A 136,240-nucleotide genomic window follows, 5' to 3' on the forward strand; every position below is an offset into this window, starting at 1 on the left:
CTCAGGTCATGATCTCAGGGTCCTGGGATCGAGCCCCGCATCGGTGCTCCCTGCTCTGCAGGAAGCCTGCTTCTCCCTCTCCTGCTCCCCCTGCTTGTGTTCCCTCTCTCGCTGTCTCTCTGTCAAATAAATAAATAAAATCTTAAAAAAAAAAAAAGAATGCAACTATCACTTAAAATTTTGTTGTAATCAAATTGAATATTTTTCAAGGACCTATGTATTTGTGTGTGTATATGTGTGTGTGCGCACACATGCACACTGTTTCCTTTTACAGCCGTTTATTACCTTTATAATTTGTTTCCTCCTCCAGATATTTATGAGGGTGAAGACAATGGCAAACAAATCTCCCCCAAATGTGAGTAATAATAGCATACTTGGAGTACACACAGCTGTTCTGAAACCTTCTCTTTAGTATTATTGTAATCACTATTAACAATAATAATAGGTATTATTTATTAAATTCCTAAAATGTACCATTTTACTTTATAAGCCCTTTTGCTAATCTTTATATCAAAACTGCAATAGATATTAATATCCCCATTGTTATAGACAAGAAAACTGGTGCTCCGAGAGGCTAAGTGGCTTACCCAGGACCACACAGCTAGCGAATGCGTGACAAACTCAGAACTGTACTCAGGTCTCACTGACCCCAAAGCCTCTGCTCCTACCCTTGGACAATGGGCCTTTCATTTATTCACTCATGGCATCTGCCAGACCCTGAGCCCAAGATTCTGGGGTCTCCTGAGTGCTGTCACCCCTATAGGACCTAAGACTTAGTCCCTAAGGCCCCTAAGGGCCCATGGCCAGTGAATCCAGGAGGAAGGGATTCAATATGCAAATGACAAAGATGCAGCCGACTCAGACTGGGAGCTGTGCTTTCGTCCCCTGCACTTCCAGCTTGGACTGACGGCCGTTCTCCAAGGTTTGCTGGTTCTGCGAATTCAGAGTCTCTTCCAGGGGGCGGGGAGGTGGGGGTGGTGGGATACTGGGTGAATAGGGTATAGTCTCTGCTGCCAAGAGCCCCAGGGCCCTCGGGGGAGACATAGGAGGGCTCACCCGGGGCAGCTGCAGTTTGTGTCCCTTCAAGGGTCTTATGAGGTGATTGTGGGTGAGCCCACCACCTCCACAGCCCCTCTCCTCCTCTGTCTCCCAGAATAGAATGGGACAGAATAGAATAGAACCCAACAGAATAAAGTAGAACAGAATAAAAGACTAGAATAGTACAGATCAGGTGAGCACATCACACCCTGTTAAGGGGACTATTGTTCCATAAACTTGTTTTCATTTTAGAGATGTGTTATGTGTGCACGCTGTGTTGGGTGTAAAATGGGCATCTCTCTGTGGCTGCACCCCAAGGAATATAGACAACTTTGGTCTAGGCTAACTGGGGGCCTGGGGGACCCCAGGCATCCCCCACCCTCACCTGTGGTACCGGGAATGAAGGAGGCCATGTGTGGTGACAGTCCCCAGCAGGGAGGTGGCATTTGGGTATTGTCAGCGCTGGGAAGATCATTTCTCTTCCCAGGCTCAGGCCGATCCTCCCTGAAGGCAGGGAAAGGCCCAGATGACCTCGAAATAATGCAGTCAACCTGTGGCCAGGTGTGTGAGGTCCTGTGTGGCAGCCCTGTGCCGGGCTGAGGGCCCCCTCCCCCTCCGGCTGGGCCCACAGGAGAGGGGCAAGCCGCCACCAGTGCCTGGGCATCATTTTATCCCAGGTGCCACTTCCTTGCAGAGCGGCTGCAAATGGCTGTCAGGTCTCTCAGTTCCTGCACTGCTCCCCAGCCCTGCCGCCCCGGGGCCCTGAGTGCTCCACAGCTGCCAGAGGCCTCAGGGTCAGGCCCCACCCCTGGCCTCCCAGCAGGTGGCTCTGGGACCCCTGCCCCCCCCCCACTGTCTCTGGGCCACTGAGGCCATGGCCCCCGGAGGAGCAGCCCTTCCGTTCACACAGTGCTGTTGGGGGTGCGGGGGGGTGGGGAGGGGGTAGACTTTACCTCCAACATAGTGTGCACACATAATACATCTCTAAAATGAAAACAAGTTTATGGAACAATAGTCCCCTTATAAGTATGCTGTCCTCATCTGATCTGATCTGTTCTATTCTGCTTTATTCTATTGTGTTCTTTTTTTTTTAAAGATTTTATTTATTTGAGAGATTAAGAGAGAGCAAAGGAGGGGGAGGGGCGGGGGAGAGGGAGAAGCAGACTCCCTGCTGAGCAGGGAGCCTGACCTTGCAGGGCAAGGTCTCTGTTTCCTGCCTTATAGCCTTGCAGCAAGACAGCCAATCCACATCCTCACTGTCTGGTCCCCGGTGTAAGGGGGTCTGGGTTGGATGACTGCCCTAGAGACGAGTCTCTGGGTGTTACTGCGGATGTCCCCGAGTCCCATCGGGAGGGGGGCAGTGGGAGGCACCTCTCTGAGCCAGTTTCTCCTACGCCCTCCACCCCTCACCCTACCACGTGCTGTGACTGGAAATTAAACCAGGTTTGCTGCAATCTGAGAGCACTGTGTCCAGCTGCCTTACAACTGTCCAACATCAGGCGGGGTCCCTGGAGGCCTCTGGGAAGGGGCTGCCTGGCCGCTCCCTGTTTTGCTGGCACAGCCCCCACTGATCTGCTCTGGGGAGAGCCCTCGGCCCCAGAAGGCAGCTTGGGAGGCCTCTGGGCAGCAGGTCACGAGAGTTCCCACATGTGTGATTCCTGCTCACTGCTATAACTGTGCCATCACCCCCAAATGTAGGCTCCTCTGGGATTCCTGTGTCCAGAAAGTCCTCGCCCCCCATGCCCTGCTTATGCCCTTCAAGGCCTCACCCCAACCCTGCCCTTGAATTGTCACCTGAACAGAAACTTCGTCCTGCACTCAGAGTCTTGCGGGACTGATTACTCGGCTGCCGCTCAGCCACTCAGCCAACGGAACTTGGTCAACTGATTATTCCTCTCTCGTCTCAGTTTCTCATCTGTATACTGGAGCTAAAGCTCTTACAGGGTTCTCTGAAGCGTAACTTTTGGCCAACTGACACCCCAGCAGGCACAAAGCAGGGCCCAGTGTCTGGTGGAGGTTGCTGGCATGACTGGCCAGTTAATGAAATCAATTCACTGGAGAGAGAGGCAGGATGTACTTGCTCCTCTGATTTCCCATGGGGAGAGCGGTGACAGAGGCTACCAAGGGAATGGGAAATGCGCTGTAATCAGGGGAGAGAAAAGAGGGCAAGGGGAAAAGAAGGGAGGGAAGAAGGGTGGAGGGCAGGAAGGTCGTCAAGCACAACAAGACAACCATTTTCTTGGAGGACAAGGAAGAGAGCTATGAACACCATGTAGACATGTCTTCTCAGTCACAGTTACAGAATTTTGAGCTGGAAAAGGGAACCTGGAGATCATAGACCTCCACCTCCCCCCAGGTGAGGCAGTACAGGTCCTGGGAAAGTATGAGTTAAAGATGGGGGAAAATGGGTTCTTGGGGACAGGCACTGCCTGGGACATCTGGCCATCCCCTATCCAGCACAGTAGGCCAAATTCTTCCCTTTCTTTCTCCAAGGCTGCTCCAGCAGAGAGTTTATCTCCATGGCAACCTTTGAGGAGCCTGAAGGTGCAGAAGAAATGGAAAAGGAGAGCAGTGCTCTGAGTGTAATTTATTTTCTTCTTACCTCTTTCATTTTTTCCCTCATTCCTATTCATCAGCTTCTCCTGCCTCTTCCTCTCCCCGTTTCCTCTCCCCTTTCTCTCTCCCCCCTTTTCATGATTCTCACCCAGAAGGACCAGGCCTAACCCAGGAAGCTGAGGTCACTGGGTCTGCAAAGTGCCTCAGACCCTCTCAGCCTAGCATGGCCCCTGTCTCCTTAGCAATGCACTGGGTTTCTGGTTATAAATATGGAGCTCCTGCTGGGATCCCGAGTGACCCTGTTTGAGAGCTAGGGTGGGCCCCAACCTGCCCGGCGGGAATCACCGGTTGCGCCTGGCCCGGGCTCGGGCACTCCTCGGCACTGCCAACTCTGAGGGTGCACCACTGTCCTCTCCCTTACAGCTATCCGGACTTTTCCAGTTGGACGACAGTTATGAAACGTGTTCCTCCAAATCTGTCCTGCAAACGAGAGAAAGCATCCAGGGTAAGAAAGAAGGTGGCGATGAGGACATGTGAGTGTGAAAGAGGAAAGAACAGTGAGGGAATTGGTTAGCCATTGCTCCCCTGACTCTTCTTGGAATTTCAGACGACAAACAAAACTAAGCCAGTGTGCACCGGCTTGCTCGCCCCGGCGGGGGAGACGACTAATCTGCGGGCAGAAGCAGTGCGGGCGAGGGAAGGATGCCGGAGGACCCTCTTCCCCAGAGAACTGACACTGGTTCCAGACCACAGCGGCTCCCGGCTCGGCCGAGCCGCCCCAGGCCGCCTTCGTTCCGGGCACAGGCTGCGGCGGGCGCCGGGGGCCGGGCCCACCCTTAAATAGAACGCGGGCAAGGGGCCTCGGACCCTCCGAATCTGCCGCACTGGCGCGGGGGGAAGGGCCAGGACCACCTTCCAGAGGCCTGAGGAAGGGTCCACCGCCTACCGGCGGAGCCCACCCTCCGGATGCCGGCGGCGGCGACGAACCTGGGAGCTGCTCCCCACGCGCCTGCGCGAGCTCCGGGCACTGGGAGCAGGCGTCCGCCAACTCCCGGGCTGCTCCACACGCGCCTGCGCCAGCGCCGGGCCTTGCAGACGCCCGTGAATCCCCGGGCTGCTGTACGCGTGTCTGCAGAGGTTAGTGGAGCCCAGCCCTGGAAGGTTTTGCCCAAGGTTTCCCAGCGTTGGCGCTCTGACTTTGGGGGCTGGATAATTCTTTGTTGGGGAGGGGAGGGCTGTCTAGTGCATTGTAGGCTATTTGGCAGCATCCCTGGCCTCCTCCCACAAGATGCCAGTAAAATCCCTCTCCCACCCGCTCACCCAAATTATGACAATCTTTTTAAAAATGCCTTCAGACATTGCCAAATTTTTCCTCGGGTGGGATTGGGGAGATCTGTTGAGAATCTCCTATCCGAGCCTCGGAGGAGCCGAAACTCTACAGGGGCAGCCCTGTGCTCCTCTTGAATCCCCACAAAAATGTTCCTGTGGTGTTTGTGTTACTTTGTTCCAGGATTGTGTCCTTTCAGAGAGGGTTGGTTACAAGTTAATGTCTGAGGTATTTCGTTTTAGATTTATTTGTTTTAAAATTGGTTTGTTATCTTCAGCTATTTATTTTTCGTTTTGTTAATTTTTAGTTAATTTCTATTTTTAGTTTTCTAGTTATTTAATTTTATAGCTTTAAAGTTACTTTGTTTATAAATATTTTGTTTTCAAGGTTATTTCGTTTTTGAATTATTCATTTTCAGTCTCTTATTTACAGCTATTTTAAGTTATACATTTACAAATTAGCTTTAGAATTATTTTAAATTATCTTCACAATTATTAATATCTGAGTTATTTACTTTTATAGTTATTCTGTTTTTTAGTTATTGGAGTTTTTTGAGTTATTTATTTTTACAGTTACTTATTTGACTACTAAAAATTCACTGGAAGTTTTAAAACTATTTTAGAATTATTTTCAGGATAAAGTGTTTTTAGTTATTTTAGAGTTTTTTCCCCTTGTTAATTTTAGAGTTACTTATAGTCACAGTTACTTATTTTTAGTTATTTTAGATTTGGGCTTGTTTATATTCATTTATTATCTTTTAGTTTTTTGGTTTTAAGTTATTTTCAATTGTTGCATTTTTGAGCATTGTATTTCCTGAATTTTTTATTTTCAGTTTTTGAGAGATTTAGTTTTGAGTTATTTTCAGTTATTCTCAATTATTACTTTTCATTTACATCTTTGCCACTTAAAATTTTTTTCTGTTCTGTATTTTTACTTATTTCATTTTCAGATTTATTTTCAGAATTATTTAGTATTAGAATTACTTAGTCTAGGGGATCCAAACAAGAGAGAGACATGACATCGGTAATTTTAATGGAGAGAATTTAGTATAAAGAATTGTTATGCAGCTATTGGAGATTTTAAAAAGAAAAAAAGTGATAAGGTGATATCATGGAGACGGTAACTGCAAGGCGCAGCTACCAAGGGCTGAGGGAGCAAAGGGAGGAGGTTGGAGGTGGCCCCGCAGAGCTGGGCTTAGCCCTCTTGAGGAGGAAGTGCTGCTTCATCGGACAGGTGTCCCAGGAGCTGGAAGTTGGTCTGGGAGCTGCCAGCTTGGTGCTGGTATCTTTGAAAGGGGGGGGGTGGGTGATGAGGCTGGTTATGGAAGTGTTGGGAAGATGGCCAACTGCAGCTACTGGAATCAGCTGTTGCTCTCAGGGTGCAGACCAGTTGCTAGGAGGATGCTGACAGGAACTCAGGCACACAGAGGTCCCCCTCTCCCCTCTTACAGCCTCTGGTCAGTCTGCTGTCAGGGTGCAGACCAGTTGCTAGGGTGCTGAGGCACACAGAGGTCCCCCGCTTCCTTCTTACTGCCTCTGGTCAGTCCGCTGCCCTCTTACTGCCTCTGGTCAGTCTGCTGTCAGGGTGCAGACCAGTTGCTAGGGTGCTTAGGCACACAGAGGTCCCCCGTTCCCCTCTTACAGCCTCTGGTCAGTCTGCTCTATTGGCCGAGCCTGACAGACAGTAGCTGGCAAAGGAGGTGAGTGGCCCCAGGCCCCAAAGCAGAGATTAGAAGGGTGGGCTGAAAGCTGAGAAATCATGGCTAATAACCAGCACACTGACCTCTGGAGTTGTTTACTTTTAGAGTTAGTTTTGGAATTGTTAGCGTGATTTGATTTTAACTTTTCACAGAACGTGGGATCTGGCTAAGTTTTTGATTCCCAGATTTGTTTCTGGAACGCAGTGGGAACTTCTTAAACACCTGAGGACTGTCTCCCATGTGACTCAAGAAAATTACTTCAGAATCAAGAAAACAAAAATAAGTATCTCACTTTGTTCATAAAGAAGCCCTTTGACTTTGTGGCCAAAAAAGGGCAGAGACTAAGGGACAGACCATTAGGGAGAGGCTCTTCAGCACAATTGTCCAACAGGGTGTTCTTTGAAGATTTTCAGAAAGCTATGTTGTGGAGCTACCCTCTTGTGCCCCTTTCCTAACAACAAAGTATCTTTCTCAATGGAGTGTGTTTCACATTTGTAGACTACAATATTGATTATTTGAACACTAAAATAAAGTTATTTCCAAATCCATAGGAAATCTTATCTCCTTCTACTTGCATTTTTTTCCAACACATATTATTCCATTTTGGCCATAAAACATTTACTTGTTTATTTGTTCATTCTAATCAATACCTATTTCCTGACCACTCCTGTCCTCAGGAAGGTGCTGGCATCAGGAGAGAACAGGAAGGCATGATGATGAGTGAGAAACTCTCAGTACAGTTGGGGGAGACAGATGAGGAAACAGATCATCACAACACAGTGTGACAAATACTATGGGGGCACGAAATCCTGCCACTGACTTCCTGATGTCATCAGGGAGGGCGTGACATCAGGGCTGGGTCTCCTGGAGCAGGCGTTTTCTTCAGGTGGAGGAGAAGGACATCCTGGTCGTGCACAGGCACAGAGGCGTGGAGGAGCTATGTATGGCAGGGAGGATGCATTGACAGAGGCCACTGGGCCACAGGGTTCAGAAAAGTACTAGCGTTAGGGCTGGCCAAGTGCTGGCCCTGGTGCTTGACAGATAAGACGTCATTTGGTCCTCACAGCCAGTCTGCATGAGAGTAGGAAGCAACCTCAAGAGTCAATGCTTTTCCTAAATAGAAAACCTGAATAGACCTATAACCACTAAGGAAATTGAAGCAGTCATCAAAAATCTCCCAACAAACAAGAGCCCAGGGCCAGATGGCTTCCCAGGGGAATTCTACCAAACATTTAAAGAAGAATTAATACCTGTTCTTCTGAAGCTGTTTCAAAGAATAGGAATGAAAGGAAAACTTCCAAGCTCATTTTACGAGGCCAGCATTACCTTGATCCCAAAACCAGACAAAGACCCCATCAAAAAGGAGTACTACAGACGAATATCCCTGATGAACATGGATGCAAAAATTCTCACCAAAATACTAGCCAATAGGATCCAACAGCACATTAAAAAGATTATTCACCACGATCAAGTGGGATTTATTCTGGGCTGCAAGGTTGGTTCAACATCCACAAATCAATCAATGTGATATAATACATTAATAAAAGAAAGAACAAGAACCATATGATCCTCTCAATAGATGCAGAATAAGCATTTGACAAAGTACAGCATCCTTTCTTGATCAAAACTCTTCAGAGTGTAGGGATAGGAGGTACCTACCTCAATATCATAAAAGCCATCTATGAAAAACCCACAATGAATATCATACTCAATGGGGAAAGACTGAGAGCTTTCCCCCTAAAGTCAGGAACACGGCAGGGATGTCCACTATCACCACTGCTATTCAACATAGTACTAGAAGTCGTAGCCTCAGCAATTAGACAACAGAAAGAAATAAAAGGCATCCAAATTTGCAAAGGAGTGAAACTCTCACTCTTTGCAGAGGATATGATACTTTATGTGGAAAACCCAAAAGACTGCACCCCAAAACTGCTAGAACTCATACAGGAATTCAGTAAAGTGGCAGGATATAAAATCAATGCACAGAAATCAGTTGCATTTATATACACCAACAACAAGACAGAAGAAAGAGAAATTAAGGAGTCGATCCCATTTACAGTTGCACCCAAAACCATAAGATACCTAGGAATAAATCTAACCAAAGAGGCAAAGGATCTGTACTCAGAAAATTGTAGAATACTCATGAAAGAAATTGAGGAAGACACAAAGAAATGGAAAAACGTTCCATGCTCCTGGATTGGAAGAACAAATATTGTGAACATGTCTATGCTACCTAGAGCGATCTACACATTATGCAATTCCTATCAAAATACCATCAACTTTTTCAAAGAAATGGAATAATCCTAAAATTTGTATGGAACCAGAAAAGACCCCGAATAGCCAGAGGAATGTTGAAAAAGAAAAGCAAAACTGGTGGCACCACGATTCCAGACTTCAAGCTCTATTACAAAGCTGTCATCATCAAGACAGTATGGTACTGGCACAAAAACAGACATGTAGATCAATGGAACAGAATAGAGAGCCCAGAAATGGACCCTCAACTCTATGGTCAACTAATCTTCGACAAAGCAGGAAAGAATGTCCAATGGAAAAAAGACAGTCTCTTCAACAAATGGTGTTGGGAAAATTGGAGGGGCACATGCAGAAGGATGAAACTGGACCATTTCCTTACACCACACACAAAAATAAACTCAAAATGTATGAAAGACCTAAATGTGAGACAGGAATCCATCAAAATCCTTGAGGAGAACACAGGCAGCAAACTCTTCGACCTCAGCCGCAGCAACTTCTTCCTAGAAACATCACCGAAGGCAAGGGAAGCAAGGGCAAAAAACTATTGGGACTTCATCAAGATAAAAAGCTTTTGCACAGCAAAGGAAACAGTCAACAGAACCAAAAGACAACCGACAGAATGGGAGAAGATATTTGCAGATGACATATCAGATAAAGGGCTAGTATCCAAAATCTATAAAGAACTTCTTAAATTCAACACCCAAAGAACAAATGATCCAATCAAGAAATGGGCAGAAGACATGAACAGACATTTTTCCAAAGAAGACATCCAAATGGCTAACAGACACATGATAAAGGGCTCAACATCACTTGGCATCAGGGAAATCCAAATCAAAACCTCAATGAGATAGCCCCTCTCACCAGTCAGAATGGCTAAAATTAACAAGTCAGGAAACGACAGATGTTGGCGAGGATGCAGAAAAAGGAGAACCCTCCTACACTGTTGGTGGGAATGCAAGCTGGTGCAGCCACTCTGGAAAACAGTATGCAGGTTCCTCAAAAAGTTGAAAATAGAGCTACCCTATGACCCAGCAACTGCACAACTGGGTATTTACCCCAAAGATACAAATGTAGTGATCCAAAGGGGCATGTGCACTCCAATGTTTATAGCAGCAATGTCCACAATAGCCAAACTATGGAAAGAGCCAAGATGTTCATCGACAGATGAATGGATAAAGAAGATGTGGTATATATACACAATGGAATATTATGCAGCCATAAAAAACCCGAAATCTTGCCATTTGCAACGACGTGGATGGAACTAGAGGGTATTATGCAAAATAAGTCAATCAGAGAAAGACAGGTATCATATGATCTCACTGATATGAGGAATTTGAGAAACAAGACAGGATCATAGGGGAAGGGAGGGAAAAATGAAACAAGATGAAACCAGAGAGGGAGACCAACCATAAGAGACTCTTAATCTCAGGAAACAAACTGAGGGTTGCTGGAATGGAGGGGGGTGGGAGGGATGGGGTGGCTGGGTGACGGACATTGGGGAGGGTGAGTACTATGGTGAGTACTGTGAATTGTGTAAGACTGATGAATCACAGACCTGTACCCCTGAAACAAATAATACATTATATGTTAATAATTTATTTTTTATTTTTTAAATACTATGTATTCTATTTCTTATTTGGTTGATCCCAGTTAGTGAATTAAAGGATCTGAGAACTCTTTCATGAAGTCTGTATTTTTTTGTTAAACTCATGATTTCCCAAACCTGTTTGACCACAGAATCCTTTTCTTTGTGGAATGTAACATTCCTTGTATATTAGTAAGGGGAAAGCTGCTGTAACAGAGATCCATCCGTATAGTGCCTTAAAGAATATTTCTGTCTCACAGAACAGCCTGGATTGTGTATGCAGCCTGCTCTGCTCCACAGTCATTGGGTGTCCCAGGTCCTGGTTTTTCCACCATCCTCTAGAACTTTGTCCTTGTATATGACTGAAAGCATGTCTCAGGAATGCCCAATTTCCAGCTTGCAGGAAGGAGAAAGAACTTGGAAGATTGCAATGTTTTAAGGCCTAGCCTACAAATGTCACACAATAAACACTTAAACACCTTTAGGGGGCTGGTAAATCCAACTGCAGCTCAGGAAAGACAACAGAGTAAAAACCAAATCTCTGATGCTGAGGGAGGGGCAGGAATATGTGCCAGGCCCAGAGCTGCTGGGGGAGGAGGTACTGTGAAGACCACACACAACCTCCCACCCCAAGACCTGGGGGCATAGTGCCTGCATGACTGAGACTCAGTCAGAACTGAGCACTCACCCTTCAGCCCCAGGCCAACTGACAAGCATTGGGCAACAAGCAACAGTGAGCTACTGTGGGGAGAGCCACGGTGCATGCTGAGAGGTTGTCTGACAGACACCAGGGAAGACCTATATTGAGGATGGAGCAGACACTGAGGAAAACATTTGGGCAAACAAGTCCATACCCTAAACACAGGTAACACTTGAGGAGTTGGAAGTGTGTGGTGTACCCAAGGGTAAGTATAGCAACAAGAAACCAAAGATCTACAAGGAATGAAGACTGCAAGAAATCATAATCACATGAGTAAGTGCAAAAGCTTTTTTCCCCTATTATTTATATCTCTAAAAAGATAATGGATTGTTTAAATAGAAAATAATAACAGTATGTTGTGGAATGTATAATAAGTGCAGAATTAAAATGTATGACAACAACAGAACTGAAGCCAAGATGGAAGACATTGAAGTACACTGTTGTAAGGTTCCTGTATTATATGTGAAGTGATATTGAATCACTTAAGGTACATTGTGATACCTTAAAGTTATATACTATAAACTCTAGAGCAAACACTAAAATAACACGCAGAGTTATAACAAATAAGCCAACAAATGAGATACAATGGAATTTTAAAAATGCAACTAATTCAAGAGTTGGTAGAGAAAGGAGAAATGAAACCCAGAACAGATAGGAAAAATAGAAAACAATTGCCAAGATGGTAGATAGAATTATAACCAATCATATGATATAAACACCTCAATGAAAAAGGAGAGATTGTCAAATGGATATTAAAAAAAAAGACCAACACTGTGACCTGCTTTAACAAACCCACTTTAAGTATTGTTAGATTAATTAAACAAGGAGGCCATCAGCCTGGGGTGGCTTTAGTGCCTGAGTAGCTTAAGCAAGGAAACCAAAACCTATGCCTATAATGCTTCAAGGTTAGGAAACTGAAACCTAAGTACAACCAATCACAAACAGCCAGCTAGATTTTCTCAAAGAATGCAACCACTTAGGCTATAGCCAATCAAATAATTTCCTTGCTTTGTTTCCACCTCTTCTCTATAAAAGTCTTTCCACTACCTCCTGAAAGTGGAGTGTTCCTAATCACTTCTGGTTTGGCACTGTCCTATTTGAATTGATTTTTACTCAAATAAACAAAAATTTTAATATGCCTCAGTTTATCTATTATATAAAGACAGAAATAGATTAAACGCAAAAGAATGGAAAAAGATATACCATGCTAACACTAATCAAAAAAAAAAGCTAGAATAACTATGTTAATATAAAACAAAGTGGGTCTCAGAATAAAAAATATGACCAAAATAAAGAAGATCATTAAAAAATGATAAAGTAGCTAATCCATCAAGAGGATATAGCAATCCTAACTGTTTACACATCAATAACAGAGCTTCAGAATACACAAAGCAAAAACAGAACTGCAAAGAGAACAAATCCATAATTATAGTTTGATATTTCAACTCCTCTCTTGCAAGAATTGATAAAACAATAGAAAAATGGAAGAATATAGAATATTTTAACACTATCACCAACTTAACCTATTAACATTTATAGAACACTGAATCCAACAACAAAAGAATATAAACATTGCTCTTAAGTGCACCCAGACAGAACATTGTTATGGGCTGAACTGTGTCGTCTCCTCTCTACCCCACCCCCTCCATGTTGTGTTGGCCTTAGCCTATTGATAGTGATGCTATGGGCTAGAAATGCCTGAGGCACCCACCTGGGCCATATTACTCATAGAGAGCCCCCACAGACATTTCTCTCCATAGGGTCAATGTTGTGACTGGACAGGCCTTTCTGATTCTTATTATGACTTTAAGTACTTTGGCAAGAAACCATTAGGGAACTTTGAGGAACAAGATTTATTACTCACAAGTCCTGGAGGTTACATGGCATATCTGAGAGCCACAAAGTGAGGTAATGGGTAGAGAGAGGCAGAGAGCACAAATCTGGGGCTCTGCTTTGATTAGGGTCCAAGGCTAGAGTGTCTAGATTCACTCTTTATTAGCTAATTTTAAGCATAAGAGAGATAACTAGGGAACAGGAAGGGAGAAAGCAAAAGAATGTTGAAGAAGAACCAAAGTTGGAGGGCTAACAATACCTGATTTCAAGGTTTATCATAAAGCTACAGAAATCAAGGCAATTTGATCTTGACATAAAGACAGAAAATCATATCAATGGAACAGATACATATGGACAACTAATATTCAACAAAACTACACAGGCAATAGAGTGAAGAAAGGATAATCTTTTCAATAATTGGTGCTGGAACAACCAGTTTTCTATATGCAAAGCAATGAACTTGCATCCACATCTCAAACCATATGCAACCCTCAATAAGATTAATAGTTTTCTCATCAGGAATCACTGAGGCCATAAGGTAGTGAGATGATATATTTAAAGTGCTAAAAGAAAAAGTCTGTCAACTAAAAATTCTATAGCCACAAAACTATTCTTCAAACCCAAAGGAGAAATTAAGACATTCCAGATAAATGAAAAATGAAATAACTTATCACTGGCAAACCTGCCCTACAAGAAATAGGAAAAGGAGTCCTTTGGGCAGAAATGAAAGATTACTAGACAGTAACTCAAAACCACATGAAGGAAGTACCAGTAAATGTAACTCCATAAGTAAATATAAAAGACATAATAAATATACTTTTTTGTTTGTCTTAGCTCTGGCTGCTATAACAAATTACCATAGACTGGATGGCTTAAACAACAGATTTATTTATCAGTTTTGAAGGCTGGGGAGTCTGAGATCAGGCAGCCAGCATGATTGGGTTCTGGTGGGGGCCTGCTTCCTGACTTGTAAAAACAGCTAGCTGCCTTCTTGTTCAGTCTTCACATGGTAAAGAGCAGTGAGAGGGCTAGCCTTCTCCCTCTTCTTATAAGGACTCTAATCCTATCATGGAGGTTCCCACCACTGTGAGCTATAATTACTTCTCAAAGGCCCCCCCTCCAAATACCATCACATCAGGCCTTCAGTATATGAATTTGGGGGGAACGCAAACATTCAGTTTATACCATTGTTCGCAATTCTTTCATCTGATGCAAAAGACAACTGCATAAAGCAGTTATTATAAACCCATGATGACAGATGTACAATGTATAAAGAAATAATTCATATGGCAATAACAGCAAAAAGTGTGGGGGGCAGGCAGTGGAGCTATATAGAAGTAAAGTTTTTACATGCTGTTGAAATTAAGGTGGTATTCGTACTACAGGCTGAGATGTTCACAGTGGTCTTCAGGGCAACTACTAAGAAAGTAACTTTAAAAATATGGTAAATAGGACAAGGGAATTACAATTGTACACCAGAAAATATCTATTTAATCCATAAGAAGACAATAATGAAGGAGTGGAGGAACAAAAAAAGACATAGAAAACAAAGAGCAGGGGCACCTGGGTGGCTCAGTCAGTTAAGCATCTGCCTTCAGCTCAGGTCATGATCCTAGGGTCCTGGGATCAAGCCCAGCATCGGGTTCCCTGCTCAGTGGGGAGCCTGCTTCTCCCTCTCCCTCTGCTGCTGCCCCTGCTCGTGCTCGCTCTTTCGCTCTCTCTCTCTCTGTCAAATAAATAAGTGAAATCTTTAAAAAGAAAACAAAGAGCAAAATGACAGGCATAAATCTTACATTTAATGTAATCACATTAAATATAAATGGATTATACACACCAATTAAAGTGCAGGTACTGGCAGAATGAATAAAAAAACATGATCCCACTATATGCTATCTACAAAGACACACTTCAGACTCAAGGACACAAATAGATTGAAAATAAAAAGGTGGAAAAAGATATACCATGTACAGAGTAACCAAATGAGAACTGGAGTACCCATAATAATAGTAGACAAAAGAGATTTTAAAACAAAAATTGTTACTAGAGACAAAGAAGGACATTTTCTAATTATAAAAGGGTCATTCTATCAAGAATATATAAAAGTCATTAACACAGAGAAGCCTAACAACAGAGCCCCAAAATACATTAAGCAAACACTGACAAAATTGAAGGGAGAAATAGACAATACAACAACAGCAATTGGAGTTTTCAATACCCTACTTTCAATAATGGATAAAACAATTAGACAAAAGACCAAACAGGAAATAGTCTCGAACACTACAGACTAACTAGAACTAACCAACAACTATAGAATGCTCCAATTTTAACAAAAGCAAAACATGCATTTGTCTCAAATGCTCATACACCATTCTTCAGGATAGATTGTATGTTAGGCCATAACAGATTAACTTGTTGCCTCAATAAATACGAAGCAATTGAAATCATAAGTAGGTTCTCCAATCCTAATGGAATGAAACTAGAAATCAATAACAGAAGGAAATTTACAAATGTGTGGAAATTAAAAAACAAACTCCTAAATAACCCTGATAATGGGTCAAAGAAGAAATCACAATGGAAATTAGAAATTAGAAAATAATTTGGGATGAATTAAAATGAAATTATAACATACCCAAAATTATGGAGTACATCTGACACAGTGCTTAGAGTTTCCGGTGGCTTCTGAAACACTCAGCTGGGGCATCTCTTCTCTAGTCAAAGGCAGGAATCCGGATAACCCCAATACTCTGATCCTCAGACCTACTCAGGAGACTGGTTTCAGACATCCTCCTGTAAATGTTGACTAGATCAATGGTTAAGTCTTCTCCCCTTCTCCCAAGGTAAGGGCCCTTACCATGTGTCAGGTTAACTCCTGCTTCCATGTACAACTTCCTTCAAAATGTTCAGTGGCCCCATGTCCTCTAGGGTTGAGGCTGAACTCCTCAGTCTGGCTTTTTGGCCTTTCCAAAATGACACTAACTTGACCTTTCAACCATATTCCCCTCTTTTTCTCCAATATTCTCCAGTCAGGGCCATAACCAGTCAAGAGATTTTGCTCCCTGTGTGCTAGGAGAAAGGACACAGACTTCAGGGCTAGGTAGGCCATGATGCAAATCTTAGCCTATTGTATGATGCTGGGTGGTTCAGTTTCCACATCAATAAAATTGGAATTTAAAAAAATCTACCTTGAGGGGCGCCTGGATGGCTTAGTTGGTTAAGTGTCCGACTCTTGATCTCAGCTCAGGTCTTGATCTTAGGGTTGTGAGTTCAAGCCCCGCGTTGCAGCCTACTTAAAAAAAAAAAAAACCTACCTTGAAGAGTGCCATATGTGTTACACAGTGCCAGGCACATAGTAAAGATTCCTTATGTGGAAATAATAATAATAATAGCCATAATAATCATAACAATAATATTGCTATTCTCCAATGATCCACATCCTCTATGACCTTCAAAGTCTCTCCAAGATCCAAAAACCACCAAGTCATCTCTTACTGTACCTTTCCTCATTAATGTAGTTCTAAGCAACAAACAATTGATGAGTCTAGCTATTATTGTATATTAATAAATATTGTTTCTCATCTAGGCATCAAGCAACTTGAAAGTTTATATTATATTCTAGTTTAGAACACCTCGTCAGCAGTAGTACAGCATAGTGCTTAAAATCCTAGACTCTCAAGCCAAACTGGATTCACAACCCAATTTCTTCATTTATTACCTAAGTGACTGGGCAGGTCACCTAACCTCTCAGTGCTCAGTTTCCCCATCTGTGAAATGAGACAGCAATGATAACAGTGCCCACATAGGGTGGCTGTAGGACTTAAATGGAGTAAGAAAAGTGTCTGGCATATGGTATCTGCTTAATTATTGTCTGTAGAATAAATTGACTCAAAGTCCAGAATATTAGGCAGGTAGTTGCTAAAATTAGATCAACCCACACACATTAATCTTCACCTTCCACCATAAAAATCCAGTTTGGAATTACACTACTCACTGTGGTAAATGTGCTTGATTAGAGTGTTTAGGGCAACATAGTAAGATCAAATCACTGTAGCCAAAGTTGTTTTTCAGGAAATTGTTTTGAGACCAAGCTGAAAGCCCTAAACCTAGTAATCAGGAGAGTATCCTAATACACTTCCTAAATGTGTATTCCTCACTGGGACTCACAGTCCTAAGAGATAGACCATCGTTGTTTGGTCTGATTAGTAGAGGAAGGAGAAAGGACATGGAAAGGTTGCCTTTCCAGGATATTGAGTATTTTTTTGTGTTCCAGATAAACAACCTGGGAGTAGGCAATATCATCCCTGTTATACAACAGAAGAAACTGAGGCTCAGAGACATTACCCAAGGTCATACAACTGGTGACCAGATTCAAACCCAGCTCTCCCTGACTCCTAAGCTCGGACTCCTTCTGGTCCCTACAAGGTGAGGTGGCCACGGGCATAAAGCAGGGTTACCTCAGACTTTTCGAGACAGTGCTCTCGCCACTGAGTTTTCAGACTCCTGCTCACCTTCTTTACTCAGGGGTTGCTTTTCTCCTGGCTGAGCAGAAAGGTACTCAAGATCTTAAAGAAAAATGGAGACCCAGCTTCTCAAAGAAGCTGGCACCACCACAGATCCTCCATCTCTTGTGGAGAAATGGTCTCAGATGCCCTTCCCGTTGGCTGGAGTGGGGGGGGGGGAATTGCCCACCCCTCACAAACACTAAAGGCGGAGATGAATGTGGCTGCTTTCACACAAGGGCCACTTCTGGTTTCTGGTTTCCCTCCCCACTCAGCCTACCCCTTGGGAGGGCGTTTCAGCTACTCGTCATAATGAAAGTGACGTTGGTTTCTCTGCCACGAGTGAATAAGGGGCGAAGAGAGGTATCTTCTTTGTTCCTGGAGCCTGCCCTGGAATTGACCTCGTGCTCCTCAGAAGACCGAGGGGTGCTGAGCGCACCAGTGCAGTGGGAGCAGAGCCGGCCCCTGGTGAGGCAGCGGCTATCTTGGTTCCCCAGTCATGTCCTGGCAGCTGTCTGCAGTGGTGGTGCTTTTCGTGTCCCTGGCTGGTGAGTGACACCCGTGGCTTTCCATGGTGACCCTGCCAACTCTGGTCCGATTTGATTCAAATGCATTCTAGTGCCACGGACCAAGGGAAGACAGGACAGCCTGGAGAATAGCCATGTGGCTTCAGCTAGTGTGGGTATTTGGCTTGGGGAGACCTCCTCCTTATTACCTTAAATGCAGGGAGCACCCTTTCCTGTTTCTCCCAAGGGCTTTCACAGTTTAGACTTGAGTCAGGCAGAGTAGGTATCAACTCCAGAAGGCAGTGACACTATACCTGGTTCCCGGATGGGTTCTGGGCACCTTATCAGGGAGAGTTTGGGAAATCACGTAGATTTAAGAGATGGAGAACTGAGCCAGACTTCAGAAATGGGACTCTTGCTAAGCGCATTACGTCTTGCTTTTCCTGTTTTTCTCGAATGGAAGCGCTATGTTTGCATTATATGAACAGTGAATTGTGAAGATGAATGAGATGCGGTCTGGCAAGCTGTGCCATTTCAGAGAGGTATAAGCTAAGGAGTCAACTATTACACTTCAGGTCAGAGAAGCTGTCTGGGAAACTGGGCTTTTAGTGATTCTTTTATGTGCCCACCCCCTGCTTTCACAAAGAGCATTTTCTCGGTAGGACATTGAGTCCTCTTGTGTGTCATTACCTAGTTGCTAGTTAATTCACAATTCCTTCCAGAAGCACTGAGTTGAACATGTGAGGGAACTACACGGCCCCACTAACATGCTCCATGCAGGGGATGCAGAGGCACTTGATTGTGACATGAATTGTCAGAAAGTTGGGTGAAGGGTCAGGCCAGTGTCCTAATCTGTGGCTGTTTTACTTCTGCCACATTTTCAGAAATAGAATTTCACATTCTTCTGGAGGCAAAAGGTGAAATCTAAGCTAATAAAAAGGCAAAAGATCTCAGTCTAGCGGTCACCCTCAGTGACCTGTGAGCAGATGACTAGCAGATTCAGAAATGCAATGAGTGCTCAGTAATTCCCAGGGAGGTAGAAAGGAAATACCCTGCTGCCCTCCTCTGAGCTGCAGATTCTCCAGGGTGAACAGAGTGAACAAAGTGTGTGAAGGGTCCCCATTTTCCAGATTAAGGAATTGCTCGTGGTCCCTCAACTAGCAGGGGGCAGCCCTGAGATTTGCATCCAGGAAGCCTGGTTTCAGGGCCTTGCACGCATAGGTTCAAGACATACTTGAATTGGAGATGAGCAAAAACCATTGGACATTTTGGTAGGAGAGACATAGCTTCTAGGTGAACTAGCTCTGTAATCTTTATCCACTCACTTTGCTGCCCTGGTCTCAAATTCCTCCCCCACAAAATGAGGGGATTTAAATTTGTATCAGTTACGTCTAGCTTCAGCTGCTCCTAATAGACAAATAGGAGCAAAATAAACAAGATAAATGTGTGTTTCTCTTTCATGTGAAAACAAGTCCAGAAGAATCCATCCCAGGTCCGGTGTGGGAGCTCATTATCGTGGACTCTCCCTCCTATGTGTGACTCCCACCTGCAAGTTCTTTTCATGGTTCTAAATGTCTGCTGGAGCTCCAGCCATCACATGCAATTTGCAGGCTGGTTTGAAAAGGAAAACATAAAAGCAATAGGGTGGTCACGTAGGTGATGGAGTCCCCTTCAAGCAGCATTCCCAGAAGGCCCACATAACCCTATGTTATGGGGTTTGGCTCAAATGCAGTCACACATTCTCACCCAGATGGAAAGGAATCTTGGAGGTAGGGTTCTTTATTCCGGGCAGCAAGTACACAGCTTAAATTTGTGGTTCTGTTACTAAGGAAAAAGGGGAGGCTGGATTTGGGAGTAGTTAACCAGCAGTCTGTGCCACGGGACTGGAGCCACTTCTGTATGAGGGTTCTCTTTGAATCTAAAGTCCCACAGAAAGTAACAGGTAAGATTTATATCTTTTTACTAAAAGATTGAAGGTTAAATTGTGAAACTGTAAACAGAATCTTAACTAAGGGCCCACCCCTGTTGCTTCACACATCCAGAAACCGTCTTCCTGCTGCACCCAGCTGGGGCTGCTTCTGCTCCCTGGGGAGGTGCCAGAGAAAGTATTTGGGGGCTAAAATTCAGTTCTCTGCCCCTGGGTGTGGCGACGGGGCTACATTTACTTCCCCAATGTGTTCCCAACTGCAAAGAGTAGCCTCCAAGACCTGCCAGGCCAGTTCCCAGCTGGCCCCTTACCTCACCTCCCTCCTCATGTTCCCATCATGCTTTACCCCCTTGCTATTCTCTAGACCTACCAGACTCTGAAGACCCTGTGTCTTTGTACATACTTTTCCCCTGTCTGGGATACCACTTAATTTCTTGTCCGCCTAAAGAATTTGTCTTGGTGTTGGATTCCCCACCCCACCTCATAGCACTCAGGGCTTCCTTCTATAATAACGCTTGTCACACTGAGGAATGGGGTCCACTTATGTGTCTGCCTCACAAGGCTTTGAGCCCCTGAAAACAAAGACCCAGTCCCTGGCAAGGAGCCAGGCTCAGAAGAAGCTCCTACATATCTGTTGAATTGGGTGTGGCAGGGTAACTAAACAAAGGCTATCTGGGAAGGACCAGCCATCCGGGAAGTACCTAGAGAAAAAAACCCTTGCATGGTCACTGAGTTTCCCAGGGCTGGGCTGATGAGTCATCTCTCAGCTCCTTCTATAGGTTGTAGGCGAATCCAAACCCTCTCGCACCTCTTCCTGCAGCGCATCATCTAGAGGAGTCCAAGCAATGGGTCTATGTTCTAGGGTACTTGTTTGCTGAGTCTCCTGAATCCTGGAGAGAAGATGCTAGGGGATTTGGGTTGTGGGTTTGACAAATCAGCATGTGAACTCCAGGGCTGTGTCCTTTTGAGTAGAGGAAGGGTTGAGACAGAGTCTGAGCTATGTCCTGCCCCCTGCCCTCTTTGTGGGTGTCAGACAGACTGGTGAACTTAACTAAACCTTTACAGAGTCAAAGGTCCTGTTTAAGGACTGTGACCCAATTTTGACAAAGATTGGTCATATACTGTGTGGTCATATACATAGACTTTATAAAATAGAGTATTTTTCAGAGCCTTATTTCTATTAACTACCTAACATATGAACTTTCTAGAATGTATTATAATGCACAGCGTACCTACTCCTATCAGTTTTCCATCTAATTACCTGCCCATCTTTTATACCCCACACTTCTACAGGGAGATGGGAAGGGGAGGAGAGAAGCCACAGAGGGGAAGGAGAGGACTATTAGAACAATATTTCCCAGTTCTATCTGGGAACACACTCTGGTTCAATCTGTAACACACTCTGACACTTGGTCCAGCCACCTGCTGGCCCAGCTTTCTGCCTACCACAAAGCCACACACTATATCAAGACAGCATGATTGCCATCACCTTCAGCCACCCCATAAATACTTCCTGCACACCAAATACATCTTGATGGGTACCATGAGTCATCTTGTCCTGTTTTGGAGGCTGTGTGCTACCCAGTTGAGGATATTCTACTCAGCTGAGAAAGGTTTGCTTTAGTTCATAAGCATATACCATGCACTGTGAGATTTTTTTGAAGGATCTAATGATCCCCACCCCCCAAGAGAACAAAAGGCAAGTGGTTTCCAGTCTCCCAGAGTTCTCTGCAGCAATCTTTGCTTACCACTACAAGATATTCCTCAAGAGTCCCTCTGGGAGTGAATTCTCTTTCTCCATAGTAACAGTGTAAACTTAATGGGGTTTCTATTAGGGTCATGACTGAGGAACCAGCAACTCAGGTTTAGCCCAAATGAATTGTGAAAATAAATCTTTCACAACTGTCAACCTTCATAACAATCTTGAAAGGAAAAATCTTGCTCCAAGTCCTACCATGCAGGCATAAAGTGTCCACATATAGTGATTTTATGAAGGCTTACAAGGAAAACCTACAGTCCATAAAAATCCACAACTCTCAAGTATCATACATTTCAAATTCTCCAAATGAACATTTTAGATACAAAAAAAACCCATTTAGTAATAGTTTCACGTAACTTAATGTCATTAATAAGCCTTTCTTTTTTTTTAAGATTTTATTTATTTATTTATTTGACAGAAAGAGAGAGAGAGAGACAGCGAGAGAGGGAACACAAGCAGGGGGAGTGGGAGAGGGAGAAGCAGGCTTCCTGTGGAGCGGGGAGCCCAATGCGGGGCTCGATCCCAGGACCCTGGGATCATGACCTGAGCTGAAGGCAGACACTTAACGACTAAGCCACCCAGGCACCCCTAATAAGCCCTTTTAAAGGTTATTCAAGGGAATTTGAACTGGTGCTTTTGTCTTTCTCATTTTTCAAGCCAGCTGTGCAGAAATAATTTATAAGCATTACTACTGGGCTTGAAGTTAGAACTTTTCTTCTGGAAAATAATCACTATTTTATCGTATAAGCTTTTGAAACCCTCACCAAAGACCATCATTATGAGGGTCTGGTGATTTGGCGTCCCTGGAAAGGCACCCTGCTCTTCTTCTCTTCTCTGTTTTTGTCTCTTCTCTCACCATTCTTCCCAGTGATGCACACCACCTCCACCCACACCAAATCCAAGGGCAGGCTTTGGTTCAGACAGGGGCTCAAGTCTCACCTCCAAAATTTACTAGGTGTCTCACTTCCAGAATATACTAGTTGTGGGATTATGGTCAAGTTGATGGGATTTTTCTAAGCCTGAGTTTCCTCATCTGAAAGGTTGATAAAGATAGAACCCATCAGAGGGTTTTTGAGAGGAGTCGGTGAAAGATGACCCTTGACCTGAGGCCTGCCATGTAGTAAGTGTCCAATAACTTGGACATTTTATTGCTATTATTATAGTAAAAGTAACCACTTAGAAATATAATGAATGAAAGAGGGAGATAGTAAGGGAGTTTATGGATGATTTTGATTAGATGTGAATTTCAGGATTCTAAACACCAGCATAGAATGATCTCCTTTCCCTTTTACCCATGTTTTCCCAAGTCACTGGCCAGCATTGGGGAGCTCCAACTCCAGTGAGTGTAAATACAATGGGCAAATACAATGAAACCAAAGCATCGAAGAGACAGAGCCATCTCTCAGTGTGCCTGATTCCAAACTCTCAAGGAATATCATCTGCATTTTGCTCAGTTTTCAGATTTGCTATGTGCTTGGGACAAGGCAAGGATAGAACTATTCTGGTTGAAAAAGAGGCAGAACCCTTCCACCCTTAAGGAATGTCCCAGGAGAGAACCTGTGACAGTAACACACACTATAGGTACGCTTGATGGTCCAGGAAGACTTCACTTAAACCAACTTGTTTGAGCCTTACAATAATCCTAGAAGGTCTACAATGTTATTATCCTCATTTACGCATCCACTTATCTATTCATCCAATTCATATGCACTGAACACTTTCTGTGCATAAGTACTGGTAGTGAAAAAAAATACAATAAAAAATACAATCTCCACCTTGAGGTTGCTTTTAATCTAGTGGGAGAGATGCACAGTCTAAATAAATAAACCAATAAATAAACATATAATCAGAGCTATTATTCTGCTGGAACACACTGTGTGGGCAGGCTTACTATTAAATATGTTAATACCATCCCCTCATATCATTACAAGTTGTGATTAGTGCAGTGCTGGCAATGAATATAACACATGATGGGGAATTGTGGGGTGGGGAGCTATTTTATATAAGGATGTCAGGGAAGACTCTCTAAAGATCTGGCATTTGAGCCAGATGAAGGACTATGAAGGACAGCCCACCAGATGCATCAGAGCAATTATGGCTTAATTTTCTTTTCTACTTGAGAAAGCCTGGGCCATTCAAAAGGTGAAGTAAGGGGGCGCCTGGGTGGCTCAGTTGGTTAGGCGACTGCCTTCGGCTCAGGTCATGTTCCTGGAGTCCCGGGATCGAGTCCCACATCCGGCTCCCTGCTCGGCAGGGAGTCTGCTTCTCCCTCTGACCCACTTCCCTCTCGTGCTCTCTATCTCTCATTCTCTCTCTCTCTCAAATAAATAAATAAAATCTTAAAAAAAAGGTGAAGTAAGAAATGACAAGAACTGGTCTGTCTTTACAAAAACTGACAGCAAAATAAAAAATAGAAGGGAAACAAATCTCCCATCATTGGAGGTATTTATGCATCGATTGGATGAACACGTGACAAATATTCGTAGGTACAATTCACACACCAGATTAGGGTTTGGACTAGATGATCATTAAGACCCCTTTCAAACCTGGGATTGTATGAGTGTATGCAAACTACACAGCTCTGTGTAAGTCTTTATTACCACCATTCATGCTGTCCAGCTCTATCAGGGCATCACAGCAGTACTCCACCCAGGACCACTCTCCATTGGGAGCTGTCTGGATTCACACTAGAAGATGGGGAATGAGGGGGCATCCACACTTAGATTAAGCATGACCACTTTGCGGTGTTAGTACCACACCCTGTACAGACAAAGTGGCTGGACACAGAAGAATATCTGCAGTATGATCACAACCCTGTAAAAAACATGGGTGCAACCCAAACTTTTAAGTTGTGGCCTTGTGGTAGAATCTTTGGTGATCTTCACTTCATTGTTATATCCTTATAAATTTCACCCAAATCTAAATATATGCATATTCCTCATGAAAAGTAAATGAGCATGTTTGGAAATAATAAAATAAATCATGTTTATCTTCAAAAGAATTAAAAGTAGAACTACCATGTAATCCAGCAATCACATTTCTGAGTGTGTATGTTTATGTGAAGGCAATAAAGTCACTACGTCAAAGAGAAAAGTAAATAAATGCATGTTAATTTGTTGTGCAGAAACATCAAAATGGGGGTGGGGGAAGGAGGCGCCAATGTGAATTCTTAGTGTGGTAACACTTTTATTTCCTAATTTACAGGGATTTTGCATTATGGCAGTCAAATAAGAGCAAAAATGTTTCCAGAAACCTCCGACTATCAATCTACAGTAGCAGCAACAGCAGAGGCCACAGCAAAGCCTTTCCTGCAACTAACTCACCAAGTCCCTGGCCAAACTTCAGCAGCCAGATCAATGGATGGTCACGTCCCCTCTCAAAGAGCTGCCCCAACCTCCAGCTCTGAGCCCCCAACCACACATACAACAGTAAAAACTCTGGTAACAACTTCCTTGATAACTACAAACAGCACCCCAACTACCAGCCCAACAACCCACACCCTAGTCACAACCTTGGCCACACCCAATAACTCACACACACCTGCTCCAGTCACTGAGGTTACAATTGGCCCCAGCACAGCCCCAGGTTCACCGCCAACCACCATCCCTCCAGCGGCGCATATGACAGGAACCAGCCCACCAACTATCAGCCACACAACTAGGAAAACCACCCAAACCAGTCACCAGACTGCCCTTCCAGCAACTTTGTTCACCCCACCACAAAACAGCACAACCAGTCACAAGTCTGCTCAACCCAGTCATGCCCCAGGCCCAACCACAGCTGCACACAATACCACCCAAACGACCTCACCTGGTACCACGGCTTCCGGACCCACTCTTGCACCTCGGGCTTCGTCAGCCAAGACTGGAATTTATCAAGTTCTAAATGGAAGCAGGCTCTGTATCAAAGCAGAGATGGGGATAGAGCTAACGGTTCAAGACACAGAGTCGGTAAGTTGGGGCCATAGGACTGTAACACTGTCTTCAAAAAGTGTTAGTACAGTGTGTCTTGCTGAGAATAGGCATTCCCCTGCATCTTGTGTCTTTTAAGGAAATAAAGGGCTGCAAGCTCGTCTTTCTCCAAAGTGCTCCATTAAAAGATGAATCTGTTTTAGAAAACATGCAAAAATAAAAACTGATATAGACTGGCTAGAGGAAGGCACACACCAAAACTGTAACTATGCACACCTCTCACTTTTAGCCAACACGGACAGAGTGTTGAGGTGTCCTCCGTGTTGACCTCAAGCCTCAGCAACTCTGATGACTTCAAGCCTCAGCAAGTCTCCTGTGAAGTGAGGGGTTTGGCTTACATGGTCTCCATGGTTCCAGCCAGCTGCGACATTAGTATCAAAAATCCAGGTTAACAAGAAGATTAGAAGGGGTGGCGGTGGGGTTAAGATTATTCGATTTACTAAAGGAATCACCATAAAAATAATACTTTCTTTTTCTGCACAGGTTTTATGAAACTTCCACATTCAGGTTTTCATCTGAAGCAGAAGTACATTACATAGCAAGATCTTTCCTGTAGTACCTTGTAACATGTTTAACAAAAATTAAATTCTATGCAGTATGTCAGGAAAAGACTGGCTATAAATGATCTATTGAGGACTCTTACTATGGGAGAACTCCTTTAAAAAATCTTTGAGGGAGACAAACCATAAGAGACTCTTAATCTCAGGAAACAAACTGAGGGTTGCTGGAGTGGAGGAGGGTGGGAGGGATGGGGTGGCTGGGTGATGGACATTGGGGGGGTATGTGCTATGGTGAGCGCTGTGAATTGTGTAAGACTGATGAATCACAGACCTATACCTCTGAAACAAATAATACATTATATGTTAATAAAAAAATTAAAAAAAATAAACAATCTTTGAACGTAGCAGTTTGGGAATGAGAGGTGTTTTCTGGGGACTTTGAAGTTTTTGAGCGAACATGCACTAGACTTGAGTTTCGGGCTCACTTACTAGCCCGTGCTTCTGGTTCCCTAGCTAGAGTTTTCTTTGATATCTCATTGATCTGATCTATTTTATTTGGTTTAGGTGTTTTCACCTCAGAGATACTTCAACATCGACCCTAACGCAACTCAAGCTTCTGGGAACTGTGGCTACCGAAAATCCAACCTTCTCTTGAATTTCCAGGGCGGTTTTGTGAATTTCACATTTACGAAGGTGAGGGCTGAGCTCCTTCATACTAACTGGCTCTAGCATCACTTTCCCTTTCCCTCACCCTGGGGTCCGGTGGTGCAATCCCACACTTCACTTTAAGTTCCAAAGGAAGTAGATCTCAGAGCCTTTTGAGATATTCCCCGATAAGAATGAGGGGCATGGAGATGGAGAAGAGGGAAGTGTCGACATCTTATGTTTGCCTCCTAACCCCTTAAGCCTCCTCCGTGCAACCCAAGAAGGCCTTTAGTGCCTCTGAGGGGAGACTTGGCCTTGGGGAACCCAGCCACAGGTGCCCTTTGCAAACCACCCAAAGGAGGAAGTTGTACAGATCAACAGACCCGTTGAAATTCCCAGTGGGCACACAGAAATAGGATTATTCTCAGACCAAAATCAAATGTCACCATGGGTTCTTTCCAACTGTGGCAGGTAAGATTCAGGGACTAACCGGGCACTGGGTTTTCCAGACCATATTATAAAAGGGATGGACAACAGAGTGGAGCAGAAAGACGATGGACATGAGGTCAGAGAGTCTTGGCTGAAATCTGACTTTGTCACTATTCTTGTGACATCAGGCAGGCAACCTAACCTGTCTGAGCTTTATTTGAACACTTAAGAAGTGGGGGAAGGGAATTAAAGATCACCTCTATAAAGAGCATTGTCCAGTACTTGGAAAATAGATGTTCAAGAGCCAGTAGCTATGATTACAGTGGCTCAAGTGGGTAAATGTCTTGGCGATAAAATGTTGGTCATCCCACTCTCAAAGGAGAGACTTATCCCTGCTTCTCCCAAAGTGCCGTTCAAATAGGCCAAGTAAGAGCTGGCCGGGGTGGGGCGGGGCGGGGGGGGGGGTGTTGCCGAGAGTACACTTGCAGCTGGGACTTGGTATGGGCCTCCTTCTTACCTGTTGAATGTGACCCCTGAAGTTAGAGGGGTCTTGGGTGGCAGAGCTTGGAGAGGAATGAGCATAAACATAGGCATGAAACAAGTTAAGATTGGCTCTCAGCCATGACACTGATTAGCCACATGATCTTGGACTAGTTGGGGCATGTTTTCTCGTCTATAAAATGGAAATAATGACACCTCCTTAGTGGGACCCTTGGGAGAATCAGAAATGGTATATGTAAACTGTCTTGCACAGTGCTTGGTATATAACAATGTTCAATAAAGGGTGTTGACATTCTTAACTTGGTGTCAAAAGCTTTATCCTCCTTGTGCATATGGTTCTCCTTAAGGTGGAGATGCACTGGAGAAGTCAGGGGTTTCCTTTCAGTATCAAATGGGAAAAACATATTCTTTCACACCAGAAGAACATTCTAGGAAGAATATGTGCTCTACTTCTGGACAACTGGGGTTAAACCTACAGAGGGGTCAGGAATTCTTTTAAAGTCACTTCAGCAAAAGGGCAGAGGGTACAGGCATAAGCATCTCTGCTTTAGTTCAGGGCTTGATTCCACCCAGACTCCTGCCTGTGTGAGTAACTGTCTGAAGGAAGGCATCAGAAAACCCCAGCGTTTTTCTGTAGCACACAGTGGCCACTGCCTTAGGCAGGCCTGCAGGAGTTTCTTTGGCACCTTTCAATGTCTCTTTTTGCTCCTTTCCTCTGTCTCTGGATGCCCTCTCTGCCTGCCTTTCCAATGCCTTCAGACTGGATTCTGTTTGATTAAACTCCACCCAACAGTCGAACCCCTACCTTTCTGGAATTCTCTGTGCCTCCAAAGGTATGGGTAGGAAATGAGTACTGAGATAGAGCTAGAAGGACCAGCAGGGCCTCTCTCCCCTCCACCCCTCTTCTGGAAGAAGCAAGGAGAGCCACTATCCGTGGCCCCAAGTTTGCATTAGCTGCTTTGCCTGAGTCCTGCCAACCAAATTCACTTTATTCATTTCATTCCCCAGCACCAATTCCTCAAGCAGCTGACCTTAGCTCTACAACAAGAGGGAAGCAAAAAAGCTTATAGAAAGCAAAAGTTCCCACCAGACTTAGTCCTTCAGGAGAATTTCCACATTTTAAAAGAGAACTTGTTTAAGCTAAAATAGTGACCACAAATTTGAAGATCACAAGGGCTAAGTATAGAACTTAAGGAGAGAAGTAGGCTAGTAAAATTTTTTTCCCCTTGAAACACGCCATCTTTCTTTTTTATTGTCCCACTTTTGCTGAAGACTTCATCTTCCCATTAAGTCTGTGTAGGAAAAACCCTAGAGGAATGAGATGACAGAGGCAAGCCTCAGAAGTGAGGAAACACAAGGGAGGGGTAGGAAGTGTCTGTCCTCCCCAGAGGGGCAGCCACTCCTCAGCTCCGGCTGGTAGGTGCCAGTGGCTGGGCTGGCCTCCCTCCCTGGGGACTATCACTGTCCTTTATGGTGGACATTCATTCTGGATGACCGGGTACACATTCTGAGTGGCTATGGCCCTACCATGTCAGTTGTTAGATATTTTAGATATCACCTCTCTCAGGTGGTCACAAGAAACCAGTGTTGTCAGATCTTCTGACTATTCAAGACAAGACAGAAATCCAGATCTTTTTATTTTTAAATGCTGGCAACACATTTTTTTTGAAAACTTGAACAAAGCTGGCCAAACAGAACACAGTTGTAAGCCAGATTTGGCCTGTGGACGCTCTGCCCTAACAGGTGGTTTGTGCAAAATGTATTTAAACAGGGAAGCCATCTTGTTTCTTCCACAGGAGAAATGGCCTCAGCAATTCTGTCAGCAACTTTTCCAAATGTGGTTAACCTCTAGACCACATTTCTCAACAGCAATAGTATTAACATTTGGGGCCAGATAAGTCTGTGATGGGGATTGTCTTGTGCCTTGTGGGATGCTGAACAGTATCCCTGGCTTCTCCTTACTGGATGCCAGTAACAACACTCAGCCCCATTGGTGACAACCCCAAATGTCTCCAAACATTGCCAGATGTCCCCTGGGGGGCAAAAATCACCTCTGGTCAAGAACCACCGCTCTAGAGAAAAAGAAAGTCTTGGAAAATAGTTTATGTTAGTTATGACATCATAAGTGTTATAAATGAGAACCAAGTTGGAGAATGGTAAATGGATGCTGGTAAGCAAGCTTGAATTAACAATTTATTAATAGGAGTTTACTGAGCACCTACTGCGTCCTGAACACTGAGCCAGACATTATGGGAGAAAATAAAAGAAATATAGGCTATAGTTCCAGGTTTCAAAACATGCACCATAATACGTAATTTTTTAAATTGAAATACTGCCAATGACAGAAATGTAAAGAAAATTCTGCCTCCCAAACTGTCCCTTGATGTTGTTCAATCAAGACTTAAATTATCCATGTCATTTATATGTGACCATGGACAAGTCACCAGCTCTCTTTCTGAGCCTGTTTCCCCCTCTATGAGATGGGGCCAACCACCACCTATTTTGTTGGGCTGCTGTGAAGGTGAGCCAGGTTAGCGTATCTGGCAATGCTGAGCATGGTGTCTGGCCCGTAGCGTGGTTAGGAGAGGTGGGTTTCTTTTCTCATTTCTCTCATTTCGTTTTTTATTTTTTACTTTTTTTAATTTTTTTTTAAGATTTAATTTATTTATTTGAGAGAGAGAGAGAATGAGAGATAGAGAGCACGAGAGGGAAGAGGGTCAGAGGGAGAAGCAGACTCCCTGCTGAGCAGGGAGCCCGATGTGGGACTTGATCCCGGGACTCCAGGATCATGACCTGAGCCGAAGGCAGTCGCTTAACCAACTGAGCCACTCAGGCACCCTCATTTCATTTTTTAAAGAACTGAGAACCTTTCCATGTCAGTGTCTCGTTTGATTAAGGTGACAAACTAAAAGTTGTTCAGGCTCTCCAGGTGCAAGATAAATAGACCTCCTTCCCCCACTCCCCACAACTTCCTTCCTTGTTTTAGAACATCTTTTAGTAACTTTGTGTAGAGTTTATTTTTCCATGCTCAACACTACCCCTTTCTCATCCACCTGGGTGTCAGGGCAGTTCAAGGCTTCCAACCCTAACTCAGAGATGGGACATAGGAGAAATCAGTGGGGTGGGGGTGGGGTTGGCGGGGCAAGGGGGTGCAGTACCAGGCCAGGTGGTGTTCTGGCCAGCCAAGGTCTGGAAAGCTAATGCTGCCCACTGCCCTGCTGTTTACCCAGAGCCTTGCAGGGGTATTTGGAGCCCTGTTAACTGAGAGACTCCTGAGAACTGTTACCAGGGTTCAAATGCAAACACCCTCAGAGTGCACTATTTAGAGCTTCCCCAGTATGCTCTATTATTTCATGTCCCATTTTCCCCTATGCTTTCCTCTCTGCCTGGAATGCCCCTCCCACCCCTCACCCCTTTTGCACTCATGCTTTAAGATGACTCATATATCTTCACCCTGTGAAGTCTCCCCACTGCCCCAGCCCCCACCTCCATCCCCGATAAAACTGGGAGGCTTTCTTCTTTTGGTTTCCTGACACTCCATTGATTTTTCCCGACCTCCATTAATGTACTTATCACACATTTTGCTGTCTTGAAGGCGTGTCTGTGATTTATTCAGAGTGCCCAGCCCTGACTTTGTACATAAGTATATCTTTAGCAAATTATTTGGTGAGGAAATGAATCAATAAAGGAATGAATCTAAATTTCACAGACTCTTGGCCAAGCTGCCAAGAAGTAGATCAGCAGCTCCAAAGAAATAGCCTCTTTGGCTTCCCTTTGCTATATAAAGAGCAAAGGTTTCTTGACATAGTCACAACAATGCTGAGCAAAAAAAGGCCTGATTGATGTTGAAGACAAAAATCCACATCCTGAACATCTGTGACTATGAAACTCCCACAATGCATTTTGCTAAAGTTAGGGAGAGGACCCTGGACTTCAAGGTCATTGGTATGCCTTCCAGGGCAGATTGATTGGCTGGTTTGCTCTGGACCTGGTCCTTTGCTAAGAAGGATGTTTAGGTCCCTTGGGGAATTAGGTCCCCTCTGAGGAGATACTGCTGAACTCTTAGATACTGGTGATGAGGAGCCACTGTGTCCAGCACCCAATCGGTTGAATGGGGGAATGGGACTTGTGCAAGAGGTCCATTCCCATGGACACACCGTAAAAGCTGAAGTACCACAGCTAGCTGTTCAGAGTCCTTAGCCCCTTTTGGCAATGCTGATGGGTACACAAAGGATTTTCACTTTGTTTTCAAGAATCTGGCAGGGTAGATCTTTCTCACTTTCCAACCTGAACCCCAAATGCAGAAAACATCTGGCAGAGAATCACTTTATGGGTATCAAAGGAGAAAGCAGATACTATAAACTATATAATGTGTAGCATGTAATCTCCCTTGCGCTTTGGGTTCACTGTGAATCTGCTTGAAGTTCCCAAACCCTCCACCCCTTCCTCTGTACCCACCTGTCTCCCATCCCCCAGAGCTGAGGTTTCAGCTCTGTTTCTTTGATGAGTAGGCTGTTGAAGCTTAACTTGCTTGCTCTCTCTTTCTATTTGTGGTAGATCTGAGCTCTAAGAAATAGACAAAAAAGGATCATTTGAGCTCAGTGAGAGAGGTTTACTGGGAAGGGGCAATCTAATTTATTGTCACCATTGTGAATAACACCGGTTAAAATTTGAGTGAAGACTCTTAAGTTTTTTACATGGATTCCTTCATTTAATCTTCACATTAAACTAAGAGGTAAGTCCTGTTATAATTTTCCCCATCCTACTGAATAAGGAAAAAAATAAAATTTTTGGAATGTTCACAATGATTTGACAACTCAAACTAGGTTACACGGGAACAAAAAGGTATTTTTTAAATTGGTATTTAAAAAGTCTTAGCAAAGCTTTGTTCTCCCAAATAGGAGGTTAACCGCTCTCTTTATAACATTTCTTTTTTCAAAATTTTTTAAATTAAATTCAATTTAGCTAACATATACTGTATTATTAGTTCAGAGGTAGAATTTAGTGATTCATCAGTTGCATATAACAGTGCTCATTACATCAAGTGCCCTCCTTGATGCCTGTCACCCAATTAACCCATCCCCCGCCCCCCATCTCCCCTCCAGCAACCCGAAGTTTGTTTCCTAGAGCTTAGTGTCTCTTATGTTTTACCTCCCGATTTTCATCTTATTTTATTTTTCCTTCCCTTCCCCTATGTTCATGTTTTATTTCTTAAATTCCACATATGAGTGAAAGCATATGGTATTTGTCTTTTTCTGACTGACTTATTTCGCTCAGCATAATACCCTCTAGTTCCATCCATGCCATTGCAAATGGCAAGATTTCATTCTTTTTGATGGCTGAGTAGTATTCCATCGTGTATATATACCACATCTTCTTTATCCATTCATCTGTCAGTGGACATCTGGGCTCTTTCCACAGTTTGGCTATTGTGGACATTTGCTGCTATAAACATTGGGATGCGGGTGCCCTTCGGATCACTATGTTTATATCCTTTGGATAAATACCTAGTAGTACAATTGCTGGCTCGTAGGGTAGCTCTATTTTCAACTTTTTGAGGAACCTCAATACTGTTTTCCAGAGTGGCTACACCAGCTTGCATTCCCACCAACAGCGTAAGAGGGTTCCCCTTTCTCCACATCCTCTCCAACACCTGTTGTTTCCTTATGTTAATTTTAGCCTTTCTGACCAGTGTGAGATGGTATCTCATTGTGGTTTTGATTTGTATTTCCCTGATGAGAAGTGATGTTGAGCAAAAGTGCTCATGTGTCTGTTGGCCATTTGGATGTCTTCTTTGGAGAAATGTCTGTTCATGTCTTCTGTCCATTTCTTGACTGGATTTTTTGTTATTTTGGGTGTTGGGTTTGATAAGTTTTTTATAGATTTTAGATACTAGCTCCTTATCTGATATGTCATTTGCAAATATCTTCTTCCAGTCTGTAGATTGCCTTGTAGTTTTGTTGACTGTTTCCTTTGCTGTTCAGAAGTTTTTATCTTGATGAAGTCCCAGGAGTTTATTTTTGCTTTTGTTTTAACCAAGTGATTTGTTCTGCAACTTGGTTTTTCATTGATGGTGAGGACCAGGAATTGACAAGCTGTGGCCCCCAGACCAAATTCAGGCTGCCACCAAAAAATGTACAGTCTTCAGCCTAAGAATGGCTTTTACCTTTTTAAATGGCTGGTAGGGGGTGGAGGAAATTGTGTGGAGCCTGGAAATCAGATGAAATTCAAATTTCAGTGTCCATAAATGAAGCTTTCTGGAAGGTGGCCACACTCTCTTGTGTATGTGTTGGTCTATGGCTGCTTCTGTGCTATAATGACAGAATTGAGTGTCAGCTACACAGAGCCATGAAGCCTAAAATATTTACCATCTGGCTCTTCACATAAACAAGCTTGCCAACCCCCTTTATAGAATAAACTTCAGACCTACTACCATTCAAATTATGCCAAATTCTGAACTCCTGAGTCGAAAAAGAAATGCTTTGTTCTAGTTTAAATAAAAGACAATTTCAGAGTGCCTGGCTGGCTCAGTCCGTGGAGTGTGTGACTCTTGATCTTGGGGTTGTGAGTTCAAGCCCCACATTGGGTGTAGAGATTACTTAAAAAGAAAAAGACATTTTTATTTCTATTCTCCTATTTCCATTTCTATTCCAAAACTCTACAGAAAAAGTGGGCACAATTGTCTAGATAAGACTCATTTGGTATCAGTAGCATAAATTATATAAAATTTGGAATCTCAAGGAAACTAAACATCTGTCTGTGCTTTTGTTTACTTGAGTTCACCTAACAAATGCTTTTCCTTTATCCTAACCATGGACATAAGCTCAGGCCCAGGAAACATTTGGCTAATAGAAGGAAACCTAGATACGAGCTCCGGACTCTGTCCTGTTATGACATTAAGGTGAACTCACAGCAGGGCACCTGGGTGACTCAGTCGGTTAAGTGTCTGCCTTCGGCTCCGGTCATGATCCCAGTGTCCTGGGATGGAGCCCCGAGTCGGGCTCCCTGCTCAATGGGGAGCCCGCTTCTCCCTCTCCCTCTGCCACTCCCCCTGTTCATTCTCTCCTCCTCTCTCTCTCAAATAAATAAATTTTTAAAATCTTTAAAAAGGTGAACTCACAGTGAATGTGAGCACTCTGCCATCTGCTTTGGAAGGACTCACTTTTGGCATTACCCTAGACAGTACTAGTTCTTGGGAAGTAGGAATGGCCCTTCCTATCAGGGCTGGCTTCATGAGCATGTGACTTGTGCAGTCAGCCAGGCCCATACTTGGTTTAAGCTTTGCTGTCACCTCTTGAAATTCTTCAATGATTTTTGAACAAGAAATTCTACATTTGGGGGACGACTGGGTGGCTCAGTCGGTTAAACATCTGCCTTCGGCTCAGGTCATGATGTCAGGGTCCTGGGATCGAGTCCCGCATCGGGCTCCTTGCTCAGCAGGGAGACTGCTTCTCCCTCTCCCGCTCCCCCTGCTTGTGTTCCCGCTCACTCTCTCTCTCTGGCAAATAAATAAATAAAATCTTTAAAAAAAGAAAAGAAATCCTACATTTGGGTTTTATATCAGGCCCCACAAATTGTGTAGCGGGTTCTGTTTCCAATAGATGGTTAAATACGGACAACTGCATTTAGGGAAATGTGAAAGAAAGTTCTTGCACAACAAATTTTTTGTCCATACCCACATATCCCATGGAGGTAAATGTAGGGCAGGATCCTGTAGACCAGATTTTGCTTTGTGTCACCTACAAACAATGTGAATTAGAGGTAGATGCCTAACTCCTCTGAGCCTCTTTGTTCTCAGCTGCAAAATGGGGTGATAATATTTATTCTGTCTCAGGGGGCTGTTCTGAGGATCAAAGGAGGCAATGTAGGTGACAGCATGCACTTAGTAAACTGTGAAGCCTTTGTAGAAATACAAAGCCTTTCCTTATGTGAGGATAGATCAAGGAGATGCCACAGGAAGGGGAAGATTCCAGGAGGTACCCTATGGAGCTCAGAGCTGACCTTATCACTGTTCTCCTGCTGTTCCTTAAAGTAATCTCACACTGCAACCCATGCAATTTCAAAAAACCAAGTCATGCTCATGTCACTGTCCTGCTTAAATCCCATCAGTGGATCCTTTCTGCTCTTAGGATAGGGCAGGGGTCTTGTATCAGTGACCTGGGGCCCTGAAGTCTAGGTCTCTTATATGCTAAAAAGGACCCCAAATAAAGAATAACCTGAATAAATGGTTTGTGAAAACAACCGAAGAAGGGCCTGGGTCACAGATGTTCTCTCTAAATCAAATGGATGGTCCAAGCATATTGTTCACCTTGCCTTTGAGACCCAAGAAGGAAGGAGCCAGGTCTTATTCCTCATCTAGGACCTAGAGCAATGCCTGGTCTAGACTGGATATAAGAGAAGTTAAATGCTAGACGTGGAAACAAGAAGCTTGGGGTCATATCTTCCCCTGCCACCTATTAGGGCTGGGACCTTGGGCAAGTCAGTGAGCCTCTAATTCTTCTCCAAGTTGCTGTGAGGATTACGTAAGGCATGGCAAAGAAGTGTCTGCTCCAGTGCCTGGCATGAGGTAAGGAGCCAGTATGTGGTAGGTGCTATTCAACAAATTATAGGATCTAGAGTTGAGTGTGTCAGTAGCAGTTACCTTACTAAAGCAGTTTGTATTTTTAGAACCCTTATATTGTGTAGGGAATCATCATTTTACCTATAAATAATACACAAATGTACTTGAATATAGTCAAGATTATTATTGTTAAATTTCTTTACGGCTAGACCTGGAACTTCTAAAGGTAATTGAATTTCAGATTCTGATTTTTGTTGCTCTATCATTTTTTTGCACCTTTTACTTGTGGTTAGTTTTCTAATGAATGTTTACAAATAATAACTAAATCACCTACTTTTAAAAACCCCAAAATCTCCTTTTTCAACTTACCCTTCTATATCTCAATTCAATTTCCTTTAATATTTCACACCCTTAGTCTCTCAGGAGGTTATAGGGCTGTTTTGTAATGGTTTGTTTTGTTTTTCCGAAAGGGCAATCCCTGAATAAAATGGGGAACACTGCATAATATTTCTGAACACACCTCCTGGGGTCCACTTCTAGAGAACACCCAGTGATCTCAGAGTAAACCATTTTTTTCCAGAATCCCTTATGGTGGCCCCATCTAACCATTTTGGAGACATGAACCCTTTAATCTATTTAAAGCAATTGATACCCTCCCCAGGAAAATGCATGAAAAATTTTGCATGCACTGTTTTTCCCAGAGAGTTTATGAGCCCCATGAAGTCCACCTATGGTAGCCTTAAAGATGAGTGGTCTCAGGGTGCCTGGGTGGCTCAGTTAGCTAAGAACTGACTCTTGGTTTCAACTCAGGCTGATCTCAGGGTTATGAGACCGAGCTTATCTTGGAGTCTGCTTGGGACTCTCTCTCCCTCTGCCCCCCCCTGCTCTCTCTCTCTAAAATAAATAAATAAATCTTTAAATGCTGAAGTTCTTCCTTTTTTTTTTTTTAAAGATTTTATTTATTCATTTGAGACACAGAGATAGAGAGAGAGAGAGAGCATGAGCAGGGAGAGAGGCAGAGGGAGAAGGAGAAGCAGGCTCCTTGCCAAGCCAGGAGCCCGATGTGGGGCTTGATCTGACCTGGGATCATGACCTGAGCCGAAGGCAGACGCTCAACCATCTGAGCCGCCCAGGCGCCTGAAGTTCTTTCTTTAAAAAAAAAAGATGAGTGGTCTCGGTTTTAATCTCTACCCTAAGATATTCATTACTAGTAAAAGCTTAATGTATACCCCTCCAACCTCTCCACCTTCCAGATGTATATGCATTTTAACAGGAAGAAACTTGGCCTAACTGAAGAGACTTTGGACTGGTGGAATGTGATTTTTAAGCTCTAGCAACAAGTATGCAGGAGAAAAATTTGGGACCAAGAGCAAGCCATTACTTATTATTTATTTATTGTGTGGTATATTTACTTTTTTGAAGTTTTCAGACACAATTATGGTTCCATACCAACACACCCCCAAAGCCCCATATCAAGGATTGAATAGCTAGAATCCTGCCTAAACAAAGTTTGTAAACCAGAATCATAAATGTAAAAAAAGATTGCCCAAAGGTTAACACGCTGCTGTTTTACAGGATGAAAATTCGTATTATATCAATGAAGTGAGAGCCTATTTGACAGTCTCAAATCCAGGTAAGTCGTTAGAGAAGGCCATTCCACCAGCAATGACTCTGTACCTCGGGTTAGCTCATTTTTCAGCCCACTGAATTTGCTAATCTTTGATGCTGCTTTGGAGAAACAGACTGAGAGAGGAACCAGGAAAATGCACTCTATCTTTGTATGCTTCCGTTTGCTCATCTGCTCATGAAGGAGGCTGGACTACATTATGTCAGAGATCATTATCAGCAACTCTAGAGAGTTTTGTGACTTTGGGACAGATTTGCTAGTGATGGTGCAGTCTCTTCTGAGCTCCTGGAATCATGCATTCATTCTACAAAAATGTGGATAGTGCCAGCTATGTGCCAAGCCCTGTAAGAGGCAGTAGAAATCCATATTATCCAAACATATGGTCCCTGCTGTCATGGAGCTTACATTCTAGAAGTGGGGAGAGGACCACAGACAGGCACATTAAATTATAATAGACAGTTAAGTAGTGTTAAGTTCAATGAGCAAACACAAGCAGGTTTGGGGGTCGGGGAGGACTGGAAAGATATTTTTAGGTAGGGCCTTTGGGAAGCCCTGAGGAGAGGAAGGCCTCTCTGAAGAGGTGAAGTTTGAGCAGAGAGATAGCCCCATTTGGGGGCATCTGGGTCTGGGGATGCTTTTTTCAGGTGGCAGGAACAACAGATATACAAGTCCTTAGAAGCGAACATGCGCGTGTGTTCGGGGAGCGGCTAGTGCCACGTGTGCCCGAGAGAGTGAGCAGAGTAGCAGATCAGGTTTGAAGGGCATCCAGGCCAGAGCATGTAGGGCTTCTGGGTAAGGCAAGGTGAGGACTTTGGATTTGAGTTTAAAGTATGAAAGGATGCCATTGGAGGGTTTGGTGTAGGGAAATGGTATATCAGATTTACATTGATAAAGATTTAGTTTGGTTGCTGTATAGAGAATGGTCCACAGTGGGGCTAGTTGAGAGAACTCCTGTTAAGGTTTCCATCTAGGAAAGTAATGCTCCCAGTCAAGTTGGGGGAATTTCTCAGAGGGCTCAAATGTTTCTCTGGAAAGCCCAGCCTTTGATAACAAACCATTGCCGGGCACCTTCTCTGTGCCAGGTACTGTACAAAGAATTTTCATGTCTGTTTTCTCCTTCTTAAAATTCTCTTTTGACTGGCTTAAGCTTATCTTATTAAGGAGCCTATACTAAAGAAACTTGCCAAGAAATGAAAACGTGGAGAAATGTCTATTTAAAATACAAGATATATTTTATTGATATTGTTCAAGAGGATGCTGCCCATGATTATTGGTTAAAAGTAAGTAAGATGTCATAGTTGACAACTTATTTTCATATATAGTACCTCACTTAGACAAGTGTACTCATAGAGGCTGGGGAATAAAATATTGTGAATGCTAACATAAATTAGCTAATGTTATCACAAGACATGGCCTAAATTTTAGCCAGGAGTAGGGTAGTAATGTCTCAAGAGGAGGGGAAGGGAAGGTCAGACCAGCTAAGTTAGAGGCTGAGAAAGGGGATAAGACAATTCTAGGTCCTAAAAATCCAGGCTCAGCAGTAGCAGTAGGAGCTATAGGAATCACAATGATGATAATTTGCACGTCAGTGGTGGCGGGGGCGGCATTAGTAACAGTAGTTAGTTGTAATTACAGTGGTAATGACTGTTGTAATGTTAGCGGGAGTGATTATAGTAGGCCACCCTGGGATATAACACATGATATAGTGGTGTAGATGGATAATTCAATGCATCATGTAGGACATTTGCACGTACATATGCAAGAGTCTACAGTAAATAGTACAGTGATGGGTGGGAAACACAATAGTGTATTGGTTAAGATAGCAGGCTCTAGAGCCAGACTGCTTGAGTCCCAATACCACTTACTAGCTGTAGGCTCTTAGGCAGATGTTTTGAATTCTCTGACTCTCCATTTTCTTCTCTGTAAAATGGAAACAGCAGAACAGATCTCAAAAGATTGTATGAGAATTAAACAGGACAGGGGTGCCTGGGTGGCTCAGTTAGTTAAGGGTCTGCCTTCAGCTCAGGTCATGATCGCCAGGTCCTGGATTGGAGTCCCACATCCGGCTCCCTGCTCAGCGGGGAGTCCGCTTCTCCCTCTGACCCTCCCCCTTCTTGTGCTCTCTCTCTCTCTCTCTCTCTCTCCGATAAATAAATAAAATTTTTTAAAAAAGAATTAAACAGGACAGTGCCTACAGAGTACTTGCTTGCTTCCTGGCACATAGCAAGCAGACACTTAATGTGGGAGGGAGGCTACCTTAGATACAAGCAAACACACCCACAGAGACAGGAAAGGAGGGAGACTTTCAAGCTCCCTCATTAATAGCCCATGGGTATTCCTTTCAGGCACAACTTTGGTGAATTCATGAAGGTCCATAGTCTGGTCCTCAATCGCAGGAGCTGTCAGCACTCCCTTACATATTGTCTGTCTCTTCAAGGAGACATTTAAACCAAGGTCATGAAACTGATGTATAAAATCAAAATGTAAACATGTACATTTATTGTGCAACTATTTCTTACAGTAACTGCCAAGGGGACTAGACAGTTGGGTCCTCTGGCCAGTGAACTTTCTCCCATTCAAAAAGCCAAGGTATAATCAGAAAGGTGTGGGGTGAATGTAGAATTAGAGCAAATGGAGTTAATTATATGATTAAAATGTTTACCCCATCTGCCTTGAAGCATATGCTTCCTTGAAAAGGGTGTACCTGTCATAAAATAGCACCAGTCCTTGAGCAGGTCTTTCACTCCCCAACAGCACTCTGGTGGACAGAGATGGGCCTCTCCCTTCTCTGTGTCCCTATGGATGGATGTAACAACCCCTCCTAATGATGGGATCAGCCTGTCCTTTTGCTATATTAATACAGTCTGGTAACATGCAGATGTTCCACTTGGTGACTGCGTATGTCTATTCTGATCCAATAAGGGTTCATGTGACTGTCACAGAGAGCAATCTTACTTCTCTTATTTCTGAGGTTTTTGTGGGCACGTCTCTGTAGTTCCCAAGCACTGACAATAGTACCCACCAACTCTGCCCCCAATGACTCAAGACAACTGAAGAAAAACTTCCTAAAAGTTCTCACTTCAAAGTTATCACATTCTAATTTATGTAAGTTTGCCCCCATATACTACATAATACCAGAAAAAAGTCCCTAAAGAGCACCAGAGTGGGTCTTCATGAAGAGAAGGCAGAACCGCCTGAAAGCCACATCTCAATGAAGGCCATTTAACTGCACATGGGCCACCCAGTAACAGTTGATACTCAGTGGATATATGCCAAGTGTCTATATTTCATCCTTGTGTTTTCAGAGAAAATTTACCAAGGAATGAAAAGTTCTGTGGTGATGTTTGAGACTGTGGTTGGGCATTCCTTCAAATGTGTGAGTGAACAGAGCATCCAGCTGTCAACCCACCTTCAACTGAAAACAATGAATGTCCAATATCAAGCCTTTGATTTCGAAGATGACCACTTTGGAAATGGTAAGTCAAGTCTTCATCATGTCACAAACAAAAACTTCAGAGACCCAAGGGTAGTTTCAAGTTGTTTTTTGTGTGTGCAGCTGTCAAAAGGGACAAGAATCACATGAGCTTCCTACAACAGTATGGTTCCACAAAGTTTTTAGGGCCAAGTTTCTCTGGCCAACTTTCCCTCCTGCCATTCCTTTGAGTCAATACCAACCTCAAAATCGGACACTAACCCGTTCATGTCCACGACTCTCCCACAGTAGGATACATTCTCCTGGTATGTAATATTCTGACTCCTCAGGAATATTTGGAGACTTTAAAGATCCTGAATAGTAGTAATATCTAAAATTCAAGATTTCAGAATAGATTTTTTCCCACGTGCAGAGGGAAAAAAGAAAGTTGCAATAATTCAAGACAGAAATGTACTCTGTTGGGCCCCCTCTTCTCGATTATGAGCTCAATTCCCCTGGCTAGAGCTTCTTTGTAGTTGGTGTTAGTTTCTATGCAACTTCTGCTTTGAGTTCTAACCACTGCAGAGGGAAGCAGGTCCTAGGCAGAAGGCCAGGGACAGACCAGGGTGACTTTCTGAAAAAGCTAGATATGTCCAGGAATTGAATTTCAGTTTCTAAAACATTCTTCTCATAATAACTAAGAACATTATGTATATCTCTCAATTTTCATAAATAGATTTAGCTAGAAGTTTAGCTGTAAATTAAATTTCTGTAATGTGAATCCAACTTCTCTTTGAGTTCCATTATAAAGTCGAAGATGTGCCTACAAAAACCTTCTGATATACTTGCTGGGAAGCATTGAGCAGAGGAAGGATTAAAGTGTTGCTGGCCTCGGATCCCCTGATTTCTGTAGATTTTGTCTGAGTCTTCAAATCTCTGCCTCCGTTTTGGACCTTTACCACAGTGCTAAGACAAAAATACTAAAATTTCTTAGTAGGTGTGGCCCCCACTTTGTCATCTGGTCTCAAAACTTCCAATTTGGGGAAACTTAAAAATTCATGATGAAGGTTTGAAAAGCATCTGTAATTCATCATGTGATCTAAAAAAATAAGGTATACGCTTGCTCTTCCTCCCCCTCTGAACCTCTGTGAAACAGGAAGTGAGCAGGTGGGAAACCTTGTAGTGGCAGAGGTGAGAAATAAAACCTTTCAGCAACATACACTGGCCTCTCTTAGCAGTGCCCATAGGGACATGTAGAAAATTTATCTTTTCATTTTTTCCCTGCCCTTCCTCCCCTTTTCATATAATTATCAAACTTCCACATTCTCAACCCATTTCAGGGAGCTAAAATCCCAGAGTCTGTAAAATGTTTCTCCAGTACCTGGAGCCCCAGGCTGTCTAGTAGCAACCTTTAAGAAGCAGAGTCTGGCTAGAAAACTTTGGCCATGCAATTTGGCACAGGTCTCTGTTGCCAGAGTTGGGAAAACATGGCCCCAGAACTTCCACGGGCTTACGGTTCTGATCCTGACTCTCTAGACCAAACTGATGTTTCCCAAAGTTGGATCTGCCTCCCAGCTACAACAGAATCATCTGGGCCCCACCTCCAATGCACTGAATCGTAATTTCCTGGGTGTGGGGACAGGGTATCTGCAATTTAAGATAGCCCTTAAGTGATCACAAGCACTGCACGCTTCAGATCATCGCATTCACCTTCCCTCGTTTTCACCTATCCGTGTGTCTGAGGCAGCAGGTGCGAAGCCCAGCAGCTGCACTCCACCTCTCACTGGGTTTCCTTCTCTGCGCGGCTGAGGCAGGCAGGCAGAATCAATTCCCAGCATTGCGGCCAGCTTGTAACACCTGTTACTCTGACTTCAATTGCAGCGGATGAATGCTTCACTGACAGAAACAGGAGAGAAAACCCTGTGGCCGTGGGCCTGAGTATCGCAATACTGCTTGTCGTTTTGCTAACAGCATGTCTGGTGGCCAACAAGAGGCCCAGTACAGGATATGAACGCATGTAAAGCCCCACCTTCTTCAAAATGTGCTAGGTTAAGGCCTTGGGAATTCTGGCTTCATATTCAGCCTGAAGTAAAGGGATCAATTTTTCTAGTTGCCTATCCCACCCTCCTAATCCGATTAGCAAACCTGGCTTTCTACCGAGGGGCCAACGGAAGGCTACAAAAAGGTAGCCCCCACGGCACTTTCTCCTGTTGCACAGGGAGACTGTGCCGTATGGGCTTGAATTCCACTCTCCACACCTGATAATACAGGGCTGGCTTCGAGAATTAGGGACAAGAGGCGGGGACATGAGGAAGGTGCTTGGGGGAAGGAGAAAGCAAACACCTAAAGGGAGAATTGTAAGAGAGACATTTTCAAACTGCACTGATTTTTCTTACACATTTTTAAGAGTCTCAGTATCCAGTTTTTAAAAAAATTTTAGTTTTAAAAAAACAATCCATTTCGAAATAGAATCTAAAGTGATTCTAAACTCTCGGATTTTGCCCAATTCCTGATTTACTTGAATTACAGAATGGTGTTAATAGACTATTATTTTTAAAAAGACATTATATGCTATTATAATGCATTACTAGTAAAAAAAACTAGATAACTTCCCAACATTTCATTTTTTAAAATGTAAAGCACACACCAAAGATCTTGGCAAACAAAAGAGGTTCCATAAATGTTAGTTCTCCAATTTCTTCACCTTCATTTGTTCTCTGTCTCCTTAACATTTTTTTTCTGCTTTGTCTCTGTTTTTCTTTGATCCTTAGTCTATCCTTGTAAATTCGCTAATTTGGGCCATTGTGGGGAGGGGATGAAGGCAAAGCATCAAAACAATCAGGAATCGCAAACAGAACAGGTAGATCTACCCCAGATTATTACCACTTTCCTCTTAAGCAAACATTACAAAAAAATCATAAACCAGGAGATTCCTGATTGGGAAAGAGTGATATGTGGAGGAAAAATTCTATCAAATATGGCTTGGGATGTTATTCATGCTTTTCTATTACATTGTTTAAAGAGGAGAATTGAGACACCTGGATGGCTCAGTCTGTTGAGCCCGTGACTCTAGATCTCACCTCAGATCTTGACCTCAGGGTCCTGAGTTCAAGCCCGGCCTTGGGCTCCTCACTGGGTGCAGAGCCTACATTAAAAAAAAAGTAAATAGGAGAATTGAGGTTTTTATTTCGGAGGAAAGGGAGGGTAATGGGCTTCTGGGTGTTTTTAATTGCTTTTACTAACAGAAGTGTTCTTGTTTTTCTGTATTTGCCAGAGGTGCCATTCATTGTTTTTTGGTGGGTTTTTTTGTTTTTGTTTTTGTTTTTAACAGGAAGTTTATGAAACTTGGCAACAGCTCTATAACCACTGCTTATCTAGGGCATGTTCTGGCTCTCCCTGGAAAGATTTTAGCTCTCTCCACTTTCTCAGAAGTGAGGGGGTGGGGAGGGCACACAGCAGCTTCAAGAGAGCTTCAAGAACCCCTAAGACGTTTGGAGTGTCAGGACATTCCTGTTTGCCCCGTACAAGAGATTTTGACGATAATCTAGGCTGTGAGGACCCGATGTTCCCCAGAGGGACTCAGGTTTGCCAGCGAGGGTTTGCTTTGGAGAGATGCCCTCTCTCTCCATCTCCAGCAGGTCCCTCCAGCAGGTCCCTCCAGCAGGCATCCACAAATACCCCGCTCCCCCTCCCGTTTCCAGCTCCGCCTCAAGTGTACTCAAGAGCTTCTATACGGCAGAGCATGAGTTGTTTATTCACCGTGCCACTGACCAGCCTGTAGAATGGACTAAAGAAAGGTTACTCTTCTAGTGTGGGGGAATTTCCATGGGAAAAGACGTGGAGTTAAGAATCAAGAAGAGGGGGGATAAGGCAGTTCACATAAGTTCAATTTTCCTTTCTACCATCTTCGGTGAGTTCTTTGGAGTGACAGCTGCTGCTTAGAGTCCTGTTATCTACCCCCACCCCCCACCCATCCCCGCCGCCAATTATCTTTTAAATTACCGTGAATTAACATTCTAGTAAGCAAAAAGAGCAAAGGTTTCATTTGGAAAACCAGTACCTAAAGCCCGACTGCGTTCCTGCCCCGCAGTTCTGACCACCTTCTGCAATGACTTCCGGGGAGGGTCCCGGATTGCGACTACCACTAGCTGCTGGTCGGGAAGTAGCCTCCTCCGCCCCTGGGTTCCTCTGGTGCTGCCTCCGAGTCCTAGTCTCACGGCTGCAGTTCCTGGGGTCCCAGGCTTACTGCAGAGTGCTGCAGGTCGCTTTCCGGGGCCACCTCTCCCTCCCCGCCCCGGGCAGCCCTTCGGGGGGCCTCAGCGGCGGGCAGTGCTTGCCCCTTGCCTTTAGTGCACCTGCTGCTTGCCCGTCCAGCGGGTTTCAACTCCATTTTTCTCTTCTGCCGAGGGTAGAGCATCCTGAATTCACCCCTCTCTCTACAACCCACCCAGAGATAATAGAAACCTTCACGAACGCCCACCTGGAGATAACCTATCCATTGTTAATTTTGATGTATTTCCCTGGCATGAATATTGTTTTACAAAACTGGAGCATACAGAGTACACAATTTGGAATCCTTTGTTACCTGCGCATCATAAGCATTTCTCCATGCTATTAAAGGTGCAAAGTGTCATTATTACCGCTGCTATGAATACGCTATCAACATTATATAATAATTTACTTAATTATTGTGTGGTTGAGAGTTTTTATTGTTTTTAGGTTTTCACAAATATGTTGTGATTAAAGAATTACATATGAATTACAAAACAGACAAGACATTGATTAACAAATGTGTATAAATGTGTGCCTGAATTTTGGTTTTGCCTCATAAACTGTTAAAATGGTTATAATTTATTCTGCAGTACTGATTCTTAATTTTTAACTGATCTCAGACATGGTGGGAAGAAAGGCCCTAATTTACCCAAATGCTATTAAAGGAAACAGAATGTCATGGATGAGATGCTCAAGAACGAGCAAGATGAGGGTTGCGCCTGGCTGGTTCAGTCCGTGGAGCGTGCAACTCTTGATCTTGGGTTTGTAAGTTCGAGGCCTACATTGGGTGTAGAGATTACTTAAAAATAAAAAGTCTTAAAAAAAGAAGAATAGGCAAGATGAAAATAAGCTCTATGACCACTATGCAAAATTACTGCAGCAAAATAACATAAGAATAATATTAGAGCAAAATATGGCTCTAGAGTTTTAGTTTTGCAAGATGAAAAATGTTCTGGAAATGGATAGTGGTGATGGTTGCACAAAAATGTGAATGTACTTAATGTCACTGAAGTATACACTTAAAAATAGTTAAAATGGTAAATTTTATGTTATGTTACCTTTTACCTCAATTAAAGGAGGGAGAGTTAGAAAGGAATATAGTTGACAAAATACAAAGAAAACATAACTTAAGGAACAGAGAGAAATCCCTGCCAACTGGTCTTTGCTGAGAATCAATAAGAGTGTGAATTCCATATAACCAGAGTTCATGGATGAAATGTTATAATGAAAGAGTGAGGTGAATGGGAGTGAACTGATGGACACTTCATTTGTTTTCAGTGTTTTGCTATTACAAATGATGCTGTTGTGAGTAACCATGCACATAAATCATTTCATATACAAGAAGGTGTAACTGTATGATAGATTTATAGACCCATAGTTGTTTAATGCTGTAATGAAAGAGTGAGGTGAATGGGAGTGAACTCCTGCAAGTGAACAAATTGAGTATCAAAGCAACACCCAATAATATATAGAAATAGTAAGAGGCAGAATTGATAGAGCTGAAAGGTGAATTATCTTCATGGAGAGAATAACTGAAATAAGCAGTTAATGCAGATAAAAATTAAGATTATGACATTATAGGGCAGCTGTTAGGTATGGAAGATATTCAGATCAGCTAACGTAAGGATAATTGGCGCCTCTGACGTAGAGAGTTCAAAAACAGAAGGAAGATAAATTTGATGGTTTCAGAGATTTTCCTTAAGATGAATAACTGAAGTTGCACATTGAAAGAGCATAGTGTGTACCAGGAAAAAAACTGACACAGAAAGTTTAGCATTAAGACACAGCCAAACTGAGCTATAGAACTTTAAAGATAAAGAACTCTTTGGACATATGAATTCTCCCTCCCCTCTCAAAAGAGCAAATCAGCTATAAAGGGGAAAGTTAAAGTTGGTCTCAGATTTCTTTACAATAACATCTAAAGCCAGCAAATAATAGACCAATATCTATAAAGTCCTAAGGGATAGAAAATGTGACCCCAAAATATTATTTATTAAGGTAATAGGCAGATAACCTCAAACATGAAATAATTCAAAGGATACAACACCCCCCAATGAGCTCTTCTTCAAGATAGTGCTTGACCGTGAAATTGGGTAAGATCAGAGAGAAGCCACATTATAAACAAGGATATAAACAAATCTTTCTCAGGAATAGAGAAGCCACACTTAAAAAAGGCATTTTATCTATTTAAATAGTTAAATATAAAAAGCATTAAACAATTATGGGTCTATAAATCTATCATACAGTTACACCTTCTTGTATATGAAATGATATATGTGCATGGTTACTCACAACAGTATCGTTTGTAATAGCAAAAGACTGAAAACAAATGAAGTGTCCATCAGTCTGGGACAGATACATCCCACAACAGGATACAGTTATAAGTAAGATTGAAAACATACATATTTATGTATGTATAGGAAAGTTACCCAAAATATATTACTGGGGCACCTGGATGGCTCAGTCGGTTAAGCATCAGACTCTTGGTTTCAGCTCAGGTCATGATCTAAGTGTGGTGATTGAGCCTGGCCTCTGACTCCACCCTCAGCTCAGAGTCTGTTCAAGATTCTCTCTCCCTCTCCCTCTCCCTCCCCCTCTACCCCTCCCTCCACTTGCACTCTCTCTAAAATTAATAATATCTTCAAAATGTATTGTTAAATGAAAAAAAAGCATAATGTACAATAATAGTGAGAAAAGGAGGGAAAAATATATTTTCATTTTGCTTATATCTGAAACATTGGAAATACATATAAAAAGCCAAATGGTTATGACAGGGGCGACTGAGATGGGACAAGGGTGAAAGTAGAACTTCCCAATGTACAGCACTTTGTAGTATTTTGACTTTGAATTGTGAATGTGTTATATGTTTGAAACAATATTTTTTAATCATAGGAATGACAGTTATCAAATAGAATTGAAATAATGTAAACCCAAACAATGATTAAAAAAATAACTTATCTATTCAAAATTTGAGTTGGGAAGAAGAGAGATAGAAGGGAAACTACTCGTGCTCATCTTTCAAAACACTGTCAATAGATAATGTCTAAATTGGAAACACAAGATAGAAAACACAGAATGTCTGTCATTTACTTCATAACCCTCTTAATGCATTTCATAATCCTTTAGTGTGTATTTATAATCTCTTTTTTGAACCTTAAAGGGATCTTTTATGAAACAATACTTCTTGTGATAAAGATACATTTATTTGAAGTTTGGTAGCTGTCCCAGTTTTGTTTTAGCTTTTTTTCTTCTATGAAATCAAGTTAAATGAAAATCAGCAATTTTGGTAAAATAGCACTTGCATGATCCTGTATTAATACAAGTACTTGTATTTATTTTTCTACCCATCTGTCCTTGTAGTTGTAAAGAAAGATGCCTGAAGTTATATTGGTTCATGTTTTAGCAAGGATAATTTCTGGGTAGGTGGTTTTCAGGTGATTGGTTTTGTAAGGAGCCCAGGGGAGGGTGGCCCAAAAGGTACCACAATGGTATATTGATTATTTTGAATTGAAGCTTCTTGGGAAACAAGGACATTCATAGATCCTCCTCTGTCACCTGAAAGCAGGAAATAAATCTCCCATATGAAAGCTACCCTCCCTGTACTAAGAAGTAAAAAGACATCCTTATCACCCGAGAAAGGATCTTTAAAACCAAGAAAGCTATAGAAACAAACCCTGTTACTTTTTACTGATCTGCCATATCAACACAAATTCCACTTAGAATTCTTATTAATTGAAACTCCCAACATCTGTTTTCTTTATCCTGTCAATTCCTCACAAATGTGTTATCTCTTTTGTCTAAAATGTATCAAAACTGCCTGCCTTGGTCATTTCTTTGGGTGTCAATTTCATTATTGGCCCTCTGTGCACACATAATAAAACTTAGGTTTTTTCTCCTATTAATCAGTAATTCTTAAACCAGTTGGAGGAATCTTGGAGGAAAGAAGAAATTTCTTCCTCTCCTACAGTTTTTACTTTTTTGTGAGCTTTTGTAAATCATCTTAATTATCTATAACGAGAAAATACCATTTTAAAAAAAATGGAATAATGTTTCTTTACGCATACACCTGAGCACGCATATGTACAGAGGAAGCAAATGCCTTCAAGGTTTGCAGTGATTCATTCAAGTGGAAGGACTGCGGTGATTAGATAATTATTTTCTTTGTGTACTTTTTTCTACATTTTAAAAACATTTAAGCAATGTGACATTAAATAGTATAAAACTTTACGGAGAGTAAAAGTTGCTCTCTATGCCCACCCCACCCCTTGCCCAGCATCTTGCCTCTTTTCCCTTCAGGCACACACGCACATTTGTTTGGGTTCATGCAAACCTCCGCAGATCTTAGCGAACCTCTGCGTCAGCACACTGAGATCTACCACCTTCTTTGAAGTGTCTACTTTATATTCTACTGTATGGATATGCCATTTAAAATCCTGGATGGATATCAAGGTTGTCCACTTCATTCTCATAAAATGAGATTATTGTAACATTTCTTTGTGTAATTACATGAATATGTCGTTAGTGTAAGTTCCTGGTGGAATTACTTTAGGGTATGTGTTTTACATTTTGTTTTAATATTTTTGTATTTTTTTCAAATCATTTTAATCAAATTAACTTCTTAATTTGTCAATATTCTTTTTTATCCAAGAAATACACATTTATTAATATGTATCTGTAACAGGGGCGCCTGGGTGCCTCAGTCAGTTAAGGGTCCAACTCTTGATTTCAGCTCAGGTCATGAACTCAGGGTCGTGGGATTGAGCCCTGTGTGGGGCTCTGTGTTCAGCGGGAAGTCTGCTTGAGATTCTCTCTCTCTCTCTCTGCCCTGCCCCCACCTCATATGTGCGTGCTCTTTCTCTCTCTAAGTAAATAAATCTTTAAAAAATATATATGTAACAAAATTGTATACTCCAAAAGGGCTTATCATGAAAAGCAACATTTCCCTGTCCTTCCTCTAAGAGACAAAGTACTTTTAACTAATTTTAATAATTTCTTATGGTAACTATCTCAAAAATTCTTTTTAAAAATGTTAAAAAGCTTTCTTATCTCTTAATATATTAGCTTTAAACTACTTATTACGGCAGATAAGGATTTCATTCTTACACCATTCCTTTTATGGTTATATCACTGGTTTTTGCTAAATTAATAAGGTATATAGTATTATAATTATGAAAATATTGTCCACTGCCATGTCAAATAGTGTAGGACAAGCACAGTTCCTGTCTTGTACAGATTTGTTGTTTCCTGGAGTCTCTATCATTCCCTTTCCCCTGGTCCTTCCTGGTTCTTTTTTCTCTGACCTCAGGTGAAAATTGATCCTTGGTTCATTTTGATATTGGTTTATGCAAGGATCTCATGGATATATTCTCTTATTTATCCTTTTTCTTTTTCTTATAAAATGTTATTCAAATATTTGAAATTTTGATTAAAAATTTTCTTTGCATATGGTTTAAAACTAAGATGATATGAAGCTTTACCTTACAAATCCTTGCCCTCACCTTGCCACCCATAGGCAATTACTTTTATTGGTTTATCATGCATTCTTATCCTTCCAGGTTTTCTTTAAGTAAATGCAAGCAAATATATCTTCATTTCTTCTTTATTTACACAAAACATTGTAGTACTATATTCATTTTTCTTTGCATTGCTTTTTCCCCCTTGACATATACTGGAGATTTTTCTTTTTTTCTTTTTTATTCGAATTGATGCACAGTGTTACAGTAGTTTCAGGTGTACATCATAGTGATTCACCATCTCCTATGCTATGCTGTGCTCACTGCAGGGATAGCTCCCATCTGTCACCAGACAATGCTATTATAATATCATAGACTATTCCCTGTGCTGTGCCTTTCATCCCTGTGACTTATTCATTCCGTACCTAGAAACCTGTATCTCCCACTCCTCTTCACCTCTTTTGTCCAGCCCCCCAGCCCCCTTCCCTCTGACAACCATCAGTTTGTTCTCCTTATTTATAGGTCTGATTCTGCTTTTTATTTGTTTATTCATTTGGGTTTTTTTTAGATTCCACATATGAATGGAAATCATATGGTATTTGTCTTTCTCAGTCTGACTTATTTCACTTAGCATTAATACCCTCTAGGTCCATCCATGTTGCTGCAAACGGCAAGATCTCATCCTTTTTATGGCTGCATAATATTCCATCATGTGTGTATAGTGCATCTTCTTTATCCATTCATCTATTGGCCCTTATCTATCCTTGAATAAGATATAGATATAGTTCTCTACTTATTTGTGTTCAATCACATTCCCTCGTTTCCTCAGGGCTCTCCATCTTTCTCCAATTGAGACTGATTATATTTTAAATGAACTGAATAAGCACTCTAATGAAATAAAAAGTTTTGACAAATTTATAAACTTTCATTCTTAAGCTCTCATGAATATTTAGGTCTGTTTTCTAATATTTTTAGCTCATTAAAAGCACGTTAAGTGTAGCAAAAATGTTTTACATTTTTTAAAACATGGATAAACATCACATGTTTTCAAGAGATCATGTGTAATCTAACAACAGTCTCTTATGTAAACACGGTCTACTTTGCAGAGAGCACACCTGGAAGAAAACGGGTCTAACAATTATTAAATATCTAATAATTGCCGAGAAGATAAGTTTATCTTATTTAATTCTTCAACAGTTTTACATATTATTTGCTTACTTTATGAATGAGGAAATTGCAAGATTCAAGAACTCATCCCAGTTCACAGTTAGTGGTGGGATTAAAAGTCAAGGTGCATTGTGTGTCAAGTATACTCCAACTTAAAGAAACCAGTCATATCCTTCCCACTCTAGTCTGCTTTCTGGTCTGTCCTCACCAAACGTTACCCGCTATATTGTATTTTCTCTCTCTCTCTCTCTCTCTCTCAGTGGACGAGTGTTCATCTGACTACACAATTGTGCTTCCTGTGATTGGGGCCATTGTGCTTGGTCTCTGCGCTGTGGGTTTGATTGTCTATGGACTCCGCCTAAGACACGAATCATCTGGATACCAGAGAATCTAATTGGTGCCCTGGGGAAAAGAAAACAATGGGGTTTAGAGAATTCTTTCATCGGTTCCAGGATGTTGGGACGTCCCTTAGAATTAGTCCTTTCAACGACGTAAACCACCATCTTTCACAAAACCCAAGTCATTTCTGATTGAAGTTCAAGCAGCAAATCAATTTCTGCATATTTTTTGTTCATTTTATGAAAGGCCTAGTGAGCTGTTTCAGAGTGAATTCCTGTTTCACAGAGAAAATTTCCTTCAAAATATTTTAACCATTCTAAGTCAACATTTGAGATATGTTAAATTAACATAATGTATGCAAAGTGGTATATGCTTCCAAAATATAAACTAAAATATCATTTGTAATTAATGCTACCTGTGTACATTGGGGATGTTATTTTATCCTTCATCTTTCCCATTAAAAAAATGCCTCAGCTTTGTCTATAAAATGGACTCCTAGCGCTTTTATTTTCCATGTTTTCTATGATATACATATGTCTGATGACCTACTTACCTCTTCTTCCACTTTAGTTAGAAAAAAATCATCAAAAAACCCACCATATCACAGGTTGTCTAGGTTTGATGTGACACCAACAAGAGGAACAAATCAACTTATACTATTGATGACTCCTGCAGAATCACTAGAGACTAAGAATTCAATGGCTATGGACAACAGAATTCACTAATCAGCAAGAAACAATAGCCCTTAATTTTTGTACGCATCTATGCCAGACACTAGGCTAAGTTTAGATCCATCCCATATAATTCTCACAACTTATAGATGAGTAAAGTCAGACTTGAGGAAATTAATCACCTCCATGTCAACCAGCTCACAAGTGGCAGAGCCAGAATTTGACTGCCAGTTGGTCTGATGGCAAGATCTCTGGCCTTTTCACAGCACCGGTGCACTAAGTGCTGCCTGAAGCCTCACACCAGCACAAGCTCCTTTTTCACAGAGAAAATGAATTTCTCCAGAATTATGAGCGATTAGGAGACACGAAAGGAGGACTTGGTGGGTAGTGAAAGAGCTGATCTTTCATAAAGTTCTCTAGCTCCTTGAAGGAGACTGAGGGGCTCTATAAAACAAGGGTTTTTCATTCGTATGGGATTGTGCGGCTGTGGCTCTAAAGATGAAGGAATGGAGGAAACTTCTCAAGTCATTTTTTATTTCTTTGAAAAGAGAGACATCTTCCAACCTCCAACCAACTTTTCTTTCTTGAATGTAGATCCCCCCCTTGTGGTAACTTGCTTCTTCTGCACTGTTACAGCCACATTTTCTATTCTAATTCACTTTATTCTGTAGAGCAACCTGCCAAGAATTGTACTCCTGCTTGTTTTTACAACTAAAGGAAGGAGCTGAGTCTTCTAACAGAAAAGACCACATACCCCTAGCATTCTTTAGGAAAGGAATAATTCAGGTCACCCTAGAGGACATGTTGACTTTCCTGGCTTGTTCTCTTATGAGTCAATAGGGTTAGCAAGGTCCTCAGTTTAGTCTTAATAGAGTATTGAATTGTAATAAAAGTTTTTGTAATAAAAAACCTTATTTTGCAGGGGAATTTATGTCATTCGTGTCTTATAATTTGATTTTTGTGCTATAAAAATTTTTGTTTACCAACGTAGTGGAGGTTGTTGCTTGAATCAATATGTTAAATCATCTTTCTATAGTTCATTTTGTTCTATTCTCTACTGCCACTTTATTACTAGCTAGAAAGACCTATTTGAGAGAATCTGAATTTTTGAGAAGGAAACCACATTAAAGTTATAAATTAAATCTCCCAACTCTTAGACCAGACTAACTGACTAGATTACTGGTTTACTTAAGTGCTGCCAGTTTATTCATCCATTTATTCATTCATTCAACCAACATCAATTAAGGACTTACTAAATGCCAGATACTCTGGTAGGGGCTCAGATAAATAAGAAGTCCTATATTCACTGTATTAGTCCTGTACAGCTATATAACAAGTTAACTGAAAACTTAGCAGCTTAAAACAACACACATTTATGATCTCACGCAGTTTCTGAGGGTCGGAGATCCTGGAGCAATTTGCTGGGTGGTTCTGGTTCAGGCTCTCTTACTAGGAGGCAGTTAAGCTGTTGGCAAGAGCTGTAGTCATCTGAAAGTGCAACTGGAGCTGAAGGATCTGCTTCCAAGTTCACATCATGTGGCATATCTATAGGAATGCTCACAACATGACAGCTGACTTTCTCCAGGTGAGTGATTCGAGAGAGAGAGACTGACCACCTACTCACAAAAGTTATATACCATCACTTGTGTTGAATTCTATTGGTCACACCAACCATCTCTGGTACAATGTGGGAATGAAGACCAGAAGAGGTGGAAATCAATGGGGGCCATCTTGGATGCTGGCTACTCCGGGTCCATTGTCAAGGTTGAATTACTGGTTTACTTTTTGCGGGCAATTCAGGTAAGTAAATTCCAGTATGTACACTAAGAAAAGTGGCTTAATAGGAAACTATACAAAAGGCAATAGGATGGGGCACTTTCTAGCCTGCTACCAACTCTGCCACAAGTATAGCACCTCCCCAGGAGAGCAGCCCCTCAGCCCCTCATGCTAACAGTCTATTGACCAGCTGCTGCTCAGGCCGACTTGCCTTTTCACCAAGGCTGGTTGTTGGCTTATTGCTCTACAATGTTAACTGATAGCTTTGCCTCAAGGATTTGTTAACTCTTCGTCATAATATAATCCAAAGAGATCTGGACCACACAGATATCCCACAGGATATCACACTGAACCATTACTTTGATGCCATTATGCTAATTAGACAGGACAAGCACAAAGCAATTATTATGTTGGAAGCCTTGCCAAGACACGTGTATTCCAGGAAGTAGGAGGCAAACCCGATGAAGATTAGGGACCCAGGGGATCAGAGGCATGCCAGATATCCCCTCCAAAATAAAATACAGATAGTTTGCATCTTGTATCCTTTCCACAAAGAAGCCATAGAACCAGGTAGGCCTTTTTAGGGTCTAGAGGCCTAGACATTCCACAGCTAGGAAAATTCCTCTGGCCCATTTACCGGGTGGTATAGAAAACTATCAGTTTTGGGTGGGGCCCCAGTGGGAGAGGGCCCTACAGCAACTCCAGGCTGTAATGCAATCAGCTCTGCTGCTTGAGCTACACAGTCAGGCAAACCTCATGTTGGAGGTATCAGTGGTGGGTAAAGGTACAATATGGAATTTTTGGCAGACTCCAGTGGGAATTTCATAACACAGGCCCTGAGCATTCTGGAGGCCATGCCATTTGCTGCAGAGAAATAGATGCCCTTTAAGATACAGCTCGTGGCATGTTCCTGGGTCCCAGAACACTTGACTTCGGGACATTGTTACCACATATCCAGAATTGCCCATGTTGAGCTGAATTCTGTCAAATCCACTAAGTAATGAAGTCAGTTGTAAAATGGGTAACTAGGACAGAGGTCAATAAATTACAGCTCGTGGTTTGGCCACCTGTTTTTGTAAATAGTTTTGTGGAGTACAGCCATGCCCATTTGTTTATGTATTGTCTACGGCTGCTTTACAACAGCAGAGTTGATTAGTTGTAACAGAAACAGGTCCCCAAAACTTAGAATATTTACTTTCTTCCCTTTTACAGAAAATTTGCCAAGCCTCTGGGTAGTTAAATGTTATAAGAAACTGCTGAAAAGTTTTCCCAAAATGGTGTTTGTCTTTATCTGGCTAATTTTACTTAGCATAATGTCTTTCCATGTTCATCCATGTTGTCGTAAGTGGCAGGATTTCTTTCTCATAGATGAATATTATTTCATTGTGTACATTTATACTGCATCTTCTTGGTTCATCCAGTCGATGGACACCTAGGTGGTTTCCATATCTTGGCTATTGTGAATAATGCTGCAATGAGGGTGGAAGTGCAGGTATCTCTACAAGGTACTGATTTCCTTTCTTTCAGATATATACCCAGAAGTGGGATTGCTGGATCATATGGTAGTTCTATTTTTAATTTTCTAAGGCACCTCCATACTGGTTTCCATAATGGCTATTTTACATTCCCACCAACAGGGTACAAGTGCTCCCTTCTGTCTACATGCCCACCAACATTTGTGATCTTTTGTCTTTCTGATGGTAGCCATCCCAACGGGTGTGAAGTGATATCTCATTGTGGTTTTGATTTGTATTTCCCTGATGATTAGTGATATTGGGCACCTTTTCACATAGCTGTTTGCTATTTGTATGTCTTCTTTGGAAAAATGTTTATTCTGGTCTTTTGATAATTTTAGGTTGGGTTATTTGGTTTTTGCTATTTTTTATAATTAATGAACAGCTTGCATCACTTCATTTTATTTTTTTAAAGATTTCATTTATTTATTTGTCAGAGAGAAGGAGAGAGAGAGAGCACGAGCAGGGGGAGCGGCAGGCAGAGGGAGAAGCAGGCTCCCTGCTGAACAAGGAGCCCGATGTGGGACTCGATCCCAGGATCCTGGGATCATGACCTGAGCCCACAGCAAACACCTAACCGACTGAGCCACCCAGGCATCCCTATTTTTTGCTATTGAGTTGTATGAATTCTTTATACATTTTATGTATCAACCTGTTGGTTTGTAACCCTCCTGGAAGCTTCCCAGGTGCAATCTAAATTCAGCCCCCAATTTTCTCTTGCATTACAGTTCTATTTTTCTTATTGATTTGTGAGAGTTACTTATATATTAAGGAAAATAGCCCTTCATCTGTGATAAGAGTTATAAAATTATTCCCAGTTTACTGTTTGTTTTTTCCTATGTATGTTTTGCTGGGCAGAGTTAAAAAAACTGAATTTGATTAATTTTCTTTTATAGTTTGAGTACTATGTTACACTTAGAAAAACCTTCCCTCTTTTAAGATTTCCCATGGTGGGGCGCCTGGGTGGCTCAGTTGGTTAAGCGACTGCCTTCGGCTCAGGTCATGATCCTGGAGTCCTGGGATCGAGTCCCACATCGGGCTCCCTGCTCAGCGGGGAGTCTGCTTCTCCCTCTGACCCTCTTCCCTCTCGGGCTCTCTATCTCTCATTCTCTCTCTCTCAAATAAATAAACAAAATTAAAAAAAAAAAGATTTCCCATGGTGTTTTCTAGCCTCTTTTATGCTTCCATCTTTTATATCAATCTCTTATTCTTTTAGAACTTATTTTGATTTTAGGTGTGAGAAGTAAGGATTCAACTTCATTCCCCAGAGAGCTAGCTACTTGTCCCAATACCACTTCTTGAATTATTGAGTCTTAAAATCTAGAATGTATGTTGAATTTTACTAATGACCTGTTAAACATCTATGAACATAAGATTTTTTGTTTTAAACTATTAATAAGATATTAATTATATGAACATTGAATCATTTCTTGTAACATCATCCATTTCATCCAAGTTTTCAAATTTATTTGCTTACAGTTGAACAAAATTAGTCTCCTACAAATCTATAATTTGTTTTCTGTATCTGTGACTTTTCTCCACTTATTTTATCATGACAAGTGTGCATTTTTCTCCATTTACTTTTATTAAATTAGTTAACTACATTATTAATTTCTTTTCTAAACCTCTAGATTTATTAGTTCTTTAGTATTAGTTTCCTTAATTCATTAATTTCTTCTTTTATTGTTACTAATTTCTTTATTCTGCTTTCCTTATGTTTATTTTTGCGTTTTTTAGCCCTTGAATTGGATGATTATTTTACTTCCATTATGAATTTGCTTATCAGCCCTGCTTTAACTATCAGTCCAAATAAGCATCTGTATGTAGTGTTTTCAGTGTTTTTATTTTCTAGATATTTTGCAGTTTTGGTTTTGACTTCCTCTATTTCCCAATAGTTCACTAAAATACTTATTATTATTATTATATTATTATTATTATTAGAGAGAGAGAGCACTCCCAAAGGACAGGATTATTATTATTAGAGAGAGAGAGCACTCCCAAAGGACAGGAGGGGGTAGGGGGAAAGGAAGAGAGAGAGAATCTCAAGCAAACTTCGGGCTGAGCCTGAGATCATGACCTGAGCCAAAATCAAGAGTCGGAAGCTTAACCCACTGAGCCACCTAGGCGCCCCTCAACTAAAACACTTAAAAAAAAAAAAAACTCGGGTAGTTTTAACTTTTTAAATTTTAGGTTATTTATTTCAGGTTTTTTTATTTTCTCCTTTTTGAGAATACTAGAAAATATGTGTTTTGCTCTTCATCCCGTTTGACTTTTCCCCCAGGACTCGGCCTCCACCACCTTCTCCAGCCTTTAATGATAAAGGTCAGGAGGCGGGTTCTCCTTACAGCGCGAAGAGAACGAAGGAACCCCGCGGGCCAGTAGAAGGCGCAGCAACCCAGAACCCACAGGCGCCAAGGAAGGTAAGGGCGGACACTGCGTTCCCCAGGCGTCACACCCAGGGGGCCCGAAGAAGCGGGGACCACACGCCCGCGGGTTCGTGGCCGGTTGGCCAATCGCCGCCCTCGACGTCCCGCTCTGTCCTTTGATTGGTTTTGATGGAGACGCCCCCCACGCCAGAGAGGCCTAGAGCCTGACTCAGAGCTGGACGGTGGCCGGTGAAGGACAACAGGCTTGCGGAGCGGAGGCAAGGTTTTGCAGCGAGTAGGAAGCTCCTGGTATACCAAGGAGTCGGAGAGGGACCGTGCTGTGGGGATATGGCCGCAGCCTCTGCGGTGTCGGTGCTGCTAGTGGCGGCGGAGAGGAACCGGTGGCTGCGAGTCCCGAGCCTGCTGCTGCCGCCTAGGTATCGTGAGGTGGAGGGGCGATGGATCTGTGTCTGGGGCAGGGGGCGGGCAGGGCTGGCGGTAAATGGACTCCTGCACTCGGCGAGAGGGGCGCAGGGACCGAGGGTGGAGGGGGTGGGGCGGGACCAAGGGAGGACGGAAGGAAAACCCCAGCCCCTTTCGGGGTGTTCTGCTTTCAGTCTTGGCATCAGGAGGGAGACTTCTTCACACCCGGCCCTTCTGTTTCCTCCCCTTTTCCCATATCCACCCCGCAGCCGTCTGCCTCTGTTTTTCCATTTTTTTAAAGATTTTATTTATTATTATTTTTTATTATTATTTATTTTTTATTATTTATTTATTTATTTACTTATTTTTTATTATTTATTTTTTAAGATTTTATTTATTTATTTGAGAGAGAATGAGAGACAGAGGGCATGAGAGGGGGTTGGGTCAGAGGGAGAAGCAGACTCCCCGCCCGATGCGGGACTCGATCCTGGGACTCCAGGATCATGACCTGAGCCGAAGGCAGTCACTTAACCAACTGAGCCACCCAGGCGCCCCTGTTTTTCCATTTTTGAGGCGTGGGGGAGGGATGGAGCTGGGGCGGCCACACCCACGCCCCCCTCACTATCGCGGCGAGAGCGACGCCGGCTCAGCTGCTAGCATTAACGTGGTGCTTTCACTGCGTTCCCTGCGTGGGAGTGTTGATAAATCCCGGCTCTGGGAGAGGTCAACGACTTGCCCAAGTTTACACGTAGTAAGAAATGGAGCCAGGACGCCCTTAAGCGCCTTTCCGTTCAGCTAGCCCCGGTCAAGTGTCCAGTTCAGAGACTCTTGGAGTTCTTTCTCATTGTTGGAATGGATCAAGTTAAGAAAAGCAAATTTATCTTCCAGAGGGCCGAGAGGCTGTTTTGTCGAAAGTTCTTGGAGGCAAGTTAACTAACCTGACTCCAGATCAGTTTCAAATTGTGAGCTGTAAGCTTCAGTGACGATAACTTTGGCAGTGAAGACACCCTCAGGTTTCCAGGTACCAGGCTTCCCTATCTTGCTTTGCTTCTTCACCCTCCTCCTCCTCACCTCCTTCTCCATTCTGGAAAGAACGCATAGCTTAGGGCTGAAGGGCGCTCGGGCTGCAGTCAGAAGCCAGGGATCTCAGCTTTGCTACTCACTAGCTGTGTGAGCAACCTTGGGCAAGTTAATGTCTCTGTGGTTCAGCTTACTTACCTAGGAGGAGGTGATGATACTGTTCCTAGAGGAGATAATATTAGTACCTAGGATTGTGTGAGTTAAATGAATTAATACATGCAAAGAGGCTCAAACAACCTTGTGCATATGAATCAATCCATAAATGCAGCCTTTGCAGATTTCCATTTGGGTCAAGTTTTTGCTTGCTTTTGTTTTCCACAAGTTACTGGAGAGGTATTTAGATTTCAATTACTTAATTGTAGGACTGGCCCCAGAGTATAAAATAAGACAGTTGGTAAAAGCAGTGTTAGTGCTCCTTTATCCTCATTTTTCTTTTCTTAGGTTTCCAGGGCTCTTCAGGAGATTACACAGACCCATTTTCTTTCTCTTCCCTCTCCTCAAATCTTCCCTACTGTGTATAGAACTGTTCTCAAGTACCTGTGATCCTGGAAAATGTTAGAGTTGTTAATGGCATAAGGAATTACAAGTCTTACCATGATAGAGGGTGGTTACATGTCTTGTAATGATTCTCTAGTATCTCAGAGAAAAGAAATCTGGTGGTGGGATTTTAGAAATGAGAATAAACTGATACAGAAGTTATCTTGAATTAGGGTGGACTTATCTCATGGAAGGAACTTCTTAATTTTGTTTTTTAAGCTGTTGATTTAAGTTGTAGCTTAGATAATGGTGAAAAACGGAATAGCCCAATCAAAACATGGCTGGGATGGAGGATTATGTTAAGTGGTGTGTATGTATGTGATTGTCTGTCTTGACTAGAATGGCAGAAGAAAACTTTAGTTCAGCTGTGGCCTTGAAACTTAATCAGAGTTTAAAGCTGAATTTACCAAGAAGCAGCCATTTTATAGATACATCTGTGCAGGACAGGCCTTGAATCTTATTAAAGAAACACGAAAAACCTATCTGAAGAATGTGATGGGTGGATGCTATGAACTAGAAGATACCTTTTAAAGATAAGGAAAAATGATATTTCTCCTTAAAGATCAAGAGAGTGAGGTCAGTGGAATTGGAAAGATGTGGGAAAGCAATAACCTCCTGAGGAAGCTGTCTTGTGGAACTCAAGTGCCATAGCTGTGGGTCTTCCCCCTGCCCCAGACCTTGATGGATGTCAGTGTCTGATTGAGTGTGCGTCAGAGGCCAGACTACCGGCCCCACTGTATAATCCCACCTCCTGCACCTCCGCCCCAGTGAAATGCTAGTCCTGTTCAGTTACCTAGATGTATACACAGCATATACATGCTACACATACATAGTTGCATAGTATCTAATGTACATTATGCTTTTTATCACCTGCTTTGTAAATGATCTAAAATGGTTAGTTCTTTATAACCATAGTTTTGCCAAATCTTCCAGATATGGATGGAAAAGACGAAAATGGAATTCCTTCTGCAATTTGTTGTTTTCCCAGTGTATTCTTTTTAGCTGACACCTGATAGGCATTATACTTTTTGTTCCCAAAGTGAATGTGGCCTGCTTTCTGTCAGCTCTTGGTTACAGTTTTGTAACTTACTGTATCAATAGGTATCATGGAACTTAAAAATTGTCTTAGACCTTAGTGAACTTCTACCTAGTTAAGATACCTCAAACAAGTCGTTTAGCCTCCCTGGTTCTCCATTTCTTATTAATACAAGGACTCAGCTTAAATTATATACTTTGACAACTGAAAAGTATCTTCAAGAGCACCTGTTGGAGTCTCCTATCTTCTGTGAGGACACTGAAGTCTGAGTTGTAAAGTGAAAATTGGGTCTTGAGAGAGGGGAAAAAATCTTAGATGTTACCATAGTTACCATACTCTCCAAGGCTCAACCCCTCCTACAAAATCTTAGTATTCATGTTTTTGCATTAGGGGGCCATAATGAAAAAAGCCTGGAGAAACACTGATGTAAAGAGACTTGCCTGGGGTCACCAGCAGCTGGTCGGTGGGGGCTTTCCCAGCCCCATAGCCAGCATTCTTTCTGCTGCCCTTGATCAACTCTCAACTCCTCTTTACTTTTCTGGACTTAATTGTTCAAACCTGTCTTACCAGTTTTCAGGGGTTGAGTTAGATCGGTAGTTTTCAAGCCGTAGTTTGACCAGCGTATTTTATTTAGTAAACTGGAATAGAACAGAGAGTATCAAAACGCAGGGAAACTCTTTTGTCATGAAACTTCTGTTTTGCATGTGGACCAACTTGTGAAGTCAAATATAGTTTTTACTTTGGATTCTAGTCAAAAGGGTCTGAAAAAGCTGAACTGGATGTTCTTGAAGTACCTTGACTTTCTTCTAATTGTGGTGACTCTGTGGCCATATGCCAGCCTCTGGAATGAGCAGGTTAGGTGATCCAGCCCCATCTCAAGGACACGCGGTGCCAGGGAAAAGAGCCAGAACTGTAACTTCCGGTTTCTAGAGGAATTTTCTTCCCACAAAGAAAATCTTATTAAGTTACTTTGTAGGCTTCAGGCTTAACGAAGGTCATATCTGGATTTGGTTTCAAGTTTTAAAAAATTTTGATTCTTTTGGAACTGATCTTGTGTATCCTGTTTAATTATAATTCCATCTGGATTCACTTGATAGGAGTTGGACTTGGAAGCAGAGAACCATGAAGTATGCAACAACCACAGGTACAGTCTCTGCTCTACTTGGCTTTGCTTCAGATTGTGAAATGTTAAATTCCTTAATTTGTGTGTGTAGAATTAGTTTTCATATACTTTTGAAGTTTGGGATTTTCATGATCATTTTCATAGTGAGTATTGAGTCATGGTTTCTACCTCTTTTTATGTCAGATCTCTCTTGTTCTTGAGTCTAAAACATATACAGAAATAATTGAGAACTTTTTTTTTTAAAGATTTTATTTATTTGACACAGAGAGACATAGCGAGAGAGGGAACACGAGCAGGGGGAGTGGGAGAGGGAGAAGCAGGCCTCCTGCCGAGCAGGGAGCCCGATGTGGGACTCGATCCCAGGACCCTGAGATCATGACCTGAGCCACCGAGGCGCCCCAATTGAGACCATTTAAGTATATGTTGTTATTTCTGCCTCTTTGATCATCTTTAGTGAGGTGAACTGCAAAGGCATAACTATGATGGTCTAAATCAGTGCTTTACAACAGTTCTGTTAAGTAGCAGAATGTTTTTTCAAATAAAATGTTACATGGAATTCCCAACTCTGAAACATATATAAGTGTAACTTGTGGTTGATTGGATGCAGCTTCCTCCCCACAAGACACATACACGTATACGTCATCCCAGCAGCTCTTGTGACAACTCAGGCTCTATAGATCCCCAAAGAAAGACCTTGTCTTAAGTTATATAACTGTACTTTTTGAGAAAAATAGTTATTATAAACTGCCAGGGAACATTTATTTTATGTGTGATGATGGAAGTGCATTTTACATACTGATACAACAAAATGTCCTTATGGCACCGGTATCGGTGTACTGGTACGGTCCTCACTTCCGTTGCGAGAGAGCCATGCATCTCTGTGTATGTGTAAGGGCCAGAGGCGGTGGGCAGAGTGACTGAGACTTCAGATTCTGGAGTGAAGCTGACCTGGGTTCCAATCCTGGCTCCACCATTTCTTTTAGCTATATTATTTCAGGAAAGTTGTATCTCTTTGAGTTGTAATTTCTTTATCTTTAAGATTGATATAATAATAATAGTATCTACTTCATGGGACTATCGTGAAGATTTAAGTCCAGAGTGAGTCTTTAACACAGGTCCTGAGGCATAAGTACTTATGAAAGATTCATTACTGATGGGGGCTTGGGGCTATTGTAATTTGACCTTTGGCATTATCAAAGCATCTTTTCATTTTAAAATTGAAAAAGCTGAATGATTTAAGAGTTGATGTTAATGAGGGCATCTTGAATTTCAGTGAAGAGGAAAAAAAGGCACTAATATTAGTTAAAACGGTTATTTGCGGCTCTGCTGTGTTGATTTTACCAAAACAAAACAAATGTTTATCGGCTGGTTCATATCATGGGATGTTTATTTTGCTTTCTCATTCTTTGCTCTCTGGTAACATTTGTGTGTGATTTTCATGGTGTTTTAAACAGGACGAAACATTGCCAAACTCCTCATTGCAAACAGAGGAGAAATTGCCTGCAGGGTGATACGAACAGCCAAAAAAATGGGTATACAGTCTGTGGCTGTGTATAGTGAGGCCGACAGGACCTCCATGCATGTCAACATGGTACGTTGTTAAAAACTGAAAGTCAAATTTTGTAAGTGATTGGCTTTTTTTATTGTGTTGGTATTTTACTTCTTTATGTTGACAGTTTATGTTTGTTGTGTTAACAGGGCACAAGTGGGTAAATTCTCTCATCCCTGTTGGGAACGGTTTCCAAACATAACACCAGTTGAACGAAACAGTGTGTTTGGGTTGTGTAGTTGACTTACAGGCAAAGTCCTATCTCATCAGGGGTTGGTTAAGACAGTTCACAGAATGTGGCCACAGATCATACTTTTAAGTGGCACATATCTGGATCCCCCACATACAAGAAGGATCCAGGTTCCAGTCTTAGGAACTACCACTTACTGGCCAAGGGATCTTCGACAAGTCACTTAATGTTTCTGAGCCCTGGCTTAGCTATAAGATTATAACTAAAAGGATCCTACTCCCCTGAGTGTTACCACTTGTTACTAGCAGTTATTCACCAGCCAGAACCAACCATGGATGAATTCAACTCTCGGTCTTCCTTATGCCTGTGGCAAGACTGAGCAGTGACAGAAGTTCGTGGCAACTGGCCGCCGCTGGACTTTCAGCATTGCCTGGCAGGCCCATGGGCTCCCTGGCCACTTTTCTTCCGCATTCTGTGTAGTGACCAACTCAAGCCTGCTTTGCTCCATTCCAGCCTCTGACTCCCTCTACCCACCTATTCTCAACTGATGATCTTGATGCACAGAGGAAGAGGAAGTGCACTTCTTCTGTTCGCTGCGTCAGCATCTGTAACTCATCCCGTCTAAGGCTAGGTGTCTTCCTGTGCTCTGGAGTCCTCCTCTTAGCTTTTCAGACATCTTCTAGCTTCTTCTTTTCTTGCTGTGTGCTCTCACTCTAGATCATTTCGTCTCCTAGGGCTTTGCTAACCCTTCCAAATTTCTATTTCTAGCCCATACTCTTTTGAATGTGCTGCAAGTACACCCAGCTGCCCACACGACATCTCCACGTGGATGTGTCACAGCTACCAAACCAGTGTGCCTGAAATTGAACTCCTGACTTTGTTCTGTAGTGAAGCTGCGTTTCCTGCAGACCTCCCTAACCCGGCAGATGGCAATACTGTGGCCCATAAAAGCCATAATGCCAGAGATCTGGGCGTCTTTGAACATCTTCTGTCTTCCCACCACTCTACATGACTTTGCCTTCCCCATTTGGGCAGTCACCTGGTGCGGTTTATTCTGTTTCCCGAACACTTCTTTCCTCTTCTTTCTGCCCTCTCCCATTGGCACCTTAAGTCATAGCCACCATCACCTTTGCCAGTCCAGTGCCGCAGCCTCCTAAGTGGTCTCCCTACTTGCATCTTGACCACTTCCATGGTATGTTCTACGTTGCAGCCAGGCCAATAGCCTAAAAGCAGATATTCTCATCGTGCTCCTCTGCTTTAAACGCCTTAAACCTTTTTTTTAAAAATATTTTATTTATTTAATAGAGAGAGACACACACACAGCAAGAGGAGGAACACAAGCAGTAGGAGCGGGAGAGGGGGAAGCAGGCCTCCCGCGGAGCAGGGAGCTGGATGTGGGGCTCGATCCCAGGACCCTGGGATCATGACCTGAGCCGAAGGCAGTCGCTTAACCGACTGAGCCACCCAGGCGCCCCTAAATGCCTTAAACCTTTGATCATCTACTGGATTAGCAAGAATTTAAGAGACGGGTAGTATTGTCGGTTATAATGTGGTTAAAAATTAGTATGTTGATGAAATGTATGTCGGTGATGCCATTTCAAGGGATGATTAACTGGGAGCTATTAAAATGTCATATCCTTCACCCAGCCCTGCAAACGTGCCTCTAGATCTCAGTCCAGGTACATGCTCACACGTATATGCAAATAAGGCATTTATGGGAATGTTGCCAGCATCCAGCTTTTTGCCATTATGACCTAAATGTCTGTTCAGAGCTACATGATTAAATCAACTGTGGGACCTCCATCCTGTGGAACGTTATGCGATTGTTATAAAAAAATGAGGTAGACACATGTGCACTAGCAAGGAAGGAGAGCTCCCAAGACATACTGTTAGTGAAAAAAGCAATTACAGAAGTTTGATCCTGTTCATATAAAAACAAAAACTAAAACTGTATGTGTTTATGTAAATATATACAAATAAATAGGAATATGGATATGGAAGAATATGTCCCAAATTGATCATAGTAGTTCTATCTGGAAGAGGTTTGAAGTGAGGGAGAGGGGCGGTACCAAAAGGCTCCTTTGCCTTGGTATCATTGTTCACGTTCTTTAGAATAAGAATGGATTTGTGTTTTTGTGGAATTAAAAGTTTAAAAACAAAAAAACAATACCCAGAAAACTTCATTATATGTTCCCTTGGGAGAAAATCCAAAGCTTTTGGAGGCCCAGGAGGCCCCCTGAAACCTGTGCTCCCTGGTCTGTCCAGCCACATCTCTGGACCCTAGCCCCTGGCTCACTGGGCTTCTGCCACACAAGCCTGTGTCAGTCCCTCCAATGGACCAAGTTTCTTCCCAGCTCAGGACCTCCATATATGCTGCTTTCTTTGTGTGGGAGGCTGGCCCCCTTCTCCATTCCTGTTCCCAACTCCACATCCTCCAGCCACTTGCCTGGCCAAGTCTTGGTCCTCCCGGAGGAGGCCCTGACCTTCCCTCCCAGCCTTTCCCTGAGCACCCTCAGGCCTGATCATCGGTCTTCCTCTTCACCTGTGTCGTGTCCTTTGTTTTTCCTTCATGGCCTTTATTGCAGTTGTCACTGCGTGTGTGGATGTATGTTTGATGTCTGTCTCTCCCTCCAGGCAGGGACGTGTATTTAGTGTTGTGCAGGCAGCTCCTACCTCAAAGCGTGCACGGTACATAGTAGGCATTCAATGAGTCTTCGAATGAATGAGTGAAGTTTTCTCTCTGGTCTGCTTCGAGGGCTGCTGTGATTATGTGGAGCTTTTATTTTTTTTTAAGATTATTTATTTATTTATTTATTTGGGAGAGTGAGAATGAGAGAGAGAGCACATGAGAGGGGGGAGGGTCAGAGGGAGAAGCAGACTCCCCGCTGAGCAGGGAGCCCGATGTGGGACTCGATCCCAGGACTCCAGGATCATAACCTGAGCTGAAGGCAGTTGCTTAACCAACTGAGCCACCCAGGCGCCCTTAATGTGGACATTTTAAAGGACAGTGTAAAAAGTAGTTCACCCAAAGTAAAGAAAGAGCATTATCGTCATACTTGAATAATTATATACACTTTAGTAAACTTCATAATTTTATTTCTTGCTGCATACAACCGTCATTTTATCTAGTCAAATTGTACACTTTTGGCATTAGATACATTTAAGGTTATTATTGTTACTAGTGATGATACTGTTGCTTTCTCTCCTAAAGACATTTCACTTTAGTGTTTGGTTTATACATAAAAATCAAGTTTGGGCATCCTCTTCATGCAAAAGATTGCAAACTGGCTTATTGTTATAGCAGGCATGAGCTGGTCCTTCTGTTTCTTAATTCTTGCATTGTTCTTGGGGAGCCAGTCTTTTTATTTATAATAATCAAATGACCCTGAAGCCGTTCTGTCGTGTATTAGTGTGTGCTAGCTGTGAGATCTTTTAAGCATGTAATATTCCTTAAACAGGCAGATGAAGCGTATTCCATTGGCCCTGCTCCCTCGCAGCAGAGCTACCTTTCTATGGAGAAAATCATTCAAGTGGCCAAGATCTCCGCTGCCCAGGTAAGAGTTGTAAAGAGATTTGCAATGTAAAAGGAGTAAATTTTGTACAGTTCACACAAAATTACTTACCATTTTCAGAACTCGTTCTTTGTTTTTAGCCATTCCCAAGATTTTTACATTTGATTATGGGGTTGTTGTATACTAGACATGTCCCTTATTCCTCAGTCACTCCACCTTCTCACTGAATCCTGTGCACTTTAGATCTTTTGGAAAACAGGTGGGGAAGGGTTTATATTACAAATTAAAATTAAGAGGGAATTCTGTCCTTCTACCATTAAAACCAGAGCCTAGGAACATCAGATCCTTCGTGAGAAATAGATGGTGCTATAAATTCCAAGAAAAAATAAAATCAAGAAAGAAATCTGTTGCCCTCTGACTTCCCAGTCCCATTCTAGGCCCCACTCCCAAGTTTTCCAGTCTCCCAGGTTCAAAACTCCAATATTATTACATCAAAATAAAATAGGAACCAACTGTGTGGAGTCTTTGTTTGAAATTTCTTCAGAAGTAGTTCTTTTTTTTTGAAGATTTTATTTATTTATTTGTCAGAGAGGGCGCGCACAAGCAGGGGGAGCGGCAGGCAGAGGGAGATACAGGTTCCCCGCTGAGCAAGGAGCCTGATGTGGGACTTGATTCCAGAACCCTGGGATCATGACCTGAGCCCAAGGCAGATGCTTAACCGACTGAGCCACCCAGATGTCCCAGAAATAGTTCTTTTTTATCACACAACCAGACTTTATGATTTCTCACCTAGATTTCTGATTCTCAGCTGGTTTCCCTCCTTCTAAGTCCATTACCTATCCAGTGAGTTCTCCATACTATTTAGACAAGTGGTTTTTTTTTTTATGTTATGTTAGTCGCCATACGGTACATCATTAGTTTTTGATGTAGTGTTCCATGATTCATTGTTTGCATATTAACACCCAGTGCTCCATTCAGTACGTGTAGACAAGTGTTTGTTAAACACTAGTTTCATTATTATTCCTTGCTCTTTTTTTTTTTTAATAACCTCACCCTTTCTCATCCTATCCCCTAGTGAGTAATCTTCCTAGGTTCCTATGGTTACAGGTTAGAGTTCAAACTTGTTAGCCTAGCATTTAAAAGTGTCCAGTATTTGTCAAAACTTTATTCTCATTGCCAGTTCTTTTATTAGCGCTACCATGAACTTTTCTCAGTCTCCTTTATACACATGCTTGTTTCTTCTTCTGAGCATTTGCATGTATTATTCACCTGCCTGAAGTACTCTGTTCCCCCTTCTCTGACCCTTCATGGCTTTATTCTCAGCAGGCATTCCTTGGTCTCCTGCTTTGTGCCAGCTTCTAAGCATGGATGCAGCAGTGAATAAGACACATAGTTCCTACCCTGTGAAGCTACACTGTAGTAGGTGGGGCAGACAATAAATACTTAAACAGGTAAAGAAATAATACAATTAAGAATGTTATAAGTGGTGGAGAAAAGTAAAGCAGGATAAGGGGATAAAGACAGGTTAGGATATACTTTAAAATCAGGTGGTCAGGAGAGGCCTTTCCAAAGAGGTGACAGTTGAACAGAGACCTTGACTGTTGAGCAGCCAGCCATATGAAGAATCTGAAGAGCGAGATTCAGGCAAATGCAATTGCCAAGACTCTGAGATTAAAACAAGCTTGGCATTCAAGGGAGAGTAATATTCAGTGTAGATGGAGTAAAGGCAGTGAGGGGCTGTCATTCAAGATCCAGTCAGGAACACTGAAATTCCATTACATATTTCTTTTTTTTATTGTTTTTAGGAGAGAGTATTACTACCTTCATTTTACAGATGTAAAATCTAATGCACAGAAGGTTACATGATAACCCAAATTATCTAGTCTCCATAATCAGAGCATGGCCCATGGCATTGTTTGGGAGCTCAGTAGAAATGCAGACTCTTAAGCCTTACCCCAAACCACTGTAATTTACATTTTATGCATAATTTGCATTTTTATTAAAATCCCCAGGTACCTTGAATGCAAAACTTATCATTGAAAGAGAGGATTAAATAAAAGTCTCCTGACTTCCAGCCCTATGTTAGACCAGGCTGAGCAGTAGAACTTTGTTGTCCTGCATTTTGGTAAAAGGGAAGGTATTATTTAATCAGAAATTTCAATTAATTAAAAATAGTTCCTTGTAGGGGCGCCTGGGTGCCTCAGTCGGTTAGCATCTGCCTTCGGCTCAGGTCGTGGTCCCAAGGTTCCCAGGTCTGGCTCCCTGCTCAGCAGGGAGTCTCTTTCTCCCTCTGCCCCTATCCCTGCTCATGTTCCCTGTCTCTTTCTCAAATAAATAAATAAAATCTTAAAAAAAAAAGTTTCTTGTAAGCCAGCCAGCTTTCTTATTTTATCACTGTTTTGTACTCTAATCAGTTATTTCCTTAGAGGTGAAAATCTCCCCCCCCCTTTTTTTTGAGAGAGAGAGAGCAGGGGATGGGGGCAGATGGTGGGGAAGGGCAGGGGGAGAGGGAAAGAGAATCTTAAGTAGACTCTGTGCTGAGTGCAAGCCCTAGCAGGGCTCAACCTCGTGACCCTGAGATCACGACTTGAGCGGAAACCAAGAGTCAGACACTTAACTGACTGTGCCACCCAGGCACCCCTAAAATCTCCCTTTTTAGTGATAGTTTGCTGAGACCATTTTTCAGTTTAAATAACAACCCTGTAGCAAATGAATGATATGCTAATGGGGAATTTATTAACTGTGTCTATCTGGACTAGTATTCTATTAGATGCTATACTAACAAACAATGAAGAAAGAATGAGTAATTTTCACGCACTTTGCCTGGATATTCAAGATTTGAGATGGCTTGTAAACATTACAGGTAGTAATTAAAACAAAGAATAACATCAGAAAAATGAGTAATATGGGACTATTATTGGGTATAGGGGTTGGAATTAAGTCAGAAAACTTAGGCCAAAGAAACCTACTTCAGTTCTTCCTGGAATCCTGATTGAAAAGGAAATTTGGTGGGTTACGATTGAGAAGGCTCTCTAATAAAAGGATACTTGTCAATTAGGGGATAAACCTCGCTTTAACTTTGAAGAAGAAACTTACTGATCTTTCTGATACAGGACTTTGAATAACGTTTGTCTAAATGATTTTGAAAGAAGGTTGCCCAGAATGTAGAATTGTTAATGTAGCCATTTTGACATAGGCATTTTTATGCATGCTAGAGTAACATTTGCATATGAGTTAAATTTCTCGTGATTTGCTGGTGACATGGCTAACTTGAGAGAATCTAGAAAATGTAATGGTTCTGTAGTTCTCTTGATTCTCATTTGTCTCAGATCTTCGCTGCATGGGAAAGATCAGGTAGTAAGTGCTGGTTGAAGATTAGAATCCCCTGAGGAGCCTTTTAAAGAGACTGTTGCCATAGTGCTTTGGGAGCTGGCCCTAGAGTTAGTTACTGGAAGAGAAGCTTACAGGGGTCTTGTGGAATACTAGTGATACTTTGTTTCTTGAGCTGAGTGCTGGTTACACAGGTATATTCAGTTAATGAAAACTATGTTTATAAAAGCTGTATGCTTACGACATGCACTTTTCTGTATGTGTATTATTCTTTAGTGAGAGGTTTAAAAAACTTTTATCCCCTCAGTTGACAGGATTAGTTCCTGAGCATTAATATTTTGTGAAGTGCTCCAGTTTCTTTTAATGTACCACCAGGAATGAATAACTTTATTACAGGCATTTTGAAATCACCAATAAGTAACTTTAATGAATATTGCAAGTTATTTAAATGCTGGTCATCTATGTAGTTGACCAGAAGGAAATCCATATGTTTAAGTATTGGAGATGTGGATAGGAAATTTTTGGTAATAAGAATTTAGAGAGTATGGCTTGTTCTCTCCATCAAGAAAAGGACACCTCTCATTTCTGCTTGAAGGCAGAGCCAACAACTTTGGACCTGTACATATGCTTGAAAAGTGCAGCAGAGGGCGCCTGGGTGGCTCAGTGGGTTAAGCGACTGCCTTCGGCTCAGGTCATGATCCTGGAGTCCCGGGATCGAGTCCCACATCGGGCTCCCTGCTCAGCAGGGAGTCTGCTTCTCCCTCTGACCCTCTTCCCTCTCGTGCTCTCTATCTCTCATTCTCTCTCTCTCAAATAAATAAAATCTTTAAAAAAAAAAGTGCAGCAGAAAGGTTACAAAGTATGGAATAAATTATTTTGGCAGAGATTTAAGGGTAGGAGATGACAGTTTCTGTCTTTATTGTTAAAGGCATATTAGTACTATGGAATGAAGGATCTAAATGAGCTTAAAATCCTAGGACCCACCAGGGTGAATTGGTGGCTAAATACAAGCCTGATGGCTAGAGAAATTAGCCCCCTGGTAACAGTAGTATTACTGATTTTTCCTTTTTAATATATTCAAATGCTCAAGAATACTGTGATTTGGATATATTAAATTGTTATTCCTAAGAGAAATTAGTTAAAACTTCTTGAGGTCATTCCTGTAATGTGTGGTTGGACTTTTTTTTTTTTTTGCAAGAAGATAGGTACTTTTCTTTTTAGTTCTGAAGGAGAATATTTATCTGGTTCATCAGAGTTCTTTTGAATTAACTATCTGTTCAAAAGAAGGGAAGCTAGCGACACTTTGAAAATGAAATTAAGGAAACAGTTATATTCACAATGACATCAGTAAAAATCAAATACTTAGCATTAAAGTTAGCAAAATTGGTTTAAGATCTATGCATGAAAACCATAGCACATTGCTGAGAGGAATTAAAGAAGTTCTAAATAAATGGATAGATATATCATTGGAAGAATCAATAGTGTTAAGATGGCAGTTCTTTCCAAATTGATCTGTAGATTTAAGGCAATCTTGATCAAAATTCCAATAGGCTTTTTTTGGTAAATGTTGACAAGCTGGTCCTAAAATAGCCCAAAGGTCTGGCATATAGTTAAAACAATTTTGAGGGACGCCTGGTTGGCTCAGTCAGTAGAGCATGCAACTCTTGTTGTGAGCTCAGGCGCCATATTGGGTGCAGGGATTACTTAAAAATAAAATCTCTAAAAAAAACAATTTTGAAAAGATGATAAATTTGTAGGGTTTAGACTCTCGGATTTCAAAACTCATTATAAACCTACAGTAACCAAGACAGTATGGTATCAGAAGGAAAAAATACATATGTCAGTGCAACAGAATAGAAAGTCCCACAATAAACTCACACATGTATGGTCAATTTATTTTTGAACAAAAGAGCTAAAGTAAATCAGTGGGAAAGATAGTCTTTTCAACAAGTTGTGCTGTAATGATTGGATATTTATATACAAAAAGATAAACCTAAAATCAGCAATAAACAGGAAAGAGGTGCTGATACATGCTAAAAAATGGATGAACTTTGAAAATATTGTGTTCAGTGGAAGAAGGAAGCCAGTCACTGAAGACTGTATGTGTTGCATAATTCCATTTATATGGAATGTCCAAAATAGGCAAATCTAGAGAAACAGAGTAAATCAGTGGTTGCCTAGGGCAGGGGCTATGTAGGGAATGGAAAATAACCGCTAATAGGCATGGAGTTTGTTTTGGGGGTGATGAAAATTACGTTATTAGATCTTACTCAGTATCTTAGATTATGGTAATGTTTGCCAACTCTGTGAATAATACTAAAAGTCATTGATTTGGCTAAGTTTATGGTACATCAATTATATGTCAGTGAAGATGTTTTAAGAATGCAGTATCACTATGCACAGACTAGAAAGGCTAAAATCAAAAAGACTGTTAATACCACGTGTTGGCAGGGATATGGAGAAACTTAGAACCATTCATACATTGCTGATGGAAACGCAAAATAGTACAGCCACTTTAGAAAACTGGCTGGTTTTAAAAAAGTTAAATATATACTTACCATATTTGACCCAACAATTGCACTCCTGGGCATTTACCCAAGAGAAATGAAAAATATGTTCACATATGTTACTTGTACATGAGTTGTTCACAACAGCATTAGTCATAATAGTCTAAAACTGGGAAAAAATCCAAATGAATGGATAAATAAAATGTGGGCTATCCATTCAGTACATCAACAAATATAAAAAGATCTATAAAAAATGAACTACCCATGCACACAACGAGGATGAGCCATTAAGCATTATGCTAAGCTAAAGAAGCCAGACACATAAGACTCTGCAATGTGTGGTTCCGTTTATATGAGATTTCTAAAAAAAGGCAAAATTGAAAAAGACCAAAAGCAGGTCAGTAGTTGCCTGGTTCTGGGAGCAAGGATTAATCAGTTATGCATAGGGGCACAGAGGAACTTATTCAAATGATGGAAGTATTCTACAACTGGATTATAGTAATAGTTGCACAGTTGTATAAATTTGCTAAATTAATCAAACTATAAACGAGTGAATGTTATGTACTGTAAATCATAAAAAAAAAAGCTGTTAAAACAGGGAAGATGGATGTAGACCTGTTTCACTTCGCCTCATATAAGTAATATTTGACATTTCACATAAAATTACTAAAATTGAACTTTGGTTTAAAAAACATCAAACTGATCAAGCTGACATCAAAATGTGATTATCTAGCATTTTGTTGTTTGCTGTCACTAAGATGTTGGTTTTCTAGTCATATGAGTTTACCAGATGTCTGAAGCGTACCCCCTTTAATTTTGGAACATAACTATTCTTTGGGGGTTTTTTTTAAGATTTTTATTTATTTGTTTGTTTATTTATTTAAAAGAGAGAGAGAGAGAAAGCACATGCACAAGCCAGGGGAAGGGCAAAGGGAGAGGAGAGAGAGAATCTCAAGCAGACTCCACACCGAGCGGTGAGCCCAACTTGGGGCTCCATCTTACGACCCCGAGATCATGACCTGAGCCAAAAATCAAGAGTTGGTCGCTCAACCAACTGAGCCACCAGGGCGCCCCTGAAACATAACTATTCTTTGAATATGTTTGTTCATATGAACTTTTTTCTTTCTACATTCTCTTCGTTGTAATTATTATATATTCTTGTTATTTTAGAAGAACAAAAATGCCATCAGGGCTGTTGAGGTTGGAGAGAAAGTTGCTTTATCCCTCACTAAATTGTGTAAGACTGTTCTGCTTTCTGCTTTCCTCTGTATCCTCCCTTTTTGCTGTGAGTATGTTTGCTCTTCGGAATCTTACTGTCCTTCAGGTATTGATTTTCCTCTTCTGTGGGCTAGAAAGCCAGACATATAAATTTATTAAAACTCTGAGTAGGTTGCAAGTGACTAGGTTAACATATGAGGGGGTCCTCTTTCCCAAAGTATATGTAGACTCTAATATATGACCTTTTGTTTGCTTCTTAGCTTTTTTTCTGGAAAGGTGATATTGGCAGATAGTGACCTGAAGATAAACGAGGTATTATTGTGCTAGTGTGTTCCTTTCAGTTTTGGGGTACCATGGTTTCAGTTCTAGGCCAGCTTTATATGGAGACAGAGTAAACAACACTCCCCCTGCTACTGTGGAGCCCTTTACTCCTGCTTGCAAATATTCATTGACACTCTACCCTAATAGCAGTATTACTTTAAATTAAAATATAGATTCTTCTGTATGATCAAACAATTTCACTTACAGATCTATACCTAAAAGAATTTAAAGCAGGGACTCAAACAGGTACTTGTACACCGATGTTCATAGCAGTGTTACTCACAAAAGCAAAAGGTAGAAACGATCCACACATCCATCAACAGATGAATGGATAAGCAAAAAAACCCAAAATATGGAATATACACAGTGTTCTATTATTCAGCCATGAAAAGGAATGAAATTCTGATACATGCTACAACATGGAAGAACCTTGAAAACATAATACTAAATGAAATAAACTAGACACAAAAGGACAAATGTTCTACAATTCTGTTTATATTAGGTTCCTAGATTGGGTATTATAGAGACAGAAAGTAAGGTAGAGGTTATCAGGGAACGTGGAATTGATATTTAATGGTACAGAGTCTCTGGGATGATGACAACATTGTGGACACGGATGGTGGTAATAGTTGCACAGCATTGTGAATGTACTTTAATGCCATTGAACTCTACACTTAAAAGTTGTTAAAATGAAGGGGGGGAAATTGGAGGGGGAGATGAACCATGAGAGACTATGGACTCTGAGAAACAAACTGAGGGTTCTAGAGGGGAGGCGGGGGTGGGGGGTTGGGTTAGCCCGGTGATGGGTATTAAAGAGGGCATGTATTGAATGGAGCAGTGGGTGTTATACGCAAACAATGAATCATGAAACACTACATCAAAAACTAATGATGTATTGTATGGTGACTAACATAACATGATAAAAAAAATTTTAAAAAAGTGGTTAAAATGGTCAACTTATGTTGTGTATATATTACCACAGTAAAAAGAAGTATAGATTTATCTGGTTCAGGTCAGGCTTCGGAACTTCAGCATGAATGTTTCAGATCCCTCTTTGGAAACAGATTCTGATAGAGCCCATAGTGTACTTACCACCAGCGTGGGGAGAGGCTTCCCCAGAGGGAGATGACATCTCCGGCCTCGCACAGCATGTCAGTGGAGTGCTAGTAAGTTTGTCCTTTCATTTTCACTTCTAGGCTATCCATCCAGGATATGGTTTTCTTTCAGAAAACACGGAATTTGCCGAACTGTGTAAACAAGAAGGAATTCTTTTTATAGGTCCTCCTTCATCTGCAATTAAAGACATGGGTATAAAGAGGTATTAATTTCTATCTTTTAAATATAACCATAGGAAGGTCCATTGAAATGGTTAACCTATAAGAGACATGGTAATTAGAAACTTTGGTTGTCATAGGCATTAAGTTATTCATCTGCCACTCCAGTGAGTTACAGAAAACGTTCATCTAATTAGGGTTTCTAATCAATATATGAATTAGTTTTAGGGATTAAAAACAAGGTGGGATGAGCTATCACATGAAAAACTGGATTCCTAGTTATCACAGAAAAACTAATATTTTAATATTTATATGAATGTTTGTTGTCTATAGTCTTTTCTTTACCTGTGGGTTGTTTTATTTTAAAAAGTTCCATTGTATTTATAGATTGGGCTGTTTTTGTGTTTCTCTTGTATGAAATAACTCATAGAATTGGGTCATCTCACCTTTTTTATTCAAAAGCACATCCAAATCCATAATGGCTGCTGCCGGAGTGCCTGTTGTGGAAGGTTATCATGGCGAGGACCAGTCGGACCAGTGCCTGAGGGAGCACGCGGGGAGAATTGGTTATCCTGTCATGATTAAAGCTGTCCGGGGTGGAGGAGGAAAAGTAAGATTGTGCGTGCCGTGTTTTTCATCTCAGGCTAGTCTTCTTGGTTTTATTTAGGTTGTAGTCATAACTGTCTTGCTGTCTTAGGGCATGAGGATTGTCAGATCTGAAGAAGAATTCCAAGAACAGTTAGAATCAGCACGGAGAGAAGCTAAGAAGTCTTTCAATGATGATGCGATGCTGATTGAGAAGTTTGTAGACACGCCAAGGTGGGTTTGGCTTTTTTTCCGAGTCAGCTTTTTAAAAGTAAATTATAAAAGAAATGCATACAGATTATATAAAATATAAAGTTCTGCTAGTACGTAAGTACATTAAGTTCCCCAGTCCCACCCCCTGATGTAACCACGTAGCGTATACAGTGTGTATTCCTCCAAGCATTTTCTGCATGAATAGAAGTATTTATACATGTACGCACCGAATACAAATACATACAGCAGGACAGCGAGTACAACGTAACGTCGTATCATATGCTAGTATGGCATCCTAGCTGTCTCTCCATGTCAGTAAATACAGGTCTCCCTTATTCTTTTTATTGGGCTTAATGGTTCCATGATATTGATATACCAGTAATTTATTCAATCCATTTATTGTTTTGTTTTGTTTTTTTTAAGATTTTATTATTTGACAGAGTGAGCATAAGTAGGGGGAGTGGGAGAGGGAGAAGCAGGCTCCCCGCTGAGCAGGGAGCCCGACGCAGGGCTCGATCCCAGGACCCTGCGATCATGACCTGAGCCAAAGGCAGATGTTTAACCAACTGAGCCACCCAGGCTCCCCTAATCCATTTCTTGTTGATGGAATTTGGGATTTTTTCAAAATAAAAAAAAATTTTTTGTAAGAAATTTACTTTTATCTTAAGGAATTCTATAAGCATCAGTTGAGATGCTCAGAGAATGAGAATAGATACCTAAATTGAGTTGGTAGTGATATGTTAACAAATAATACTACTAACATCTCACCCATATATCACACTTACCATTTGCCACATTCTGAGCATTTTACATATACTAAATAATTTTGCTGTCCTAATCCTAATCTAATTCCTGCAACAATCCTGTAGGTAGGCCCTATTCCCATTTTGCAAGTGAAGACTCTGAGGAACAGAATGGTCATATGACTTGCTTGAGCCAGCTGGGAAGTGGTGAGGCTGGGATTTGAATTTGGAATTCACACTCTAAGCCATTGTACTAAACTGCTTCTCTTGGTACTGCTGTAACAAATGCCATGTGAATTTCTAATTTTTTTATTTTCTGGAATTCTATTTTCATATGTATTGCTTAAAATAAGGAACTATAAAAGCTTCTTGTTTCATAGATTTTTGGTAATTATATATATATATTTGTATTTACATATATATATAAAAGCTGTAAGTCAAGTGACTTTTATAAAGAATAATTCTCTTGGGAACCATGAGCAGAGAGGGATTCACCTTGAAGTTAATATACTAAAGCTTCAGGCTCTTCCTTGTGTGAGCCTCTTCTAAGATCATACCTAATTTTGTATTCTTCTTAAATTGTTTTTGTTTCAAGTGCTACAAAACTTTGAACTGTCCCTGAACATGGTATGGTAAGTTAAATTCATTTAGATTTTGATAGTTAAAAAAGTCTACCACCTGTTAGTGAGCAGTAAGGCAAAAATGGAGGAAATTCTAAGGTAAATTGAGAGCTCCCTTTCACAATATGTTTCAAAAAAGAATAGGCCGACTGTCCAAATTGGCATGCTCTTGAGTTAGAATTATCGTGGAGATGTCAGCTAGCTATTTCAGTGACCATAACTCAATGCCTACAACGTTTTCTGAAGATGTGAATTCTTTACATGTGAAATGTTAGCTGTATATAACCTCACATTGTAATTTGTTCTCCCAGTAGCTGGGAAGCTCCTGGAAATCAAGGACCTGATAGTACATTTCTTTTTATTTTCCCCTGTATATCATCTGGCATGCTACTTTCTTCATGACAGTCATCAATAATAATATTTTTTTGAAATACAGAAGTAATATAAATAGATTACAAACATGGAAAGTAGAGAAGATGGGAAACAAACTCACTCATAATCTCATTCTCCTAATACAAGTAATAGTATTTCTCTATATATTTAATCTGTATTTTCTAATAATAATATTTTAATATCGTGATAATTATACTGTTTTGTATGCTGCTAAGTAATTACCTGTTGAGTTAATGGAGTGCTAGAAGATTGTCAAGGTGCTGCTTATAATTCAGAAAAGTACCTATCAAGATGTTTTATAAATCTGCTCGGAACTATTGAGCTTACCTGAAGGGCTGGGATAGAAACAGTCTTCAAAGTGTACTATTTTGGAGGATAAAAAAGGAAATTGGGTTCCTTTCTCAGTTGACATTCAATATATATTCCAGATGGATTAAAAATGTAAATAGGAAAATAAAAACTGTGGAACTCTTAGAAAATATCAAGGCATTCTTGGGAGCCTCCAGCTGTGTCTGTGTGTCTAGCCAGACCCCAGCAGTGGCTGAACTGGAACAGCTGGGATTTGGTGCACCTCCTGGTTCTCAGACCGCAGAATGTGCGCGGCAGAATCTCTTAAGTTAGATAAAGCAGCACAAAAAGAGGATCAGTCAGAAAAAGGAAAATAACAAAAGTGATATGATCACTACAGAAATCATAACACAACACAGGTCCTCAAAAAGTTTCCCTTGTAAGCCGCCCCAGGAATAAGTGTTTCCAGCTTCTGAGAACTCAGAAAAGAGCTGTGCTGTGCCCCTGATATGTGTTCCTTTCAGAACCTGGAGTCCCTGCTCTACTGACTCCTTCCCTGGAGCAGCTAACACATAAGGGAGTGTCAGTGGAAGTGGTAAAATTTTACAATTGGAATTTGAAAAACAAACCATTTAGTTCCAACATGTAAAGAGCTGGGAAGTTGTCACTCACCTCCAAGAAGCAAGTAAAAATCTGAACAAAATGAAAGTCAGTGAGTTTTAGACCTGTCAGAGAATGGGGGCCAGAGGGCAAACCACCACCCTGGAATCTGGACAGCGTGTGAATACAGTGAATCATAGCCAAGAGCCGCTTGCCCAGAGCAGAGCTCCTGGAGCCATAAACTGATAGGGACACTTCTGCGGGGATTATGATAAATTACTGGAGTCTGGGTGTGGACTAGCTTGATAGTGAGAAACTCCTCAAGGTCCAGTGTTAGGGGAACCCCAGATTTTCATGAGTTCTCCCTTCAAGAACACCACCACGTTCTCACAGTGAAAATCCAGGAAAAATTCCCTCCCATTTTGGGGCAGAGGGAGGAGAAAAGTAACCATTTGCGATTGGCCCAGAGTGGTCTGTTCTCCCTAACAAAGGCCAGCTCTCCAAGGGAAACTTTGCCAGCACCTTTTCTGTCCTGTGGGAAGGGCAGTTAACCAACTCTAAGCCGCTCAAGCTTTCCTGTTTCGTGTAAGGAGAGAAAAAATGCTAAGAAACACTTTTGGGGGCACCGGGCTTTCTCAGTCAGTAGAGCATGTGACTCTTGATCTCAGGATCGTGAGTTCAAGCTCCACGCTGGTTGTACAGCTTACTTTAAAAATAAGTAATATCTCCCTCTCCCTCTCCTGCTCCCCCTGCTTGTGCTCTCTCTGTCTTTGTCAAATAAAATCTTAAAAAAAAAAAAAAATACACACATACATCCAAACAGATGGTGCTCATGAACATAGAAACCTGAAGCACACAGGGATACAGGCCCACTAAAAGACCAAGATTTAATCATTAGGTCATGGGATGCGTTCCCTCCCCTGCACCCTTCTACCACATCACCAGGGCCCCAGTATAATAACAGGGTTTCAGCTGAAAGAACTGCAAGACACAGATTCTAATAAGAAGAGTTCTTAGTCAAAGACAACAGGAGAAACAAAACAAGGGCACTAGAGGAAACAAGCCTCTGGTACCTACAACTACTGCAGACATTAAACCCAGTGTCCTAGCCAGATTCACATTAAACTTTACAGTAAAGGTCTGTGTTTACCTTACTTACTGTAAAGTGATACCTCATGTCCAGCTTTTAACAAAAAAATGACAAGGTGTGCTAAAATTTAGGTAAGAAAAAGCGCAGTGTAAAGAGACAAAGCAAGCACCAGAACCACAGATTTTGGAATTGTCAGATATAGTGTTTAAAGTAACTGATTAATATGTTAAGGGCTCTAATGGAGTGTGTAGACAACATGCAAGAACATTTGGGAAATGTTAAGTGGAGAGATGGACGCTCTAAGAGAATAGTCAAAAGAAAATGCTAGGAATCATTATACACAAGCAATGAATCATGGAACACTACATCAAAAACTGATGTACAACACGGTGACTAACATAACAATAATAATAAAAAAAGTGCTAGGAATCAAACAATATAACAGAAATGAAGAATGCAGTTGGTGGGCTCCTCAGTAGACTGGACGCAGCTGAGGAAATAATCATGACCGAGAACATACGTCAATGGAAACTTCCCAAACTGAAATTCAGAAGAGAAATAAGAATGAAAACAAACGTAATATCCAAGGTCTGTGGGACAATTTTAAAAGGTATAACATTTGTGTTATTTGAATACTACAAGAATAAAGAAGGGAGCAGGAGAAATATTTTAAGTAATAATGGCCAAAAATGTTCCAAAATTAATGATAAACACCAAGCCACAGAACCAGGAAGCTCTGAGGGCACCAAGCAGGATAAATGTCAAAACATTTTTTGAATCATATTCAAACTGCAGGAAACCAAAGACAAATAGAAAATCTTGGAAAAATCATGGGGATAAGAACGTCTTACCTATAGACAAACAAGGTAAGAAATATATCAGGCTTAAGCAAGAATGGGGGGAGTGAAATATTTATAAAGCGTTGAAAGAAAAAAAAAACTAACGTAGAACTCTGTGTCCAGTGAACTTATCCTTCAAACAGGCGGGAGAAAGAGACTTCCTCAGACAAACGAAAGTTGAGGGACATTGTCATCACAGACTTGACTTATAAGAAATGATAACAGAAGTTCTTCAGAGAGAAGGAAAATGATACAGGTCAGAAATTTAGATCTCCAAAAAGAAAGGAAGAGTATTAGAGAAAGAATAAATGAGGCTAAAATAAAATCTCTCATTTTTCTCTTCTCAATTGATCTCACAGACAACAGTTTGTCCAGAGAAATAATAACAAGAAAGTGTTTGGTGATAATAGCTAAAGATAAATGAAAAGAGGAGGAAAACTCAAGCAGGCAGATCCAAAAGGAAGAAATCAGCTCCTATTATTTTGTCAAGAGAATGTGATGGACAGGTTGGAAAAGGTTAAAATTGAACCTTCAGTCAAAATGGTATATCAAGAAACTAAATTCTTCCAAGTGGTTTAATGAAGTGGCTTGATGAGGTGAACAAAAAGGAACAGAAATGAGCTATTGTGCTAACACAGTACATTTACAAGACCCTTCCTGGTTTTTCTTTTATCATTGTTTCTTTTTGACAATTTTTATTTTAAAAAATCAACAGAAAAAACATTTTGCTGGTCACTCATCATGGTGGTAAATATGTGAGGTGAACTACAGAGTGAACATATCAAAATAAACCTACTGAGAAGAATGCTTTCATGTTCACCAAATGGTCTGTTTACCCTTATTTTCCTAAGTGTTCTGTGCATTTACTCTTGATATGATTTCTCATAATTTTACTATTTTAGATTCAACATTAAAGTGCCTTTTTTGTTTTTATGATATAATATTAGTAATATTTTTAAAAAATTAATCCATATTTATTTCTTAACCTTTTTATGGATGAGCCATTGTAATTTTTAGTCTGCCTGAGTTTATAAAATCTGACCATAAGGGTTGATTTTTAAAAATCCCCTGATCATGGGGTGCCTGGGTAGCCAACTCTTGATTTCAGCTCAGGTCATGATCTCAGAGTCTTGGGATCAAGCCCTGTGTCGGGCTCTGCACTCAGTGGGGAGTCTGCTTCAGGATTCTCTGTCTCCCTCTGCCCCTCCCTCTGCTTGAGCTCTCTCTCTCTCTCAAATAAATGAATAAATCTTTTGAAAAATAATAAAAAATAAAAAATAAAAATCCCCGGATCATAAAAAAGTTTTCATTGGCTTTTCGAGAATACATGAAATATTCTGTTGTGAGATTTATTAGTGTTTTCCTTGTCAGTTTGTACTTGTTACTTGCCCCTACTCTGAGGTCATAAACATAGTCTCCTGTGTTTTCTTATTTCCTAGTCACTTCATGTATGTAATTTTTTTTTCTAGAATGTTAATTCTACAAATGGAAACTTTCTCATTGCGTTTTTAAATAGGCATGTAGAAGTCCAGGTGTTTGGTGACTACCATGGCAATGCTGTGTACTTGTTTGAAAGAGACTGTAGTGTACAGAGGAGACATCAGAAGATCATTGAGGAAGCCCCAGGGGTAAGGACCTTGTAAAGAAATTTGCAAGCTTCTCTATAACGTAAACCCCAGTCACTCTAATTTTCACATCAGGAATCTGTGGAGGGAGCGTCTCCTCCAGAATCCTGCTGAATAACTGCTTCCCAGTGGTAGTATAATGTTAAGGCCCCACTGGAGCCTTGGGGGATGAGGAGGGGGTTGAAATTCCCAGGCTACCATACTGAGGGCACAGTAGGGCCACGATCCTTCTGGATGGTATCTAGGAAAATCTACTCTGATCCAAGTACAGACTGTCCCTGACTTCATGATGGTTCAACTTAGAATTTTTTTGCTTTACGGTGGTGCAAAAGTGATATATATTTAGTAGAAATACTTCGAATTTTGAATTTTGATCTTTTCCCGGGCTCTCTATGTGGTATGCTACTCTCCTGGGCAGCAGCAGTGAGCCAGTCAGCCGCACAGTCAGGAGAGTAAGTAACTGATACACCTAAACTCGTCCTTACCCGTACCTGTTCTTACACTCTCTGTACTTGATATTCAACAAATTTTGAGATATTCAGCCTTTTATTATGGAATAGCTGTTGTGTTAGATGATTCTGCCCAACTGTAGGCTAATGTAAGTGTTCTGAACACATTTAAGGTAGACTAAGTTAGGATGTTTGGTAGGTTACATGTATTTAAATGAATTTTCAACTTCCAGTATTTTCAACTTATGATGGGTTTATCTGGACATAACCCCGCTGTAAGGAGGAAGATCTGTATCTGACTTATAGTGAGCAATTGTATAATATTTCCATGTAGATTTTAAATTGTAATGAGAATGAGGAATGGATTGGCCTGGTTCACTGAATATCTTTTTATGAAGATTCTTTTATTTTGACTTCTGTTTGAGGCATCCCTAAAATATATTAGTCATCTTCCTACCATAAAGGTTTATTGTAGAGGAGAGAGATTTGCTCTTATTTGGCATTTTTTGCCCCTTTGGAATTAATTGTTTACATCTCTTCGGGTCTATCTCTTGATTGGTTTCGGTTGTCCTCTGGGTCAAGGCCTACTCCTAGAATTACCCCTTTTTGGATTTACATTTCTTTTGAGCCTACTACTGCTGTAGGCTTCTTTCTTGTCTAAGGTTTTATACGTGTTCTTTTGTTTTGTTTTTTTTTTTCCTAGTAGGTACTTCTAAAAGGTCAGGGATCTGAGGCTTCTGGTTAATCAGTTTGTTGTTCTCATACTGTATTCAAATTTTAATTTCTGTTGCAGAGTGTATTATATCATTCAAAGTAAATGTTAACAATAATTTCAGTAAAGCCTTATTCCAAGTAGTGATTGCTTAAATATATGTCTGTAGAGCACTGTTTTAAAATATTAAAACCTTTGCCTACTTTTTAACCTATATTTCTTTTTATGAACCTTTCTTATTAGCTTGGAATCTTAAGGTTTACCGTTATTCCAAGATAATTATTGGGCACATGGCCCAGATTGCTCTACCATCTTAAAATAAAACAGTGATCATTCAAAGTTTTCATATTGATACATGTAATTGGACATACAGTCATGAAAGGTCTTAGGTAGGTACAAAGGAGATACATCATTATGCTGAATAATATCTGCAGTTCATTGACATTACTAACAGAACCATTAAACCTTGGTATGGGGCTGTTGACTGTGGTATAGGATGTATTTCTTGATGAAATGTATAGCATTAGCTATTTATCCTTATTAACTCTTTAATGTAATATTTGATACCTAGAAATGAAATATTGGATCTTAATGGAAATTTCTAATAGGGCAAAGAACTAATGGAAATTTATTTTAAATATTTTTTTATAGCCTGGTATTAAACCTGAAATAAGAAAAAAGCTTGGAGAAGCTGCAGTCAGAGCTGCTAAAGCTGTAAATTATGTTGGAGCAGGTACGCTAAGATTTACTTTGAATAGAGGAGAAGAAATATTTATGTTCAGAAGGCAAAAGAAACAACTTTTAAATCATTGTCTTTCAAACAAATTATATGCACATTAAGAAATATTTTACATTGAGACTCAGTATATACACATATTTATGTCTATATACATGTATATTTGGAAAAAAAATTCACTAAACAATACTTACCCTAATTATGTGTAATGCTAGTTGATATTTTCTATCCCATTTTAAAATAAAATCACTAAAATTTCTTTTGCCTCTTTTAAAATTAGTAAACTTTAATTTTTTAGGTTCACAGCTAAATTGAGCAGTAAGTACAGAGTTCCCATACCCTCCATCCCCACACTTGGTGTAGCCTCCCCAAGTACCAGCATCCCACACCAGAGTGGTTCATTTGTTACAATCAACAAACCTACAGTGACACATCATTATCACCCAGAATCCATAATTTACATTAGGGTTCACTCTTAGTATTGTGCGTTCTATGACATTGTTGTACAGTGTACATTTGGAAAAATGTATAATGACATGTATCCACCATTGTAGTATCATACAGAGTACTTTCAGTGCCCTAAATAGCCTCTGTGCTCTGCTCTTTATCCCTTCCTGTCTTTAACTCCTAACAATCTCTGATCTTTCTGTTGCCTCCATAGTTCTTCCTTTTCCAGAATATCATACAGTTGGAATCATACAGTTTGTAGCCTTTTAAGATTGGCTTCTTTCACTTAATAATATGCATTTAAGTTTCCTCCATGTCTTTTCATGGGTTGATCATTTCTGTTTAGTGTTGAATAATATTCCATTGTCTGGATGTACCATAGTTTATCCTGTCACCTACTGAAGGATATCGTGGTTGCTTTCTAAGTTTGGCAATTATAAATCAAACTATTATAACAATCTATGTGCAGAGTTCTGTGTGGGCATAGGTATGAGCATAGTTTCAATTTATTTAGGTAAACAAGAAGTTTAATCGCTGGGTCATATGGTAAGAATATGTTCAGTTTTGTAAGAAACTGCCAAACTTTCTTCCAGAGTGGCTGTACCATTTTGCATCCTCACCAGCAATGTATGAGAGTTCCTGTTGCTCCACATCTTCACTAGCATTTGGTATTATCAGTGTTCTATTCTAATAGGTGTATAGTTGTATCTCATTTTAATTTGCATTTCCCTGGTAACATGATTGGAGCATCTTCTCATATGCTTGCTTGCCATCAGTGTTTCTTCTTTAGTGAGGTCTGTTCAGGTGTTTTGCCCAGTTTTTAAATTGGTTTGTTTGTTTTCTTATTATTGAGTTTTACAACTCCTTAGTACATTTTGGATAGTAGTCCTGTATCAGAGGTGTCTTTTGCAAATATTTTCTCCCAGTCTGTGGTTTATCTTCTCATTCTCTTGACATTATCTTTTGCAGAGCATAACTTTTTAATTTTAATGAAGCCTGGCTTATCAATTATTTCTTTAATGAATTGTGCCTTTGCTGTTGTACCTAAAAAGACATCAGTAGTAGAAATACTTCGAATTTTGAATTTTGATCTTTTCCCGGGCTCTCTATGTGGTATGCTACTCTCCTGGGCAGCAGCAGTGAGCCAGTCAGCCGCACAGTCAGGAGAGTAAGTAACTGGTCATCTAGGTTTTCTCCTACTCTCTTCTAGGAATTTTATAGTTTTGTGTTCCAAAGGTCATCTAGGTTTTCTCCTACTCAAGGTCATCTAGGTTTTCTCCTACTCTCTTCTAGGAATTTTATAGTTTTGTGTTCCAAATTTAGGTCTATGGTCCATTTTGTTAATTTTTCTGAGAGTATAAGACCTGTGCCTAGATTTATTTTTTTGTATCTAGACATACACCATATACCATTCCAATACCATTTTTTGAAAAGACTATCTTTGCTCCATTGTATTGCCTTTGCTCCTTTGTCAAAGATCAACTGACTGTATTTATATAGGTCTATTTCTGGGCTGCCTGTTCTGTTCCACTGATCTATTTGTTCTTTTCCCAGTACTTCATTATTTTGAATACTGTAGCTTTATAGTAAATCTTGAACTCAGTGTCAGTCCTTCAACTTTGTCATTCTCCTTCAATATTGAATTGGCTATCCTGGGTCTTTTGCCTTTCCCTATAAAACGCTAGAATCAGTTTTTTGATGTCCACAAAATAACTTGCTGGAGTTTTAATTGTGTTGTTTCTATACAACAAGTTGGGAGAACTGACATCTTGACAATGTTGAGTCTTCCTTCCATGAACCTGGAATATCTTCCCATTTTGTTCTGCCTTGACTTCTTTCATCAGAGTTTTGTAATTTTCTCATATAGATCTTATATATATTTTGTTAGATTTATACCTATTTCATTTGGGGGGTGCTTGTGTAGATGGTATTGTGTTTTTATTTCAAATTCTACTTGTTCATCATTGGTATATAGGAAAACAATTGACTTTCGTATATTAACCTTGTATCCTGCAAGCTTGTCATGATCACTTTGTAGTTCTAGAAGTTTTTCAGTTCTTTTGGATTTTTCTACATAGACAAGTCATCTGTGATGAGACAGTTTTATTTCTTCCTTCTCTGTATACCTTGTTTTTTTTTTTTTTTAAGATTTTATTTATTTATTTGATAGAGAGGGCGAGAGAACACAAGCAGGGGGAACAGTAGAGGGAGAGGGAGAAGCAGGTTCCCCGCCAAGCAGGGAGCCCGATGTGGGGCTCGTTCCCAGGACCCTGGGATCTTGACCTGAGCCGAAGGCAGATGCTTAACCATCTGAGCCACCCAGGCGCCCCTCAATCTGTATACCTTGTATTTCCTTTTCTTACCTCATAGCATTACTGGGACTTTCAGTATGATGTTGAAAGGAGTGGTGAGAATGGACATCCTTCCCTTATTTCTTTTCTTAGTAGGAAATCTTCTAGTTTCTCACCATTAAATATAATATTAGCTGTGGGTTCTCGTAAATCTTTTATCAAATTAGGAAGTTCCTCTCCATTAGTAGTTTGTTAAGAGTTTTTATTATAATTAGATATTGGATTTCATTCAGTGCTTTTTCTGCATCTATTGATGCAGTCATATGATTCTTCTTTAGCTTGTTGATGTGATGGATTACATTAATTGATTTTCAAATGTTGGACCAGCCTTGCATACCTGGGATAAATCCCATTTGGTCATGATATATACTTACTTTTATACATTATTGGATTTGATTTGCTAATATTTTGTTGAGGACCATTGCTTCCATGTTCATAAGAGATACTGATTTGTAGTTTTTTTTGTAATAGCTTTCTCTCGTTTTCGTATTAAGGTAATGCTGGTCTCCTAAAATGAGTTAGGAAGTGTTCTGTTTTCTATGTTCTGGAAGAGATTATAGAAAATTGGTATAAATTCTACCTTCAGTGTTTGGTAGAACTCACCAGTAAACCAATCTGGGTCTATTTTGGAGGTTTTGGAGGTTATTAATGATTATTTCAACTTCTTTGGTAGATACAGGCCTATTCATATTGTTTCAGAGTGATTTTTTCTTGTGTGACTTTTGGCAGATTGTGTCTTTCAAGGAATTGGTCAGTTTCATCTAGGTTATCAAATTTATGGGCATAGAGTTGTTCATAATATATTTTTAATATCCTATTAACCGTAAAACCTATAGTAATTTCTCTTCTTTCATTTCTGATATTAATAATTTGTCTCTCCTCTCTTTTTTTTTTCCTTAAACAACTTGGCTAGAAGCTTATGTATGTTATTGATCTTTTCGAAGAACTGACTTCTGGTTTTATTGGTCTTCTCTATAGATTTTCTGTTTTCAATTTCATAGATTTCTACTCTATTATTTCTTTTCTCTTGCTTGCTTTGGAATTAACTTGCTGTTCTTTTTCTAGGTTCCTAAAATGGAAGCTTAATTTTAGATCTTTCTTCTCTTCAAATATATGGATTCAGTGGTATAAATTTCCCTCTAAGCACTGCTTTCAGTGCATCTCACAAATTTTGAAAAGTTGCATTTCTGTTTTCATTTAGTTTAAAATATTTTTAAAATTCACTTGGGATTTCTTCTTTGACCCATGTGTTACTTGGTACTGTGTTATTTAGTCTGCAAGTATTTGGGGATTTTTTTCCCAGCTATCTTTCTATTACTGATTTCTAGTTCAATTGATTTTTAATTTAATTGTGGTCTTGAGAGCAAACATTGTATATCTATTCTTTTAAATTTGTTAAGGTTTTTTTCTGTGACCCTGAATGTGGTCTGTCTTGGTGAATGTTCCATCTAAGTTTGAAAATATGTAATCTGCTATTGTTGGATAAAGTAGTGTATGGACATCGATTATGTCCCATTTATTGATCGTGCTATTGAGTTCAACTATGTCCTTACTTTTCTGTCTGCTAGATTTGTCCATTTCTGATAGAGGGGTGTTAAAATCTCCAGCTGTATTAGTGGATTCATCTATTTGCAGTTCTCAGTTTTTACTCTCAGTTTTTATCCCATGTATTAATACTCTCTTCTTAGGTGCATACATGTTAAGGTTGTTGTGTCTTTTTGGATTATTGATCTATATGGCATTTTTTTTTCTCTCTAAAGAACTTCTTTTAACATTTCTTGCAAGATAGATCCACTGCCAATAAATTTTCTCAATTTTTGTTTATTTGAAACAGTCCCTATTTCTCCTTCATTTGGAAGGATAACTCCACAAGGTAACAGAATACCAAGTTGATGATTTTTTCCCACTCAAGACCTTAAATAGCACTCCACTCTTCTTGCTTGCATGGTTTCTGAAGAGAATCATATGTAATTCTTATCTTTTCTCCTTTATAGGTAAGGTGTTTCCCCTCCGCCCCAGATTCTTTCAGGATTCATTCATTCATTCATTCATTTTTATTTTCTGTACTTTGAAAATGTTATGCCTAGGTATAGGGGTTTTTTGGCATTTATCCTGCTTGGTGTTCTCTGACCTTCCAGAGGTGTGGTTCAATGTCTCAACATTAATTTGAGAAAATTCTTATTATTGCTTCAATAATGTTTCTGGTCCTTTCTTTTTTATTCTTTTGGTATTCCCATTATGTATCTGTTACACCTTGTCTAGTTGTCCACAGTTCTTGGATATTCTGTTTTGGTTTTTTTAGTCTTCTTTGTCTTTGCTTTTAGTTTTGGAAGTTTCTGTTTTCATATCCTCAAGCTCAGAGATTGTTTCCTTAGCTGTGTCCAGTCTATCGGTGAGCCCACCAAAGGCATTCTTCATTTCTATTACAGTGTTTTAATTTCTAGTATTTCTTTTTGATTCCTTGAATTTCCATGTTTCTTATGTTATCCATGTGGGTTCTTGCATGTGTCTACTTTTTCCATTAAAGCTGTTAGTGTACTAATCAAAATGTTTTTAAGTTCTTTGCGGATGCCTGGGTGGCTCAGTCGGTTAAGCATCTGCTTCTGGCTCAGGTCATGATCCCAGCGTCCTGGGATCGAGTCCCGCATTGGGCTCCTTGCTCAACGGGGAGCCTGCTTCTCCCTCTGCCTCTCTCCCCTGCTTGTGCTGTCTCTCTCTCTGACAAATAAATTTTAAAAATCTTTAAAAAAAAAAAGTTCTTGGTCTGATTATTACAATATTTCTGTCATATCTGAATCAGGTTCTGATGCTTCTTCAGTTTCTTTAAACTGTTTTTTGCCTCTTAGTGTGCCTTGTGATTTATTTCTTGATAGCCAGACCTGAAGTACCAGGTAAAAAGAACTGTGGTGAACTGGTCTTTAGTCATGTGGTGATTAGGTGTTGGGGAGGGGAGGTGTTCTATAGTCCTAGGATTACGTCTTAAGTTTTTTGGTGAGCTTGTGCCCTGAATTTCACCAGTGCGTCTCAGTTTGTTTTTTTCCTGATTTGTTTTGATTTATTCATTTGTGGGGGACAGGATGGCTGGAGATGTGTATTTCCCTTCCTTCGGTTCTGTTAATTAGGCTCTGATGAAACCCCCATAGTTTAGGCTCTAGTAAAATAGTTCTCTTATGGACAAATCTTGGTCAGAACAGAACTCTGGCGTACTTCAAATGATTCCTTTTCCCCTTCCACTGCTAGAGGGTCAAGGGGATTTTTCTCCAGTATCCACTGTGAGGACCTGATAGAGCTTTTGGAGGTAAAACACAAAAGTATGGGGGACTGTCCTTGGGGATTGTGACTCTCAGAGTCATCCACACTGAGTGTCCAGCAACTTGTCAGTTACAGCAGGTTTTTCCTCCTCTGGTACTTATTCCTTAGAAGTTTTGTTCATGGGTTTCTGTTCCAGTAAGTTGTGAATCTCTGTATTTGCCTGTCTCTCTGATTTGGGGGGCAGCAGTTTGCCCTGTGACTTCATATCTCTGATGGATCTGAGAAAAATTGTTGATTTTTCAGTTTATTTGGCTTTTTACTCTTATCAGGTTAGAATGGTGACTTCTTAGCTTCTTATGGATCAGAAACTGGAAGTCTTCACTAAATTTGTACAAGGCGCTAATGGGTTATGACTCCCAGTTTGAGAAACAGTCTTAAAGTATATGGAACTACTTTCAGCTAAGTGAAAAAAACTCAAACACAAAACACTATGTAGTATATGATTTCATTTATATGACATTCTAGAAAAAACTATGGTTGCCTGGGGCCGGTGACCTGGGGCAGGGACTGACTGCAAAGGGGAACAAGGGAATGAACATTTTGGATGATGGAAATGTTTTGCATTTTCATGGTGGTGGTGGTGGTTCTATGACTGTATTCAGTTGCAAGTGAAACTCAACACACTTCCCTACACTTAAAATGGATAAATTTTATTATATTAAATTATACCTTAATAAAGTTGGAAAAGATGTAGCTTTAGTTGCTAAACAATCTTCCAATGGATCACCAGCTAAAGGACTTTTAAAGGAAACCTCCAAAGCCCACAATCAGGAGAAAAAAATGTTACTATATTTATTCTACTGGGCTAGAGGGAGATGGGATGTCACAGTGTGAGGTTCCAGGGATCTTGGTGCCCTGAAGCCATAACACATGGTCCAGCCGTGTTCTCGTTGCTGCAACGGTTGAGACTACTCACAACTTGGGCTTACCCTTTGCTGAAAACCCCAAACATACTTTTCTGTTGCTAGATTTCATGTGGCTCCCTATTTTTTAGTAAGAATCATTTGCTGCTGCAATATGTGAGATATTTTCTTCAGGAAATGCAAAATGTTTACCATTGAATGACGGCAGCATTAAAAGTTGATGTGATTTGTTTCTCTCTCTGGCTTTGGGAGACAAACCATAAGAGACTGTTAACTATAGGAAACTGAGGGTGGCTGGAGGGGAGATGTGGGTGGATGGGGTAACTGGGGGATGGGCATTAAGGAGGGCATGTGATGGAATGGAGCACTAGGTGTTATATGCCACTTGATGAATCACTGAACTCGACCTCTGAAACTAATACTACACTATGTGTTATTTAATTGAATTTAAATAAAATAAAATTAAAAAAATATATTAATAAGAAGTTGATGTGATACATCATAGAAGATTTTGATTTCTACTGACCGTATGCTATTGAAGTGTGACTGTTGTATTTTATCTTTTAGGAACCGTGGAGTTTATTATGGACTCAAAGCACAATTTCTACTTCATGGAAATGAATACAAGGCTGCAAGTGGAACATCCTGTTACTGAGATGATCACAGGAACTGACTTGGTGGAGTGGCAGCTTAGGGTGGGAGTATTTTTTCTGTTAAAGATCAGTCTTGACAATAGGTTACCTGCTAGCCTCCTAAAAGAAGGTGTCACTTTGGACAAGGGTTCAATTCTTGGTGGTTGTCATGAGGACAGGAAAATGGGAAGTTAAAGATGATATTTCATTTGTTGCTGTGACATTATTGTCACTTTATGGACTCCGATTTCTAACCTGTCACTTACCATCATTTCTCTTCAGCATGGGGTAGCCTAAGGCAAGGGGCAAGTGAGATGCTGCCACTGAGGCTTTCTTCTGACCACATTATCTCAACACCAAAGCCTCATGCTCTACCTGAGGCCACATTATTCCAGGCTAGGCCATCATTTGATTTTAGAGGCAGGACAGATGCTAGCCCCGGTGAAATGAGCTAAGGAAGGGCTGGGAATGAAGAGCCAAGGTAATGGTCTACCAATAGAGTGAGCCACATGCAAGTGCTGACTTGCACACTGCTGTTGCCTGTGGTAGGATAAGTGTAACCCATTCAGAATAAGTGTTTAGAAATTTTTATAGCATTTTTGACATTGCTATGATACGTCTACTATATGTTACAAAAGTATAAGTCTATAATTGTTCCTTTTTTATAAATAGTTTGAGAAACGCTGGCCTGAACTAGAGTTCCACAAAGCATATTCCTTCAAATAAGAATAATACCTTAGTCTGTTTTACTCTCATTATTGAAAACAGTTGATTTTATTGCCTTTTTTAATATGAAAAAAATGTTTAAGTACTATAAATACTTTTGACCTCTGTAGGATTCTTGGTTCTTTATATATTCTGAATCTAAAATTTTTTTGTGTGTTGTGATGCTAAAGTCTTGATTATTTTGATAATTTTGTCTTTTCAGAATGTCGATGGACAATAATATCATGTTCCTTTTGCTGGTTCCTTGGGGATGATTGGTGGTTTTAGTTGAGCCATAAGATTCTTTGGGGGCCTTTATAGCCTTGGGAGCTAATGAAAACCAGGCACATCAGGCTAGTAGGTGTTAGTAAGTAATGGGAAAATTGTAGCGAATTTAGAAAGTTTTAGAAAGAGTGCTTCTGTTTCCGGAATTCAAGGAACTAATTGAGAGAGTCCAGAATTTTTTTTTTTTTTTAAAGGCGGTGGGGGGGCAGAGGGAGAGGGAGAAAGAGATTCCGCACTGAGTGCAGAGCCTGACGTGGGGCTCAGTCTCATGACCCGGAGATTTCAACTTGAGCCGAAACCAAGAGTGAGATGCTTAACTGACTATGCCACCCCAGCGCCCCAGGAGCCAGAATTTTGAAATCATGATGGATAAAAGGTTTCTAGGGAAGGGAAGAGAAAGCTTTTGGGCATAAGGGGAACCAGTAGACTTTTATTTCTGCACCTCAAGAAATTGCAAGAGCTTTGAAGGCCCTTTAAAAAGAGAAATAGGCTTTTCTTATCTGGCGCGGGAGGGGGTGGCATTCTTGAACTGATGGATTCCACTGGACCTCATTTACAGTGTTCAAGGCACTTTGGAGTCTTGCTTCCAGGCAGAGGTAAAACCAGGGGCCTCACCATTTGGTGAATTCAAGCTCCAGGATCAGCCTCTGGAGTCAAAGGCTCCCTAGAATGAGGCTGCAATGTTGTCAGCATCTAGGCTGCAGATGCAGGTGGGTAGCCATGTCCAGGGGAAACTGGGGAGAAGATCCAAGGTCCAGGAGTTCCAAAGATTCAATGTCTAAGCCTGAGAGAACTCACATGGCACAGATTTCCAAGGATCCAGAGGCACGGTTGGGGCCTGTCTCTTCTGAGCTCAGATAGAAGCCAACCTGAGAGGAAAATAGGCAAAGATAAGCCAGGTTGAAATGGGGCTATATAGTCAGAAGTAAGATCACATCATGAAATATGGACACATGGTCCTTCTTGTTTATATCAAGACAAATAGGATTCTTTATTAAAACATTAAAGTGTTTCATTATAAAGGATAAGAATGAAATGACAATAGCTAACACTTGTGTAGTGCTTACTATATGCACTTTTCTCTGTAGCATCAAGAGGTTAAGAAACATGCCCAGAACAGAGGAAATAGAGAGACAGAATTTGAACCCAGGCAATAGGGCTGCAGAGTCTGTGGTTCAAAACACCATGTCATAAAGGCATTCAGTGTCGTTCATTTTCCTTTCATTCTTAACTGCTGTGCCTCCTGATTTTTCTTATCTACAGATTTAGAGAGATGAAACCTTTGCCTCTGTTTCATGCTTACTTCCTTAGTTGCAAGTAGTGCTAAATTACTTAGTTTCTTCCCCTGTATCTTTTGCTTTCTCAGTTTGTTTTTTTCTCATCTTGGAGGATAATTTAAGGAGAGAGAGAGAGAGAGAGAGAGAGTGACAGCATGTCCTCCAATAGCCTTTTCCAAATTATACTAGTTGAAGAAAGAGAGTTGTTGTATTGGTACATAACAGTCAGTGTGATTGTAGTAGTGGTAGACAATGATGGTCATCCTGCTTATAATCTGGTATCACGCAATATGGGTTAACATAACAAAATTGAAAAACCATCATGTTCCCCTTTCTGTTTTGCTTTATCACTCACTCGGTGATGAAGATGACAAAGATGGGGGCGCCTGGCTGGCTCAGTGGGTAGAGTGTATGACTCTTGATCTCAGGGTGGTGAGTTTGAGCCCCACATTGGGTGTAGAGATTACTTAAATAAATAAACTTTAAAAAAAAAAGGTTAACAAAGATGACAAATGCCACACTTTAGCCATAGCTGTGAGTGTAGTCCTAAACACAAACTAATAATTAGCTATAAAAAGAAGATTGGTTTGGTAACTGAGCACTGATGTTTTAAATGAAAATGGATTATCTTGCCAAGAAGAACTTTAATTGTATTACATTGAAAAAACAGTGATTTTTATATTTATAATTTAGTCATCAGTTCACCTGCTTTCTCTACTTTAAAGACTCTAGAAATCCATTGTACTTAATACATTATTTCCAAGCTGCATCTGTTTTTTAACCTATTTTTGTTTTTGCCTCAAACTCGGGGAGGTGAGGAAAATAATAGTTTTTATTTGGCTTCGTTATAAAGCCTGAATGCACGTTTTCCATGGAAAAAGGCAAGACCATCAACTTCCCAAGTCTCGTAGGTGCTGTAAGGGGGATTTTCATAGAAGCACATCTTTCACCAGATTGCAGCAGGAGAGAAGATTCCTTTGAGCCAGGAAGAAATAACTCTGCAGGGCCATTCCTTTGAAGCTAGAATATATGCAGAAGATCCTGACAATAACTTCATGCCCGGGGCTGGGCCATTAGTGCATCTCTCCACTCCTCAGGCAGACCTTTGCACTAGGATCGAAACTGGAGTGAGACAAGGTAAAGTGAATTCAATGAAAAGTCTCGGTCTTGTGGAATTTTCGGTGCATTACTATTTCTGGACAGCATCTTTTCCCTGTGTCTTATGGAAATGTTTAGTATGTTTTAGAATAAAGGACTTAATTGGTTTCTCATTAATCTTTATTTTTCTTTCTGGAATAGTTATTTACAAAAAAAATAGCTAGTATTTTTACACAATACGCCCTTTGTTGAAATGTAGCAGTACTTGTTCAAACCTAAATAACAAACATTTTGCGTGTACTGTTTCATATTTCTACTCTGCCTAGTTCTAAAAGTGATTTAAGGCACTGATCCCCGCTATGCCCAATGCCCTCTGCCTTCAAGGGACTTAGAGTCAAGCTGGAGAATTAATATATAAACTCAGTGCAAGCGAAACAACAATAAAAGAAAGAGAAATAAAACAATAACAGCACAAGAGCTGTCATAGCGTGTGATTACCAGCAATGGTCATAACAGTTATTTAGCATGTACTGTGTACTGTATACACTGTTCCAGGTGACTTTTTTTTATATGGGCTGAACTACCCTGTGAGTAGGTGTTATTATCACCCCCATTTTCCAGATGAGGACTCCAGGGCACAGAGAAGTTAAGTGACTTGCCCAAGGTCACCCTTGGAGCCAAGATTCAGACCCAGTCTCTCTGGCTCCAGAGTCCATGCTCTGAGCTCCTGCCACCTTGACTTTAGCTGCCAGAGAAGTTATCCGGGTGGTGAATGTTGAAAAGCAGTTCTCAGGATTAGAGGTTATGTTAGGCCAATACAGCCCGGACACATTTTGAAGAGGAAGTGTGGAGTGGATTTGAGTAGGCAGATTGAACAGCACGCAGAACAGTAAAGAAAGGAGAGCTTAACTCCAGGTGTGGTGGAGGAACTGTAAGAAAACATGTGGCCGGAGAAAAGGGGTCAGGATGGTGAATAGTTGGAGGTGCAGCTAGAGGTACAGGTTGAAAGCAGATCACATAGTGTCTTGAAAGCCAAAATGAGGAATCAGGACCTCTTGAGGACAAAGTGGAAGAATTTTGAGAACTCTGACTAAACCACAGCAAGATTTAGTAGTCAGTGCCTTTTTTTAACTTAATAGCAGAACACTTTAGAGAGAAAAGAGAACACTCGCAACGGAAAAGAAAAAATCTGCAGGGCAAGCAAAACTTGCAGTGTAATTTAATAAAGGTGCTCAAAGGATAACAGAGGTGTAATTCCGCGAAGGACTCCCAGATTGACATCTCGGCACTGAGAGCATCATCTACTCCAAGAATCTTCCGCAACCCTCCTCTTCTGCGTTCCCCGAGCCCCTTGTGTACTCCTCAGGCACTTTCCTTATACTGTTTTACAGTAACCTTTTACTCCTTGTCTAGTTTTCCCACTATATTTGTAAGTTTCTTCCATGTTATATTTGCAGCACCTTGCTCAGGCCTGGGCCTAGAAGTGTTCAGTATGTGTTGGTGAGTGATGGGGTGGATAGGTGGGTGGGTGATGGGTAAGAGAGTGTAATCTAACCCCTTGATTTTATAGATGAAGACCCTGGGGTTCAGAGGGGCCAAGTGACCTGCCAAAAATCACACAAAGGTCCTAGAACAGTATTCTTTATAACATACCACATCCTTTTGACTTGAACCATTTTTAACCTTGAACCATGAGATGTGCACGGTTCAGTTTTTTGTTTTTTTTTTTTTTTAAAGTATTCCAGCCAGCAGCTTGGGTGGCATAGGCTGGCTTACAGCTGGGTCTTCATGTGCCTGGCCCTGAACTTACGGGACTGTGTGGTTCAGATTCTTGTTCTTTAAGACTCTGTCGTAGCAATGATAGCTACTGTTTGTTTATTGGTTCTGCCAGGTATGGCATTTGGCCTTTTATTGTCAATCCTCCCAAGAACCCTACAGGATAGTAGGATTGTTATCCATATTTTTCTGATGAGGAAACTGAGGGATGGAGGGAAGGGAATGCTAAGGGCAGAAGTGATTGTGACAGGAGAGGGTAGAGGCAGTTTGAAGACTTACAAAATGCAAAGGGAAAAGAAGGTTTAGAAGAAGGTAGGATGGAGAAAGCCAGCCTGTGTGTTATTGGATAACTGTTTTCGGGCCTGGTGCCCTTGGATGGCCATACTCTCCTCAGACTGGTGGTAAGTTTTTAAACCCCTTCAAGCCTCAGCTCCTCATGAATAAAACAGTGGTAATGATATCTGTCATGCAAGAGCTCCTGAAGATCAAGTGTGAAATGAGCATAAAGCCCCAGCAGAATGTCTTGCATGTCATATTTTATGACTTTGAATTTTGACTGTGATTACTGTGATTTTTCAATTTCAGGAGATGAGGTTTCAGTGCATTATGACCCCATGATTGCAAAGCTGGTTGTATGGGCTGCAGATCGCCAGGCGGCCTTGACGAAACTGAGGTACAGCCTTCGTCAGTACAATGTGAGTGCCCTGGGGCCATGTTGGGGACCCTGACGATCTGTGTATCTCCACAGCCAAGTATGTCCGTCATGATTGGTCAGCCTTTGTCCTTGTCGGCTTATTTCCACCAGTTACCCAGATGTCAGGAACAAACTGATTTCACATTCCCATGGGTCAGAATAGAGTTTAATGACTTTCTGATTGAGCTAGAAAAGAAAAATTGCAGGGCTAAAACTGTTAACGTCAGTGTTATACTTCAGTGAAATCTGATATTAAATTCATATTCATCCTGTTAGATAAGGCCAGCTACACAAGTGTGGCGTACAGTCTGGTTTTATTTTCCCCAAAGGAAAATAATTATGTTCAGTTTTATCCATTTGACGGAGTTTGTTGCTTTTTTGTAGCACATTGATTTCCTTGGTGCAGTAAGCCCCAAACCATACTGATGTAGCATCATAGAAGGATTTATTAACCCATGACATCCAAAGTGTTATATGTCATTAATTTGACCAAACTTCTCATCTCTGTGGCTCCAACCACACAGGGCTCCCCTTGCCATTCCTTAGACACACCCAGCATGGACCCATGTGTTCCTATTCTCTCTTCCAGAATGTTCTTTCCCCACATGATCGCAAGACTCCCTCCTCACCATCCTCAGCTCCTGCTCATTCAGAATCCTTCCCAGGCCTTCTCCATTTTTTTTTTTAAGATTTTATTTATTTATTGAGAGAGAGCGCGCGAGAAAGAAGGCATGCGCATGCGCATATAAGGTGGGGGAAGAGCAGAGAGAGAGAGAGAGAGAGAGAGAGGGAGAGAAAGAATCTCCAGCAGACTCGCGTTGAGCACAGAGCCCCAACGCAGGGCTCAATCCTACAACCCTGAGATCATGACCTGAGCTGAAACCAAGAATCAGACATTTAACCGACTGAGCCACCCAGGTGCCCATCCATTTTTTTAAAAATTGAAACATAGTTGATATATAATGTTATATTAGTTTCAGGTGTACAACAGAGTGAGTCAGTTCTATACCTTACACAGGACTCACCACAGTAAGTGTAGCTACCATCTGCCCCCAAAGTTATTACAGTATTATTGACTATATTCCATATGCTGTAGTTTTCATCGCTGTGACTTACTTACGGCTGGAAATTGGTACCTCTTGATCCCATTCATCTATTTAACTTATCCCCTCATCGCCTTCCCTGCTGGCAACCATCAGTTCTCTGTTTATGAGTCTGTTTCTGTTGTGTGTTTGCTTTGTGTTTTAGATTGCACATGTAAGTGAAATCATACAATATTTGTCTTTGACTTATTTCACTTAGTATAATAACCCTCTAGGTCCATCCATGTTGTTACAAATGGCAAGATTTCGTTCTTTATTATGTCTGAGTAGTATTCTGTTATGTGTATACACCACATCTTCTTTATCCTTCATCTATAGATGGACTGGGGCTGCTTCCATATCTTAACTATTGTAAATCATGTTGCAATAAACATAGGGGTGCATTATCTTTCCTAATTCATGTTTTTGTTTCATTTGGGCAAATAGCCGGCAAATGGAATTACTGGATCATATGATATTTCTGTTTTTAATTTTGGGGGACCTTCCATACTATTTTCCACAGTGGCTGCACCCATTTACCTTCCTACCAATAGGGCACAAGGGTTCCCTTTTCTCCATGTCCTTACCAACAGTTGTTATTTGTGTCTTTTTGATGCTAGCCAGTCTGACCGGTATGAGGTGCTATCTCATTGTGGTTTTGATTTGCATTTCCCTGATGATGAGTGATCGTGAGCATCTTTTCATGTGTCTCTTAGCCATTTGTATGTCTTTTTTGGAGGAAAAAAAATGTTCAGGTCCTCTGCCCACTTTTTAATTGGATTATTAGGTTTTTTGGTGTTGAGTTGTAGGAGTTCTTTATATATTTTGGATATTAGCCCCTTATCAGGACACATAATTTGCATCTATCTTCTCCAGTTCTTCTTCCTTTTTTTTTTTTTTAAAGATTTTATTTATGTATTTGACAGAGAGAGACATTTTGTTGATGGTTTCCTTCCCTGTGCAAAAGCTTTTTAGTTTGGTGTAGTCCCAGTAGTTTATTTTTCCTTTTGTTTCCCTTGCCTGAGGAGACATATCCATAAATATGTTGCTAAAGCTGATATCCCGAGAGATTACTGCCTATGTTTTATTTTAGGAGTTTTACTGTTTCAGGTCTCACATTTAGATCTGTAATCCATTTTGAGTTTATTTTTTGTGTATGGTGTGAGAAAGTGGTCCAGTTTCATTCTTTTGCATGTAGCTGTCCTGTTTTCCCAACACCAGTTATTGAAAAGATGGTCCTTTCCCACTGTATATTCTCGCCTCCTTTGTCATAGATTAATTGACCATGTAAGCATGGGTTTATTTCTCGGTTGTCAGTTCTGTTCCATTGATCTTTGTGTCTATTTTTGTGCCAGTACCATAATGTTTTTATTACTACAGCTTTGTAGTGTAGCTTGAAACCAGGTCACCCCATTTAAAATAAGGCCCTTTGCTCTTCTCTGTCCCCTTAACCAGCCTTATTTTTCTTCATATGGCCTGACATCATATTAGATATTTGTTTATAGATATTGTCTGTTATCTGTCTCTAGAATGTAAGCTCTCTGAGGTTTCGTTCCTCATCGTGTCCCCAGTACCTGGATCAGGACCTGGCACCTAACGGTGCTCAGTAAATGTCTATTAAATGAATGATTGGATGAATGAATGAATGAACCCAAGGCTCAGATAGCTGGTTTTACCCTTGATCCCATTTATTGGGCGTATGTGGGTTCATTTCATACCTTTTCATTTTTACATCGGTGTGTAAAGTTTGGGTTTTAGTGTCGGAAGGAAGTTCCTTTGAGGTCATTTAATCCTGTCTCCTCCTCAGTGTAGCAATCCTAACCTCAGTTTGCAGTCTTCCTATTTTGTGGGCATATTCTGAGTGGCAAGTCCTTCAATATCTTGCAAATAAATCTCATTTAAGTTTCTTAACATTTATCACTTTCCTAGCCTGAGTCAATTAAATATATCCATGTGACCTACCCTAACATCATTTCCTATTTCCTCTTTATCATAGAGTAAAATGTAGTTTGCTACATTTTAAAAAATGTATCATAAAATAGTTTTAAGTGTTAAGTCCAGATAGATAGTGATGGTGAAGTGGGTTGTTTTGTTTTGTTTTGTTTTTCCTACAAGTTGTCCTAATGCTGCCATGTGGTACTTTAGTAGGTTTTTTATTTTCCTTGAGAGTTGTCCATTGTGGAAAATACTTCGTACAAAGAGCAGATGCCATAGAAATGATTTTCTCTTTTTTTTTAATTTTTTTTAACACATAATGTATTACTTGTTTCAGGGGTAGAGGACTGTGATTCATCAGTCTTACACAATTCTTAGCGCTCACCATAGCACATACCCTCCCCAATGTCCATCGCTCAGCCACCCCATCCCTCCCACCCCCCTCCACTCCAGCTACCTTCAGTTTGTTTCCTGAAATTAAGAGTCTCTTATGGTTTGTCTCCCTATCTGGTTTCATCTTGTTTCATTTTTCCCTCCCTTCCCATATGATCCTCTTGTCTTGTTTCTCAAATTCCTCATATCAGTGAGATCATATGATGCTTGTCTTTCTCTGATTGACTTATTTTGCTTAGCATAATACCCTCTAGTTCCATCCACGTCTTTGCAAATGGCAAGATTTCAATTTTTTGATGGCTGCATAATATATATATACACATATATATATACACACAATGGAATATATATATAATATATATATTAGTATATATATAATAAATTTATATACATACACACACACACACACACCCCCCACATCTTCTTTATCCATTCATCTGTTGATGGACATCTAAGCTCTTTCCATAGTTTGGCTATTGTGGACATTGCTGCTATAAACATTGGGGTGCAGGTGCCTCTTCGGATCACTACACTTGTATCTTTGGGGTAAATGCCCAGTAGTGCAATTCCTGGGTCATAGGATAGCTCTACTTTCAACTTTTTGAGGAATCTCCATACTGTTTTCCAGAGTGGCTGCACCAGCTTGCATTCCCACCAACAGTGTAGGAGGGTTCCCCTTTCTCCGCATCCTCGCCAACATCTGTCGAGAAATGATTTTCTGAATCTGTTGTTTTCCCCACTCATTGGGGACGTGGGCTTTATTCTCTTCCCAGATTGTCGGACTGCATACCAACATTGACTTCCTTCTCAGCCTGTCTGGCCATCCAGAGTTTGAGGCTGGGAACGTGCACACAGATTTCATCACTCAACACCACAAGGAACTGTTTCCCAGTAGGAAGGCCACAGCCAAGGAGTTTTTATGCCAGGCAGCTTTGGGTCTCATCCTCAAGGAGAAAGCCATGTCTGATGTTTTCAACATTCAGTCACAAGGTATGGAATGCTTTTCTCTTTGCTCTGCTTGTTAAGAGTCTATGAATAAGCATTGGAGGTGCTTTTCTTTCTTTATGCCACTCTTGTGTCCCTTTTCTTCTCTCAGCGATTGATGCTGTCCTTTGCTAATGTGGTTTTTAGTGTGAAGTAGAGTAGATTCACATTTCACGGATGTGCCCATACACACTTTTTAACCCATTAAATAAAACTTAACTAATTGCCTAACAGTGTTGAGATGGGTCTTTTTTCAACCAAACACTAGTTCTTCCTACACCCTGCGCTGACTCCTTCCAAAGCTTTTTTAATTCACCGCTCCTCAAGGGCCTACGTTGTTGTATTTTCTGTACCTGTGGCAACTTCCTGGGTCCTAGGGACTAAAGACAGAGCACTGGAGACTCTCAGGTTCTCTTGGGTTACCTGAGATTTATCCTTGCATTATTTCCTCCTTTCTTTTCCATTCTGTGATCAAATTTCTGATGAACTAGAGACCTAGGTACTTCCTCGAATCAGAGAATCTGAGCACAGGAAGGACCAAGGCAGAGATTCGTCCCGGTTGGCACACGCACACATCTCTGCTTCAATACCCCCTCTAAGCTGTTGCTCAACCTCTTCTTAACACCTGAGGAAATTCGTAACGAGAACTCATTCACCTGTTATGGTTTCAGTCAGTTCTTCCTTTAAAAGTTCTTCCCTCTAAATTGAGCAAAATCTGAGCTCTTCCCAAACTTGCTCCAGAATATTTACTGCAGGCTAACTCTGACCTTTGGAGCAAACAGGGAAAAAAAAAATTAATCCATTTATCTCTTCATTATTTTTAGGATTATTATATTATAGGGTTTTATTATTAGGATCTTTAATTTCTAGATTCATTCAAGAAAGTTATATTGAAAGCTTAAAATATATAACTACCGCTTTAGGAGATGTGTGCTCTATTCTCATTTTGTCCTTTTACACTAAATGAAATGCATCTAAATATGCCCGCACTGTATTCCTAAGCCTGAACATAGCATTGTTAGAATTGAGTATCCTCTTTTTTTTTAAAGACTTTATTTATTTATTTGAAAGAGAGTGAGAGAGAGAGAGCACGGGGCGGCGGGGGGAGGGACAAAGGGAGAGGGAGAAGCAGACTCCCCACTGAGCAGGGAGCCTGACCCGGGGCTCCATCCCGGGTCTTTAGGATCATGACCTGAGCCAAAGGCAGACGCTCAACAGACTGAGCCACCCAGGCACCCCAGAATCGAGTGTCCTCTTACTCTCCTTCCTTTTTACAATTTATAACCGGCACACATAGGAGCTTCAGAAGAAATTGCTTCAGTTCAGCGATGCTGTAACTCCTGGATGTTGTCCAACAGAGGATGAGCACACAAGCCTGTGGGCGGGACGAGTGATGCAGAAAGAGGCGAGGCGAGAGAAGAGTAGTGAGTGGTGGAGATTTTGGTGACCCAGAATGCATTTGCCCAAGAAGGGGAAGACCACTGTGCCACTTGACCCCCGGAGGAAGAGTGTTGAGGCTGCAAACACTTTCATTTTTCAGAGAAGCTGGAATTTTTCATATGCCATTTCCTGAGATATAAATGAAAGTATTAATATGAAAGTATAAATTTAAAGTAATAGGAACAAAGAAGACACATTTGAGCTGCCAGCGTAGGGCGGGTGTTTTACGTTTTCTTTTGTAAGGTATGAAGTCAGGCCTGATGTTTGTAAATTTGTTGCTGAATTTTAATTTTTTAATTAAATTTAATTTAATTTTAACTTTTTTTCTAGACCAGTACTCACCGTTTGCATCCAGCAGTGGAAGAAGACTGAATATCTCTTACACGAGAAACATAACTCTGAGGGATGGCAAAAACAGTAAGTAACAAAGTAACATTTTATGAAGAAGAGGAGTGTGCTTCATGGAAATATATCGCGTTCGCCTGGAAGGAAAGGACCCACCCTAGTCATGGGGTTACATTTTTTAAGCTCCCCAGCATAACCATCGGTAGGAATACCAGCATTGATTGGCTCGGGTGGTGCAATTAGTGGTATTTTTCTTTTTCCTTTTCCTATATTTTGTAAATATTTGAAAAATATGTCATTAAATATACTAGCAAAATGACGAAAATGAAATATGCCAAGATGTTAGGTGACCATTGGGTAGTGGGATTTGAGGTGATTTGTACCCCCCCTGCACGCACGCGTGCGCGCACACACACACACACACACCCCACTTCTTTGTACTTTCTTTCCCTTGCAGTTTTCCTTCAGCAAGAATGTACTACTTTTAAACAAGAAAAACAATATCCAAAACTACTCTGGGGAGGAGGATTACCCGCCGTTCAGGCAGTGTTTCAGGTCGAAGTGGGTTATTGAGGAGCCATGATTTATTAAGTGCCCAATCACATGTAAACTTTTGTCTTCACCAAAATAGGGGCACCTGGGTGGCTCAGTCGGTGAAATGTCAGCCTTCAGCTCAGGTCATGAGTCATGACCCTGGGCTCAAGCCCAGTGCCCACTGGGCTTCCTGCTCAACAGGGAGTCTGCTTCTCCCTCTCCCTCTGCCCCTCCCCACCACTCGTGCTCTCTCTCTCTGTCTCTCACTCAAATAAATAAATAAAATCTTAAAAACATTTTATCTTCACTGTAATTGAATGAGGGGGAGTCCCTGCCATACCTATGTACAGCTGATGAAACTGAGGCAGAGAAGGTGAAGTAACTTACTGAAGGTTAGTGACATTGATATCCAGCCTTTCTGACCTTGACTCCTGTGCTATTTTTACTTTTCCAGTGGAAAATAGATGTTTGGCTGCAAACTAATTTGAGTAGGTTGAGGGTGGGACTGATTTATTGTAATTGAAGCCAGGAGAGGCTGACATCGAAAATTTTAAATTTTTTATAAACTTGTGACTGGAACAATGTACCAGAGGGATCAGAATCCCTTGATAGCAGTATCCCTTCTGCTGCAGGACACTTTGCATGGGAAGCCAGATGGGTGCAGAGTCAGAGCTGGGGGGCTGCATAACCTTGAACATGAGGTGTCATTGAACTGTGAAAGCTCCATTATAAAAACATGCCTACCAGGTAGAACAGAATCTTCCTGCTAGCTTATGGTAGTACCCTCCTCCCCAGACAGAGTAAGATCTTTATCTAAACTCTGTGTAGACATCTGTTCAGTTTTTAGCAAATTCCTTTTTCACAGAAGTTGATTGGGTTACAACTCTTGAGATTTTTTTTTTATCCTGAACCTGGATGGTCTTTACCTTCAATGTATTGAGTACCTGGAAAAAAATGTTTGCAAACATCCCTTATAGAGTCGCATTCTGCAAATGGTTAACCTATTCATTTTATGCTAGCGTGGTTATTCATTTCATTCTTAAAAAACAGCCCCTCCAAAATCAGGGATTATCTTACTCTAGACCCCTATATACTGAATAGAAGTCTCAGTAGTAGTAAAGTTTCAGTGGCCTCTTCAGCCTAAATTAAACAGAAAAATTGCATGTGTGATTGAGATTCAGATGAGCCAACTGTGTCATTTGGTATGGATCTTCACCAAGGCACTTAGCAGTGTTTTGAACTACACTGCATTTCTTGGAAATTTTTTAAATTTTTAATTAAAAAATGAATACATTATTGAAAACCAGCATGATTGCTCTTCACTACATTCTTTTGGTAGTCTTTTTCAACAATAACCCAGCTTTCAGAAATGTTCTGGTGGGTCTCTGATAAATGCTAACTAACAGTAGCCATGATTGAATAAGTGAGTACACCAAACAGGAAGTCTTAAGGGCCCAGAAGCATTTGTGAATTTAAAGTAGAACCAACTCTTAATGAATGATCTCAGTGAGAATGATCAAGTATTCTAAATATTTAAGGCTTGAGAAATTCCTACTTTGTTGCTAGTGGCCATGCTTCACAAAACCCTGCCCTACTCTCAATAATAAGAATAAGAATAATAGCTAAGATTTATTGAGTTGTTTTGTATATGTCAGATCTTAAGTGCTTTCCATGGATTATTTAATTACCATTTTCAGAATAGGCCAATGAAATTGGTGTTATTATTAGTGTTAACTTCATAAATGGGGAACCAAAGCTTAGATTAATAATTTTCTTAAAGTCATTCCAAAAGTAATTGGTGGAGCCAGAATTCGAACCCACATTCCAGGGTATATGCGCTTACCTAACACTGCACCATGGTACACTTACATACCTTATTAAATATATGAGGATGGGGCGCCTGGCTGGTTTAGTTGGTTGAGCATGCAACTTGATCTCAGGGTCAGGAGTTCAAGCCCCCTGTTGGGCATAGAGCTTACTTAAAATTAATTAATTTAAAAAAAATAGAGAAATAAGAGGATATTTAACGTTCTCTTGTGGAGATCTAGAGATAACTAGGGGAGGGAGGAACAAGTTCAGTTACCCTGTAACGTATGAAAGAATTTATTCCTTTGGTGCAATTGTAAATGGGATTGTTTTCTTTATTTACCTTTCTGCTATTTCATTATTAGTGATAGAAACACAACAGATTTTTGTGTATTGATTTTCATATCCTGCAACTTTGCTGAATTCATTTATTAGATCTAAGAGTTTTTTGGTAGTCTTTAGGATTTTCTATGTATAGTATCATATTATCTGCAAATAATGAAAGTTTTACTTCTTTATCAATTGAATGCCTTTTATTTATTTGTTTTCTTGTCTGATTGCTGTGGCTAGGACTTCCAGTACTATGTTGAATAAAAGTGGTGAGAGTGGACATCCTTGTCTTGTTCCTGACCTTAGTGGGAAAGCTCTCAGCTTTTTATCATTGAGTATGATGTTAGCTGTGGGTTATCGATAGATGAATGGATAAAGAAGACATGGCATATATACACAATGGAATATTACTCAGCCTTAAGAAAGAATGAAATCTTGCCATTTGTGACAACATAGATGGACCTAGACAATATTATGCTAAGTGAAATAAGCCAGAGAAAGACAAATATCATATGATTTCACTTATATGTGGAATCTAAAAAATGAAACAAGTGAATAAACAACAAAGAGAGAAACAGACTCAGAGAGAACGAACTAGTGGTTGCTGAAGGAGTTGAGGGCAGCGGATGAAATGGTGAAGGGGGCTAAGAGGTACAAACTTCCAGTTATAAAACAAGTCACATGAATGAAAAGTACAGCATAGGGAATATAGTCGATAATATAATACACTTATGGTAAGCATTTAAAAATGTATATAATTGTTGAATTCACTATGTTGTATACCTGAAACTAATTTAATATTATATATCAACAATAATTCAAATTTTTAAGAAATTTTTTAAAAAAGAATTTAGAATTTTCCTGGCAATGTGTTTACTATGATTCTGTTGACTTTCATGTCAGCTGAATACTTTTCATATTTCATAAATCGAAAAAAAACCCTAATCTGGTATAATTGAATGCATTTTCTCCTCAGAAGGGTTAAAAGATATTGGCAAGATATAGGTTGAAGAAGGTTCATTTACTAATATGTTCATTTTAAAGTTTTCAAAAAAATAGATGTTCTGAGTAATGTGAAGAGGAAAAAAAGATGTCTTTGTCCCTACTTTCCTCTCTTAAGGAATTTACCATATAGCAAAGGAGAAGTGGGTATGTTGGGAAGATAGGTGGTGTGGTGGTTAATAATGCAAACCATGGGGGTACATGGGGGGCACAGTCGTTTTGGTGTCCATGACTCTTGGTTTGGGCTGAGGCCCCAAGGCCCCTGAGGGTCATGGGATCGAGTCCCGTGTTGGGCTCCACACTCAGTGCGGAGTCTACTTGGGACTCTCTCTCTCCCTCTCCCTCTGCTCCTCCCCACTGTGCTCTCTCTGTCTGTCTCTGTCTCCCTCTCTAATATAAATAAATAACTCTTTAAAAAACTAAAACTAAAAATAATGTAGACCCTGGAGTTAGGCTGTTATGGGTTTGATTCTGGTTCCTCTGTTGTCTGTGACCCTTCGGGAAGACATACACTCTCTCTAAGCATCAAGTGTCCTCCAGCCATGAATGGGAATGATAGTGATAATTACTTCCTTGGGTTACTGTGGAATTAAATGAGACGATACACAGAAAGCTTGTTGTGCAGCATATACCAAGCAGTCCAGTACACATTAGCTGTCATCATCATCATTATTACTCAACTACCCCTTGCTACTATTGAAAGACAAAGTGGATATATATGTCACATGTTAATAAAAAAAGGTGGAAAAAGAAATAAAATTTTAAGGTGGTTGCAAAACAATATGTATAAGAATATACTATTTTTATAAAAAAATGTAAGTTTGTGCATTCTGAAAGGACACATGTTAAAGAGTTTAACAGTAGTTACACTGGGCAATAGAGAGGACTTTCCCTTTTTACTTTATATATTTCAGTATTTGATTTTTGTGAACTGTTTTATTTTTGCACTTTTTTTAAAAACAGCTGATAAAGAGGGGTGCCTGGGTGGCTCAGTTGGTTAAGTGACTGCCTTCGGCTCAGGTCATGATCCTGGAGTCCCGGGATCAAGTCCCACATCGGGCTCCCTGCTCAGCGGGGAGTCTGCTTCTCCCTCTGACCCTCTTCCCTCTTGTGCTGTCTGTCTCTCATTCTCTCTCTCTCAAATAAATAAATAAAATCTTTAAAAAAAAACAAATAAAACAGCTGATAAAGAGAAAAATCATTCTATTATAAAACTGGATGAGGAAAGAATCATAATGGTGTTTTATATGCAGATGTCTATCTAAATGTTCAGAGGAGAGGAAATTCATTCCAGCTAGACAGACTTTTCCCAGGGACCATGAATGGGTATGATGTGAACACAGGGCGAGGTTTCAGTTTGGTGGGGCTGGGGACTGACAACATAGTGAAGGAGGAGCATGAGCAAAGAGGCACAGTAGGGGGAAGACTGGAGGCACATATGGAGAACATTGATTTGCCCATTTTCCCATTTGGTTGTCATATAGGCTATGTAGAAGAATGGTGGGAAATAAGACTGAGAGTTTAGGGCCTTCAGTACCAGGTCTGGTATTTTGAATATGGTGGAGACATGCTAGGAAGCATCAGCTGGCAGGGCTGAGAAGGAAGCAGGACGTCCCAAGAAGACCTCAGAGTTACCCAGGCCTGTGGCCTTCCCCCTGAGTCAGGGTCGAGCGATGGGCATGAGAGGAAGAAATGAATAGGACAGATAGGGAAGAACTTGGGAGCTTTGTAGTCGACTATCGCATGTGGAAAGCGAAGGAGAAGGTATGGATGACAGGTTTTCAACCTGCAGGACAAGGAAAATAGTAGTGCCAGTCATGGACCTCCCAGGGCGGGAAAGAATGCAGGCAGAGTGGGTAGATGATTTATTGGACCCACCACGTTCACTTTAAGGTGCCGATAGAGCATCCAGCTGGGAGTGACTAATCAGTTCTGGAGAAGGAAGGTCAGGGCTGGAAATAGATTTGAGCTGGCAGCATCAAAATGGTAGTTAAAGTATCAGGAGTCTATGAAATGACTTTGGTCTGCATTCTTTATACCTCAAAACTTTTGATTTCCATCTTCTAGGAAGGTCTTTTTTTTGCCCCCATCTCCTAGGAAAGCCTTTAACCAATTCTGTGTTCACATGATACTATGAAATATATTGTATATTTGTATGGTCTGTTACAGTTTACAAAGCACTTTCACATTTATTAAGTCATTGTAACATTCTCATACCCATTTAATGGGTCAGAATGGACCAGGAAATCAGGACTCTGAGATTTGAAATGACTTAGTCAGGATCACAGAGGTGATCATGCGACAGATGGCAGATTTGGGTCTTAAACCAGAATTTCTCTCTCCCAATTCATTGCATTTCCTACTTTAACATTGCAACTTTTCTTGTTGAAGGAAAAATATCTAAAATAGCCTACAAACATTAAAAGAGCTAAAACTCCATTTTTAAAAAAATTTTAATTCCAGTGTAGTTAACATACAGTGTTTATTAGTTTCAGGTGTACAATATAGTGATTCAGCAATTCTATACATTACTCAGTGCTTATCAAGATAAGTGTACTCTTAATCCCCATCACCTGTTTTACCCATTTCCCACCCCCCACCCCCACCCCCCGCCGACGGTAACCACCAGTTTATTCTCTATAGTTAAGGGACTGCTAAAACTCCATTTAAAAAAAAAAGAAAAAGAAAACTTTGAAATTCACCTTTTTTGGAACCTGCCTATAGATTTTTTTTTTTTAATCTTTATTGTCAGGTAGTTAAAAGATGTTGATATCTTTTAGGTTGAAAGAGATTTGTAGAATGTCAGTTACTGAATAAATGAATGCCTTCTAATTTTTCTTCAATTTTCCCCCCTTTTCCATAAAGATGTAGCCATAGCTGTAACATATAACCATGCTGGGTCGTATAGCATGCGGGTAAGTCTAACTGGTTTTGTTCCACAGTTTAAAGCTAAATCTGATCTCTCTCATACCAAGGAGGGTCTTTTTTTCACACTCTGGTTTCTCCTAAGCCGGTGACCAGTATGACTATAGTTAGAGGCTGTCATGTGCTTTTATTTCAGACCGATTTGGGGAAATTACCCCCTCTACAGTTCTGATTGTCTTCTCAATTTGTCTGTGGTACCCTTAAGAATGAAAACTTGGTAAAAGAAAAAAAATAGTAATAATAGCTTTGAATCAGACGCCTGACAAGTCTCTAAAGTATGTGCATGTATTTACATCTAAAGCAGCCGTTCTCAAACTCTTTGGTCTCAAAATCCATGTACACCTTTAAAAATTATTAAGACTCCCCGAAGAGCTCTTGTTTGTGTTAATTACATGTATTAATATTTACCATTTAGGAAGTTAGACCGAGCATACTTTTATTTCATACTGTTCTTTTTAATGTATATTTTAAAAATTATATGTAAAATTTACCATATTGAACATTTTGGAGTTAAAGACATTAAATATATTCACATTTGTTTTACAAGCATCACCACCACCCATCTCCTCTTTTCTCCTCTTGCAAAATTGACATTCTGTACCCATTAAACAATACACTCCACTTGCCCCTTTCCACCTGCCCCGCTCCCAGCCTCTGGCAGCCACCATCCTACTTTTTTCTGTGTCTATGAATTTGACCACTTTAAGTACCTCAGATAAATGAAATCATTCAACATTTGTCCTTTGTGATTGGCTATTTCACTTAGCATGTCTGTAAGGTTCTTCTACTTTGTAGCATGTGTCCAAGATTCCTTCCTTTTTGAAGTGGAATGATATTCCATTGCCTCTATATACCACACTTTGTTTATTCATTCATCTCTTGATGGAGACTTGGGTTGCTTCCACCTTTTGCCTATTGTGGATAATGCTGCTCTGTACATGGGGGAAAAATACCTCTTTGAGACCCTGTTTTCAATCCTTTTGGGCATATACCCATAAATAGAATTGCTGGATCATATTTTTAATTTTTTGAGGAACTACCATACTGTTTTCCACAGTGGCTGCACCATTTTACGTTCCTACCATCAGTGGACAAGGGTTCCCTTTTCTCTGCATCCTCGCCCACATTGATTTTCTGTTTCTTTTTTCTTTTTTATAATAGCCATCCTAATGGGTATGAAGTGTTATCTCACTGTGGTTTTGATTTGCATTTCCATAATGAATAATGTTGTTGAGCATCTTTTCATATGCTAATTGGCCATTTGTATATCTTCTTTGGAGAAATGTCTATTCAAGTCCTTTGCCTCTTTTTTTAAATCAGGTTGTTTTTTTGTTGTTGTTCTTGTTGAGTTGTAGGATAAACTGAGAAAATTTAAAACCTAAGATTTACACAAGCACATGTTCCATTAGCTGTCAGGGTGGCATTATTACATGTCCTGCAGTCTCTAGAAAATCCTACTGTATATTCATGAGAGAATGAGGGTTAAAAAAAGGCAAGTAACATTAGTATTATTATGAAGTAGTTTGACTTTGTGGACCCTGAAAAGGGTCTTGGGGACCCCAAGGTCATACTTTGAGAATCTCTAGTGAAAATGTTCATAATAGTCCTCAATTGAAAAGTCCATTACACTGGCAAAATGAAATGCTGAAAGGAATTAAAAAACATAAACAACAATGTGAGAACTCAACCAAATTCATAAATAGTAAGGTACAAATTCAGAGAGCAGAACAAATCATTTTAAATATGAGCCAAGAGACTTTAAGTCCTACAAAAAGAATTGATTGAGGATATGCTGTGTATCTGCCAATGCCATGAGATACCATTTTGTTTCACTGAGATTCAGAAAAACTGGAAAGTACCTATTTTAGTATAGGAGAGTGGTAATTCATATCAGTACCTCTGGTTTGGGGACCCCTTTCTTATTCCCTTGGTAAAGTCAACTACAGATTTGTTCTAATCTGCTCTTTGAACTACATTCACAAATTTAGAATGCGCTTGTGTAAACCTTTAAACAAAACTGTTCCCGATCTAACCTTTTTGTCCTGAGAATTTCACAAACATTCAAACGGCTGTTTTAGTAGGTTACAGAGCCCAGTAAATGTCATATTTAACTTAGGATAGGTGAGAACCAGTGTATAAATACTGCAGTGTAACCTGGTTTACCTTAGCCTCTATAATATATTTGAAAAGAATAGCCACAGGACTTTGACAGTAATCTCGTGGGAATTGAAATGAAAAATAGAGAAGATTTAAATGGATTTCCTGTGTGTAGAGGAATTTTTTTTCTTGAGTATAGTATATGTGAGAAAATATTTTTTTAAACAGAAAAGTTTCATGTCCCTTTGTCAGCTTCCTTGAAAGATCAAGTGTGAAATCTGTTCTTTGGCATTCTCTCTTACAGTTAGAAAACTGTGGCCAGTCTCCAGCTAATTCATCTTCTTAAACTCAAAACTGAAACCCATAAATTTTACCTACATGTTGGGGAGATAAAAGATATACCATCTAATTGTGTGGTTCTGGCTTTTTTCTTTACTGACATTGGCATAGTAAAACCAAATTTGACTTCAGGTACTCAGAAATGAATACTAACATGTAATAGAGTCAACTGAATTTTAATAATCTTGCTTAATTTGTATTTCTATTTCATGTTTTTATTGTTATTCTTAAATGAACATTTATCTGTAGCATTATGGTGCTATAGATAAGTTATCTGTTTTTTTAATTATCTTGTGCTGTTTCTATCTAGAGAACTTTGTTTATGAATCTTAGGGGAAAGTTCATACATGGCTTTTTAAAAAAATATTTCACCTATTTCCTTTTGAAACTATTAATAGTAAAGAATTCTGATTTTATGAATTCTGTGGGGTTGTTTGTTTATTTTAAGGATCTTATTTTTCTGTTTTTATTTTCAGATTGAAGATAAAACTTTCCAAGTCCTTGGTGATCTTTGTACTGAGGGAGACTGCACTTACCTGAAATGTTCTGTTAATGGAGTTGCTAGTAAAACTAAGCTAATTATCGTGGAAAACACTATTTACTTATTTTCCATGGTAATGTCTCTTTTTTTATAATAACACTGTTGAGGTTTGGGAGAACATTGCTTGACCAGAGGCATCCCACTGAAACATTAGAAAGACCCTGCTTCCTTCCATCACTGCTGTGACCTTTCCTCTGTGTCCCCCTCTCCACTCTGTTTCTTTGCCACATTCCTGCCTTCCCTAGTTCTTTTGTTCACAGAGCTCCTCACTGATAGATACATATTCATTTTCTTCCTTTAATTCTGAAACACGTCCTTACACCCTTCTTGTCAGAAGGTATCTCACTGCCCAGTGCGCAGTATTTTCTCAGGGATTTGGTGCCTGAATACTTTCCCAACCCCATCCTCCTGGCACTTGGAATTCTGGGGATTTGGGAGGAGGTGACCACTGAGGGAAGAGTCTGTGGAGCCGATATTCCTTGTGGGGAAGGTGGGCAGTAGGAAGGTAGTGGGGGGTTAATGGTGGTGTCTTAGCAGTCAAAGGATGGTTGATGATTGAGGCAGGCGTGGCATAGATTTGGGTAGGAGCATGTCTCCTGACTCATTGCTCCCAGTTAGGAGCCTGCTGCCTGATGATCCCATAGTTTCTGCATGGGCAGAAAAGAAAATGGATTATCAAATACACTGTGGCCTCTTCAGAGTCTTCTCACATTTGAGAACCATCTTACAGATCATATTCCTTTGTGATGAGATGCCTGTAGTATTCTGGTAATTTACTTTATACAGAATCAAGGATGATCTCACTTGATCAGGCATTCCTTTCCATAGTTATTCTGGTAACAATATGGTGGTGGAGGCAGTATGGTGGAGTGGTGATGAGTAGGAGTTCTGGAATGTGAAATCCCGGCTCTACCTCAGCAGCTGTGTGAGCTAGGGCAAGTTAAACTCTCTGGCTTCAGTTTCCCCTTCTCTAAACAGGAAAAATAACAGTACCTGGCTACCTCATAAGCTTGCTGTGATGATCAATGACTCTCTCTCTCTCTCTCTCTCTCTCTCTCTCTCTCTCTCTCTATATATATATATATATATAAAACTGTTAAGAACAGTTCCTGGCTTAGAATAAGCACTTGATAGTGGGGATGCTGCTCAGAATGGCTTTCAGACAGTGGCTATCTTTTATCAACAGTTATATACCTTAATTCCTTTAATCCCCTATGAGGCATGATGCCATTACTCCTTTATAATGGGAAACCAAGACTAAGAGGGGGTTAGTAATTTGCTTAAGGTCACAAAGCTTGATTGGAACCCTGGTATTAAAGATGACTAATATTTAACAAATAGCTTGAAAACAGTCATTACCCTGTTAATTAATAAAACTACAGTGATTTGATCTTGATTTCATTTCCAGTTTGGTTTCTGTTTATAGGAAGGAAGTACTCAGATTGGCATACCAGTCCCCAAATACTTGTCTTCAATGAGCTCAGATGGAACTCAGGAAGGTACCATAGCTCCTATGACGGGTACCATTGAAAAGGTAATCATGTGAATGTATGTAGAAGGATGTTCAGTAAAGCCCAGTAAATGGCATATACATCATTTTTCCCTCCTCCAAATCTTTCTCATTGGAAAGCATCCTATTCAAGAAAACAAGAGACTGGGGCACCTGGCTGGCTCAGTCGATAGAGCATGTGTCTTGGAGTTGCAAGTTCAAGCCCCATGTTGTGTGTAGAGATTACTTAAAAATAAAACCTTAAAAAAGAAAGAAAACAAGAGACTGTATGACAGATTCAAGTTCTATGTTCAGTCTTCAATGAAAATACCCATTTACCTAATTTATGATACTGTTATTTTTGAAAGTGGGAATTTCCATCAAAGTACAAATAATCTAAATTTGTTGTTTTATGATTAAAACGGAACATTCACCAAGTATTATCCAGGTCTGTTTTTTAATGTTAAACTTAACAGCAAACAATTTATCACGAAATAACATTTTTTCTAATGTACATAATTGCATGTGTGTTAAAATGAAATTTGAAAGGCTGGTACTGGTGAAGAACAACGAGGTTTGGTGTTGAATGCTATATGTATTCAGAGTTATGATCCATACTGAAATAACTTCAAATGGTGGCGGATCAGTAGTAACCTTTTTATACACTTGAATATAGTACCTTTAAATGCATCTAAGTCATAAAAATTCAACACTATATTCTTGGTACCCAAAAAGAAGGAGAAGAAAATAATCATTTAAGTAGTGAAAGTGATTGCACCCACCGTTCCCCTCTACAGATGTTTGCCCCAGAGGGAGTATGAGCTCAGAGACTTGGATCACTCAGTCTCTGTTCCCATGGACATTCCATAATGTGGGCATCCCTGCACGTCTGTGGCAAAAGATGCACATTTTCCCTATAGCTGCCCCCTAGACCATGCATTTCATCAAGCACTATCATAGCATCACCCAGCATTGGGTGATTTGGGGGCTTTCAGAGGTGTTTCTCATTTTTCACACTTTGGGCTCTACACATTGACTTTAGAACCTAACTCCACTGGGTGATGTTTCCAAAAACTGCTTCATCACCATGTTAACCAGGAAGACAGCTGAGACATGGGATATATGAATTCATTTAAACATGTAAAAAGGAAAATAAAGATTTTTTTCCAGGGTTGCCAATAAGTTTAATTCTTTCACATGAAGATAGTCGTCTATGCATTTACCACACAGGGGCCTCAAAACTTGGAGCACTATCCTAGACCACCTATGAAATCTAGAAAACAAAGTGTGACCCTCCACCCTGCCTATGACATTTAAGTATGTTGGTTCTTCCTTGGTGGTGGTATGGCTTGTCTGTACATTCATGAAAACACAAAAGGATCTCAAGATGTATAAAGCATATTCATCTGATTCAAGGAAAACTAGATGGTTTGGGGATGGAGGTGAGGAGCTAAGCAGTGTTCCCCACTGACAAGATGCCCAGCAACACAGATTGACCTGTAGGTCTCTGATTTGCCTCAGCACACCTGTCTTTGGCAGATAAGACAACCACATGGATCCATACTTTCACTGTGTACATTCGTACTCCAACTCTGTGGACTACGAGGGGCCTCTGTGTTTTTCAATATTAACCTGTCACTCTTAATTTCTAGATATTTGTGAAAGTCGGAGACAGAGTAAAAGCTGGAGATTCTCTAATGGTTATGCTTGCCATGAAAATGGAGGTAATGAAATCACAAGTTCACTTGCCAGTTAAACTTTGGGAACTTTCAGACCTAATTTTTTTTTTATTATAAGTTAATACCATTTTAAATATTAAGAGCCACAGGTTGATGGAAGCATTAACTGCAAGACATAAAACCAAACCACCCTTCTTTTAAATACATTTTCATTTTAATTTTGTGAAACTGCACCTGTCCATTCTGATACTGAAATTAAAGAAATTATCCATAGCTTAAATTCAGGCAGTTCCCCCCAGCTGACTGTTAAACTGTTGGTATTTTCTAAGGCCAAACTTGGGATGCCAAGCATCAGTATCAAGGTGAAACCTCAGTCAAACTAGATGAGCTGTTGAGGTTTGTAGATGGTTGGAAATTGTAGGCCAGTAGTTCTTAGCCTGTCCACATAGTACAATCACCTGATGGGGAAAGCTTTTCAAAACTACTGCACCAGACTGGCTGAATTGGGATTCCCCTGGAGTGGGGCCTAAGGATCGGTAGTTTTGAACAGCTTCTCGAGTGAGACTCCGTGGTGAAGCTTGTTGCGAATTACCAATAAGGCCAGAACTTCCTGATCAGTGACCTTGAGTGTGTTGCAGGTATGTAGAATAGTGACTCCTCACAACTCCAAAGCACACCATAAAAAGGTTATTTTTCTCTGGGTGCTGTGGTGTAAAAAAAGCTTGAGAAACATCAGAACAACTGGCTTTATTTTTCACTTTTCTCCTCTCTTGCCTTGCTGCGTGCTCAGTCTTCACTGGTATTGCAGTCATTGCCATGTCTTGTGTCCCTGCAGCACACCATAAAGGCTCCAAAGGACGGCACGGTCAAGAAAGTGTTCTACAAAGAGGGTTCTCAGGCCAACAGACACGATCCTTTAATCGAGTTTGAGGAGGAAGAATCTGACAAAAGAAAAGCAGAGTAAACTCCATCAAAGAAATGCTCCATTAAGCAGTACCTTCAATATAGTATCTCTACACCAAAAAGAGAAAGTGCCTTCCTGCTTTTCTCGGAGTCCAATAAACAGCAGTTTTACTAAATGATTGTATGATTAGGCTAAAACACATTTTTATCTTTGAGAATCATGTACTTGGGTCACCAACACAATAAATTATCTCAAAATATTTCATACTAATAGATTGAATTTTACTTTTTTATTGGAAGCTAATAGAGTTTGTTTCTGCCTCAAATTTTATACACTGTAGTGTCTTTTAGGAAGGCGGGTAGCACCTTGATCAAAAGAGGAGGACTGGAAGAGAAAAGGTTGTTTAAGTTATTTCCCACTTAAAATCATGATGAAAATGGACATACTTCAGAGCCAGAAGCAAATCTGAAAACATGATTGAGTTGAACGTAATTTTCCTGGGGCACCTGGCTGGCTCAGTCGGTTAAGTGTCTGACTCTTGATTTCTGCTAAAGTCATGATCTCAGGATTGTGAGAGCAAGCCTCCCGTCCAGCTCCACATTGGGTGTGGAGCCTGCTTAAGATTCTCCTAGGGAGCTTGGGTGGCTCAGTCGGTTAAGTGTCCAACTCTTGATTTCAGCTCAGGTCATGATCCCAGGATCCTGGGATTGAGCCCTGCATCAGGCTCCCTGCTTGGTGGGGGAGCCTGCTTCTCCCTCACCTCTCCTTTGCTGCTCCCCCCCTGCCCCGTGTCAAATAAATAAAATCTTTAAAAAATAAAAAAATAAAAGATTCTCTCCCTCTCCCTTTGCTCCTCCCCTCTCACTCCCTCCCCGCCCCCCGAAAAAAAAGAAAGAAAAGAAGATGAATGGGGAACCTGGGTGACTCAGTTGGTTAAGTCTTTGGCTCAGGCCATGACCTCAGGGTCCTGGGATTGAACCCTGCATCAGGCTCCCTGCTCAGCAGGGAGCCTGCTTCTCCCTTTCCCTGTGCCACTCCCCCTGCTTGTGTGTGCTCTCTCTCTCTCTCTCTCTCTTCCAAGTGAATAAATTTTAAAAAGAAAAGAAAATGAGTAAGGTGTGTTCTACATCCAAAAACAGATCTGCCCAACTGAAGTAGAGGGTATTTGGCGGCTATAAGAGAGGTTGGAGCCAGACGAACTGGCAAGGAAGAGCCCTTTTGGATTTTATCTTGCAAGTGGCAGTTACATTGAATTATTTTTTAGCAGGGAAAACAGGAATTTGTAGAAAATTCATCTGGCTAGTAGAGCCCTTTTAAGAAATTTTGACATTATTTCACAAGGTTGAACATTTGCATACCCTTTGACCTAACTTCTAGAAATGCACAAATGTACTTGTGCACTAAGAATGTTCATAGCCACATTACCCATAACATTGGAAACAATCCCAGTTGGTTGGCAGGAGAAGGGGTAAATAACTCTGGTATGGCTCACAGTGGAATACTATGTAACAACAAAATAAACAGGCTAAGAACATCAAGGCATGCGTTTTGGAATCACAGTTAAAGACAGGGGTTAGCTTCAGGTATTAATCAGGCCAGTGGTTGAGACAGGTGAGACATAAAGAGACAGATGCAAGCTGCTGCTAATGTTCTAGGGCTGAATGGTTGGTTGGTTATATTTATCATGCAATTATGTTTCATAACTAACATGTTACATAGAAACTTCATAATTCAAATAATACTTATAAAAATCTCATCTGGCAGCAATATGCATGTGGATGGAGGAGGAAAAGACTAGAGCCTAGGAAACCAGTTAGGAAGTTCTTACAGATACTTAGGCATGGGGTAATAAAGGACAAGGCCATCTCAACCAGAGCTTTTTTAAATCTTTTTAACAACAGAGGCTTTGCCCCTATCCAAGCAAAACTCTCTACAAGAGGGAAAAGGAAAGGTGCTCTGGTGAATATTAGGGGTTGCTATTTTCTCCCTTTCATCCCTTTCATGGAACAAGATCGAGCTCTCAATTTCCTTGTTACTTGACTGTGTTGGTGCAGAGAAGGAATTTAAAGCCCGCCAGCCCAATTACCCACATATTGGTGGAATCCTTTGAGAGCATCGCTAACGGGTGCTGTGTGAGCAGAGTTCATTTGCATGTGCCTACATCCTTTCCTTCTAAAGACAGAGCATTTGCCTTATACCAGGGCCTCTGGAAACCAAGATGGCAAGGAATGGTTTTTACTCCTGCCCTAATTAATGGGAAACAGGATCCAGCTATGTAGAAGAATGTACTCTAATTGATAGTATGATACACCGGTGCACTAGGTGCCATGGCGGGGGCCAGGTGAGTGGCGTAATCACTTCTACTTGGCTGGGAGGCTGAGGGAGAGGTGGTGACATCTGACCTGGGCTTTGGAGTACAGCCATCTGCCCGCGGCGAAAGAAGGTAAGGTAAGGCCGTCGCAGGGAGAGGGACTAGCGAGGGCTAATAATAACAGTAAGGCGTGAAAGTACACACGCTGTTCGGGGCACAGAGCCACGCAGCTCGGGCTGGATCATCGGGGGTGCGGCAGAGAGGGGCTGGGCAAGTGGCTGCCCAGCAGGGAAAGGACTTGATCCCAGAGGCCGTTGGGATCCGTGGAGATTTTCGAACTTTTCAAAGTTATTTCTGTCCACAGTCAGGAGTACAGACTGGAAAGTGGAGAAAGACCGGAGACAGTCCAAAAGAGGCACCAAATATGGATGCCTGAGGGCGCCTGGGTGGCTCAGTTGGTTAAGCGACTGCCTTCGGCTCAGGTCATGATCCTGGAGTCCCGGGATCGAGTCCCACGTCGGGCTCCCTGCTCAGCAGTGAGTCTGCTTCTCCCTCTGACCCTCTTCCCTCTCGTACTCTCTATCTCTCATTCTCTCTCTCTCAAATAAATAAATAAAATCTTAAAAAATATATATATATGGATGCCTGAGCAGGATGGGCCAGGTGGAGAAGACAGAGGTCGGTACATATTTCCACGACTTAAAAGTAGCTTTTCTTTTGGGTTACCTCCATTTGCAAGCATGGGTCAAAACCCTAGTTGTGTGATTGGAAGAAAGCAGTTTTCTCTCTTATCTCTGACAATAGCATTCTGGATGCATTGTGTTCAGATCTAGAATAATGAAGAAAACAACAAAAGTTAAGACATTGCTTTTTAATCCTTGGTGAGGCCACATAGCACTGTAGTCAAAACAGCCTTGGGCGTTAAAATTCTGGCATTCAGACCCTTGGCCTTGCCACTTACTGGAGTGTCTTGGGGAAAGTCACTGACACTCTCAGCATCATCTGTAAATGGGGGTGGCAACACTACCTCACAGGATCGTTTGGCAGATTAAATAAGAAAATGTACAGTGCCTTTAGCACTGTGTCTGGAACATCATTTATTTGCAACTGATATTATTAAATTTTAACTGCAGTTATTGCTCCAGAGCAATTAAGGAACTGCTCTAAATTCAGCTCAGCTGCTTATCCTTGCCAGCAAAATTCCCAGGTGCTGGGGTGGTGAGCAACCCCACCTGGACATGCATCACTCTGTCCCCTCTTCACTCCCTCTCCCAGGTCTAGCCGGCTCCAGGGTCACCCAGGCGCTTGTCAATCACAGGCAGATTGTGATGCTGTCTGGGGAAGGCCCCATGGTCCCCTCCCTCTGCGACAGTGGGCTGTCAGGCTGGCATGTCCTAGAGCCTGCGTGCTGATGGGACGGCAGCATGCCCAGAAGCAGCTTGCTTCTTGCACAAAGGATGGGCTCCATCTTCCAGTTGTCACACGTGTGTAGATGGCGCTGGAGCAGGGACCATCCCTGTCTGGCTTCAGGCTCCCTGTGAGTGGGCGTCACCATTCCCGTGGGGCAGCTGAGTAGGGAGGTCCCTTACTGGGGCTGAACTCATTCTTTGTTTTTTCCTCCACTACTGGCTTCTCTTCTCACCCTTGCACTTAACCATTCTTTTTTTTTTTTTTTTTAAGATTTTATTTATTTATTTGACAGAGAGAGACACAGCAAGAGAGGGAACACAAGCAGGGGGAGTGGGAGAGGGAGAAGCAGGCTTCCCGCGGAGCAGGGAGCCTGATGCGGGGCCTGATCCCAGCACCCTGGGATCATGACCTGAGCCAAAGGCAGACACTTAACGAATGAGCCACCCAGGCGCCCCAGCACTTAACCATTCTTAACCCTCAAATCATTCTCTGAGGAATATTAGAAGTTGAAATGTGCATCTATGTTCCACCTTCTGTTGTGGTTAAGATATTTTACAGTGTTGATAGTAAGACCTTGCCCTTCTGTCGCACCTTCCGTCAAAGGATATCTAAAAGCACCCCGAGATATTCACACTAAGCTTCAAGATACCCAGGAAGAGGGAAATGTGATTTAAACTGCGTGGTGAGAGGGAAGGAGATGGATGTCCCCAAATGCTTTGCTCTGTGTCCAGAGCAGGGAGCCTTGGGTCATTAGTGCCTTCCCGCTAATGACACACTGCTCCCTGCAGGCTGGCTCCGGGGAGCTGCAGCCTTGGGGGAGTGGTTCTCCTCCACCAGACTCTAAGTATAGGGCATCCCCGGAGGCTCGGCCCACGCTCCACAGCTCTCAGAGTCGCAGGCTGGGTGGGAGCAGTCTTGCCCATCCGCCCCCAGCCCCTGTGAATAACCCTGGGGACACCATTCCTTCTGGACCAGGGGGTGCCTGGATTGTTAGCATATCATAGCCGATACCAAAGATTACCCTGTCCCTCTGACATTTGTCTCCTCTATGCTGGATCACGGGAATCAGAATGCCCTGGTGCCTCTAAGTGGCTCAGTCTCCTGCAATGAGTGGCAAGGACAGGGAGCACCCGCCCCTTAAACCTCCAAGTCACAGCCCTGACGTAATTCCGTCCCACCTAAGATGGCTAACGTCATTCTCTGTATAGACCACTCCTCATAAGCTTGGTGCTAAACCCTTTGTTTAGATTAGAAATAAATCCTCGTTCCAAATCCATCACCCCCACCAAAACCAAAACCAAACCAAACAAAAAACAAAAAACCCACTAACAGCAACAACAAAAGATAATTTGGGGCTTCTCTCTCTTCTCAGTTATTCTTACTCCTTTATCAGCACCACCCATGTCATAAAAGCATTGTGGTTTTGTTCCCATTCCTGAAGGCAGGTGGCATGTTAGTCATAATTCAGACTGGCATCCCACCTACGTTCTCCTGTTGCTCATCTGGCCCCACCGGGACCTTCCATTTCTGATATGCCATTCTAAGCAGGCTGCCTCATGTGCGGTGGGCAACCCTTGCTCTCAACCTTCCTTACTCCACTCTAGGCCAGACCCATCGCACACCTGAACCCTAGAGTCCTTCCACAGTAATACGATATGTCACACAACTACTGAAGATCTATGTGCAAGATAAGTCACAGGGCTTTAGTTCCTTGGCCATGTGAATACCATTGGTCTCTTCTCAGATAAGTATTAATTTAATTTGTGAATAGGTAATACCTGCCCATGGTTCAAAATCTAACATTGTATACTAAAAGGCATACAGTGAAAATCTCCCTCTTACCCACAGCCTCCTCACCCCTGGCAACATTTAGTTGCTTTTATTTGTTTGTTGTCTATCCTTCCAGTGTTTATGTGCGCAAAACCAAATGCAACTCTATTATCTAATTTCCAACCTACTACAATAAAGGTCAAGTTCTGCACTTTGCTTTTTTAACCATGTGTCTTAGTGATCCTTCCATAATAATATACAGGGAGTTCCCTTATTCTGTTTCATAGCTGCATGGTACCCCATTTGTTCCACTAAATGGACATAACTTATTCAACCAGACACTTATTGGTGGACATCTAGGTTATTTTCAAAGCCTTGCTATGACAAAAAAAAAAAATGCAGTGAAGAACCTGACAATATTTCATTTTGCACATATGCAGTTCTGTTAGGATAAATTCCTAGAAGTAAATTCCTTGGTTGGAGACTAGTAACGAATTATTGAAAAATTAAGCTAAAACCACCTACATTTGAGGGTAGTGGTACCGTGCCCACAGTAACAACTCATTTTATGATGTACTAATATTTTATCACCAATATTGTCCTCATAGAAATTTGAGGGAACTGAGATTATGAAAGTGACTTCCACACAATCCTACTTCGCATGGTTGTTGCGACCAAAACTGAAACTAGGGCTTTTCATTCAGAAATTCCCTGCTTTCTATGTATAATGCTGCCTCCTGAATTAGCAAGGCAGGGGGACAGGCAATTTTACTCAACCAGAACTTATCATTTTCTGAAAACGTTCCCTCCTTGGCTGAATATCTCGTCATTCTTTTAGATCTCCACCTGGAGAACTTAATGGTACCATGGCCCCCATGCTTGTTTGGCCAGAGAATCACAGTTAAGCTACTTGCCAGACCATCCTACTTAAAAAGTCAGTGCAACTTCAGGTGGAACTGGTACTGGAAATTAAAACTGTTTTGTTCAGAATGCGGGTTAACATTAAAACACCCTGCAGAGGCACCTGGGTGGCTCATTTGGCTGGGCATCTGACTTGATCTCGGCTCAGGTCTTGATCTCAGGATTGTGAGTTTGGGCCCAGCATGGAGCGTACTTCAAAAAACAAAACAAAACAAAAATACCCTCTGGACAAACTGATCTTCTGGTGGCCTTATTTCCAGAATAAGATCATTCTCTTGAAACTGTAAGAGAAATACCATGTTTCAGCATCGACGAGGAATTTGTTAATTTCCCAGATAAAAACTGTGGTATTGGGAGGTAGACAGGGGAGCAGGCAATGTTATCTAACTTTCAGAGATTTTTACTTCATTAAAGGACTTTGGAAATATCTGATATTTGGAAAAACTTAGATTCAATGTGGTTTAGGTCTTTTAAATAGAAGGGTAAAATTTTGCCCTTCTTGTGGAGAATTGTGGAGACAGATTAAAAGATATGACTCATCAAGTTCAAAATTTCACTATAAAAACTGAGAGAATTTGTTAATTTAAAGACAACTTCCAGAGGCACCTGGGTGGCTTAATCAGTTGGGCGGCCGACTCTTGATCTCAGCTCAGGTCTTGATATCAGGGTCCTGAGTTTAAGCCCTGTACTGGGCTCCACAATAGGCATGGAAGCCTACTTAAAAAATAAAAATAAAGACAACGTCCACAGAGAAGAAACTGATGGTTGCAGGAGTGAGGGGTAGGGGGATGGGCAAAATGGATGAAGGGAGGAGATTTAGTCTTCCAGTTATAGGATGAATGAGTCACAGGAATGAAAGGTACAGCATAAGGAAGAGAGTCAATGATATTGTAATAGTGTTGTATGGTGACAGACCATAGCTACACTTGTGAGCATAGCATAACACATGAAGGTGTCCAATCACTATGTCTGAAACCAATGTGTCGACTAGACTAAATTTTTTTTAAAAAGGCAATTTCCTCATCCTCTGCTTTATTTTCTTATATATTTTTGCAGACTTTTATTATTTGCTAATGTAATTCTTTCAAAAAAAATCTGACTTAAATGAATGTATAAAAAAGTTAAAAACTACACAGTGGAATCCACATAAGACAACTTTGTGGGCAAAAGAATTTGTCCCTTCTTCAATTTGAATAATGTACACACACGCCCAGAAATTTGATTTTGTTATTAAAAGTGGTTTGATCTCTTAGAGACACTAATAGAACCCACAGAAAAATATCTCAACACCTTAATGATGAGTTCTTGATTCACGCACCTGTCACTCCAATCGGGCATGCCTATTGATTTGACTGGTGTGTTTCCCCTGGTATGAAAAGCACAAGGAAGCCAAATCATAATGACAAGCGTTCTTGATGCACAAGGAACTAGATAAAAGGAGTTTGGTGTGTGGTATAGGATCTAACAATTTGCTGCATCTCTCCCCACAAAAGGAATGCTTACCAGTGGCTAAAGAGCCCCAAATGGTTGAAATCATGCTACCAATTTTCTCTTCTGGGATTTTCTACTTGCCCGTTTCATCTACTCGCCCCCATTTTATTAACATATTCTTTCTTTAGATTTATTAACACCACCATTAACCTATTTTCCCTAAACTTTCCTCATGATAGGAATCACCTGGAGTGCTTGACAAAAATAGATTTCTGAATAGAAATTTCTAAGGAAAGGCCTGGCATTCTGTATATTTAACGAACACCCAGGTGATTTTTACCAGGGGGTTTGGGAACAATTAGTTCGGTGTATCTCAAAATGTAATGTTCCTACAAAGCATCTGCTCCTGATTCTGTTGGTCTAGAGAGGGTCCTAGATTCTCCATTCCTAACAAGCTCCCCCGGCCTCTGGCCAGGGGACCGACCCCATTTTGAGTAAGATGCTGCAGTGGTTTTCAAAAGGCGCTCCTGGGCCAGTGGCCTGGGCAGTATCACAGAACCTCCTAGAAGGGCAAATTCCCAGCCTACACGTAATGAATCAAAAATTCATTGAGGGTGTGATCCAGCAGTCTGTTTTAACAAGGCCTCCAGGTGAGATTTTGATGCATACTAAAATTCAAGAACCACGGATCTATAGTTATGCTTAGCTGCTTCCTACTGCTTCTGATTGGGAGGTTATTTCATTTGAGATGACCCTTTGTACATTTCTGATTTGATTCACGATATCTGCCTTTAGATAGTTTAACTCCATATGGGGTGATACCTTACTAGCACCTTTGTCAAGTGTGTGGGAAATATTGGCAAGAAACTCATCTTAGAGTATTTGGGGGGAACTTATTCCTTGTTATCTTTAATTTGTATTAATACAAGGTAATCTGTCAGAGCGGGGTTCACAAATGCTTAAAGGGACCAAACACTCAGGGAAGACCTTTAAGTGAAGCGGCAGGGTTTCAGGGAGGAGGTCTGGCTTCAGAAAGCAGGGGTACCTCGGCTCCACCCAGCAGGTGGCAGGCCAGGTGGGGATGTGAGCCCAGAGGGGTCACATCTTCCAATTGCTTATGAGAAGCCAGAAGAAGCCGACTTTTCACGGGAAATCTCGTGATTTTTAAGTGTTGGCAAACTATTCAGATTTGTTGTAAATATTCTGTATACCTTACAAGCGAGGCTTCTGTTAGCAACTCCACATTGGAGGGACTGGTTAGGGAGGTCATTGATTCATTGGCCTGGCTCATAAAGAAGAGAAAGCCGGCTCCAGAGGTCCACTGCTGGGAAACCCAAACCCAAACCATTTACCATGCTCTTGGGAAAGGCCCATCAATTCCTCTCTCTAAGTAGCTCCCGGAGCAGCTGCAGGTTTGAGCTCATAGAAATATGTGGAGGGCGCCTAGGTGGCTCAGTTGGTTAAGCGACTGCCTTTGGCTCAGGTCATGATCCTGGAGTCCCAGGATCGAGTCCCGCATCAGGCTCCCTGCTCGGCGGGGAGTCTGCTTCTTCTTCTGACCCTCCCCCCCTCATGTTCTCTCTCTCTATCTCATTCTCTCTCTCAAATAAATAAATAAATAAATCTTTAAAAAAAAAAGAAATATGTGGAGCATTTATGATTGGAAAATGGACAGTGTCACGTTGTGTGATCCATCTGGGAGCAAAGAATATCTTTTTTTTTTTAAGATTGTTTATTTATTGGGGCGCCTGGGTGGCTCAGTTGGTTAAACCGCTGCCTTCAGCTCAGGCCATGATCCCAGGGTCCTGGGATCGAGCCCCACATCGGGCTCCCTGCTCATGCAGGAAGCCTGCTTCTCCCTCTGCCTGCCGCTCCCCCTGCTTGTGCTCTCTCCCTCTCTCTCTCTCTCTCTCTCGCTCTCGCTCTCGCTCTCACTCTCTGTGTGTCAAATAAATAAAATCTTTAAAAAAAAGATTATTTATTTATTTGACAGAGACACAGCGAGAGAGGGAACACAAGTGTCGGGGAGGGGTGGGAGATGGAGAAGGAGTCTCCCCGCTGAGCAGGAAATCTGATGTGGGGCTTGATCCCAGGACCCTGGGATCATGACCTGAGCCCGAGGCAGACGCTCAATGACAGAGCCACCCAGGCGCCCCTGGAAGCAAAGAATATCTAATAGTCAGGATAGCTCTGCCTTGGGGCAGATCCAGATTCCGTGAGTCCTGAGGCTTATACAATTTGGAGGGACCCTATTTAAGAAAAATATGTGAAATGATGAATGCAAAGTTATCTATGAAAGTACAAAGAAATCTTAACCCAATGTGGGAAATGTTTACTCTTGCAAATTTTACAAAGAGCAAATGCCTGCTTCTGCCTGGGAAGGGCCCACATAAACAGGGGCCTTGGGGCATCCTGGGTGTCCTCACATACCTGCCTCCGTCCTGGTGACCACTGGGATGCAGGCAGGGGCTAGGATGGGACTGGACGGGTTGGTGTTCTGGGTGCTGGTGATGCTCTATTTCTTCACCTGGGTGGGAAGTGGATACCAGGGAGTTTATTTTACAACAATGTGTTCAGCTGTTCGCTCACATTATTTAGAGTTTCATGTATATTTCATAATTTGAAAAAGCATTTGGCCCTTTTTTAAGTCAGCAAAAATAACACATTTCATTGGGCAAAGAAGTTCTTCAATAAACATTTGTTGAATGAATGCACAAGTAAATGAATGATTTCAAATCTATTCAGCCACTATATATCACGAGCCTAAATGTGTAAGGATCCCCGCTAAGTATTGTGTTATTAAATACATTATAGTAGGGTGCCTGGGTGGCTCAGTCCTTAACCGTCTGCCTTCGGCTCAGGTCATGATCCCAGGGTCCTGGGATCGAGCCCGGCATCGGGCTCCCTGCTCCACGGGGTGTCTGCTTCTCCCTCTGCCTCTGCCTCTGCCTCTGCCCCTGCCCCTGCCCCTGCCCGCAGCTCCCCTTGCTTGTGCTCTCTCCCTCTCTCTGTCAAAAAATGAAATAAAATCTTTTTTAATAAAGATTTTATTTCATTTATTTGAGAGAGAGAGAAAGTGAGAGAGAGCACGAGAGGGGAGAGGGTCAGAGGGAGAAGCAGCCTCCCCACCGAGCAGGGAGCCCAATGTGGGACTCGATCCCGGGACTCCAGGATCATGACCTGAGCCGAAGGCAGTCGCTTAACCAACTGAGCCACCCAGGCGCCCTGAAATAAAATCTTTAAAAATAAATAAATAAATACATTATAGTATTTGCTATTTAAGTAGAAGGAGAAGTAAAAAAAAATTTTTTTTTAAGAGAGAGCGCTCATGCTTGCACCAGGGTTGGGTGGGGGTGGTGGCCAGAGGGAGAGAGAGAATCCTGAGCACACTGCACGCCCAGGGGCTCAACCCAACCCTGAGATCATGACTTGAGCCGAAATCAAGAGTCAGATGCTTAAGTGACCAAGCCACCCAGGCGCCCCTAAATAAAATTTAATGAAAGAAATAAAATAGGGGTACCTGGCTGGATCAGTCGGTAGAGCATGTGACTCGATCTCGGGGTGGTAGGTTCAAGCCCCACGTTGGGTATAGATCTTACTTAAAAAAAGAAAGAAAGAAAAGAATTATATTTTATTTCATCATTTTAAAAGGTTAATCTTACTTTTTACTATTGTTTTATATATAAAACTAAAAATATAAAAATATAAATATTGTTTTATATATAAGCTACATACGGGCTTTAAAAAGTAAAGATTTAAATGTAATACCATTAACCAAAGTTCTATTATTTTTAGCTTTAAAAAATTTTAATCTACAGTCAGGTAGAGAGAACACAAAAACAAAAGAAATTGGTATTTATTTAACATATTCTAAAGGCCAAATGAATAATAGTTTTAAAATCATGTGTAATTCCACACACTAGCATAACCACTATTATTATTTTATTTCCTTCAGCATTTTATTTATAGGTACACTTTTTACATAAAGTCATAGTGTCCAGGGGTGTCTGGGGTGGCTCAGTCGGTTAAGTGTCTGACTTTTGATTTTAGCTCAGGTCATGATCTCAGGGTTGTGAGATCCGAGCCCTGCTTGGTGCAGAGTCTGCTTAAGATTGTCTCCCTCTATTCCCCGCCCCTGCCCTCCTGATCCAGCTCTCTCTCTCAAATAAATAAATAAATAAATAAATAAATATTTTAAAAATTCATAGTGTCGGGGCACCTGGGTGGCTCAGTCGTTAAGCGTCTGCCTTCGGCTCAGGTCATGATCCCAGGGTCCTGGGATGGAGCCCCGCATCGGGCTCCCTGCTCGGCGGGAAGCCTGCTTCTCCCTCTCCCACTCCCCCTGCTTGTGTTCCCTCTCTCGCTGTGTCTCTCTCTGTCAAATAAATAAATAAGATCTTAAAAAAATAAAAAATAAAAAAAATTCATAGTGTCCATAAAATTTCAATCCTGATTGTTTGTACCTAATACATCATAAGCATTTTCTATGTTGGTACATGGTCTTCATAATTCTAATTTTAAAAACTGCACAATTTTTCCTTAGAATATAATTTATATAACTATACTTCTAATCTTAGACATTCAGATTTTTTTAATTTTTGCTATTATAAAATAATGCAGCACTTAACATTTTGATGTACATAGCTTTTTTTTCATATTGTCATATGCCTCAGGATACATTTCCCTCAATTTTCTTTTCCCTATAAACCCATGTATTTCATTTGTGCACTCTAAAAAAGAACCAGAATTGGAGTGGAAGTGAGAGAAGGAAAGAGGTGGGGTGATGGTACAAAAGGGAACATCCCTACGCAGAGATATTCAAAATTGTTCACCTTGATTGAATCCAAGACAGAACTTCAATTTTTTTGCATTAAGATTCATAGAACACATTTTTCTCCTATCAGGGATGTTCTACATTTTGTTGGTCACCGTGGATATTCTGTCCAAACTGACAGAGTAGGTCACTCTCTGGAGAATCCATTTCTCAGGTTGTCAGAAATTATGATAGCTGTCAAGAGAGATTTTTAGTAGCCAAATGTTGCAGATTTACAATTGCCTGATCATACTCTAGATGACATTTCATTCCAATTTAATTGAAGAAATTGAGCATCTATATTGTTTCTATTTTCTGTATCAAAAATCTGGACAAGTAGTGTGATTTTTTTTTTCTGATTTGTGAATATAATTGCGTGAAGAGTCATAAAAAGCTTTTATTATACATTTACTTAATTACCTTTTCTGTGAAGTCTGGGCAAAACACTCAAACGCAGGCATAAACAAAACACAGTCCCTCTGCTCAAGCAGTTTATATTTTATTAGGAAATCAGGAACATAAACCTGAGTCAATTAACCTTCTAAGTAAAGTTTATGTTCTTAAAAAATATATATGACACTCCTGGGAAATGTAAACACAAACTGGATACTTGAAGATCTTGAGGAATTATGGTTACTTTTTTAAGTGAGCTAATGGTATTGTATCTTTTTTTTCCTAAAATCCCCTTCTTTTAGAGATATGGAAATACATACGAATAAAATGTATTATATATGAGATTTGCATCAAAATTATGCAGGCCATGGGAATGGATGGGGTATAGATGAGACAAGGCTGGCCTTGAGTTGATAGTTGTAGAAGTTGGGGGATAGGTACATTTGGGTGATTTTGTCTACTTTTGTATATATTTAAAAACTTTTATAAATTATTACACCGTATTTAGCTTTCCCTGGACTGTGAAATCAAAGCACTAAATATGACTGGAGCCTCAATGATCTACCACACACAGCACATTATACTCTCTCAACCTTCATATCCTACCCAGCCAGCCTGCCTGGCCTTTCTTCCCGGGCCTCTCCCTGACTCTTCCGGTCAGCCTGGTCAGCTCACAGTGTATGCCCTGCATTACTCAGAGACCCCTACCTGGAAGGGAGATGTTGACAAAGAAACTTGGTTAGTGAGAAATCGGGCTTACTTTGACCCCTGGTTGAACTTGAAAATCTATGTTTATTTGGGAATAAAACAGAAATGATTCAACTTATGAATTTCCTCAGGGCCGGTGGAATCCTGAATTCTCTTAGATGAGTTTATTCATTCTAAGCTCTAACTGAAACCACAATGTGGAAACCGGTTGGCTCTTCTCTTATATATTCTGTTAGAAGCAGCAACATCTGCCAGCATCTCAATTCCTGCTTCCTTGGCGTTGGGTTGAATTAATCAATAGAGTATATAACTAACACAAAAAAAGCCAAATAAAAAATCTTCCAGTAAAGCAAATGGAAAATTACAAAATAAAAGCTTAATTTTCTGCAGTTTTTCAAGTAAGGTAAAAGAGATTCATTTTTCTTTTGATTTGAATTGTTTTGAATTAAAAATGAAAGTGATAGTATAAACCTGGGATACTCTCGGGAACCATTTCTTTTGTTGTATTCCTGTGTTGAAATTGTTCCCTCTTAATTCATTGAATTATATCATGATAATTACCCAAGTCACTGTTATTAAATAGAAAATCTGATGCTACCATTTTTTGATTTTAGGTTCATCGTAGACAGGATGATCCCATCAGTGAGAAGGGAGTTAATTTTTAATATTTTGAAGGCTCAGTTCCTAACATCTATTCTAATTTAAATATCCAGTTTAATGGTTCCCAACCTCTTTACCTTTTAGATTCTCCTTAATTATTTCTATCAACAGGAACTTTTGGCATGAAAACAATTTTTTTCCCTAACAAACAACAGGTATTTATTAACAAGTCATCAAGTAACTTCTCCATTTTTTTTAAGTAATCAAAGAACACATGCAGTTCATAATGAGCTTGGAATAATATGTATTACCACCCTGAACTAAAATAGCCCCAGCTAAAAGGAAAGAATTTCAGTTTGTTAGCAGGTGAAAGCTTTTATTTTTTTCTTTAGCCAAGCCATTTCTGTTACTTTTTTACATAGTGAAAATGGTCTGCGATCTGTATTACTACCTTTGCAAACTGTAGTTGGGGTAATAGCTCTACTCATTAAATTATATCATTCAGAGCTCCTATAAAAGAGTTTTGGTAGCAAAAAAATAATAGGTTTTTTTAAAGATGACTTTTTCCCCTTCTCATTCATAGGCGTTATTACACATAAAATTGCGTGAACTAGTAAATAATCTGTTGGGTATATACTTTCTTACATTTTTTTCCTTCTGTGTTTTCTTGTTGTAAAACCGATGTCCCTGGCTATTGCTGGAGAGGAGAGGCATCCTGAGGCTGACACGTGGACATGGGCTCACCAGGCAGGCAGGTGGTAAAGCAAGTGGTCTGTTTGGAAGCCCTTTGTCTCCTTACCAACTGTCTCTTCTGCCCCTTGAGTGTTCAGCCCGGTTCAGTTCAGTTCACTGGAGGTAGTGCTAGGCCAGTAGACAATACTTTAGGAGACCTAAAAATGTATGACACATGGTCCCCGACTTGGAGGACGTACAGTCTAGTCATCAGTAGAGGAAAAATGACGTGGGCAGATACCTAAGATGAGAGGCAAAATGAGCCAAGTGCTCTAGGGATTTCAAACAGCCTGCTTGGGTTGAACAGGTGTGTGTGTGTGTGTGTGTGTGTGTGTGTGTGTGTGTATTTGTACGGGGTTGTCACTTCTAGCCATAGGGGCTGAGGAGCATGATGGAGGAACTGGATGTTGAAAGAAGAGGAAGCCTATGGAAGGTAAAGATAGGGAGATGGGGACAAGGGTGCTCCTGACAGAGAAGCAGAAACATGAGATCATCTGTCTTGTCTGTCTATCTACGGTTCCAGGGAATTGGTCTTACACAATTGTGTGAGCTGGTTAAGCTGTCTCTCTGAGCCATTGTCTCCATGTCTAATGTTGGAACCTGAAAGCCACCATACAGAAAGTCAGGAAGGGATGATGGATGTGAAGCAGGGGAGATCAAGAGAGGGCTGGAAGCCACAAGCATGAGATGGGATTCCGTGAGGATGGACTGAAAGTTGTGTCAGTTCCTGTGACCTCTGACCTTGGTGTCAAGGCTATTCTGCAGAAGTGAGGACCCTAGGTCACAGAGCCAAACACAAACACCTGGCTCAGGAGTTAGAGAAGCTGAAGGGAGAATCCAGGGCAAAGAAGAGAAACTGCAGGCTTAGTTGCTGCTTCATGCCAATGAGGTGAATCAGCACATTAGCCAAACTGTGTGAGCCACAAAAATGGCTGCTTCCCTTCTGCCCTCCAAATCTCCAAGAATCTTCCCAATGGCCCACCCTAATAGAAAAATACAAGAAAGGAAATTCTGGGAAATGTAGATCAGATGTATTCCATGCCATCACAGCTTGTATCCAGAGTATGGAGATTTTGAAAATTAAGCTAAAGAGTTAAGATGATATCAACATAAGTGGCCACTGGAATTTTTTGAGCCAGAGGAACAACAATGAAGCTGACCTTAAGGACAATGAAGTGGTGAGCAGGACAGATTGGAGTGCCTAACTCAGGAGCTCAGAACGCTGGTAAGTGGTAACAAGGGGATTCAGGAGGTTGGAGTAGAAAGGAAAGTGGCAGAGCCGTGCCTAGAAATTTCGCTGCTGTGGCCAGTGCACAAAGCTTGCTTTTGTGTGTTTGGGGAAGAGAGAAGATCTACATACAAAGCATTGCCTGCTCTTGACATTGGTACACTTGTCCCATCCATTTTATTCAGCATTAAAAATTTCAATGCCCTGGGTCAAAGTCCCAAGTTTGTGACCCTAGAAATTTGTGGTCCTGAAGAGGAGATCAGTGGATATTTGTCATGTTTTGACACCCAACAATAGCAATTGAAAATCCTTTTTGTGTTTGGGGAATTTTCCACATTAAGGATCCTGCTGGAAGCCAGTACATCACTCTCTTAGCTGACTTTTAACCTAGGGAGACTCCAATTTGTAAGAGAACAGGAGGAAACAGGCACCAAACAGTATCACCTTTTTATTACTGAATAGTATTCCGTTATATGGATATACCACATTTTCTTTATCCATTCACCAGCTGATAAACATTTGAATATTTTCTAGTTTTTGTCTATTATATATAATGCTGCTATAAACGTTCTTCTACATGTCTTCTGGATACACATCTAATAGTGCAATTGCTGGGTCAAATGGTAACTTTAAGTTGTAAGAAACTGCCAAACTATTTTCCAGGTTTCCATTTTACATTTCCATCAGCAGTGCATGAAGATCAGATTTCTCTACATGTTCACCCAAGCTTGGGAAGGTCCATCTTTTTAATTATAGCCATTCTTATGGATGTGTAGTGTTAGC

The 136,240-nt window shown here is 40.9% G+C and overlaps 3 protein-coding genes across 9 annotated transcripts in view; all 3 read left to right on the forward strand.

The window, feature by feature from the left end:
* MCF2L2 (MCF.2 cell line derived transforming sequence-like 2) overlaps nucleotides 1-4,316 on the forward strand; it is a 254,266-nt gene extending 249,950 nt beyond the window's left edge. Inside the window, exons 26-29 of one of the 2 annotated variants that reach the window (XM_088025244.1) lie at nucleotides 311-355; nucleotides 3,532-3,620; nucleotides 4,018-4,099; nucleotides 4,202-4,316. In XM_088025244.1, the coding sequence (XP_087881370.1) occupies nucleotides 311-355; nucleotides 3,532-3,620; nucleotides 4,018-4,099; nucleotides 4,202-4,218 (233 nt within the window). In that variant the 3' untranslated portion in view covers nucleotides 4,219-4,316. Of the gene's footprint in view, nucleotides 1-310; nucleotides 356-3,531; nucleotides 3,621-4,017 lie in introns of both variants that reach the window. The other variant, XM_028100844.2, reaches the window with a different exon arrangement.
* A 13,479-nt stretch (nucleotides 4,317-17,795) lies between these two features.
* Nucleotides 17,796-54,153, forward strand: LAMP3 (lysosome associated membrane protein 3). 4 transcript variants are annotated; one of them, XM_028100899.2, is made up of 7 exons: nucleotides 17,797-18,035; nucleotides 24,884-25,629; nucleotides 26,715-26,843; nucleotides 37,861-37,918; nucleotides 41,218-41,388; nucleotides 43,206-43,341; nucleotides 52,477-54,153. In XM_028100899.2, exons 1-7 carry the CDS (start codon nucleotides 17,987-17,989, stop codon nucleotides 52,493-52,495), a joined length of 1,308 nt encoding a protein of 435 aa, XP_027956700.1. In that variant the 5' UTR covers nucleotides 17,797-17,986; the 3' UTR covers nucleotides 52,496-54,153. The 4 variants fall into 4 exon arrangements, with proteins under 4 accessions (XP_027956699.1, XP_027956700.1, XP_027956702.1 ...); XM_028100898.2 differs by lacking the exons at nucleotides 43,206-43,341; nucleotides 52,477-54,153 and adding an exon at nucleotides 45,737-46,178 and having other exon boundaries at nucleotides 17,796-18,035; XM_028100901.2 differs by lacking the exon at nucleotides 52,477-54,153 and having other exon boundaries at nucleotides 43,206-45,829.
* A 4,703-nt stretch (nucleotides 54,154-58,856) lies between these two features.
* Nucleotides 58,857-119,410, forward strand: MCCC1 (methylcrotonyl-CoA carboxylase subunit 1). Of its 3 annotated transcripts, XM_028101072.2 has the most exons (20): nucleotides 59,229-59,319; nucleotides 60,194-60,326; nucleotides 63,056-63,102; nucleotides 64,536-64,672; nucleotides 68,279-68,374; nucleotides 76,905-77,026; nucleotides 77,445-77,592; nucleotides 77,680-77,801; nucleotides 83,870-83,981; nucleotides 85,791-85,872; nucleotides 93,416-93,543; nucleotides 96,701-96,884; nucleotides 99,207-99,316; nucleotides 103,499-103,715; nucleotides 105,480-105,566; nucleotides 112,032-112,081; nucleotides 115,004-115,141; nucleotides 116,495-116,602; nucleotides 118,210-118,281; nucleotides 119,072-119,410. In XM_028101072.2, exons 3-20 carry the CDS (start codon nucleotides 63,081-63,083, stop codon nucleotides 119,198-119,200), a joined length of 2,064 nt encoding a protein of 687 aa, XP_027956873.1. In that variant the 5' UTR covers nucleotides 59,229-59,319; nucleotides 60,194-60,326; nucleotides 63,056-63,080; the 3' UTR covers nucleotides 119,201-119,410. The 3 variants fall into 3 exon arrangements, with proteins under 3 accessions (XP_027956875.1, XP_027956871.1, XP_027956873.1); XM_028101074.2 differs by lacking the exons at nucleotides 59,229-59,319; nucleotides 60,194-60,326 and adding an exon at nucleotides 58,857-58,936; XM_028101070.2 differs by lacking the exon at nucleotides 60,194-60,326 and having other exon boundaries at nucleotides 59,099-59,319.
* Nucleotides 119,411-136,240: the final 16,830 nt, after the last annotated feature.

Source organism: Eumetopias jubatus, unplaced genomic scaffold, assembly GCF_037043125.1.
Source record: "Eumetopias jubatus isolate StellerSeaLion01/CBP00866 unplaced genomic scaffold, mEumJub1_p1.0 scaffold_1, whole genome shotgun sequence".
NCBI classification, from domain to species: domain Eukaryota; kingdom Metazoa; phylum Chordata; class Mammalia; order Carnivora; family Otariidae; genus Eumetopias; species Eumetopias jubatus.

Excerpts from the sequence above, each read along its gene's own strand:
- MCCC1 (XM_028101070.2), top strand. The coding sequence starts at position 59,231 with ATGGCCGCAGCCTCTGCGGTGTCGGTGCTGCTAGTGGCGGCGGAGAGG. Across the intron at positions 59,320-63,055 it reads AGCCTGCTGCTGCCGCCTAG|GAGTTGGACTTGGAAGCAGA; the intron begins GTATCGTGAGGT and ends TTCACTTGATAG. Across the intron at positions 77,802-83,869 it reads AAGTTTGTAGACACGCCAAG|GCATGTAGAAGTCCAGGTGT; the intron begins GTGGGTTTGGCT and ends GTTTTTAAATAG.
- LAMP3 (XM_028100898.2), top strand. The coding sequence starts at position 17,987 with ATGTCCTGGCAGCTGTCTGCAGTGGTGGTGCTTTTCGTGTCCCTGGCT. Across the intron at positions 18,036-24,883 it reads GCTTTTCGTGTCCCTGGCTG|GGATTTTGCATTATGGCAGT; the intron begins GTGAGTGACACC and ends CCTAATTTACAG. Across the intron at positions 37,919-41,217 it reads TTTGACAGTCTCAAATCCAG|AGAAAATTTACCAAGGAATG; the intron begins GTAAGTCGTTAG and ends TTGTGTTTTCAG.